General features: G+C 44.6%; 4 protein-coding genes and 2 long non-coding RNA genes across 23 annotated transcripts; 4 read left to right on the top strand and 2 right to left on the bottom strand.

The window, feature by feature from the left end:
* Nucleotides 1-30,584: 30,584 nt before the first annotated feature.
* TPM1 (tropomyosin 1) lies at nt 30,585-63,559 on the top strand (the record flags this gene model as incomplete). Of its 17 annotated transcripts, none has more annotated exons than XM_081887792.1 (10): nt 30,586-30,890; nt 32,125-32,250; nt 32,421-32,546; nt 46,431-46,564; nt 47,739-47,856; nt 48,317-48,387; nt 49,636-49,711; nt 51,521-51,583; nt 52,097-52,166; nt 62,561-63,559. In XM_081887792.1, the coding sequence occupies exons 1-10, from the start codon at nt 30,777-30,779 to the stop codon at nt 62,641-62,643; spliced, it is 981 nt and encodes a 326-aa protein (XP_081743918.1). In that variant the 5' UTR covers nt 30,586-30,776. The 17 variants fall into 17 exon arrangements, with proteins under 17 accessions (XP_081743926.1, XP_081743928.1, XP_081743918.1 ...); XM_081887793.1 differs by lacking the exon at nt 62,561-63,559 and adding an exon at nt 54,216-54,298; XM_081887798.1 differs by lacking the exons at nt 32,421-32,546; nt 62,561-63,559 and adding exons at nt 54,216-54,294; nt 56,789-56,991 and having other exon boundaries at nt 30,587-30,890.
* Nucleotides 63,560-70,670: 7,111 nt separating this feature from the next.
* On the bottom strand, nt 70,671-75,465 carry LOC309356380. Its single transcript, XR_014162742.1, has 2 exons — nt 74,658-75,465; nt 70,671-71,512 (listed from the first exon to the last, which is right to left on the bottom strand). It is a non-coding gene; the product is annotated as an uncharacterized lncRNA (long non-coding RNA).
* On the top strand, nt 70,823-71,643 carry LOC309356387. The gene is made up of 2 exons (XR_014162749.1): nt 70,823-70,938; nt 71,041-71,643. It is a non-coding gene; the product is annotated as an uncharacterized lncRNA (long non-coding RNA).
* LACTB (lactamase beta) lies at nt 74,059-85,649 on the top strand. Of its 2 annotated transcripts, XM_081887711.1 has the most exons (8): nt 74,059-74,338; nt 75,472-75,538; nt 77,008-77,198; nt 77,527-77,857; nt 80,498-80,663; nt 82,903-83,868; nt 83,913-83,972; nt 84,123-85,649. In XM_081887711.1, the coding sequence occupies exons 1-6, from the start codon at nt 74,078-74,080 to the stop codon at nt 83,465-83,467; spliced, it is 1,581 nt and encodes a 526-aa protein (XP_081743837.1). In that variant the 5' UTR covers nt 74,059-74,077; the 3' UTR covers nt 83,468-83,868; nt 83,913-83,972; nt 84,123-85,649. The 2 variants fall into 2 exon arrangements, with proteins under 2 accessions (XP_081743837.1, XP_081743838.1); XM_081887712.1 differs by having other exon boundaries at nt 74,063-74,338; nt 83,913-85,649.
* A 437-nt stretch (nt 85,650-86,086) lies between these two features.
* On the bottom strand, nt 86,087-94,666 carry RPS27L (ribosomal protein S27 like). Its single transcript, XM_081887841.1, has 4 exons — nt 94,532-94,666; nt 92,144-92,252; nt 89,324-89,434; nt 86,087-88,007 (listed from the first exon to the last, which is right to left on the bottom strand). The coding sequence occupies exons 1-4, from the start codon at nt 94,535-94,537 to the stop codon at nt 87,979-87,981; spliced, it is 255 nt and encodes an 84-aa protein (XP_081743967.1). The 5' UTR covers nt 94,538-94,666; the 3' UTR covers nt 86,087-87,978.
* A 5,279-nt stretch (nt 94,667-99,945) lies between these two features.
* RAB8B (RAB8B, member RAS oncogene family) lies at nt 99,946-142,633 on the top strand. Its single transcript, XM_081887829.1, has 8 exons — nt 99,946-100,133; nt 129,403-129,463; nt 130,629-130,689; nt 132,686-132,763; nt 133,561-133,650; nt 135,373-135,438; nt 136,103-136,153; nt 138,688-142,633. Exons 1-8 carry the CDS (start codon nt 100,010-100,012, stop codon nt 138,778-138,780), a joined length of 624 nt encoding a protein of 207 aa, XP_081743955.1. The 5' UTR covers nt 99,946-100,009; the 3' UTR covers nt 138,781-142,633.
* The last annotated feature ends 516 nt before the right edge of the window (nt 142,634-143,149 follow it).

Raw genomic sequence — 143,149 nt, 5'->3', positions numbered from 1 at the left:
GGCTCTCACGGCTAAAAAGGAGATTAACAAAACCCAGGATATTATCTATTATTCTACTTGGTTCACCAAAGGGGTGTTGAATTCCAGATGCTCTAAGAGACACTGGTGGTTTACTTCAGAATATGTGGGTTTGTCACATACAGCAATGCCACTTTGTTCCATAGGGCAGGAACCTCTACCAAAAAGGCCCTGCCACGTATCGCCTCCAGTCACACATCTGATGCTGATGGGAAACACAGCACAGTTTCCACTGGTGATCTCAGCAGGTGGGCAGGTTCATTGGTGGTCCTTGTATGATCCTGGTCCTAAGGCTATATAAAGTCATGCTAACCACTTGGAAATTAAGCAGCAATAGGATCACATGATGCATGTCGGGGGCGCTTGGCCACAGCATTGGGCATCTGTTTCTGACCTAATGAAAGATTCAGTCGCCATTTTCGGCGGCAGCAGTGCGTTTAAGACCACCTACCCCAAATCAATAGCCAAAGAAGGTTTAGGTAGGATGGCATCCCATATCAGGCTTGCAATTGTCAAGATCACCAGTCTTCAGCCTTTTCAGACCCAGAGCTCATCTTGCCCCCCCAGCCTGCAACATGACACCCCCTTTATTTCCACCATCTTGCCCCATCCCCACTAGGCACCTTGATTGATTACAGCAACAAAATAATGAAATAATTTTCTGTTTCTTTCTAAAACAGACTATTCAGTGACAGTTTCAAACAAGCACATACTTATTCTTTTCTTTTCAAAAGGACGGGACTATTTCATTTGTTTTCCTTTGGGTTCTGGGTGCTGATGTTTGTGGGATATTTTCAAAGCATTGATAACAATTAATGGTTGGGGGAGGGGAATCATGAGGTATAATCCACCAGGAAGTTCTCATGCACAGTTCCTGTGGAAGTGACAAGGAAGTGCACAAGAGCACAACAGTGTGATGGTCTGTGAGCATAGCCTTAAATTGTGGGTGCCCAGCTAGTGTTGTGAACAAGAAAGGTTTCTTAGAGAGGGCAAGGGGTCAGGCTGTTGCTCTGTTAATTCATTGTGCTCTCTAACTTTGAATGGGAAAAAGCCAGGAGGAGAGCTGACCATGACCCCAAGAGCAGATGCTTTGCTCTGCTCCCCTCCTGCAATTAACTGCCACATTCTTCTGGTTGATTAATGCAGCCAGGCTAATGAAAGCAAGGACCTCACCCCAGAGGTGTGGAATAGGGATCGGTGGCTGTTCTCAGCTTCCTCAGTGTGTTAATATCAGTGTCTTGTCCTGAGGCTCCTTTGTGTAAAGGGCTCCAGTGATGTAGGAAATGGCTTCAACTGAAAGTTGCCAATGGCCTTTTTTTGGAGAGCTTCCAGGACAGGTAGAAACAAACAGGATAATTCCTCCTCCTGAATCATCATCACCATAATCTCATCATCCTGCCATTTGCAGTGGCACTTCAACTCTTCTTAGGTCATCATCGCCTTCCTTGAGATCAAAACATTAAAAACTGCAAGTGTACCACAAGCCAAAAAAGGAACCAAATTACTTCATCATCATCATCATCATCATCATTATTATTATTATTGTTATTGCAAAAAAAAATCTATAGTTGCCCACATTAAGGGGGGATATGTGGTGGTGTCAACAGCATAAAATCATCCGTTATTATTAGGATATTATAGGGGTCGTTTTAAAGCAAATGTAACAGTTAACCATAAAAGCAAATAAAAATAACATAGGAAAACACATCTAGTTGAGACTTTTCCCCTATTCAAGTCAATCCTTACAAAACACAGTAGTTTCCATTCAGCATCTGTATTCCAGATCCACTGAAGTCCTTTCCACTGACTTATTTTTCCTGATTTCAGCTCCTGCTTCTTTCTCCCAACAATGCTCTTAACTCCCACTCCATTACTTCTACTTCCCCTTCCCAATCTTTTGGCTGTTTAAATTTCTATTTCTCATAATTCGTTTTGTTTCCTTTCCCTGCCTAAGGACTGAATTTTTAAACCTGCTGTGACATTTTGCACATCCTGGTCAGAATACGCTCAAAAACAGAAAGGGGCCATTTTACAAGCAAAAAGCCACAAAGCACAACATGGCTGGGATTGCCCCTTCCTTCACAGAGGGGCTTATTTATTAAGTTTTCTTCCTGATTTGCTTGCACAATGCAAGATTATATCTGGTCTTACTGAGCCCTCGTTTGGATTTGTTTACAGGGTGGTGATGAGACAATGAACATTCATCCCAATGTGTTTGTGTGGGGTTTACAGTATATATATTCCCATTAGTTATTCATTCATGACATACTTTCAAATTCATTTCCCCATCACTTTCCAAACTGAAAAAAGTCCAAATTTCTTTTTCTTTTTAAAAAGTGGATTTGTTAAACTAAGGCAACAGAGTGCTTTTTTCAAATTTTAACTGTACAAAACTGAAATCATGACGGTCTGGGGGGCTCTAAAGACTTTGCACGGATAGCTAAATAAGCACCTGTGATCAACAAGAACTACTCTATTCTGAACTTAAAAATGGGAAGAGTAATGCTGGTGGTCAACAAAAGAAGTGTAAAGACTCTCTCAAGGCAAATATAAAAAAATGTAGTATAAACACTGACAACTGGGAAACACTGGCCAGCAAGCGCGCCAGTTGGAGTACAGCCTTCACCAAAGGTGTCATGGGTTTGAAGATGCTCAAACTCAGGACGCAAGAGAGAAACGTGCTAGGAGGAAGGCACGCATGGCAAATCCACACTGTGATCAACTCCCGCCCGGAAACCAATGTCCCCACTGTGGAAGGATGTGTGGATCCAGAATTGGCCTCCACAGTCACTTATGGACTCATTGTTAAAATCGTGTTTATGGAAGTCAATCTTACTCGGCTACGAGTGATCGCCAAAGAAGAAGAAGATCAACAAGCCAATCAAGGCCTGAATTGAGATTACGTGTCACCTAGGTGTGTCACCCAAGAAGTCTTTGAATTCAGAACACATAGCCACACCCTTTCCTCATCTTCCTCTGCAAAACAGTAAAAACCCCACAGCCACCTGGGGAAGGCAGACCTGCAGCCCCCCTGCACTGCCTCCACCCAAGTAAATAAGCTCACAATAGCCTTTGTTCCTTTCTTACCTGAGGAGCTGCCAGAAAAAAAGAGAGGAAAGAGGTGTCCTGCAAAACACACACACACAAAGGATCCTCCTCAGCCCAATTAAGATTTCACCATGTAAACATTTCATAGGTGTTGTTCTGCTAAGTGTGAATTGATGGGTGCTGATTAATGGAAACTCAAGGTCAGGGAGGAGTTCTGCTGCTCATGCCTTCTAGTAGACGTGCGGCTCCAGAGCACCTGCTTGGCATGTAGAACGGCATCTCCTGGGTTTCTTTCCTTGCTTGTTTAAAAAGGGGGCCTTTGGTGGCAGGGCTGGTAAAGACCCTCCTCTGCCTGAGACCCTGTCATTACTTTTGTGGGAGTGATCTAATCTCCCTCAGCTTTGTGCAAGCAAACCAGGACGAGTGCTCAGTTAAACAGAAGGTCTGGGCGTGGGCCCTGCAGAGCTGCTGCCTGCCAAGTTGGGCTGTAGCAGGAGGCAAAACAGGCCACTGGGCCATCTCAGTATAAAGCCGATGATAATATTCCCTAACTGGGCTTAGAGACAGACTTGGGTAATATGGCAACCGGAGCAAAGACAAAATTTAACACCACTTAGGCAAGGGTTGGGTTCCAGGGGTTCATGCATAAAGGCAAAATCGTGCAAAGTCAGGACCCCCATAACTGACACACACACGCCATGAAGCAGAGAAAAGTTTGAATCTGACAGGCAATTGTCAAGAAGTGACAATGGTCAAGAAGTGACTCTGGCAGTGGCTGTTGCTTTTGAGGGACTAATAATGTACTCTAGCAGTCAGTGCCGGATTTACGTATAAGCTAAACAAGCTGTAGCTTCGGGTCCCACTGTCCTGGGGGCCCCCAAAAAATGTAAAGGAAAAAACATGGATGTGCATTTCCAAAAAATAAGATAAAATAAAATAAAACCTACATACAGCAACAGTGTTTTGTGTTGTGCAGGCTCCTATGATGTAAGTAATGGGCCCCACCTGCTAGCCTGATTCCTATTAGGTCCATAAATTACCGTATAGCAGGAATGTCCTACTCCCACTATAGAAAAGTTGTTGAGCTTTTTTTTTGTGGGGGGGAGACAACGATCAGGATCACAGAATCAACCAGGATTGATAAGAGGCGCCCCACAATCGACCAACAGAATAGAATAACCACACTGCTATTCTCTTCCACAGCTCTGGGTTGTTTCAAATAAGCTTCCTCCTTGTCCTTAGCTTCCGCATTCCCTTTGTAAAATGCAGAGGATAGGAACCAACTCCTAGGGGCTGAGGTCCTTCACACACACACCCATAAAATATTTGAGGGGCTACCCGCCCCCGTTGTCTTTGTCCATGGAGTTTTCTTGGCAGGGATATTGGAGTGGCTTGCTGGTTCCTGCTCCAGGTGGATCACGTTTGGTCAAAACTCTCTGCTATGACCTGTCCATCTTGGGTGGCCCTGCACGGCATAGCTCATAGCTTCTCTGAGTTATTCAAGCCCCTTCGCCATGGCAAGGCAGTGATCCATGAAGGGATCACTGTGAAGTGATCCAGTACTGAGGCTCCAATACTTTGGCCACTTCATGAGAAGAGAAGACTCCCTGGAAAAGACCCTGGTATTGGGAAAGATGGAGGGCAGAAGGAGAAGGGGACGACAGAGGACGAGATGGCTGGACAGTGTTCTCGAAGCTACGAACATGAGTTTGACCAAACTGTGGGAGGCAGTGGAAGACAGGAGGGCCTGGCGTGCTCTGGTCCGTGGGGTCACGAAGAGTCGGACACGACTAAACGACTAAACAATAACAACACCCGCCCCCAGTGGATGGGCATTGCCATCAAGTGATGTGTGAGTGCCTTATCCTGTGAATAATTATGCAGGGTGGGGCTTACCTGGACCCCCTCCATACATTATACCATAAGCATTTCATTTGTTCTCCAGCACCACCACCCCTGCAAATACTTGCTGCAGCATCCCATCCATACTAGCTGGGATGGGATTAATCCCCCCTCCGGGCATTTGATCTCCACACGTTATCAAGAAGCTTAAACAGATTCCATCCATGACTACAAATATAGTTAGGAATGCTCCACTGTCATGAACGCTTTCTAAAGTGCTTCTCCATCTGTTGGGGTTTTACTCCTGCGATAATCGAACATAATGACAGTAGGTGTTACTCATTACCTTGGCTTGTGCCTAGTGGTGTGTTGAAAGCGGATGCCCAGGGAGGGGCCCTGCTGATAGACAGGCATCCTTTTCTTCTCTGTCCGGTTTTGTTGTTTTCCTTTCAGAAGTGGCTGCAACAATTGGCCCTCCTTTATCCTCGCCAGCTGTTTGGTTTCAATAAACAGACAGCCTGGTTTACAGGGAGCTCAGGCAACGCTCCAGACATTCTGTGAGTAACTGCTTAGAGTTACAAAAGCATTCCTGATAAGATGCATCCTTGGCAGGGTCTTCCCAATATAGCCTGCTTCACTCTGAGTGAATTGTGGCCTACACACAAAGGCCACCTGGGCACAAAGGAGGCTGGGAATTTACGATGGGAAAGCTGGACATCCAGATCAGCCACCCACCACCACCCGCCCTCTGGGCCTGATTCTTTTCAGCCTCTTGTTGTGTGTAGGCAGGGCCAATCCAAGATGTGTGGCTGCCCAAGGCAGAAGACAAAATGGTGTCATTTCTGTTCCATTTGCAAAAGCTGATTGCACTGGCAGTTGAATCGTACATCAACATTGGCAAAAGGACAATGTGTTCCAGAGCACCCAGGAGTGGCACACTAGTCCAGACGGTGGTACACACCAGACGGGAATGACCAAGGGCTCAGGAGGAACATGGGCAGGAGGCTGCCACAGCATCTACCGCCTGAGGTGATTGCCTCACTCTGCCTAATGGTAGGGCCGGCCCCTGTGTCTAGGCTTTTAGGGCAGCCACCACTTGTAACTGCCACCGTCTAGGTTCTCCCAACAGCCTGCATTTCTTGGTTCCTGTTCCTAGTAAATCTCTTTACCTAATTATTTGTAGCTTTTGGTGGTGCCTCATTAAAATGTTGACGGGGTGTTTTGTTTCAATATTTCTATTTATTCCCAGCATATACAAACATAGTCGTGTGCAGAAAAACAAGCAAACAAAGCAATGAACTATATTCAGGGATGAATTAAGATTGGAGCCCCCACCCTCTGGCAGTCCTGTGAGTCTAAGGCACCCTCCATCTTATGGGATCAGGGGCCCAGGCTGAACTGAGTCTTCTGCTGATGCACACACTGACTGCACACCCATCAGCTGTGCATTTGCTGACCATCCGAAGGGGCTCTAGGAAACTCCTCCATGCAAGTGAGGGATCAGGACCGCCAAGAACCATGCTCCTAAGGGGCTCTAGGAGACTCCTCCTCCTCCTAAGAAAATAAAAAGAGCTCTGCTGGATCAGGCAGTTGGCCGCTCTAATCCAGCATCATCTTCTCAAGTGGTCTGCCAGATGTCTCTGCCCACCTACAATTCCCAGTAAATGATTTTCAGAGGCACATTCCTCCCACAGTGAAGGGAGAACACAGCTATTGTGGCTAGTAGCCATTGACAGCTTTATTGTTGCCTTATCTCCTTTTTAAAGCCACCCAAATAAGTGGCCACCATGAATCTTGTGGAAGTGGGTTCCAGATATCAACAACACACTGTGCATAACAGAAATATTTCTCCTGTCTGTCCCGAATCTTCACTGGATGGACTCAAGTTCTAAATAATTAAAGGAGGAGTTGAAATGTGTGCATGGAGTCCCTTCACATCGCTGCCAAACACGCAGCCAGCGGTGAGGAGTATGGCCCACACGCGTGGCCATGGCAGGGCTTTGTGGCACAGGCACCTCACACATTCTTTCGAGGCATGAACAGGCACATTCAGGCCCCAGGAGGGAAAGGAGGAAAGATGAGATTCCAAGCAAACATAATTATGCTCTGTGCTCCTGTTCCCACCTCTCTCTCTGGCATCATACAGAGAGGGGCAAGCTCTTGAGAGGACATATCCCTGGCCCGCCAGCCTAGAGTAAAATCCCTTGCCAAGACCGGGCCATGCAGTGCCAGCTGACTGGCACCTCCGACCTCCAATGGGGCGAAGCAGCTACTACAGGAACAAGGCGAGGTCATGGCAGAGTTTGTGTTTGGATCCTGTGTACTCTTCTGGGACTGGTGCTGAGAGGAGAGGATTAAGAGATTGTCTTTAGCACTCTGTGTGAGAGGTCCGTGCTGGGTATAGCCTCGAGAAGAATGCTTGTCATGCCTGATGCTGGAGTGCGGAGAATTCGCTGCGTCTCTGAGTCTGGCTGCGGCAACCCAGCTTTCCGGAGAGGCTTATAAAGCCAGGAGGAGGAGGAGGAGTTGGTTTTTCCACCTATTTCCTGTCTTGCTCAGACACACAGAAGACCTAGGCAGCCCTGCGGGTCCTTTAGGGGAGGGGAATCCATACAGTAGTAGCCCAGCTGCAGCCCCAGGCCACTCCAGATGTTGCTGGACTCCCACTCCCATTAGCCCCAGTCAGAATGGCATTTGGGAACTGACTCCCACTCCAGCTCTGACATCCTGCAACAAATTACCTGGCTCCCATACCCTCCAACGTTTCTCCAATGAAAATAGGGATGTCCCATTCCATAATGATAACTTAACTATTTATACTCCACACTGCTGACTGGGTTGCCCCAGCCACTCTGAGTGGTTTCCAACATATATAAAAACATTAAACATTTTTTTAAAAAAACTCCCTATACAGGATTGACTTCAGATGGCTTGGGGGTTGGAGAACTCCGTACCCTCCAACTTTCTCCAGTGAAAATAGGGACATCCTAGGGAAAAGCGGGACATTCTGGGATCAAATCAGGAACTGGGACTGCTTCTCTAAATCAGGGACGTCCCTGGAAAATAGGGACACTTGGAGGGTCTGCAACATGTTTATCAGCTTCTGTTAGGAATGACAGCTAAAAGGAACCTCCATGTAGAGGAGTAGTATATCTCTGAATGCCACACACGAGAAACAAACATAAGAGGCAGGGAAGATAATCCTGGGCTAGATGGATCTTTCATCTGATAAAGAAAAGGAATAATGTTTTTATGGATTGCGCCCTCTGCTAATGATTGTGGTTTGCAGGGTGCTGCCATTTGGGGACGTGGGTGGTGCTGTGGGTTAAACCACAGAGCCTAGGACTTGCCAATCAGAAGGTTGGTGGTTCGAATCCCCACAACGGGGTGAGCTCCTGTTGTTCAGTCCCAGCTTCTGCGAACCTAGCAGTTCAAAAGCGCATCAAAGTGCAAGTAGATAAATAGGTACGGCTCCAGCGGGAAGGTAAACGGTGTTTCCGTGCGCTGCTGTGGTTTGCCAGAAGTGGCTTAGTCATGCTGGCCACATGACCCAGAAGCTGTACACTGGCTCCCTCAGCCAATAAAGTGAGATGAGCGCCACAACCCCAGAGTCGTCCGTAACTGGACCAAACAGTAAGGGGTCCCTTTACCTTGCTATTTGGGGGGTTTTCTGCCTCAGGCTCTTAAACTATTTAGGGTTGCTTCCGTTGTTAGAGCGGGGGTGGGAGGGTGGGAGACATGGTCCTCAGCCCCTGACCCTTGGCAATGCTGGAGGGTGCTGGTAGGAGGTCTCCATCCCTGCGTTGGTGTTGGATGAGGGCTGGAAGGATGCAGCTTCAGACCCCCCCCAAAGTGCAGTGGGTGACCTTGGACCCCTCAATACCTCTTGGTCTAATCTACCTCCCAGGGTTGTTGTGATTTATAAACTTGGGGCAGTGAGAGAACCATTTTACACCACTCTGCATTCCTTGGAGGAGTAAGAATGGGATTAGCATGTAGACAGGCAAACAATCTTCCAATAAATTGGAAAACTTACTGGGGATTGTGCCCTTAGTACACCATGTAGGGAAACAATTGTTCTTTAGTGTGTTTATTTAATATAATTATTCCACTATCTTATTTTTAAAAATGATCGAGGACTTGCCCTATTTCAAAAAATATTTTAACAACCCCCCCCCCAAAGGAGCCAGAGGCCTGTTTTTACATATGGGAGAGATTCTGGAACACTCTGAACATGCAGTTCTGCCCTGTCAGAAGCAAGTGGCCTTTTGCAAACATTCCATCTAGACAGGAAGCCCCAGCTCTGTCTAGCACAGATAGGCAGCCTGAAAAGCAAAATCCTGGCAACACAAAAGCCACCCTCATTAAACACCCATTGTGCCTCTTGCACACACAATATTGTCAGCTCCACTGGGTGGTTCCAGATATTTTGATAGGAAGCAGAAGGAAACCTCACAAAAAATATCAGGAAGGGAAAGGTATGCCCACAACATTGACCCATAAATGACATTATTGTGGTGGAACCCTCAAAGCAGGGAGGCAGGAGAAATTTGATTGTGCTCAGATTTTAGCACTTTCTCCCTCACTCTCTCACAATACTGCAACTTGTGGGCAGTGGAAGTTGGGAAATTCAGGACAGACAAGAGGAATGACCTTCTTCATGTAGCCCAGAGTTAAACTATGGATCGCTCTCACACAAGAGGCAGTCTTGACCACCAACTTGGGTGGCTTTAACATTAGACCAATTCATGGAGAATAAGGCCATCAACAGCTATTAGCCAGGATGACTAGGTCCTACCTCCATTGCTGGAGGCAGCCTACCACTTGGGTCCTGGGTGGGGGTTTCTCATCAGGGCATCTGGTGGGCCCTATGAAAACAGGATGCTGACAAGATGGACCTTTGGTCTGGTCCAGCAGCTGAGTTTTTCTGAGGTTCTTAGTGCAAACTTAGCTAATTTGAACCTTGCAAAAAAAAAAGCACCCCATCCTTTGATATTTGCAGACCTCTGGGGATTTGGGGGGGGGTGGGCATTGCAGCTCTCCAACCAAAAAGGTGTCTGTTGGGGAAAGTGTCCACATCTGTGGGCATCATCATAGTAGCACACAGAAATGCATTATTTTTGTGGAAATTGTTCGCAAAAAAATGTGTATATTAGGCAGTGCTTTTTTCTAAAAAAAATGTTTGGGGTACTCTCATTTTCCTGCTCATATTAAAATACTGCCCCTCAAGGAGGCCAAACTTAGACTCACAAAATGTTTAGGGGTATGTGTACCCCTGCATACCCCCAGAAAAGCAGCACTGATACTAGGCAACAAAAACATGTATGTCAAGACTGGAGAAATGAACAGTAAAACACTAATGAATTCTGGTGTGAGTAATCACAAACAGATGCAGAAACTTTAGACTGGAAAAATGAGAAATTGAGGGGCACCAAAACTGGCTGCTTCATTCATTCCTACCTGAAGCAAAATTATTTTGCTCTCCTTCCTTTCCACTCCCATCCTTAACCTGCCAAAATCTTTTCCAGCTATGGATCAACTAATATGAATGGATGGGTGCATCTATCTATCATCTATATATCTATAATTTAATAGCACAAAAATATATAACATAGTAACAAACAATAATAATACCCCTTTCCCCTTCGTTTAAAAGGCTATAGTTTAATTAGCTGAAGGCCTGAGAGAAGAGGAATGTTTTTGCCTCGCACCTAAAGATAATGAAGGCACCAGACAAGTCTCTCTGAGGAGAGAGAGCATCCCACAAGCAGGGAGCCACCTCAGCAAAGGTCCGCTCTTGTACTGCTGCCCTCCGGACCTCTCACAGAGGACGAGGCACACAAAGATGATGATTGCGGTTGGGGAGAGGTGGTCCTGGACATATTGCAGTCCTGGCTTTATAGGTCAGAACCAGCGCTTTGAGTAGAACCTCGAGACTAGGGCGGGATTTGCGTTATGTGTTCATACCATCTTGCCCCAGTGAGCAATAATATGTATTATATGTATAAAAATTGTAGGCAGCTCTAATGGTCTATTTGGGGAGACGGGACCCAAAAGCAGCAATATAACTGAATCTGTGCTTACTATATTAAAAGTATGTTGTTACAAATCCAAGTAATACATGGTTGTGCAAGAGACCTGCCCGGTTGAAAAGCTGTGCAGAACAGTTCCACGATGTGGATGATTTTTGTGGGATACCAGCCTCATATAACTAACATGTTTAAGTCTAATTCATGCATGAAGGGGTTAATGCCAAAGAGTAAGCTGTTCTGCCCCTCAGCTGTAGGGCCCCCAAAATATGAAATAAAGTCAAACCATTTTCAATGGGGGAGGGGGGTTTGACAAGAAATTTTTCGCTCCGGGTACCACCTGACCTTACTTTGCCACTGGGTCTCTCACGAAAGAGTACTTGCCCCGAACTTAGGTCTTCATATCCAGGGAATTCTCCTTTTATACCTAAGTTTCCTTGCCACCAACAATTTCTGCTCCACTGTCTCCTGTCCTTGTTGGTGGGTTGATCCATTAATTTATTATTAATTGTGATCAGAAACCAGAGCCCAGGAGGGGCCCAAAATATCTTAAGGCACAAAACTGGTCAGGATATGACCTCAGGACGAATGCCTCTGCCAATTTTGAGAGAACATTATGAAAACAATATACAACTCCTTCTTTGTTGTTTTCATTCATAGATGTATTGCGTCAACATTTTTCCTGGGTGTCCTTGACATCTCACCTGCTGTTCCCCAGCAGATGGCTCTTATCTTCAGAACAGAACAAAAACTCCTCTTTCCTTGGTAAGAACGGAATGAAGGAGCTATAAAGTTGATACGCAACATGGAAACAGTGAGCAAGAAATGTCAAATATTCATATGCAGACAGGGAATCATCTGAGATCTGGGCCAAATTCTCCACTTGAACAATAAACTTTGCTTCACTGCCCCTTGCTTGCTCCTCCTCAATCATCTAATCAGCCAAATTAAAAAGTGGCCTCAAGCCCTCCCATGCGGCCAGTGCAATAAGCAGGAGAAAAATATATTACAGATAAGGCTGTTTCCGTCTTTAGCTCCACCCCTTCTCCTTTAGCACTCTCCTTTTCTTCTAGAAAAAGAGGTGCCAGTACTACGTATCCTTGAGTTCCCCCAGCAAAAAAAGCCCTGGACTTACCTGGCACAACTTCACCCACCTTGGCTGGCCACACACCCTTCATTAAAGAAAAAGGTAATTTAACTCAAATATTTTATGCTGTTATATAGTGCTTTTTTGTTGGGGGACATAGGGGGACGCATACCCCTAAACATTTTGTGAATCTAAGTTTGGCCTCATTCAGGAGCAGTATTTCAATAAGAGTAGGAAAATGAGAGTACCCCAAACATTTTTTTAGGAAAAAAGCACTGCTGTCATAATATATTGTCATGCACATCTGAGTCTCTGTGGGGCCCACATTGCTTTCTTGGATGATAAATTGTTGCTACTGTTTTTACCTCCAGGTTTACTGAAGGGCTGGGAGATCTGAGACCCAGGGGTCAAATGTCCGTCCCCCCAATGTCATGGACTGGATGGACGCAGAGGAATTGTAGGAGGAACTGGGTGGGGAACTGCCAAGGGAAGAAGGCTCAGAGGTGGGGGACTGGTGGTGGGACAAAGATGAGTGGCCAGAGGGAGAAGAGGGAGAAGACTGGGAAGAGGAGGTGTTGGAAACTGAAGAAGTAGCAGGGCATAGTGAGCTGGGGGAGCCTGTGGCAGAGAGGAGGCAGAGGCAGAAGCTGAAGCCAACAAGTGCAGGGAGAGAGACCAAGAGGCAGAGATGAATCAGGCTAGTGAAGAGTCACAGGTGTCTCCCCCACCTGACATGAATGGCTCTCCTCCTGTCTTGTCTTCCAGAACCAGAAGAGGCATGAAAAGGGTGGAGGAGAGGTTGGCTTCATGTAGGCGCAGCCTCTGATGGCTTGGAAAAAGCACTGGAGAGGAGGTGACTTAGATGGCTGTGGGGATGTGCCAACTTTCAGCCTCAGCAGCAGATTCATGGGATAAAACCAGAGATGAGCTGCTGTGCTCAGTAAGCCTGACACTCAGCCAAGTCTGTGAAGGTGGTGTTTTGGCTAATAAAGAGTTAACTCCAACTTTGAACAGTGTGATTTACTAACTGTTTGCTCTTTGACACCAGCTGTCTCTGTCAGGCCCTTTGGCCTCTGCCCAGGCCACAACCCGCACCAGCCCTACATTGTACATTGTTTTTGACTAGCTGGAAATGGGTCCTTGAACTTTCGTAATCTCTCTGGGCTATGTAGAAAGGCTTTGAGTTTAAGGTGGAGCTTAAGGTAAAGGTAAAGGGACCCCTGACCATTAGGTCCAGTCATGGCCGACTCTGGGGTTGCGGCACTCATCTCACTTTATTGGCCGAGGGAGCCAACGTACAGCTTCCGGGTCATGTGGCCAGCATGACTAAGCTGCTTCTGGCGAACCAGAGCAGCGCACGGAAACGCCATTTACCTTCCCGCCGGAGTGGTACCTATTTATCTACTTGCACTTTGACGTGCTTTCGAACTGCTAGGTGGGCAGGAGCAGGGACCGAGCAACGGGAGTTCACCCCGTTGCGGGGATTCGAACCACCGACCTTCTGATCGACAAGCCCTAGGCTCTGTGGTTTAACCCACAGCGCCACCCGCATCCCCAGGTGGAGCTTATTCTGATACAATTCTACAGTGGCGTAGCATGGGGGGCAGAGGGGCTGTGGCCCCGGGTGCATAATTGGGGGGGCATGAACCAGGCGCCCCCGGCCCCTGCAAAAATCCCTACACCCTGCCTGGATCCAGTGGTGGGGGCTTGGTGAGAGTGGAGGGTGAGGAGCACCCTCCGCAGCCTGCCCCCACCCGGTGTAGGAGCACCTGTCTGGCTGTGGTGGCGGCAAGGGCTGGGCAAGTGTGCTCCACCCCCACCAGGCACGTGTGTGTGCACCCGCCCACCCCGGGCGCCAAGAAGCAGCGCTGGGTCCCTGCAATTCTAGCCTTACAAATGTCGTGGTGGCACTCCAAGAATTACAGTATCAACTCATTTTCACCACTGAAAATGTGGTGCAGCACCAGCGTTAAGCAAGAATATATAGAAAGTCTGGTCCTGCCAGTCTCAAACCTGCCAGCCGAAGGAGGTGTCATGCGGAATTTTGAGTTCCTGTGTCCGGTACCGAATTCTGTGTCAATGCTCTCACTTTGCACGTTGCAGCACGTGAGTCCAGGCCCTGATGGAACTTCTGGCCTGCCCAGTGGCAAGATCACATTAGTGAGGCCCAGCAGAGGTCACACTTACACACCACACCATCATTTTATAATGAAAAACCAATTGTTTCAGAATGAAAATTAGCACCGTTGGCTGCAACAAAGTCCACTAAACCAGACCATCTCGTTTCTAGCACTCCACCTCCTTCTGTTTAGGTCTCTCATTTTAGTCCAAGAGGAACACCAAATTCTCCCAAATTGGCACAAACTGTCTGTCCTCGGCTTACTGAGAACGAACCATAAAGGACTAATTTATTGTGGCTCTTGGTCTGATTTCTCGTCCCTCCCTCCCTAGGCCACTGGGGAAGCAAGGGAAGGGGAATGAAAAGGGCAGCAGAGATGGGAAAAGAGGTGGCCCCACCCACATCCAGCATGTGGCCCCCAACAGATTACCCTCAGCAGAAAAGACGTTCCCCAACTCTGACCCAACTCAATTTGTCTGCAGCGATTGACAGTAGTTCCCCAGGGTTTCAGACAGAAATCTTGAGATATCAGGATTTGAACTAGGTGCCTTCCTCCTGCATAGCACACTGAGCTCCAGGTAGCCCTTTCCCTTGTCCTGTTCTGACTCCCAGCTCCTTCATTGGTTTTGACCCCAGTCAGAATGGCATTTGGGAACTGGCCCCTGTGCTCCAACAGTCCAGCTCTGACATCCTGCAAGAAATAACCTGGCTCCCATACCCTCCAATATTTCTCTGATGAAAACAGGGGTGTCCCATTCCACAATGATAATTTTACTATTTATACCCCACACATCATACTGAGTTGCCCCAGTCACTCTGGGTGGTTTCCAACATATATAAAGACATAATAAAACATTATACATTTAAAAAAAACCCTTCCCTGTTCAGGATTGCCTTCAGATGGCTCGGGGGTTGGATAACTCTATACCCTCCAACATTTATCCAATGAAAATAGGGACATCCTAAGGAAAAGTGGGACATTCAGGGATCAAATCAGAAACCAGGACGGCTTTTCTAAATCAGGGACATCCCTGGAAAATAGGGACACTCGGAAGGTCTGGGCTCCTTGTGAACTTCCCCTTTGTGGCTCCGCTTCTGGTTGCTGTGCTCAGGCTGCCCACAGGGCTACAGCTTGCATGACGCCCAAGGACTTGGCTGTGGGTCCCCTTAGATTCCTTGACTGGGTCTTGCTTTCCTGTCAGGTGACAGAGGGCTTGTCCACACCTCTGCTTATCCTGTGCTTCCTGGACATGGGTCTGAGCAGTTTTGCCATTGCCCTACTGTAGGGGTCAGCAAACTTACTGCGCGTTGGGCCAGTGTTTCCAGTGCCGATCGCATAGTGGGCTGGAGGGCGGGGGAGCACGTGCCCATACGCATGCGTAGATGCTATTTCCAGCACACTTCCGGGTAGAAGGAGCACCGGAAATAGCTTGTGTGCATGCGCATGGGCCTCCTCCGACCCAGGTGTGCACCAGAAATAATGCTTGCGCATGCGCACAAGCTATTTCTGGTGCTCCTCTGACTCGGAAGTGGACAGCCGTGCAGCGCAGCGCCACTAATAGCAGGCGGTGGCAGCGGGCAGTGGGGGTTGCTGCGGGCCAGATAAACAAGTCCCTCAGGCCTTATCTGGCCAGCGGGCCTTAGTTTGGGGACCTCTGCCCTACTGCTTTCCCCCAGAAAACCCACTCTTTGGCAGTAAATCAGAACAAACAGCCATCAACCTGATTGCTGTTTGCTCAGATTCAGCGCTGAAATCAGGCTTCCCCAGCAAGACAAACAGAGGTGTGGATAAGCTGAGAGTCTTAACATTCTGCCAGTTACCTACCAGGGGCTGTAGGTCTGTGGCAGAGCCCATGATTTGCATGCAAAAGGTCTCAGGCTTAATTCCCTGGCTCTGGAACAAACTCCTGTCTGAAGCCCCGGAGAGCTACTGCCAGTTAGTGTTGAAACTACTGATCTAGATGAGCCAACACTGCACAGCCCAACACTGGCAGAAAGTCAACTCAGGTGGGTTCCATTCATGGGCTAAGAAAACAATACGGCTGTTTGAACCGGTCCTCAGAATAAATCTGACCAATGTCTAGCGTGCAATAAAGCCCATTGTCTGCTCTGTCAATTGTCTAGCAAGTGCCAAAATAGATGGTGATGAAACAGGAGCTCCTCTCTGGCCGTTGTCCTGTTATCCAGCTATTCTGGAGCTCTGCCCTCTCTGGGCCAACTTTCAATTCTACTTGATTAGCGATTCCTGCAGTTCCCTAGAGGGCTGGGGGGCAGGTAAACATTTTGACACATGAAGACCGAGCTTGTGAACTGCATCCCCACTCCCTGGGATGCTGCTAGCTGCTATTTTGATAGCCATTGTTAGAACATTACTGAGGAGACAGCAGAATGTAAAAAGAAAAAAGAAAAGAAAAAGACAGATACTCCATTACTCAGAAACACTAATCTGGAAGCCATTCTTTCCACTTAAAATAAGTACACTGTAGGCATAGTATGCAGAATACATCATCATTATTATTAGGTCTGATGTACGCTCTGTAAGAAGGAATACTAAGTGACTGCTACTTGACCAACCAATGCCACAACTGCCCAGACAAAATCCTGAAAATCAATTATCTTTGAAGTGAATGAAATGCATCCTGAGAACTATAGTTTGTCAAGGATGCTGGTAATTGTTGCTCTGTGAGGAGCAAATTACAATTCCCAGGATTCTTGGGGAAAATGTACTTTGAATGTGTGGTGTGTTTGCAGACAAATGCAGAGATTAATTAGGGGCTGGATACATACTTCCTTTTCTTTGATGGAATTCCTGTTTCAGCTGAACAGTGTAAGTAGTCATGCTTCATTACAAGAAGTTTTCCATTTCAAATCCAAGGCTAACGTTTGCATTTTAGCTATCCGAAGGTCTTTTGTTAAGGCTCAGTGTGTTTTTCAAGCTGAACCTTTGCTGTCAGAACTAAGCATCAATGTGTTCAATAATGCTTACTTCCAGGAAGAGATGCATACGATCACAGTCCTACTGGTTCCTAATAAACTGGGTGTTATGCTATGCAGTGCTGCTCTTAGGGAGAATTGTTGTGTACTAAAGGATCAACAGAGATGCTTGCATTTGGCCTCTCCCTGAGGGCATGGCAATGGGGCCTGCCATGATGAGCTCCTACGCTTCCAGTTTTACTACGGCACCATTAGTGTGGTGACAGTGATGAGGGAGAGAAGCTTTTCTCCCTCCCTGTTGGAAGATTCCCTGTTGGGAGTACTTATTCACACAGCCCATAGTTAAACTATGGAACTCACTCCCAATGATGGCCACCAACTTGGATGGCTTTAAAAGAGGATTACATAAATTAACGGAGGATAAGGCTATCACGGTGGCTGTGCTCCACCTCCAGGAACAGAGGCACTAATGTTGCTGAATACCAGCTGTTGGAGGCCATTTCAGTCTTTTCACACCCTGTATTTCTGCCCTCAGTCTTGTAGACATGTGTTCTATTAGAGGTGGTGGTTATGAGACACCTACAGGAGAATGTTGTCTATAAGATGGCACAGAATTGCATCTGATGCTAGGCTTTCCTTGGGAGCCAGAAACTGTCAAACATGGCACACACACACATACACACACACACACGGAAGTAGTAAACAACTTCAGCCTCATGGTAAAGAGCCTGTTGAAGGGAAAGTCCATAGTATTACCTAGTGAGTAAAAGGCCTGGTTTGGTCCCGCCTTAGAATGAAAGATAAAGAAAAGCCTTCCTCCTGCACGATATTTCAAGGCATTAGCTCACAATGTCTCGCTCCCAGCATTTGCCTTGGTATCTGAGCTCAGTCTCTTGAGTTACAGACCCAGGCAGGTGCAGCAGGGTGCACTATAAATACTCTCGCCCTTAAGGGACTCAGCAGGCAAGCAAGGAGATGCCTTCTTGAATGACAGTTTGATGGGAACAAGGCCTCCTTGGCTAACAGGGCCAGCCACTTTGGTCTGAAATGACAAGGCTGGGTCAGACACATTTGCCCATTCCATTCTTTGTTTTTCAGAGCCACACTCTTCTTAGTAATCCTTAAAACAAGCAGTTGGAGTTGCTTATGACAGTGACACAGAGACCTCTTAAAGTGTGCAGCTGCGACATTCCTCAGTGATTCGGAAAGCTGCTTTGGAGGCACGAGCCGGGAACAAGGCATCAGGGCCCCTGAGATCAGTTTCAAGTTCTGCCACATATAGAACACAAGAACAGCCTTTGCTGGATCAGACCAAATGTGCATCTAGCCCAGTGTTCTGTTCCCAAAGGCGGGCGGCCAGATGCTCCTGAGAAGCAGGTCCCTGGAGAGCCAGCCACACGCCTTCAATTTGCCTTGTTGTTGCTTGTTGAGATCAGGGGCTGATTCTGTTTGAAGGGGGTGGGGGAGGGGGCCTGGGGATGATAGTGCTTAGTTCAATATTGATATCCTACTTTTGTGCATAAAATAAATAAGAGCACCTGCTGTTGCCCCCCAAGGTAAGGTGCTGGCCTCACGTTCACTTTGGGCCAGTCTCCGTCAGGCCACTAAGGATTGGGGCATTGTGGGGGATTGTGAGAAGGCATCTCTCTTCGGGCAGCGGGGGGAGGAGAGTTCAGCAGCTGCCCAGAGGACTCTCAAGGAGAGGAGGCTGAGGGAACACTCCACAAGAGAGGGGGTTCAAAAAAGAGGCTGAGAGGCTGCCAGCTTGGCAGGCAAGAGGTGACATAACTGGGCTCCTGAGCCCCACAGGGGTGCCGTAGAAAGAATGTGGTTAGTCAAGGGAGCTGTGAGCCCAATAGACTGCTGCTGTCTGCAGGAGAGTTTCTCCTGCAAGTCCCAAAAACCTCAAAAGACCTTTTTGCAATAATTTAGAGCAAGGCTTTAGCGTGGCTGCTCCTGTTCTGTGGAATAGCATCCATGTTGACAGGCACCCACTCTCTGAACTTTCCAGAAACAGTTGGAGACATTTTTGCTCCAACAGACCTTCCAAGCTGGACGAATGGGTCTTTCGCCACGAGTGCCAGCTTCTTAGGTTTTTAGTCTTGTTTTAAATTTATTTGTTTTTGTGTTTTTGAAATGTTTTTAATCATCTTATGTGCAAATCTCCTTGAGATGGTGGTTTAGAAGGCAGTTGATAAATTAACTGTAATAATAATAATAATAATAATAATAATAATAATAATAATAATGGTTAAAAGAGTGGATGAAGAGGAAAGTGGGCAAGGCCTTTTGGCTCCAGAAAGGGAAGAGAGATGATGATGAGGGAATCTAAAGCGAGACAGAAGGCAATACAGGGATGAGGGAGGGTGTGAGCCGTTGCCACATTAGGAATTTTATATCTCTACAGCCAGGGGGGATGTGACAAGATTTGATATTGGACCCTCAGAACCCCATTGTAGGCTCTGTCCCAGAAAAGTAAATCCTAGTTCCATAAGGCAAAAGAATAAGAGAGAGGTTGTTCCCCCGATTCCAAGACTCATGGGATGGATTTTGCATATCCATTTTATTTAAGCTACATATTTCTTTCTATGCCCCAAACCAAACCAGTATTGACTTTTAAGTGCCATGTACTTTGCAGCAAAGGACTGCAATCAGACATTGCATTGGAAAATAATAGTCCCTCACACATAAACTCCCTTTAACCAGCCTACATAAATGCTTACTCAGTTGAAAAACAGTTTACCCCAGAACTGGTGAAACCAGTCCTACCGATGCAGTCAACAGGATGACTCCATTTAACAGAGGAGGAGGAGGAGGGTGAGGACAGCCACGCATGGGAGAAACTGCTGCTTCACTCACTAAGTGCATTGCGAGTCCTACAGGAACCTCGGTTGCTTGTCTGGGAGTCACAAGTAGGGCAAGTACGGCTTGTGTGGTTCCCTTAGGCCTCAGGATGTTGGGCCAGGTGGGCCTCAGGTCTGAACCAGCAGCCAGGCTCTTCCTGGGTTTCTGTAGACAAAATGCTCACAATCCAGTGAAACGGACCATGACTTTCTCCTTAGAAAGCAGCTCAGTCGTATTCTTTTCCTGAGGGTCAGCTCAGAACATTTTGGTGCCTTAGCCAGGTTATCCAAACTTTAACTTTCATAAGCAGTGGTTCACATACATGGGATCCAGTCCATTGGACTTGCAGAGCCTCCCTATCCGAATCATTTCCATGAGGATTCTGCAGAAGAACTTCCCTGTGGCTTGTACCCGACATGGGTCAGCCGGCCTGCATGTCTTTCTCACTCCTCCCACGCCCAGCAAGGGCAGACACTAACTTGCACAAAATTTGCAGGTGCTAATTTATGTGTAATTGTGAGAACTGAGGAACAATTCCTATAACCATTAAATAGAAAATGAAATAAGAGGCATATTGCTATCCTGGGGGAGATTGTGTCACGACAACCTGTGTGCTTGCTCAGTCTGCTGACCAGGGGGTGACTTCAAGGCCACTCCTGCTCTCCTGTCTTCTGGTGTTGTTGTTGTTGTTGTTGTTGTTATATTACAATTTATTATATGCCCTTCACCATAAAAAGAATTAAAAACAGTTCCATGTATAAAAACAATTAAGAAATCGTAAAAATAATTCCATATATAAAAACATTTAAAATAGTTTCTCTACAGATGCAGATGGAGATAAATATCTCTACTTAAAATACTTATTCAAAAAGGAAGGTCTTTAGGAGGCACAAGGAATTGGGGAGAAATTTGTTTTGGTTTGAACTGAAAGGTGAATCTAACCCAATTCACACTTTACAAAACAAAATGTGAATAATCAGAATTCATACCTCTGAATTTTGCAATGCAGTTATTTATGTGGGAAAATGCATATAGTGAAAGAAAGGGTGCGTAAAAATTCATCTATATTTGTAAATCTAACATATAAAATGCTTTATATTAGGGCAAACTGGTTTGTAAAAAGTGTGTGTGAATTTTGCACAATAATAATAATAATAATAATAATATGATGATGGTGCCAGTTGGCAAGAGACTACATTGGTGTGGCAAAGACCCAGGCTAAGATGCAGGCCTTATATAGCCCTCTTGCACTTGCCTCCAGCTGCAGCCCATCTCATCACCTGACTGGGCTTGCCGGCCTGCACCTGATTCACATAAGATCCGCCCGCCAGGGCCCGGCTCCTACAAACCCTCACAGGGCTCATTACAGGACACACAGCTACCCTGCACCTCTAACCCTGTTGGCACCTGGGGTTTGGTGTGTGTTTTTAACTGAAAAACAAAATGGGGGGAGGGATTGCAATATATTTCCTTTCCACCAACTCCTTTTTCTTCTGTTGCACAACCACACAGGAGTTCCTTTCCACCTACATAACATACAAATGTTTCTCTGGGTCATTTCACCCTTCTTCCAGTCAGCATTTCCTAGGCAGGCAGAACAATTGCCTCGAGGTTGCTCAGAAAGACTGCTCTTTTCCAGAAGCCTGTGAGGCAATCAGCAGTGCCCTGCGTGTTAAATGCAGTGATGCAACTAGTGTGTCCCTCATTCTTCTTCCAGGCGGCACAAGCTGGCAGCTTTGACTTTAGACAACTGGACTGGTTGCTAAAAGCTTTGATCCTGGAGAGCAATGTGGTCCCCTCCCCTTCGTAGACTAGCCTTGCCCCCAACATTGCATCCCCCAGCACCTGAGCATAAGGTGTGAACAACCTGCACATACCTTTGCGCATACAAACACATTGATACAATGTGTGCAAATTGCTTCTGGAGGGAGGAGAAGTCTCCTTCTCCAGTCAGCGGTGCAGCCATGTCATTTTACTCTGGACTTCACAGCCTTACGTGGATAGGAGCCTTCAGCCTCTTTTGCCTGTATGTATGATTTTGCCTACTTTTGAAATGTTGTGAGCCAATCTTGCTGTGTTTTGTGACCCTTCCTGCTCATCTTCCTGAGTGGGGTCCTGAACCTCTTCCCTAAAGTCCTGCCCTGGCAGTCCCAAGGTAGCAAAATCAGGCAGGCCTTGCTTTTTGGGGACTTTGGGGACTGGCATTGGTCTGAATCTCTCTCTCCTCCCCTTCCCCTTCTTACCTCCCAAGGCTTTCACCCTCCTGGCAACTATCCTCTGAGGCTGCTGTGTGGGCAGTGAGGATACTTGGCCACAAGCGGCTGGTCAAAGTGACTTCCTTGCACATCTGTGAGGTGCACAAGGAGAGTAGGAGCCATTCTGAGCACAGTGCAAGGCACCCTCCTTTCCCCACCCCCTTAATTGGCAGGTCTGTGCAGGCCACAGATGAGGTGGGGAAAGAGGCCCCAAGCGGTGGGTGTTTGGAATTTCCCAGGGTGGAATCACAAATAATTGGTGGGGGCTGCAATTGTCCCATATGGTCCTTATACTCTGCAGACCTTGAAGAATCTGTGCAAGCATGTTGTGTTTTGTTTTACGTTCCTGTACACATAACTAGAGGAACAAGTTAAATTGCCAGATATTCAGCTTCCTGGGAGAAGCAAACTCTCACTGTAAACAAGAAAATCCTCATTCACAGATTTCAATGCTTGCTAAAGCATTTAGGGTTGGCAACGTTCTATCTTCCTACAGGGAAAGAAAGATTTCTGTACCCAGACTGGTTCTCCAGACTTCCCCCCATGCCTGGGGCTCCCAAACCACATTCAACATCCTCTCTCCAAAGAGGAACTGAATGAGAGGTTTGTCAGTCCCTCCTTGTAAGTAGTCAAACAGGATGCTGCCTGAAAGATGTTCCCTTTTGCCCAGAGGCAATAGAAGAGCCTTCCTCTGTTTTAGTCATCCGGGCTCAGGCAGGATGTAATATGCAACCTTTCCTTTTTTTAAATTTTATATCCCACCCTTCCTCCCAAAGCGATAAAAACAATTTAAAAGTTCTAAAAGCAACTTAAAAAACAGTTCCAGTGTAGATGCAGACTGGAAATAAATCTCGACTTAAAAAGCTTGTTGGAAGAAGAAGACCTTCAGCAGGCACTGAAAAGACAGCAGAAATGGCACCTGTCTAATATCCAAGGGGAAGGAATTCCAGAGGGCAGCTGCCACAACACTAAAGGCCTGACTGCTGTGACAAACAGATGATATTTGATCAAGTGGGTGTATGAGAGCTGAGACGATATCAGAACCTCAAGTGTCACTATTTTCCAGAGACAGTCCCAGATTTTTAGAAGCCATCCTGGTTTCTGATTTGATCCCAGAATGTCTTGCTTTTCCTTCAGATGTCTCTATTTTCATCAGAGAAATGTTGGAGGGTATAGTAGTGAAAAACCCGGATGCAGACATTGTTGAGCTTTTTTAAGTTTTGTCCAAAGTTGTTGAGCTTTTCCTGCAAAATCTTTTTTTTTTAAAAAAAGAGAGATTTTGAGCTATTTTAAATTAAATTAGCTAAAAGCTACACTTCCGACATGGGCTTTCTGGAATTTCCCGGACAATTCAGTGATTTCTGCCTGGACGCTGTTTACCATGGCTGAATACCGGCTATGTCTGGGAAATTCCAGATGTATGGAGTTATGTGACCCCATGAACCAAGGAGATGAGTAACTATACAACCTTTAGAGGACATCTGTATAGGGGAAGTAATTTAATGTGTGATGCTTTATTATGTTTTTATATATGTTGGAAGCTGCCCGGAGTGACTGGGGCAACCCAGTGAGGTGGGCAGGGTATAAATAATAAAATGATGGTGATGGAATAGGACATTCCTATTTTCATTGGAAAAACATTAGAGGGTATGCAGTATTTTTTGGTATCATCTCAAGCTGCATTGGGGTTTGTATACCAGAACCAGAACTTTGAACTTAGCTCAGTAGCTAATTGGTAATTCTTTCCACAGCAGCGTAACATGGTGGTGATTATCCTGCCCCAGTGATCAGTCAGGCTGACCCATTTTGCACTAGCTGCAACTTCCAGACCAACCTCAAGGGCAGCCCCACACAAAAGTGCACTGCAGTAATCTAACCTAGATGTTACATGGAGCTTTTTGAGTCAGCCAACAGCTGAACAAATGAGCCACCTCTACATTTCAAAATGAAATGAATGTTGTTGCCATTGCTGATAACCTAGGCCAGCTTTCTGCATCAATGAGGTGACTTCCAGATGTTATTGGACTATGGTATGGATTGCTTGGAAGAAGCCCTGGAGAAGAGGAAACAAACACGGCTGTGGGGAAGCCAGGACTTTTAGTCACAGCAACCGGTTTCATGCAGTAAGACCTGAGTGAACTAGCTCCAGCTTTGAACTGTGAGATTGACTGACAGGAATACAACTGTCACCAGTCCCAGTCCACATGCTCTTGAAAAAACAATGGTGCATTAATAGTGGATTTATTCTGCTTTTTTAATGGTTCTCTGATCCTTCCCCAACACCACCACACTGTCTGCAGGGGCTCCAGCACAGCGAAAACAAACCTAGAACATTTGGGCATTAAAAGTCACAGGGCTTCATCAAGAAATTACAAGGCAGGCAATGGTTGGAAATGAAGCAGTATGAATACCCCAAAGCTTTGGGATGCACAAATAGTGAGGAAAGTGAGATCATGTATGACCATCCAGCTAACATCATGAGCACAAATCATCATAAAAGTAAAGGTAAAGGACCCCTGACAGTTAAGTCCAGTCACGAACGATTCTGGGGTTGCGGCGCTCATCTCGCTTTACAGGCCGAGGGAGCCAACCTTTGTCCGCAGACAGTTTTTCCGGGTCATGTGGCCAGCATGACTAAGACGCTTCTGATGAACCAGAGCAGCGCACAGAAATGCCATTTACCTTCCCGCCAAAGTGGTACCTATTTATCTATTTGCACTTTGATGTGCTTTTGAACTGCTAGGTTGGCAGGAGCTGGGACCGATTCGAACCCCCGACCTTCTGATCGGCAAGCCCAAGGCTCTGTGGTTTACACCACAACGCCACCGGCGTCATGAACAATAAACAGGGCATGTGAAGCATCCCTTAAAAAGTCTAGTGCTACCTTAAGGACTAGCAAATAAATGGTGGACTTCTGGAAGGTATGTCCATAGGCAAAGCACAGGGAAAAGAAGAGAAATTGTTGTAGCTGTTTCAACCGAGACCCAGAGATCAAATGCCAGAGGCAGGTGTTTCAAACGGGCACCTGGGGATGGTACTGCTGGGCAGCTGCTTGGCTTCAGCACCTCTGGAGGACCCCCCAGTGCTGCCATCAATACTGTATTTATTCTCCATTGGACATCATGTTGTATGATGTACATCCAAGAATGTAGGCAGCAGGAAGTGGGGGGAGCAGAGAAACGATTTCAGCCTGCATACTTCCCTCCAATTTATGCCACCGTCTTTTATGCCTTGCTGTGCTCTGACAGGCCTACATGCCTTTAGGCCATGTCCACAAATTACATATTCCTGATTCCCATCCCATTTAAGGGAATGTCTCTAAATTATACACTCAGTCACTCTAGCTGCTGGCCCCTAACATGCTTCAGGCCTGCAGTTGAGCAAGACGCTCCATTGCTTGGGTTGAAAATTGGGAGGCCTGAAATATTTTGCGACTCCAAGCTGCCCACCCTCAGAGAAGGCTGCTCACTGCAGCTCTGTGTGATGTGCCTACAGTTTGAAAAAGAAGGAAAGATCTGGTAGCAGTGAGTGATGGAAGTGATGGATCTGTGCCCACGATCACCCTGAAGAGCCGCTGCCAGTCAAAGGAGGCAATACCCAGCTAGATGGACAAAGAATCTGGCACGGGGCAAGGCAGGTTCCTTTGAGGCGCCCAGGGATTCCCAGGCCGAAGTTCTAGGGGAAGAGTCCTGGGACCAAGCCGCTTCCTGTGGTCCACCACAGCACAGGAACAGCAAGGCCAGGTGACTCTTCCTTGCTGGGCACCTCCATCTCCCCAAGCAAGAGTCATGTGGGTCAGGAGGCTGCATCTTGGGAAATGCGAGATCCCGCTGCATTCAATACCAAGTTCTCTCATCTTGTGTCAGGGCTATTCCACTTCAGGTAGCAAGGGAGGGCTCACGGGACAGGATTGTTCCTCCATGTGCAAAAATGGTTAATATATTTGCTTGCTTAATACATTCCACTACTGATACAAAAACAACTAAATCCCTGCATCTAGATAGTTAGTACACCCATGAAAAAAGGGCGAGGCAATAACCCTGACATGCTAGATTTATTGCTGCAGGGATTTGAGGTGTTTGTGGAAGAGGTTGCCTGCCTCTTCTGGGCCATGCACTGGGGAAATATTTGGGTATTCTTATGCACTGAGAGTATTATTCCTGCATTGCAGGGGGTTGAACTAGGCAATCCTTGGGTTTCCTTCCAACTCTACAATTCTATGATTTTATGATTCTGTTATTCCAGCCAGGCTGTGCTTGCATCCAGTTATCCTACTCCATCAGGATTGCTGCTTGTGTAGACATGCAGCCAGATTATCTGTTCTCAGAAGAGTTTGCCCATTGTATCCCTGTGTGAGTCAATGATCTGGGCCCCATGTCCTTCTGATCAGGTCAGTGACTTGTGGAGTATAAGAGGGCATCAAGTTCCTTTCAAGGGGGATCATACTTTCTCTTAGAATAAACATTTTCAGGGGTGAGCCCGATTCCAAAAAGATCCCGTTTTAACTCTGAAAAATGGAGCACTCCCTCGGCTTCCAATGTGTGGGGTGCCCTGCCTCATGGACAACACAAATGAATGTGGGTTTTTATTAATGTCATTTTAAGCAAATTGTCAGCAATTGGGGCGGTGGGAAAGGGGAAAGTGCAGACTTATGTAGCTCAAAGCTAAATATTTTTATACCTCCCCGAACCTAACCTCTGCCGACGTCATTCCACATTCAGTTCCCACATGTGTTGTTCCCATTAGAAATGTAATGACATGCCAAAATCTGATCTACCAGGGCTGCTGCAGTTACGAAAATATTCTTCCCCTGCCTGGCCTGTGAGTGAAAAGCAGAAAAAGGGTTTCATGAGCCAATCAGACCCTCAGTTGTGATGCTACCCTTGAAGCTAGTTTTCATCTTTTAGCCAGACTTTATGAAATGAAAAGGTTTATCTTCTGTTCATTTGTGGTGTTTTATTGTTTTGTTTTTATAAGCATCTGTTTTTGTAGTTTTGTATTTTAAGTAATTGTCAGCTGCCTTGTGGGGTATTTACCTTGAGAGACCTAAAAACACTTAAATAAACAAATGGACTTTTAATGTCCTCAAGGATTTCAGCTCCCCCTAAAAAGGTCGTGTGAACTCTGGTGTGAACACAGCCGAGTGTTTGCAAACTTTGAACTACGTGGTCCAGGCACAGTCTCTGAGGACCCTGGGACAGGATACAGTTCTATGATAAGGGCAAACTTGGCTGTGTGACATGCAAGGCTGCCTTTAGGGCACTGGCAACACTCTGCAAACATTATTAATTTGGAATAGTGATCAGCAGCTTGTTTTGCATGGACAGTTGATAGTGCAGGTTAGAATATCCCCGCAGGGTGTTTAGTTGCTGGCATGAAGCTGCTTTGACTCAGAAGTCATCCCCTTTGTTCTGAACTCTCTTCCTCCTGTCTTACTGCAGTGCAGGGGGGGGGAATTTTTATATACATGCTCTTCTTGATTGATGTGAAGTTCATCTTACTGCTAGCATTTTTGTATTTATCTGGAACAATGAGTGTGATGGATCATAGTATAGCCCCTGCCCTGTTCACAGGACTTATAAGAAGCAATCGGATCAGGCATAGTAGTAGTAATAATAATAATAATAATAATAATAATAATAATAATAATAATAGCATTAATTTACTTACTTCAAAAAGGCTAAAGGTGTAAAAGGCAAAATACATAAAACAGTGTACAGTATATCAATAAAACCATTTAAATAACTCATTAACAAAGCCGGCAGAAAGGCCTCAGAAGCCTTCCCCATCTGAATATGTATGGGGGAACATCTGTGCATGCTTAGAAACATTATACAGAGTAAGACCATGAATCCATATGGCCTAGTATAGATTCTGCACTGGCTCAGACAGGAGCTTTTCATGAGCCCAACATGGAGATGGCGGGATTGAACCTTCTGCACGCAGAGCAAATGCTCTACTTCTACAGAAAGGTCTGTCTTGTAGTTCTATGTTCGAAGACTGAGAACTGTTACTGGGGTGGGGGAGAGAGAAAGATTGTGGGGTTGGGACCTCAGTTTCCTGCAGCAAAGGAAGACTGACTAATCCAAATCCTCTCCCATATCTTAAAACAGGGCAATAAACTTTACCCTGGAGGTTAACCAATGAATTCTGGGGTTGATTAATCAGCAAGGCAGCAAGTTAAGAGAGCACACTTGGTCTCTTTCTTTCTTTCTTTGACTGTTTTGTCTCTGGCATGTTATTGCAACAAGGAAATGCGGGGAGGGGGAAACAGAAATTTGTAACATGGCCTTTCCACTATAGCATTGTCTGAAAAAATTGTAAGTAGCATTTGAGTTGTGTGTACGGTACATTTGTTTCAATTCAAGCAATGGATGGGTTTTAAACTGGTTGTCCATCTAAGTTTTAAAACATGTTATTGCTTGATTTTATTGTGTTTCTTTTAGTACAATTAGATCTTGCATTTCTCTTACAGCATAAGAGGGGAAACCTGAGACCCAGGGGCGCACCTGATGTGGTCCTCAAATGCCTTCTGGAGTTGCCCACTCTTCCATCCCATCAGGGCTCCTTTTTCTGCTTCCTCATTTTGCCTGGATTTTTTATGTACATCTCATCACCACACGCTTTCTATGCTTCTGCACACTAGTTGCTGGAAACTGCAGAAGAGAAGAGGCCTCTTTTGCTCAGGTTCTGCTTGCATGTTTCCTGCCACAGGCATCCAGTTGGACCAGTGCTGTAGTGTGGGAGAAAGGCTGGGGGGGGGGAGGCCATGGTCCAGGGGCCACCACAACAGGCTCCCTCATCAGAGCCTGGATCTGGCGTGTGAGGGAGCTGCAGAGACAGGCAGCTTCCTTGCGCCAAACGCCACCAGCCGCAACTCCATTCCTGGGTCAAGCCTGACCCGGAGGTGCAGAGGAGAGTAGGCAGCAACACTGCTGCCCACTTGCCAGGGCTGCAGCATGTGCCCGCCCAGCTGCGGCTCCATCCCAGGTGAGGTTTGAGTGACCCAGTGGCAGAGAGAGGCTGCGGCATGCGAGGCGTCCAGCTGCAGAACTCTATAGCCGGGTCAAGCCTAGGCATTCTTACCGGAGGTAGTAGCCACGGTGGACATCAAAGCCAGGCTGTCCTGATTCCAGATCAGTTAATCCAGAACATTTTTGTCTCTGGCTCCGCCCACCATTGGCATGCAGCCTGTGGAAGGTTATGCCCAAAGGAGTGCGACCCTCAACAAAAGAAATACCATAGATTTCCTACCCTTCCTCTACAGAGCCCAGCTCTCTTTCCTTCAGTGTCACCCTCCCAAGATGAGGTAGATCAGGCTGAGGGAGGAGTGGCCCAAAGACGAATGTTTTATAGGTTATAAATGCCATATATAATGACTTTTGATGTAATTGTGATGCTTAGCTTGTTTTTCATTGCTTTGTTAATAGTGTTCCATAGCTATTAACTGTTTTTTTGAAATTTCATTGTAAGTATAGTTTTATTGATTTCCAGTACATAACAATTACAAAAGGGTGGGGAAGGCAAAACCCCAGCTTGCCTCCCTCCCCACTCCAGGACCAATCAGTCTATTTGAGTTTGCCAAACTTCAAGCTTTGATTTCGGTGGCTGCCGTTCTTCACGGTTATCAGTAAAGAATTTTATAAAAGAGATTGTAATTGTTTCACTGATGATTTGTTAATTATTTTATATGGTTTATATGCTGCACTTGAGATGTTATGTTATGCTGTATTACGATATTCTTTATTGTTTGCAAACCACTTTGGGATTCATTTGAATGAAAAGCATCTAGGAAATACAATCAATTAATCCAAGGAAGTTGGAGAGCTTAATGGCTTGAATCTGCCTTTGAACCCGCTTCTCCCTGGACTGTATAAAGGTAAAAAGAGCCTGGGAGGGGGGCGTCCATCGGGTCCATCACCCTCTTCTCACAAGATGCCCCAAAGGACGGGAAGGCGCAGGGCGCGCTGGCCACTTGCGCTCAGAGGAATCTCCCGCTTCTGACGGCGGAGGTGGAAGGCAGCAAGGGGCCAAGCAGAGCCCAACGGCCGTCCAAGGCGTGGTGGTCTTCCCTCGCCTCCTGGGAAAGCCGTCCAGGCCGGTGAGGGCCATCCTGGGCCGCGTCTTGGGGGAAGAAGCAGAAGCGCCGTCGGGCCGCGAGGTTGGACGGAGGCTCCCGGCAGCAGCGGCGGCGGCTCCTGCCGTCTCGCCCCGTCCCTCTTTGCCCTTATATAGGCATCTCTGGGATCAAATGGCAGGGAGAAGAGAAAAGGATGCGGAGAAGGAGAGGAGGAGGGCTGGGGAGGCGGGCGGGCGGAGGAAGGGCGGCGCGAGCCCTTTCCCAAAAAAGTATTGGATGTCTCCAGGAATGCACTCGGCCCCCGGGGACGGCGGTACTTATCTGCCCGGCGCGACTGGGGAGGCGCTCGCACTTCAGCCCGGCCCTTCGTCTCCGCGCAGCCCAGCCTCCTCCAGGAAGGCGCTCCAGACGCAGCAGCAGCAGCCAGACGCACAGCTCCGCCGCCGCCGCCGCCTTCGAACCGGGACCTTCTTCTTCTTCTTGCCGCTGACCCCCGACCACCGCCGCCGCCGCCGCCGCCATGGATGCCATCAAGAAGAAGATGCAGATGCTCAAACTGGACAAGGAGAACGCCTTGGACCGGGCCGAGCAAGCCGAAGCCGACAAGAAGGCGGCCGAGGACAGGAGCAAGCAGGTGGGCGGACGCCCCGTCGGGGCCCCGCAGGGGAGTGGAGGGAGTTTGGAGTGGGGCTGGGGAATGTGGGGAACCACCCTCCGAGAAGGCGAGGGGGGCGCGCCAGCAAACGACCCTCCCGATTCTCGACGTGTTTCCTCGGGAGTAAGGTCCGTGGATCTCCAGGAGGTTCTGCCTTCCCGGCGTTGGGTTTCTGGAGTGCTTTGTAAGAAAGAGGGCGCGCGGTGGGCCGTCGAGGAAATTTGCCAAAAGTGGGGGTGTCTTTCTTTTTTGCCCCTGGAAGAAGCTGGGCTCACGGGAGAGAAGGGACCTGCACCTCCTCCTGAGGAAAGCAGTTGGCTGAAGGGGAACGCTTCTGGACGGTGGCTCGACAGTAGCAGGCCCCGCTCCGCGGCGGAAGAGAAGCAGGGTGTGCCGTGGGACGTTTTGACACAGGGAGTCACAGGCCGGCCTGCCAGCTTTCTGAGCGTCAAACTAGTTTCACTGCAATAAGAGGCGCAGAATCCCTACAGCAGGACCAGAAGCCTCTTTTCCCAGAAGTAAAATCCCATGGGGATGGGATTTTACTTCTGAGAAAAGATGCAGAAGGCCAGGCGGTGAGGCTGCCCATTGGGCTCAAGGGCCCTGATCCTGAGGAGGCATGCCTAGAGGATTGAGCCCACAGCCTCCCTGTGGGAGGAAGCCCCAACATTCCCTGTTCTGCTTGACTTCCAAGTGGGCATGAGGGTCCTTGCCATCAATCAGTCCAGGCCAGCTCAAGCTTGTCATGACTAAGCCCCACTGAAAATAGTTACTCACAAATAACTTGTTTTGTTGGTTTCAGCAAGATTTACTAGTGACTAGGTATAGCTGAATTGGGGTAGAGTTCAAATCAGGGACTGTCTCCCACCCCACTTTTTTAAAAGTGATCTCCAGAGTGGGGTTAAAAAATAAAAAGAACAACCAAACCCTCTAAGTCAATAACTATATCTAAGCACAGGGTGTTGACTGGCCTGTGGATGGGCCTGCGTCCACGGCTCAGATCTCACATGCCACTTGGTTAATGCCTTTTCTCCTGCTTCTGGTCTTGTCTGCCCATGTGATGGAGACCTTTAAAAATATTGTGCTTGCTAATTCCAGGGTGGGTGGGAGGAATCCAAGAGGGTGGCTGAAGGCAGGGCAATGTCCCTGGACACAAATGCATCTGAGTGTGTTGTCTGTCTCCTCCTCTTTTGCCTCTAACATGCGTGGCTAGTTGGAGGAGGACATTCTGCAGTTGGAAAAGCAACTGCGGGCCTCTGAGGATGAGAGGGACCGGGTTCTGGAAGAGCAGCACAAAGCGGAAGAGAGCCTGCTGGCTGCGGATGAGAAGGCCACCAAGGTACCGTGCTGAGAGGATGCTAACGGTTCTCCTTCTCTCCCTCTTTCCTCCTTCTCTCCTCCTCTGTCCATCTGTCCTTCTGCACCTGCACCTCTCCTGTGCGCGATCACCTTGCCTGCTGCACCCCCTTCTCCCACACGTCCTCCCTGCTTTCCCCACGCCACAACCAGCTGGAGGATGAGCTGGTGTCTCTGCAAAAGAAGCTGAAGAGCACTGAAGATGAACTGGACAAATATTCTGAGTCCCTGAAAGATGCCCAGGAAAAGTTGGAGGTGGCAGAGAAAAAGGCTGCAGATGTGAGTACCCTTCCCTTTCCACCATCACACACACCACTAACATTTGGGCTGCCCTCAGCCCAAGCAATCTCTAAGGCCACCCAAGTCCATCTTCAGGGCCAGGCATCTATTGACATGGGTGGATGGGCAGGAACAGACCATTTTCCTTGCACGATGACAGTCACCCCATCACCAAAGAGCATGGGTACCATTTGTTCATTTTGGGTACCTCCAAGCGTGTGAAGTGCTACTGCTTCATAAGCTAAGGGGAAAGATGTCTGTTGGGGTCAATATGCAGGCAGAGGATGAAGGGATAATTGATGTTACATTTAAAATCTTTGCAACTATTCAAAAGACACATATTGATACACATAAAACAGGGAAGGGATGTAAATAATTAGGGTTGTTGAGTTGAGGCTCCAATGCATATAATGGATACCCAGTAGGTTACCAAAAGATGTCTGTGCTTAAGGATTTGAGGGTACAGGTAGGCCAATGATTCTTAACTTCCAAACCATCTTCTGGTTTTGAAAGTCAGAAGGTTTGTCAAGAAAACTACAGCTGTGAGAACTCAGCCCGGAAGGTGATACTTGCTGGGTCTGCAGTCTGCAGGAGATAGATCCAGAGAATAAGCATCGGGGTTATATATAGCTCAGCACTTTATATGGTATGGGAGAGAGCTGCACCCTTTGCAGCCTCTCACTCCGCCCACCTGTCTACCCCTTGACGAGTATTAAATAGTCCCATGCATGTAACTCTCAGACATTTGTAGCTCCCCGTCCTTTACGGTGCAAGGGAAATTCTTTCCAAGTAAAGACGTCCTCCCAAGTTTAGAGCGAGTGATGCACATCCCAAGCAGATGATGTCACTTATATTTATCTCATTTGAAAAATGGTAGCATAACTTCCTTATACATAAGTGGTTTTAGAAAGAATGGGCAAAAGTGCGGTGTTAAATGAAGACGATCCAGTGCAAGTTTGAAGACAAACTTCTTTCTTATTTCTGCTCAGTCCATTGCATAGGATTAAAAAAGAAAGTCTTGTGCCCAGGAATCTGTTTGACTTAATTTCAGCCATAGAACCACAGAATGACTCGTCGTCTCAGAGACAGGCTGCGTCTAATCTGCTTCAGATGTGTTTCCCCCGTATGTGGCATTCTATAGATGGAAGTTAGCATTCCAGCCAGCCGGTTTATTTAACTTGTTCAAAGGAACCGCATATAGATCCAGGGGAGATATTCCTTATAAGGAAAAGAATGCAGACTATTTTGAAATGGCTTGTCTCAGATGAAGGCTGGGGAGAGCTGAGAAATGCTACTGGATTCTCAGAAGGAGACTCTTGCCGTTTCCCTTTAATTCAGAAAGCAGGCACATTGGCTTGCAAATGTTGAAAGGAAAGTGAGAGCTCCTTCCCCATCTTTTCCCATCCTGTACCTTTTAGGTGTGGGGTTTCTTTTTGTAGAAAGCAGCAAAAGGAGATCCAGTGCTGATTGATCTAGAAGGCCAACTTGCCTAGAGAGGAAATAATTTCCTGGATTGATTCAGAAAAATGCTTAGGGAAGGACGGATGTTAAATGAGTGTGCATGAGGAAGGGCTCCCTGGAGTGAGATCACCTTTACCGGCTGGGATTGGGCAACTGCAGGGACATTAGTCATGGGCAAAGCAGACAGCAGTCAGCCTCCAAATCACTTCCTTTGAGACACACTGGTTTGCCTGTAGTTGGAGGGAACAGCTTAATGAGTAACTTTAGGGTGTTGCTATCCTGTTCCTGCGTGGCCTCCTCCAGTCAGCAGAGTCTTGGCAGGTGCCCTTTTACTGTAAAGGTGTGCCCTACTGTTCTAAATTGTCACAGATCCTACTTTCAGAAGCCTTCACTGCCAGAAAGCTGTAGTACAGGCAGCCCCATCTGAACTTGCTCTGCTTTGAAAACTATGTTTGAGAGAGAGAGAGAGAGACAAACACACACACAGAGAGAGAGAGAGAGAGATATCAGTACTACTCGTGCAGCATGTTGACTCAGGACCGAGTCCCACTGAGTAGATTGAGTGGGGTGGGGTTTGCTGGCTGGTAAGTGTTTAGGGATTGCAGCCTTTCAGCCCAATCCTATACTATTATACTCAAAAGTAAGGTGAGTTGAGTAATCTGGGGCTTACTCCCCAGGTGCTTGAAATGGCAGCTGAAATCTGCCTGTTATTCCATCCTCCACTTCTGCCCTGAGTGCCTGTGTGTGTTTTGAAGACTTCCTCAGGAGGTTTATGGTAATCCAAAATGGCCATCCGTGGGGGGGGGGGTTCCTCCCTCCCAGGAAGGTGAGCAGGCCAAGTTCCTTCTGGCTTCTGAACACAGCTTTCAACTAAAAATCCATTTGGATGACCAGAACAATATTTTCCATGTGCCGACCTCTGTAGTATATAATTCTGAACATGTGGAACATCCTGTCTTGTGGAAAGGAAACTGTTATAATGAAGAGGGCTAAGCAGCTTCTCTCTTTAAAAAAATACCCTCCTTGCAGACTTCTCCATTCATTTCTAAAAGGGGCATTTTTAAAGCAAACAATTGAAGCTCAGTTTAAATATGAAGCTCTGTGTGTGTGTGTGTGTGTGTGTGTGTGTGTGTGTGTGTGTGTGTGTTAAAAGCAGAAACATCCACATGTAGAAACAACTAGTGCACCAGAGCCACGTGCCACAGACTGGATTCCTGGCGTCCTCCTGTTGCTCACACAGTCACCAGAGACGACGCACCTGGTTGGGGATGAAAACCTGGCAGAAGGTTCTGTAGATGCTAAGTGCTCAGTCCCAGCCAGGTAGGTTGTCGAATTACTGGGTTTTAAATATATATATATACCTGGTGTCATGCTTAAACCAGGGCTGAGGAGGAGCTGATTCTGACCTAGGCCAACACCCACCACACCCAACTTGGCGACTCATCTGACCAAGATTTGAAGCCAAAGTTTAACTGAAGTTGCAAATCCTAGTCAAACGGAAACCCTGGCTAGCCTTTGCCATAGCTCATATCAGGAGATAAGGCAGGAGTGAGGAAACCACTCCCTGTGGGGAGCAGAAAAAGAGAAGCCCATAGCTCAATGGCAGACATCCCTGGCTTTTGCATGCACAGTAGTACCTCGGGTTAAGTACTTAATTCGTTCCGGAGGTCCGTTATTAACATGAAACTGTTCTTAACCTGAAGCACCACTTTAGCTAATGGGGCCTCCCGCTGCCGCCGCCGCACCGCCTGAGCACGATTTCTGTACTCATCCTGAAGCAAAGTTCTTAACCTGAGGTACTATTTCTGGGTTAGCGGAGTCTGTAACCTGAAGCGTATGTAACCTGAAGCGTATTTAACCCGAGGTACCACTATAGAAGTTTGGTGACCTGGTTCCCCCCCCCCCCCGTGTTTTGAACTAAAACTCCCATCAACTCCAGCCAGCTGGGCACCAGACTGCTTTAAAGGATCCTTGCCTGAGACCTTGACAAGCTGTTGCCAGTCAAAGACAGCAGTACTGGACGAGATCAGGAATAGGCAGGCTTTAGGATCCGCTTTCGTTTTTTTACCAAACCCCCAAGACCAGCCAATTGGAGTCAGTTACAAGAGGCATCTTTTTGGTATTCTCCACTTGGTTCTGCAATCAGAAGGAAGGAATGGCGATGGCATAAGGCATCTCCTCTACTGCCCTTCGACTGTCCTCCACTGTGGTTTTTCTGGTGGTGCCAAGAATCCCCCTGTGCCTTGTTGCTATGAAACTCCTTGGAGATATCTGGAGTATTTTGGACAGCACTTTAGCATCCTGCTGTCACTAAGCCCCACCTATCCTAGAATGACTCTGGAATATGGAGTGTTCAACTCAAGGCGATTCTCTGGTTTGACATTCCCTGTGTTTCAGCCAGTATTCTTCCTAGTTTTCTCTAGCCCAGCAAGTCCTGCTCCTTCCCCCTTCCTGTTTTCTCAGGGGGCAGGGCACAATTTTTCCATTCCATTTGCATTATAACACAAGCATGTTCAGAGCCAATTTAAAACCTCTTTGCTCTTTCCCAAATAGAAGGATGTAAAGTCCCCTTCCCCCACCGAACACACCTAGAGTTGCACAGAGGCCACAATTCTGTTTGCTGCTATCTTGAACAAGCATACTTTTCAGAATTCATGCAAGTTCTCTAAGCCTTCCCTGCAAACATAGACCAGTATAGAGATGGTAATAATATTGGTCTACCTTGCAGGACTCTTGTGAGGAATGGTGAGATAAGGCATGTGAAATGATTTGAATGCCAGCAAATGCTAAGTGGCATTAAGGCCACAACCCTAAAAACCTAAGCAGCTTTGTACTGAATCAGACCCTTAGTGTAGAGACAATACTGAGGTAGATGAACTAACTGGCAACAGTTCTCATGGGGTTTCAGACAATAGAAATCCCAAAGCTATACCTGGTGGTGCCAGAGATTGAAACTGGGGCCATCTGCATGCAAAGCCACTGAGCTCCAGCCCTTCCAAACAGAGGAGTAATATCCATCAGACACAACAGGATTTGCTTCTGAATAGACATGCATAAGATTGCACTGCATATCTCCCATAATGGTTGTCAGAAACGTAGAAAAGCACCTATCATTCTCATAATAATAATAATAATTTATTATTTGTACCCCGCCCATCTGGCTGGGTCTCCCCAGCCACTCTGGGTGGCTTCCAACAAAGATGAAAGATACACTAAAATGTCACATATTAAAAACTTCCCTGAACAGGGCTGCCTTCAGATGTCTTCTGAATGTCAGGTAGATGTTTATCGCTTTGACATCTGATGGGAGGGCGTTCCATTTCATGTCCTCCCATTTCATTTGCATTGTTATGGTGGCCTTTTCGCAATCTCTGTTGGTGGGAGTCTGCCTTGTTTTTGCATATCTGGCTCTTGCTAGGTAGCCTGCTAAACAATTAATGCTGGGAATCTTTAGCAGGCTCAGTCCCTGGCAACTACTTCCTACAGTGCTATTGTGACAGCTGGCTCAACTCTTTAGATGGTTTGAAGCCAGGAAATGTTGCTGTAGTATCACTTGGAGCCAAAGCATCTATCTGTCCCTGGGAGCACAACACCTTCCACCTTGGAAGTGCTGTGAATCTTTGACCACCAGGTAGCACTTGTGCACCTTTTCTGCAAAGTCTCCATTCACTTCCACCCTCCCCCTTTTCTGCTGCAGCAACCCCCAAACCTCTCACCCATTCCTGCCCCAGGGCATTTTGCCTTAGTACAAAGAGGAGAGAGAGGCTGGGGCAGGGGCAGTTCCAGGAGAACAGGCCTGGGACAAAGCCGCTTAGTCCACCACAGCACAGGAACAGGGCCAGGTGACCCTTCCTTGCTACCCAAGCAAGAGTCATGTGGGTCAGGGGGCTGCATCTTGGGAAATGCGAGATCTGGCTGCATTCAATACCAAGTTCTCTCATCTTGTGTCAGGGCTATTCCACTTCAGGTAGCAAGGGAGGGCTCACAGGACAGGATTGTTCCTCCATGTGCAAAAATGGTTAATATATTTGCTTGGTTAATACATTCCACTACTGATACAAAAACATCTAGATAGCTAGTATGCCCATGAAAACAAGCTAAGGCATAACCCTGACATGCTAGATTTATTGAAGCAGGGATTTGAGGTATTTCTGAAAGAGCATCCCTCATGCAAGCTTGACCTGTCCAGAGGTTGCCTGCCTCTTCAGGGCCATTCACTGGGGAAATATTTGGGTACTCTTATGCAGAGAGGCAGGGATGCGGGTGGCGCTGTGGGTTAAACCACAGAGCCTAGGGCTTGCCGATCAGAAGGTTGGCAGTTCGAATCCCTGCGACGGGGTGAGCTCCCGTTGCTCGGTCCCTGCTCCTGCCAACCTAGCAGTTCGAAAGCACATCAAAGTGCAAGTAGATAAATAGGTACCGCTCTGGCGGGAAGGTAAACAGCGTTTCCGTGCGCTGCTCTGGTTCGCCAGAAGTGGCTTAGTCATGCTGGCCACAAGACCCGGAAGCTGTACGCCGGCTCCCTCAGCCAATAAAGCGAGATGAGCACCACAACCCCAGAGTCGGCCACGACTGGACCTAACAGTCAGGGGTCCCTTTACCAATGCAGAGAGGCAATCAAAAGCAGATAACATAGCATGATCCCAGAAGTGTTTACTCCACTGTAAGATTTTGTGGGCCTTGCAAAAAAAGTATGTGAGGAACTGTGTCTGCATGCAAACTGATCATGGACATGCTTGTTGTTGTTGTTGTTTAGTCGTGTCTGACTCCTTGTGACCCCTTAGACCAGGCGTACTCAGTAGCAAATCCCATGGCTTTGATCTGTAGCGGGACTCACTCCCGAGGAATTCTAGGAAATGAATTCCACTGGTTTTACAATTCCACTTGTTACAATCAAGCCGGATATATATGTATATATATATTATTGATTTTTAAAAACTAATAAGGGAGGGGTTTACTTCCAAACTAACAGTGTAAAAGGGGTGGAGGTCTCCACATATAAATTGGGCGAGGAATTAGGCAGCGCGATCCGTAGCGCATTTCACCCGCAGGAAGTCCCGCAGATCTCGATGATGCTGGTTGGGCTTGAGCGGTTCTCCAGGCGCTGAAGATGCGGCCTTGAAACGACTGCGGCTTACTTGCGAGTAAGTGTCCGCGCAGCCCACTGCAGGGCAGGGCGCGGCTCCGCGCCGAGACGCGGCGTCTGCTGGCGGCGCAGGTGGGCGCTGGCGGGGCCGGGAAGGCGGACTTCCGGAGGCGGCGAGGCGGGAGGAGCCGGGGTGGGCGCCGCCTTGCCTCCTGGCCCTGCGCCGCGCTGCTTGCCGGTCGGCCGCGGCCCGCTTCCCCTTCTGGCAGCCTCGCCTCCTGCTCTCTCCTGCGGTGCCCATGGCGGCGGGGCTCAGCTCGCTGGAGGCCGTGCGCCGCAAGATCCGCAGCCTGCAAGAGCAGGCGGACGGCGCCGAGGAAAGGGCCGGCCGCCTCCAGCGGGAGCTCGACGAGGAGCGGGCGCTGCGCGAACAGGTAGGCGGCGGCGGCCATCCCCCGAGCATCGCGCCGGGCGCCGCATTCCCAAGGGCGGCGCCCGCCCTTCCTGCGCCTTTGCGCCTCTGGGGAGCTTCGCGCGCTCCGCCGAGAGCCCCGATCCAGCTCGCCTGGGAACCGGGAAGACGCGGAGCGCGAAAGGGGGGTCTTTCTCTTTCCAGCTCCCGTCTCGGATTTCTAGCAAGGAGGGACTTGGGGAGCCCCGCTTGGAGTCGGGAGCCCTTCCATCCCGGAGACGAGAGGGAGCCCCGTCTCCCTCCTCGGGCCTCGGGCCCTTCGCGCTTTGCAAGGCGCGCCCCGTAGGAGCCTCCCCGAAGCTTCCTCGGGAGACAAAGGGGGCTGCCGGGGATGCTGCGATGGCCTCGCCTCGGCGAACAAAGGCGGCGCTTTGGGGAAGTTCCCCGCGAGAAGCGAGCTGGCCCTTGCAAGGGGAGCCTGGCGCGGCGCGGCTTCGACCGAGGCCGAGGAGAGCCTTGCAGGAGTCGCTTGGGGCTCAGGCTCGGAGAGGAAGCGAGTTACCGTTTAGGATTGCTTTGCGCGGGGTGGCGCAAGGGGCAAGTCTGCACCACATGCCCCTGAAAATCTGAATTCGGGGTAGCGCAAAACCCACCTTTACACCTCTGGGATGAAGAGGACGGGGCTCTGGGCACAGCGAGGGGGTTCAAAGTGGTTGCTTTTTTAAACGGAGTAAAATCCATGCAAAACAGTATGGTTGTGGAGGACATGCATTAATGTGCACACTTTGATTCCGGTTTATCCGGACTTCCTTGTAAGCAGCAGAAATTGGCATGCCAGCCTCATAGCCTACCCAGAAATTTGCCTGGTGTCAAGCGGGACCATTGGAGCATCTTGGCTTCAGTCTTGGCTACAAGGGCTCTCCAGGGATTTGCGCAGGAGGTTTTCGAACTGCTAAGGATCGAACTTGGAAGAAGGGGCTGAGCTGCTGTTCTTTCCCCCTCTGAGCTAGCGTCCTTCCCTAACTTGGGGGGGGGGTGGCGGGTAGGTGAGGCTCAGAGACTTAGTCAATGCAAACCAGAAATCGTTTAAAGCTAAGCAGAGACTTGAATTCCTCCCCAACTTAAACCCAGTGTCCTGCCTCTGCACCCTATTAACTTTTCTCTTTAAAATGTTGGGGGATTTGCTCCCATGGGTGTAGCCAGGGGGGCTGCACCCCCCAATCAAGTAAATAAATAAATAAATATACATAACTAACTGACCAATTTCATTTGCAGATATCTTGGTTCTGCCCCTGCAACAAAAGCCCGCCCCCGCCAAAATAATTCCTGGCTACACCCATGTTTGCTCCCAAAGTAGAAAGTGCTGGTTCCTTCATGTGTGTGTGTGTCCCTCTCTGTGCCTTTCACAGCTGATGCCACTTAGAATCATAGACTGGGTCGTGGATTTGAGCCCCACGTTGGCCAAAAGATTCCTGCACTGCAGAGGGTTAGACTCTAGATGACCCTTGTGGTCATACAATCCAACCCCCTACAATGCAGGACCCACAGCTAAAGAATCACTGATATAGGTGGCCCTCCATCCCCAATGAAGGAGAGACCACCCCCCTCTGTGCACATCTTGCCCTGCCCCCAGCCTCAAAAGGCAGCTGAACAATCATTTTGGAATGTTCCCAATACAGGGTCACAAACCACATTGTGTGTTATACCTGTGCAAATTTGTTGACCAGAGGAGGGGTGGGGACCCTTTGGCCCTCCTTAAGTTGTTGGATTCCATTCCCCCATCAGCTGCAGCCGTCAGCAAGGTCAGGGATGATGGGAGTTGTAGTCTGGCAACATTTGGAGGATGTTCCGCACCCCGGACTAGAGTTCTTTCCCAATGAACATCAGAAGAGTCCTGCTGCTGGATCAGATCAAAGAGCATAAGAATAGTTTTGCTGGATCAGGCCAAAGACCCTTCGGGCCCTGCATCTGTTTCTCACAATGGCCCATTCGATGGCCGCCTCCTGCAGAATGGAAACATCATCTGTCCTACCAGTTCTCTTAGTAGGCTAGCAAAAAATAGCAATAGTAAGAAAAGTCTTCTGCAGAGCAGATTGGGGCATGAGGGGTGCTGGTTATGGGAAAACATTTCCCTCCCCCCCCTTCTCCGTGGCCAGACCATTCATGCACCCCCATGGCATTCCTTGTTGCCTGCCAGGGGAGTTGCTCAGCCAAACTTTGGCCCTCCATCTGTTGCTAGAATACTGCTCTCCACCTTCCCTGAACCCTGGCCATGCTGGCTGCCAGGTTTGCTGGGTGATGGCAACATCTGGGGGTCATTGCTCCTGCCCTGGCTCTCCTAATCTGGGAGAATATGCTCCCACCTTTTGTTGTGTCCTTTCTTGGTGTAAGTAATGGCTTTGCTACTCGACACCACAACTCCCTGTGGCAGATAATTCTGCAGGTTAACAGTGTACTTAAAATGACAAAACGCTCCAGAGATTCCACTTGGCCATCATTACTATTGAAAAAGACCCCTATTTGTGCACTTTCCTGCCCTGCTTTTGGTGCAACCTTCTCTTCATCCAGGTTGTTAGTGTGTGGTTGTGCTGTCTGGGCTGCAAATTCTCAAGCGTGTGTCTGAGATTCACCCACAAAAGAACTCCGCCTTGTGCAGGTGCAGCGGGTGACTCAGACATCATGGATGCCTGGGTGATGGGCAACTTCCCTGAGCACTGCTAACCAGTTTCATTCAAGCTGTGATCCTGTGTTCATGGGAATAATCTCCCTTGACTTCTAAGTAAATATGCATATTGATGTTGGTACCATTTTATTTAGAAAAACCAATGTGAACATCTTTGAATCTGGTTTCCTTTGCCACAAGGCTGAGTTTCACATGGCTGCTATGCACAGGGTTGCCATATAGCTGTTCAGATCAGGACTTGGGTTTTTTTTTGGGGGGGGTTAAAACACAAGCTGGGGGGAAAGGGGCACCTGCAACAAAATGTTCAGGATGCCAGCAGCTCCCTCCCGCCTCCATTTCAAGCACTTCAAACACCATCACTTCTCTCAAAGGATCCTGGGAACTTGTAGTTTGCTAAGGCTACTGAGAGGTGTTAGGAGAGTGGTTTAACAAACCCTCTTCTTGGGGAACTCTGGGAGCTGTAGTTCTCTTGAGGGGAATGGGGGGTCTGCTCACAACTCTCAGCACCCTTAACAAACTACAGCTCCCATGGTTCTTTGGAGAAGCCATGGCCATGAAAAGGGATGTATAGTGCAGGTGGGGTCTTCGTTGCTATTCCTGTTTGCCTGCTGGGATCCTGCCCTTTTCTCTGCAGCAAACATTTAGTTGGGCAGGTGCCGTGTGGGGTGGATGCTTGACTTAATGGCACGTGACCCACTTGTTTGCTTGATCACCATGCAAAGCACAGGGAGGTGGGGATGAGAAGAGGAGGGGCAGAGGGAACCCGGAGCCAGGGCTGCTTGGGGATGTGGGCTCTAGATGGAGCAGGACTCCAACTCCTGCCGTCTCTGACCATTGGCCATGCTGCCTGCTGGGATTCCAGGTTTCCCCATCCCTGACTTAGATGGTTTTGCAATTCAGGCCACAGTCCTATGCCTGGGGGCTCATCTCAGCATCTGAGAAAACGTTGCTCGTTAAGGAAGCCTTGCATGTATATTTTACATTTTTCTTGCTTGCTTGTTTCTCCAAAGAGACTGGAGGCAGCAAATAGACAGTAGGAAAAACAGATTAAAGCAAACATGATTCATTTTTATAAATAATAAATAAATAAATCCCCCAAAGCACATGTTCAGATCAACCCATTTAACAAATTCCAGCAGCATGAAAATAATGTAGAAGCCATCCTGGGGTGGGGGTGGGGTGGAGATATATTATCAACCCAAGGACTTTTAAAGCCAAGGTCATTTAAGCAAGTCCACAAAAGTTGATAGTCTGTAAAAAATGTTGTCTAGCCTGCTGCAGAATGGCAGTGCTGGGCTGGAGAGCAGGCAAGCGCTTAAAGGCCAGGCTGTAAGAAATGGCCAGTGTATTGTGCAAATTCCAAATCCTGTGAGGATACTCCTTTAAAACACAGAGATCAGGTAACTAGCAGAGTTGTTGAAGGGGAGTCTCTGCAGGGTGGAGGGTGCCTTTCCCTTCCCATTCACTTCAGAATGACGACTGGAGGGGGAGGGAAATAGTTGCTGTCAAGCCCAGCAGCAATCATTAATCCCTGGTCTTCTCATAGTGAAACTATGAGCAAACACAGACCAGAAACTTGTGTTTATCGGCTAGCCCTGGTGCCCCTCCGGTGTCATGGGTAGTTTTCTTTACCATATAAGGAAAAGCCCTGCTTTGCAGAAAGAGGGGGGAAAGGCGGGGGGGGGGAGGGAGAGAGCAAGGCCATAATTTTGGGACTTTCAAGGAAACTACAAGCAAGCCTCGGCTGACTTTCTGCTTTGGGAACAGGAAGTGGGATGGTGACCTTTAATCACTGCAGACTGCAACTGGGTTGAGATCAGTTTTGATGTAATTATTAACTGGGCTTCCTAATTGGTTTTTTCCACACTTGAGACCAGGGTTGTTTGCCAGTTTTCCCCTCCCCAGAGATGAAAGTGCTGTAACACTGAGAGCCTCAGAAAGCACACATGGACTCTACTTTAGCCACAATGGCCCAGGAAGTAATTCTGTGCAGGCCCCACCCAGGTGAACAGGAACTCAGTGCATTGAAATGTGGCGTCGCCCTTTTGACTTCCAGAAACTTGTATTTATTCCTGATCTTTTTGCACTGGAGATCCTAAGCAATAGGGAGGCTTTTGCATCAAAAACCACAGCAACTGAGTTTGCAGAAGAGCATGAAAATGTGGCTTAGGTTGCAGTCCTAAACCCACTTCCTAGTGAGTAAGCTCTGTTGCACACAGTGGAGTTTCCATCAAAGTTGACACGTCACTGTGAACTTGTGGAAGTATTTAAAATTAGGTAGTCTGGTTTGCTCATATTTCATGTTAGAATAAAAATGGTAGAGAATGACATTCCTTGTAAAATAAGGCGTCCCTTGACAAGTTGTATAAAAAGTATTGAACTCTTTTCCCCTCCCCGATAGGATGATATTTGGCACGTGGGCCACCACAAGTTGGGTTGGAGCTACTGACTGGTGCCCTTTCTGGCACAGAGGATCTGAGAGTGCAGGCCACTTCCCCATGCGCTGTGGTTTTTTCTCTTGCTGACTTAGCTGAGGATTCAGCATCAGCCCAGCCCTGGAGAATCAGCCAGGAGTCTGAGCTGTCTCTTTGGGTCGTGTCCAGGACTCCAAGAAACTCCCATGGCCTGCTTATGCCCTGCTTGGTTTAAGTTTCCTGCTTGGCAGGGGGTTGGACGCGATGGCCCTTGTGGTCTCTTCCAACTCTATGATTCTATGCAGAGACCCCAAAGCTTTTCATGGGGGAAATGCATTTCCCTCCTTACTCCATGATTTGAGCAAATAGTCTGGAAGTATGTCAGGCTGGTGTGAAGGAGAAGACAGCTCTCTGCCCCAAGAAGTTTGAAATCTGGAATGACAGTAGCCAACGAGGTACCCTCTAGAAGCTGTTGGATCCCCAACTCCTTTCTGCCCCAGCCAGCGTGACCGGTCATTGAGGATGGTGGGAGTTGGGGATCTGACAACATACAGAGGGTGCTGTGTTGGCCACTTTTTATCTAAATTTTGGAAGCAGAAGGAGTTGCATCCAGGGCAGCACACCTGTAAAGGGCAGTTGCTGGGCCTCATCTCCCCACCCTTCGTGTTCTTACCCTTGATCTATAAGACCCATCCTTCACGTTTTAACTCTAAAAGATGGGGGGGTCCATTTCCTTTGACTGTCTATAAGTGAAAGTGGTTCTTGATCCCTCAGTGAGTGAAAGATCAGACTGCCTGAGGTGTATCATGAAGTAACTCACATGAAAAGGAAAGAGTTGAGAAATATTCTAACAGATGAGGCAAGCGATGATGGGGACACACATGGCCACAGTCTGCTTTTTTAAAGAATCCCCTACTTTAATAATTATAGAATCATAGAGTTGGAAGAGACCACAAGGGCCATCGAGTCCAACCCCCTGCCAAGCAGGAAACACCATCAGAGCACTCCTGACATATGGTTGTCAAGCCTCTGCTTAAAGACCTCCAAAGAAGGAGACTCCACCACACTCCTGGGCAGCAAATTCCACTGTCGAACAGCTCTTACTGTCAGGAAGTTCTTCCTAATGTTTAGGTGGAATCTTCTTTCTTGTAGTTTGGAACCATTGCTCCGTGTCTGCTTCTCTGGAGCAGCAGAAAACAACCTTTCTCCCTCCTCTATGTGACATCCTTTTATATATTTGAACATGGCTATCATATCACCCCTTAACTTCCTCTTCTCCAGGCTAAACATGCCCAGCTCCCTTAGCCGTTCCTCATAAGGCATCGTTTCCAGGCCTTTGACCATTTTGGTTGCCCTCCTCTGGACACGTTCCACTTTGTCAGTGTCCTTCTTGAACTGTGGTGCCCAGAACTGGACACAGTACTCCAGGTGAGGTCTGACCAGAGCAGAATTCAGTGGCACTATTACTTCCCTTGATCTAGACGCTATACTCCTATTGATGCAGCCCAGAATTGCATTGGCTTTTTTAGCTGCTGCGTCACACTGTTGCCTCATGTCAAGTTTGTGGTCAACCAAGCTTATTGGTTGCTTATTTTCTACTAACCCCTCAAAACACCACTTTCCCCTATTTGTTTCCGTCTGCTTCCCCCCAGCCTGGCACCCTCCAGATGTTTCAGACTTACAGCTCTGGGGGTTGTAGTCCAAAACACCTGAAGGACGCCGGGGGGGGGGGGGGGAGCTGGCTGAGGTCTCCTTTCCTCTTCACAGTGTGCTTCCCAACCACCTCTTCGGCTCCCTCAAAAGTGATGGTGTTTTCCTTTCTCCGCAGGCTGAGAGCGATGTGGCTTCTCTGAACAGGCGTATCCAACTGGTAGAGGAAGAGTTGGATCGTGCCCAGGAGCGCCTGGCAACAGCCTTGCAGAAACTGGAGGAGGCTGAGAAGGCGGCAGATGAGAGCGAAAGGTGGGGATAGCCCTCCAACTGTTGTCCAATCTCAAAAAAAAACCACCTCAGTTGGGAGGCAGGAGCATAGCAGCTGTTGTGGCCTGGCCTGCCTTTTAGCCTCGGCTGTGTTGGGCCACGTACCCTAATGCACAGCATATCTTGGCAAGAGGGCACCTAGGGAGGAGGGGCACCTGAATGGCCTCTTCACACATCCATATCCTCCCAGAGTTCCCTGAGAAGAGGGATTGTTAAACCATTCTGGGAACTGTAGCTCTCTGAGGGGAACAGGGATTGTCAAAGTGCTCTCAGAACCCTTAACAAACTACAGCTCCCAGAATTCTATGGGGGGCAGGCCATGACCTTTTAAAGTGGTATCATTGCGCTTCAACTCTATGGTGTGAATGTGGACACAAGCATACACACATGCACACACACTCTGACATGGGGCCCAGTCCACCAGGGTATTATTTTATTAAATTTCTCCAAATTTATACAGTTAACTCCCCCTTTGTGTGCATTTGAGGCATGCATGACCACTGAGCCGCACACCATTTTCAGCCCCAGAAGCATGTGGGGCTGGCTTACACAGTCCTCTTGATGCATACAGTGCCTCAGAACGCCACCTCTGTGCAAACGGGAATTCCATGGACACTGGCTCTCCCCCCCCCCCCTTTTAAAGCAAACTAGCAAATAGCCTGTTGCTGTAAGTAGCTGTGTGTTTTGAAGGGAAGTTTGTACCCTTTTACACACCTGTAAAGTATTTGTGAGCAGAGGCACCAAATTGTTCTTTCCCATACGAGTGAGTGGCAGCCATACATGTGCTAGATAGTTGGAATATCTTGAAGTTTAATTTTGGTACCCAAAAGTGCAATGAGCTAGAGGGGGAACCAAAATTTCAGCCCACCAGTGAGGAAGGTACTTGTGGGAAGTTTCTAGTCCTTAATAGTGTTTTAGAATTGTTGAAACTTCCCTAGCCAGAGCGATGGCTGCAGAAGATTTTGGAGGCAGGTGCTTTATATCCCAGGACTATCCAGGGAAGCATAAATTAGGCAAAATCAAAGAGGCCATGCTGATTTGCCTACAGGTCGCAGAAATAACTTTGGGGGGGGGTGAGGGGGAGCAGAATTGTTGAGACACAAATGGGCCTTCAATAGCAAGCTCTTTTCCAACCCTTGTAATTTCTGCCTTCCAGAGGAATGAAGGTCATTGAGAGCAGAGCCCTGAAGGATGAGGAGAAGATGGAGATCCAGGAGATCCAACTCAAGGAGGCCAAACACATTGCAGAGGACGCCGACCGCAAGTATGAAGAGGTGGGTACTTGAGCGCAGCCGGGGGCCCTTGGGAGGTTATTCGGTTTGGCTGCTGTTTACAAGTAGGGAGACTTGAGATGCTCTGCAGAAGGCATGGGGTGGCAGGGTGACCCACTGAGAGACAGTGAGGATCTGAGCGGAGAAGCTTTGTGGAGGAAGCCCACAAGAGCGGGGCGGAAAGTGATGCCTTTTGCCTAGCAAGCATTTGAGAGAGTGTGCTGAAATTTCACAAGGGCAGGATCGCTGGGAGTTGTACCCCACCTCCTGAAGCTTCCTGCCTTCTGAAATAGTCTCCCTCTCCACCTCCCTGTCTCAAGTATGGGCAGCACAGTTACTTGGGGCAACCTTCCCTGACCTGTTGCCCTCCAGATGTTGTTGGGAGATGATTCTCCACCACAGTCTCCATCTTGCTGCTGGGCCCTGAGCCTCCCCCCTCCTTCTGCTTTCCCCATTGCTATAGGTGGCTCGTAAGCTGGTGATCATTGAGAGCGACCTGGAGCGTGCGGAGGAGCGGGCTGAACTGTCAGAAAGGTAGGGGCCACCGCCTGGCCAATTAGAAAAGGGCTCTGGGGTCCGTGCGGCAAGTGTGATGTATGTCGCAGTACATGAGTGTCTGGTGCGGGACGGTGACTGGCTATCTTCCAGCGGCAGCTGCGGGGATCTGCTGCATGCCTTGGCACGCCTGAGTGTGTGTGTGCGCGTGTCGTTGCGCCTGCGTACGTCTGTGCGCTTCCGTGGTGTCTGAGTCGTTTCCTCTGGGGGCTCTCTTATTTGGTCTGGGTCACTGCATGCTTTTTTACTCGCACACGGATTGTTTTGTGAATGGCTCTTGTGCATTTTCATGTGTTCACTAACAGCCAAGCCCGACAGCTGGAGGAACAGTTAAGGATAATGGATCAAACGTTGAAAGCATTAATGGCTGCTGAGGAGAAGGTACTGGAGACAACATACCTCTGTATCTGTGAACCGAATGATCAGGTTTTTTTAGCTGCCACCCAAATCTCCTGGCTACCCTGACCTTCTAGTTAGATGCCTCTTAGCAGTAGTGGCTGGATCTCCCCTTTATCCTTCTCCTTCCTCTCCTGTGTTTGCTTTCTCTCGTCTCTGGTGTGGATGCCGGCGTGAGTGTGCACAGGTGTGTGCTTAACCTTTTTTGTAGCTGATCGAGCCCCAAGAAGAAGCTGAACCTCCTGGGTTGGTTGAAGAGTTTTGGATAAGTTAGCCCTCAGGTGTTCTGGACTACACCTGCCGCTTGGGCTGTTGGGAGCTTAGTCCAAAACATCTGACGTTGGCAGAATAAATAATTCTGAAGCAACCTGGCTATTTGAAAACCCACAGTTGTGCTTGTAGAAGTCACATCTCCATTTGCTCCTGAGTGCAGAAAGAGAATTCCATGGAAAATCAAGACAGAAGATTGTTGCAGCTCTGCAAACAGTTTGAAACTTGCCATTTTGGCCCTGCTGAAATGTGACAGCATTTGTTTGGAGGCTTTTCCACCAGGGACTCTTGGCTCACCCAACCCAGAGCAAGTGTGTGATGGCCCAGTAGCATAGCAGATTTTTGGACAATATTTTGGAGTCCTTCAAAGCAACTTTGGGTTCTGCGATTAATTTATCTCTTTGATCTCAAGTGGGTTCAGCTTCTTTCAAGGCCCTTTCTTAAGCTCTGAGATTCAGTTTTCATTTTTCTCTATCTTTTCTTCCCTCTCTTTCCCTCCCTCCTCCCCCAATGACTGTTCTTCCTCTTGGCCCCTTTCCTCCCTCCATTCCAAAATAATAGCAAATGTGCTGAACTTGAAGAGGAGTTGAAAACTGTGACCAACAACCTGAGGTCGCTGGAAGCTCAGGCAGAAAAGGTATGGTCTAGCTGCGAAAGGTGCAAATGTTACATGATGGGCTTTCCAGGCCACTTGTCAGAATGTTTATTCTGAAGTAAGTCCTGGTGCCTCCAGTGGAGAATTTACTTCCCGAGTACTCTTTTTTTATATTTTACTTGCCACTTATTTCTGATGCTTCTAATGCCATGTTCACACCATACAATTAAAAGCACTAGGGTACTACTTTAAACAGTTGTGGCTTCCCTCAGAGAAATCTGGGGGTTGCAAGAAGATTGGAAGAAATTTAAAGACTATCTACAGAATTCTTGTAAAATTAATGAATGTTAGAATGATGTTGGATAGAAATTAAGTGGTTTCCAGGTGTAATGCTTTAAGAGAATATGAAAAAAGGGTTATAAACAGGTAAAAATCTAATGGTAAGGATTTGCTCAACCAACAATTTGAAGTGGAATACAAAAAAGGGAGGTATGAGGAGGTCCGGGAAACAAGCTAAAGGAAAACTAGCAATGGAAAATCTGTGTGTTTTTAACTATTTTTATTTTGTATTTTTGTTATTTTTTCATCTTTATTGTAATACTTTAAAAAATCTTAATAAATATCCTATTAAAAAAAAGAGAGAAATCTGGGGGGTTGCGGTTTGTTAAGGGTGCTGAGAGTAGTTAAGAGAGATCCCTGTTTCCTTCCTGAAACTACAATTCCTTGAGTGGCTTAATAATCCCTCTTCACGGGGAGCTCTGGCAATTGTAGCTCTGTGCAGGGGAATAGAAGTATCCTAGTAACTCTCAGCACCTTTAACAAACTACAGCTCCCAAAATTCCTTGGGGTAAGCCATGACCATTTAAAGTGATATCATTGCACTTCTAATGTATGGTGTGAGTGTGACCTTAATCACCCAAAGCTCCCAAGGTGATACTTGCAGTGAATACAATACAGATTGGATGGGTTTTGAAGCTTCCTCAGATGACTCTTTCCTCTACTTAGCTGTGTCCAGAGGGCTGCTGTCAGGTCTTGGGCAAAGGAGCACATTTCCATGCCCTTCTGTTTTGAGATCTGTTTAACTGAGAGGATTGGGGATTGAACTTGAGATCTTCTGCAAGCAAAACACTGCTCTCTCTACTGAGACCTACAGTAAAACAGAACTGTAAAAGCATTCTGTAATAAAACAGTATAATGACAGTTTTGTTTAGGGTTGCAAAGTGGATTTCTTATTACTATTCTAAAAAAAGAGAGAGAGCAACAGTCACTTGTTGCCAGATGAAAGCTGTGTGTCTTTGACCCTTTAACTAGATTTCTGAGAATCGGCAATGGATGCTTTCAAGAACAGACTGTGACTATGGCTTGTAGCATTATGAAGCTGAACAAGGAACCCAATAGGCTGTCTTTTAATCATCCTGTGTCAGGAGTTCTGTGCTGTAGTGCAAACTTCTTTCAATATTCCCGCCCTCCCGGGCATGAGAGAGATTGTGCAGTCCTGCAGAAACAGCTGGTTTGAGCCAGAGATTATAAGCCTGGGTGGGGAGCCAGTGACCCGGGCAAGGTGGCTAATGGTCAGTGGTGGTGGGATTTGGGAGTCCAGCAATATTTGAAGGGCCATTCCTGTTATAAGCTTTTCAACTGTTAATGCATTTAGCTTACAACAGGCTATCGCTTGGGCTTGCACAATGAAATCTGAACACTTACTCCTGGCATTGCAGTTTTGCTGGTTTCCTCTCATGCAGTTATTTTTAGTGGTTTTTCAATTTGTGATTGTAAAGATATTGGACGTTGCCACCTCAGTGCTGCCCATGTCTGCTCAGTTGACCTTCCTTTGGTCTGCTTAATCTACAGTACTCACAGAAGGAAGACAAGTATGAAGAGGAGATCAAGGTCCTTACTGACAAACTGAAAGAGGTAAAAATGCCGCTGTATCCTTGGGACAGAAGCCACCCCTCCTCTTTTCCCTGCAGCTTTTAAGAGATTTTGGCCAAACACCATGAAGAATCTTATTTCTTGCCCAAGTGGAGGGCATGAGAGCTTTGCTCTGCTCTTGGGAAACTTCCATTCTGATCAGAAAATGTTCTTTGTGGTCTGCATGTACTAAAAAGACAGAGGGCTGCATCCAATTTTAGGCCATTGATTTTGGGTCCATAAATTTTAATAGTTCTACTCTGAGCATAATGTAATTGGATGTCACCTATAAATATAATTGTTGCCCTGGGCTCCTTTGGTAGGAAGGGCAAGATACAACATGAATAAAAAAAAATAATTGAAATGCTATATTGTTGTATTTGGAGCTGGTTTCCCACTCTGTTTTGGAAGATTCTCCTGCTGCCGCCACCCAGCCTCTTTGCACAATGCAGACGCTTTCCTAGACCTTCCTTGTGCTTTTTGACCATTGCCTTTGTGTGTTTTCTTGGCCTCCAGGCTGAGACCCGAGCTGAGTTTGCAGAGAGGTCGGTAACTAAGCTGGAGAAGAGCATTGATGACTTAGAAGGTACGTTTCTTTATTTGCATCCCTTGCTAAGCTAGAAGGCTGAGACAGCAAACTCCATCTTTGAAGTAGGCACTTGCAGTGGACAATTGCTAATTTTTGGTCAATACTGGTAAGCGTCTGCCATGGATAAGTGCCAGGCAGCAGAGGTTGGGAGACCCCTCCCTAGCATCACTGCGTCTGGAACGGAAGTGACCACTAGGCAAGGGAGGAAGGTTGCTGGCTGAACTTGCCTTTCATGAACAGGAGGGGACGCAGGTGGCGCTGTGGTCTAAACCACTGAGTCTCTCAGGCTTGCTGATCAGAAGGTCAGCAGTTTGAATCCCCGTGACGGGGTTAGCTCCTGTTGCTCTGTCCCAGCTCCCGCCAACCTAGCAGTTCAAAAGCACACCAGCGCGAGTAAATAAATAGGTACTGCTGTGGCAGGAAGCTAAATGGCATTTCCACATAGTCAGATTTGACAGGACTTAACCTTTACCTTTAACGCCTGAACAGGGCAGATGAATAACAATTGGCTGAAAATGGGGTTTCAGAATGTTTGATAACTGGCTTTAGACAGAAGGTTTTGTTTTTGCCTCTTTCTCTTTTGTCTCTGTCCCTTTGGTGTCTCAAGACTTCATTCTCTTGAATATTGAACTCTACTTCCTCCTCCTCCTCCTCCTCCTGGTCCTTCTGGAATATTCCACCGTAAAAAAAAAAGAACAAGTCAGATAGGAAATACTATGAGTGCCTTAAGATCACAGGCTGAAAATGTCAGCCAAGAGAGGCATTGCAGTTGCTCCCATTAGGAATGTTGCAAGTTGACATAGTTATCTGATGGAGATGATGAATGAAGGTCAAGACAGCCATTTGGTGGCACCTACTGACTCCACTGTCAGCGACATTTGAAGCCTTGCTTGTGTGTTAATGGGGAGCATCTGTTTAGCAGTTACATGCACCGTTTGCTTCCAAGGTCTTCACAAGTCCTTGGAATTTTCTTCTGTGTTGCTTGAACACTTGGGGAAGTGGAAGTAGTTGCTGGAGAGCCTTCCTCCAAGTCTTCCTGTTCTTGTTGGGGTGTGAGGCCTGACCCTGTTCTCATTCTGTAGGGAACTGCTGCGTGGGAAGGGGTTGTCTGCTGTTATACTGGAAGAATGTTTTGGATTTGGACTTTGCCAGCTTGTGTGTTCTGGTGCTTCCAACAGGGAGAGGGTGGAAGGGGGCCTACATCTCCGGGGGAAAGGAGGAGTTTGGTTTCAGAGCCCCTTGGGCCTCAGCGCTATTCTTTCTGCTGAGCCAGTCTGCTGTCTGACCCTGTGACAGTGGCACCAGGTCCAAGAGTTCAAGCCCCATGATGCAATGACAGAATCGGAAGGAGCAGTAGGAGAGATAAGGACTTTGACGGGTCCTAGAGAAAAAAAAATCCCGCTGGTGAAATGCTGGTGCCCCAATGTGTTTCTGGTAGGAAAGCCTTCCTTAGGTGGGACTGTGCAACTTCTGCTTCAAGCTGTGTCTAGGCCACAGACTTCTCCAACCTGGTGCCCTCCAGATGCTTTGGACTACTTAATACCCCCCAAGCCAGCACAGTTGCATCATGCTGGAGCTGATGTTGTAGTCCAGGCATCTGGAGGGCACTGGTTTGGAGAAGGCTGGTCTAAACTGTACAACTTTTGGCTGCAGAGATGGAACAGCTCAAATGCATGTAGAAAAATAGATAGGAACAAGTTTTATCCAGGTTTAATGGAAAGCTAGCATCTAGGAGAGTTTTTGCAGTATCACTTTGATGTTTGTTTCCCACCATTTGCTTGCTGAGGAATGCTGAATTGTTATTATTTCTACCCACATATAGCAACTCCACCGCTTGAATTCTTTTTGAACCCATTTGACTCATTTGTTTTCTTTTGCTTTCTCTCACACCTCTCCTGTGCCACACGCTGCCGCCTTCCACACACCTCCACCTCTCCCCTCCTGGCTGCCGTGACTTCCGGACGGTGTTTTGCTTCCACATCACCCTTGGTCACTGCCTCCTCCTCCTCCTCCCACTTCTTCTGCCTTCCCCTTGGTGACTCTCAGATGAGTTGTATGCTCAGAAACTCAAGTACAAGGCCATCAGCGAGGAGCTGGATCACGCTCTCAACGACATGACTTCCATGTAATTGGCCTCTTGTTTCTGCCTGCCCCTCTGCCCCCGAGGCGCCTCGCTGCTGCAGCCTTGCAGGTTAAACTGGCTCACTCTTTAGTGCAGGGCTGGCCCCTTCGCACGACTGGTGCTGGCATGGCTGTGGTCTGATGGCAGCATCTAGGGTGGGGGGAAAACATTTTAAATAAAAGTAAGCTTCCAACCTTTAAAATCTTGGAGAGTTTGTTAAATGTCTCCTAATAATTTCCATGCCAGTTTCGTGGTTTCATAGAGCACAAGGCATTCCTAGTCAGCAATAGATTGGCTGGCAGCCAAATTCATAACACAATTATTGGCAATCAGCTGTGAGGTCCCCCAGACACCCAGTGCAATTCCTTTTGCTGGGCAGCTTACCAGACTCTCTTAACGAGAGGGAAATTCAATGATCTTTGAGCGTTTTCTATTGCAGTAAAGAGTGGGCACGTTTCATGCTTGGATAGTTGAATTTATCTGACATTCCTACAAGGCTCATTTTTACCTAAGTGTGTGTCCATCCTGCTCTCTCCCTACACCCTTTTTGGAGTGTTTCTTCTTCAAGTTCTCTTCTGTTGCAGCATTTCTAAAGTTCTGTTCCCAAATTTAGTAAGTTTTTACGGTTGCATTCCTAACCTCCACTGCTAGGAGATGAACTCAGTTGAAATCAGTGGAATGTACTTCCTAGTAAACACACTTCAGCTTGGATAAACTATGCTACCTGCGGGCCACCTGCTTTTAAAAACAGCCACACACTTATTGGATCCTGCTTCTCAATATCATTTTGCTTCACTCTTTCATGCATTCCTGCTATGCAAGAGGTTCGGTGTAGTTAACAGACTTTGGTGCATGTTGCTTTAAGAGAAATAAGGGCACTCAGGGATCTTCAATGACACTTGGGGGATTCAGGACAGACATCCCTCTGAATACCAGTTGCTACAAATCACAAGTGGGGTGAGTTGCTGTCGTGCACTGGGATCCTGCTTTGCAGATTTCCCATAATAGGCCTCTGGTTGTACACTAGGAGAACAGTGACATCTTCCCATTTTTTCAGATTCTCAGAACATGGCAAGGAGTTTTAAAGTGAGAGATCAGGTGATCTTGGCTTCCTTCACCCCCCCCCCCCAAAAAAATCAGCTCAGGATGAGTTTGCAGTATATTGCAGTCCATATATCTTATTTCTGTGGAGAGATCTTGGGGGCTTAGGATTGGTGTAATCCAGCGGCCAAAGGGAGCTGCTGCTTTCACACTCTGCCTGCTTCCCACTGGTTGGGCATGGTCAAAAGATGGAATGCAGGTTTCTTTGAAATAATTATTCCCTAGTTAGGGAAAGGAAACAAAGGCATAGAAATTGCTGAAATAATGTACCATCAGTGCTGAGTCTTAGAACACCTAAGTAGCCCATAAAACAAGTAGCCCATAGATAGTGGAAATTGCTGGGAGTTTGAGTCTGTGGGGTCGATTTGCTTTTTAACGTCTTAGAAATGCTGAGCAGAAGTCAACTGTCCTGTACTGAGAACTCGTAACAAGAAATTTGCTAACTTATTTAAAAACAGCAAAAGGGGAAATCTCAACCTACTTCCCAAATTGCATGGCTAGCTTCTTTGCAAAATTTCAGTACTTTTAAATTCCTGCATATTGACTGAACGTTGCACACTAACACAATAACCTTCTTGGCTAAAGAAAGTAGAGATTTTTTTCCAGGTCCTGCTTGAGAGGGAATTTGGAAAAGGCAGGTGAGGAAGTTGGATATGCCTGGCTTGAAATAGCAGGTGTGTGAATAAGGGTCTGCCAGCCTTCTCCACCCTGCTCTGCCCCCTGCGATGTTCGGCTCTAGCTCCCCTTATTCCTGGCCGTTGGCCATTCTGGCCGGGGCTGATGGGAGTTAGAGACCAGCAACATCTGGAGAGCACCAGACTGCTTTTGACTCTTGAAATGGTGTGTGCCCAGAGCTGCTCTGAATCAAGCTGCAGAAATAGATGTTTTTAAGACCGTTTTTTGTATATGTTTTGAAAGTGAATATTAATTGTGAATATTAAAAAGAAATAACTGCCAAGAGTGCTTGTGGAGGCAATTGGCTTCTTCCCTCCAATGAACCCTGCACCCCTTACACTGACGGTCATTTTCTTTGTCACCCCAGTCACTCTAAAGTGGGGGGGGGTGCAATTAAGACGCCCATGAGCTCAAAGTCCCCTCCCTCCCAGGCTGATTTGCATAAATTTGTCATGATGAGCAAGGCATGTTCTGAGTGCTGTGTTTGGAGGTACTGAAAAATGTTGGCTCTGGCAGCCCCCCACCCCACCCCAGTTTGGGAGGGCTGACAGCCCCAGCTGTGAAATGTTTCATTACAGTGGGAGCAGCCCTCTGATCAAAGCTGGCTTTGTTTCTCTGACCTGTTGCCTCTCTCCTGTCTTGCTCCTCCCCCTTGCTGCTGCCTCTTCCACGCCATCCATGATGCCATTTTTTTCATTTCCTTTCTTTTATCTCTGTGCAGATAAATGTCTTTGCTTCACTCCTCCAAAGACACCTTCGTCATGCTGGACAACCCATCTTTTCCAAGCTGCTGGCTGTTTCTCAGTACACGGTCCTGTCCTTCTCGCCCAGTTTCCCTTTAACCTTTTCCTCCTAGCTCTCCCTTTGCTCGCAGGACGTGGGGTGAACACTGTCTCTTCCTCTCTCCTCCCTCTTCTGTGCCTTTTCGACTGTACAGAAACTGGCCAACCTTCAGTGTAAAATAAAAAAAAGAATCCCACTGTGTAAGCTGTATCTCTTTTGCTATTTCTTTTATTTATTTCCATCATTTCAAGTATGAATAAAATAAAAAAATCTGCTTTCTCGCCATTAGGGATTTATTCTTACTTTCTATTTTAGTTTATTTTTTGCCTCTCTCTTCCACTCTACCCTCCCCCCTCATCCCATTTCACAAACCTCCTGTCTTTAATCCAAGAATGCAGCATCTGTAGTGTAACCTCCCATTGTTGGATGGAAAAAGGGTCTCCTTTTTAAAGCGAGTTTCCTTTTTCTTCCTTGACTTCTCCCTCCCTCTTAGCCAGGTGAGACAATATAAGCTGGATTCTTAAGAAGTATTTGTTTAAAAGTGTGGGCATTTGGAAGCCTGTCAGCTTAGAACTAAGGGTCTCTGCATATGGTGAAAGTCCACTGTAGCCAGGCTTCTGTGTGTGGACGCTCTCAGAACTGAGTGTTCTGAGAATCTCAGCTTCCACTTAAAAATAAACACGGTTCTAACCCTTATGATTCTGGAGGCGATCGAAGGGGAAGGTGGCAGAACCACATCCAACAAAGGAAGCGAAAACCCAGATTGAGCAAAGAGCTGAGGCTGAGAAAAGTCCTCTTTAATAGGCTCTCTCCTCTCTTCCCAGCTGGTCAATTACAAAGTGTTCATTAGAAGGTTTTTGAACATATATTTTTCACATGTCACAGGCTGAACTCATATTGGTTTGGACCATCGTGGATCAGTCTGTGGTTGGGGAATTGCCCAGTGTAGCTGTTGGCTGGAAATATTTCCCTACTGGTGAAGGTGTTGGCCAGTTGGTTGCCAGGGTGGTATTTGGCTTGCAAAACAGTTTTCTTCCTCTGAAGACCTAGGCAGGCAAGCAACTCCAAATCTGCAAGAGTGATCAAATGGAAATAAGTCATGATACGGACAGGACAATAAGAAAATGTGATGATACGTTCAATACAATAATTGTTTCATCTGTGAAAAATGGAAATGCTCCAGAATTAACTGGTGGCTAGCTGGCAAAATTCGATTTTATTTGAATCCTCATCATAAGCCATCCATCTAATGTGAAGATAAATGAGGAAGGCATAATCCTCATATAAGAAGAAACATTGCTAACATTGCAGTCCTGCGAAGGTCTGCTTGGAACTAGACCCAGCTGAATTCAGTGTTGCTTACTCCCAAGTAAGTGGGTGCATGCCCACTTATTTGAGAGTAATCCCATTAAACAAATTTGTAATCAAATTCTGAATAGATATGTACAGTTGTTCCTTGGATCTCGAACGCCTTGGCTCCCGAAAGATTGAAACCTGGAAGTAAGTGTTATGGTTTTCGAACGTTCTTGTGGAGTCCGAACGTCCGACAGGGCTTCCAATGGGCTACAGCCAATCATAAGCCGCGCTTTGGTTTTTGTACGTTTTGGAAGCCGAACAGACTTCTGGAACGGATTCTGTTTGACTTCCAAGGTACAACTGTATATTGTGTTTCATGTCACCGGGCCAGTCTTATTTATTTATTTGTGACATTTACATATCATCAAGTAATGCACATCTTCTGAGATGCTTACAGTAGAAGTTTGCTAGCTGATGAAAACTTGCTTGAAGACCTGCATGCTTTCCCAGGGCCCCAGCTTAGAATAATAATAGATATTACTGGCTATGGTGGGTAGAATTCTACAGTGGTTTAATGTTTTTAAATACGTATTTTATTTAAAGTGTATTTGTTTGTTTTTTGTTGTTTTTTTGTAAGTGCTCTGAAATTATTTGGAGGGAGAGTATGTGAGGGAAAGTATGTATAGAAATAAATGTGCATAGCAGTAAGATAAAAATATGAATACAAATAAAGTATATCTAAAAGGCATTCTCACATCAAGAATGCACCCTCTAGATGTTTTGGAATAGAACTCTATTAATCCCCAGCCAGCAGGGCCAGTTCTCTGGGCTGATGGGAGTTGTAGTTCAAAATATATGGAGAGCACCAAGTTTGGAAGGCTGCAACAGGCCTGGCCTTTCTATTAGCACCCCAACACTAAGCTGCTCATTGAGAGTCCCAACAACCAAAGCAAGAGAAATTGAGGCTGGTGGCTTCCTCCATAGCTGTTGGAAATAACTGGTCCATTGGAGCATCTGTACCTTGATTTGAGAGAGCCACTTGGACACATATTTTACTCATGTACATGATACTTACAGATGTATGATCTCATTGATACACGCCAAAGGACCCAATGACTTGGTGAAGTTTCTTGTGAGAATTGATTCTACTTCATAATACATGGATGGTTTCGTGGTAGCACAAATTAATTTCATCAGTGAAAATGGACATGTTACCAGTTTTATTCTGTTGTTATCATGACTTATTTCACTTCTGTGTCACACTTTTGGTACTGGACTTCTATGTTTTGTTTAGTTCGCTGGTTAATCATAAATGTGTTAAATGTTATTATTTTTATATACTTGAAATATGTTGAGAAAACAATGTAGGGGCAAGCCTTAGCCGCTCCATGGTCATTTATGTATTTAGCTTGTATCAAAATCTCAAAGCAACACGTTACGTAAAAGAATCAGGCCATACAGCTCAATGCCAATAAATTACATATAACAATTACATTACAAATTACCAATCAATTACTTAAATAAATAAAAGAGCAGCTGAAGGACTGAAAGTCATCACATCAAACGTATCTCCCGGCAATGATTCCTCTGGTCATATTCTGTCCAGTGTAATATTACCCAGTTTATTTACAAAAATGCAGTCTCATAAACATACGCATATCTTATGGGATATTTGAGGTTCTTCTGGGGATAAAAGGAGGCAGTGAAGAGCTGTTCAAAAACTTCTTTTTGAATGATGCATTCAACACCCTGCCCTTTGGCTAGCCACTATAAAGAGACCATAATGGGATCTTTTCATACAAGCAGGAAAGCCTGTCTCACTTGGATCTTATCATAGAGGTTTCTGGGTGCTCTCTGTTCAACAATGGAGCTGGCATGGGTAGTGGTTAGAGTGTTGGACTTTCAGGGGTCAGCAAACTTTCAGCAGGGGGCCGGTCCACTGTCCCTAAGACCTTGTGGGGGGCCGGACTATATTTTGAAAAATATAATGAATTGAAAAAATAACGAGTTCCTATGCCCCACAAATAACCCAGAGATGCATTTTAAATAAAAGGACACATTCTACTCATGTGAAAACACGCTGATTCCCGGACCGTCCGCGGGCCGGATTTAGAAGGCGATTGGGCCGCATCCGGCCCCTGGGTCTTAGTTTGACCAGGGTTCAAGTTACAGCCTCTCAGCCTAACCTCACAGGGTTGCTGTGAGGATAAAATGGAAAGAGGGAGAACCCTGTACACCATTTCAAGCTCCTTGAAGAAGGTGGGAGAAATCAGTGGGGAAAAGTTCAGAGAAATGTGTCTAACGTGTGTAAAATGTGTTTGCGTTTGAAAAAGTGAGCCACAAATAAAGTCCGGCTGCAGCCTTTACATTGCCAGGAAAATGCCACAGCCTCCTAGGACATCAGGAAGCTGCTATAGGGCAAGGCTTCTGTTCAAGGCTCTGGAACAACTCAGAGGTGTGGAAAGCTGGGATGAATTATGGGACGGAAGATTTTGGTTGGCCAGTGTGGGAAAGACTATCTTCTGAATGGTGCCCCAAACCCTGATACTTGGCCGTCTCCTGGCCTGCCACAATCTTCTGACGTGGTTATTGGCGGTGAGCGCATTGCCCACTTTTGACGGTAGAATGTTCTTCCTGGCTGGTGTTCTGCCGTGCCTGTAACAAGAGCATGAGGAACCTCCAGCTGTTACTGGACTCCAGCTTCCATGTGTCCCAGCTAACTTGGCTAATGGTCAGGGCTGATGGGAGTTGTAGTCCAACAGCATCTGGGCCATCACTAACACTGGACCTGTTTGAGCTTTTGAAGTCTGTGTTTCCATCTCAGGATTTCTCGAAACTCGTGCACTTTTCCAATGTCTTTCTGGCTACTGAGCTGTCTGCATGGGGTGAATTTTCTGGTTAATTTTTTGGTCTGTCTCTAACCTTCTCTTCCTTCTGCCTCTTCCTCCTTCTTTTTTCTCCTGATTCGCTTGCTGACTTGCACAGACCACCTCTACCAGCAGCTTGAGCAAAACCGCCGTCTAACTAACGAACTAAAGTTGGCCCTGAACGAGGATTAAGCTTTAGTAGGAACCAACCCTTTCTAACAAATGTGCTTGTGATTCAGTTGATATTGAAATATGCAAGAGACCTGTGCGAGTAAGAAATATTGCTTCGGTGATTGTTGGAGGTGAAACTGGCTTGACTTAGGGACATTTTAAAATTTCACCGATCAGTTGTGCTCTGTTTAGAATTTTTCCTTTATTTTTCAAAGGCCAGCTGTATGCCTGGTGATTATTTTACAAACAGAGAGGAAACCAAGCAGCCTTCCTCTTAGAGTGGAGTTTTCACTAGTAACACACAGAGGTGGGAGCGGAGAGAACTTGGAAACCTGAATCTTTTATTTAAAAGATCTCAAATCAAATGTACTCCCAGCTGCTTATTTGGAATCTGAACCCCATAAGTTTGAGTCCCGGTAAAAACAGCTTTTGTTTATGGGTTAAACTACCCACCTAAAGCAGAGGCTGTTATTGAGAACCTCTGACCAGTTTAAAGGTACACTTGCATCATAACAAGGTCACTGTTACTGTTGGGTTGTATGTGGTACTGCAGTTTCTGTGCTTATGTCAGCATCACTGAAGCGTGTTTAGTGGCTGTCCTACAAAGTGTGCATGTAACAAAACTAAGAACTGTTGTAAAACTCTCTCTTTCTTTTTCTTTCTTTTTCTTTTGCGGGCTGGGGGAGGTTGGAAGGCTGCTGTAAAAATAAGTCAACTGGGGTTTTTTTCCATACAGTCAAACTGGTCCCCCCCTCCCGGCTTTCATTTTCTGGTAGTCGTTAAATATCAAATGGGTAGAACTGCTTCTGAAGTCCTGTCATCAGCATTTTTAAGAACATGTTTGCATTTCCTCCTGGACTTTCCCTGGAACTGGCTGCGTGACATGCTTTTGTACCTTTCCCTATTACTATTTTTTAAAGAAAAATTAGAAAACTCATTGAATTGAGTTGGCAGCCGTCATGTGACATAAGGTTGATGGGTTTTTTGGTGCCACTAGGATTAAAACAAAAAACACTCCCCAAAGTTGTAGCTTAACTTACTCTGTTTAGTTCCCCACCACCACCTGGTTCTTTGGTGTTATGTTTGATATGATATGAGCCAGGTGTCTTTGTGCCAAAAACAAGTCCCAGTTCTTGGCTGCTGCCTCCTTTGATGATGGACCCAACAGATAACTCGCTTCTCATTTGGCAAAGGTGTTTTGGGGCTGCTGCCTGCTCTGAAGTGTGTTGCCTTTGTCACCGCCTAGTTGATGTTAATCCTAATATGTCGTGGTCATGCACCCTTCATGCTCATTTACAAATGATATTTGCCTGTGTACAGTTAATATAAAGCAATGACATTTTTTTTCATAACTTGACTTTTCTAATCCAAAACAGAGAAAGTGGCTCATGCCAAAGAAGAGAACCTCAATATGCATCAAATGCTGGATCAAACTTTACTGGAGCTAAACAACATGTGAAAACCACCATAGCTGCGGCCACACCACTGTCAGCTTTGTTTTGATTTATTTTTTCACCTGCTTGCCATGAAACCCTGAAATGTGTCTTTATTTTATTACTGTCCCCCCATGTTGCTATACTCACAGGTCCACTTGCTAAACCCCAGGCATGGAGTCAGGGAAAACAACATATATACACATGTATATGTATATGTATGGGGTTAGGCTCCATGTGGCTGTGAATCAGCTGTGCCATATTCCTGGCCCTAATGTTGCCTCTGTTTTGTAGAATTCAGTGCTGCAAATTGTGTGCAGCTTTTGCTGGGGGGGGGGAGGGGGCAGGTGATGGCAGAAATGTTCTCTTCCACCTGTCCAGCCAACTTAGATATTAAACAAAGATTGATGTTAGAAACTCAGGAGAGGAACAAGGAGGGGCGTGTGTGTTTGACATTCCTTGAAACTAAAGGTACTTGTGTGGTCCTTTGAATGGTATTTCTTTAATCTCAGCGGTTTGTCCAGCTCAGTAATTTGGTTTCTTTGGAGATGCCTCAAGCTGCAAAGGTTTGGCCTTTGCATTTGAGAACAAAACAGGCCTGTAGGCTCCATTTTAAACTATTTAATGCCTGAGTTGAAAACGTGCAATTTACAGCTCACTACAAATGGTTAGGCAGCATTTTGGTCTGCAAAAAGTCATTCCATGGCAGCGTCTTAAGATCCGCTGCACTGGGGAACAAACCAAACATTTTTCATCAATGGATTCCAGTTGTTAACTCTGTTTTTGTCTGAAACACAAGGGAATCAAATACATTTGGTATTTGCCACATGTTTGTTTGACACACTTTTTTTTAGCAGTTTTAAAAAAAACGTATCTGTATGTAAACATTGTATAATTGATAATAGAATAAAAGAACAAGCACTCTAGGACATTTTGTAAAAACATGCTGCCTTGTGATCTTTATTTTCCCATCTTACGGGTTTTGTGCATGCAGCTTTTCTGTTATGGTGATGGAAACGGGAGGAAGGGTGTCATCGTTCCAGCACTGGCAAGACATAGGATGGAAAATGGGGGTTCCAGCAAACCTAATCCTCAACTTCAGATTCTTTTAAAGGTTCTATCAAAAATTGGGGGGGGGGGAGGAGAGGTATAATGCCTAAGTGAAAAGTAATTTGGGGGGGGTGGTGAGGAGTCTGCATGAAGCATGGATGAGTGCCATGCACCACAGTTCACATATTCACCACAATCCAGCAGCTTTTTAGTCATGGAGAGGTGTCACCCATTGCATGCATGAGTCAAGGCAGATCTGGAGACCTTATTGTATCTTGCTAGTCCTCAGCAGTGAATTGGGGGTAGGGAAAGTAGAGAGCCTGGCTTTCCCCTGGAGTCAAGGTGGATGCTGCTGAAGCAAGTGTGTTAACAAGGACAGATGGAGAAACTAAAGGCTGTAAGTTGGGCAAGGGACCTGTGGTTCTCTAATAATAATTATTATTATTTATACCCTGCCCATCTGGCTGGGTTGCCCCAGCCACTCTATATGTTGCTGAACCAAAATTCTCTATCCTGGACCGTTGGCTGTGCTGCCTGGAGAATAATGGATGTTGGGATTTGAGCAGCGTCTGGAGGGTCACTGGTTCCCCATGGATGATGGAGGATTCCTAAAGACAGGCACTCACACTGTTGAGTTGCAATTCCGTGTGCACACATCACCCCAGAAAATGTCCTACCTCTGCACCCCTAGAAAATATTAGCTGTGTGTTTTCTATCATACAGCTAGAATTTCCAGGAAGCCTCCAGGAAAGGGAGCAGGAGCATTTTGTTAACTTTTAAACCAAAGCACCTCAGCTTTCCATGGTGAATGTAGGCCTCCACCTAAGGAGGCGGCTGCCATCCTGCTGGCAAGTACGGGTGGTTTTTATTTTACTTTGGGCACTTTCTATCCTAAGCCTCTGACACCCCCTGAAACCCTACAAACCCAGAACACACTAAGGCAGCAGCTTGGCATTGAGCCCATAGGAAATCCTTATTGGATCGGTGATCCGATCAGTAACAACATGAAGAGTTTCTACGAAGCATATGGCTTTCTGTTCTATTACATTCTTTGGGGAACATTCTGAAGAAGCCCTTTCCCAGAGGAAACCTGTAAAACTTTCTTCCTGAATTCATTGCATGAAGCAAATATTGAAAGTTGAAGAGTTTAAAGTCAGAAGTATTTCAACATGGGGCAGTTAATTACTGGAATCTGTAATCAGTGAGGCTGTCAGCTCTTTGGGCAGTTTGGAAAGACAGCTTTTTGGGGAAAGGCTCTTTTCTTTCAGTACTGGAAATGCTGGCATCATCATGCCATTTTCTTACAGTAAGGAGTACAAGAGCAGGATTAGGAGTAGTCTACCCAGATCTGCCCCCCACCCCAGTGTTTTAGATGACACCTCCTGCCTGTCTATAATTCTTAAGTGCCAACACACATTCCATTTTTGTATCTCTGAACAGCAGAACTTTAAAGTTTTCTGTAACATGTTTCTACAGATCAGCCTGTTGCCCTTCAGATGTTTTGAACTTAAGTTCCTCAGTCCTGACCACTGGTCATGCTGGCTGGACCTGATGGGATTTTGATTTAATATTTGTATTCCGCTTTTCCAACAATAAATGTTGAGATCAAAGCGGCTCACAATAATCATAATAGTATTAAAAAACAACAAACTATGAAGGTAAAAAAGTATTTGAAAATGATTTATAATGAACTGAAAAAAAATGTTTAAAATTACTCCCCCCCAAAAAAAACACAACAACAACAAACCAACACCTGGAGTGCTTTCCGTTGCGGATAACTCAGATTGAAATCCCCAGGGGTCAGAAAAGTTTATTTATGTATGCAACAACTGCAGCCCATGTTTTGTTAGCCCAAAAATGGAAAGTGAGCGAGGTCCCAACTAAAGAAGATTGGCAATTTGACAGAATATGCACAACTTGCAGATTTAACATATAGAATAAGAGAGCATGAAAAACATACATTTAAATAAGATTGGAAAATGTTTATTGATTATATGGAAAATAACTGTACAGCTGAAAACGCTGGCACCATTAAGATAAATTCAATAGAGTAAATAATTTTTCATAGATGTAATAGTGGAAAACCAATTGGAATAGTTATTGTAAAATATGCAGGGATGTAAGATATGCAAAATGAACCATGGAAAGAGAAGAAGGGAAGTCACTGGATACATTAAAGTATGTAAAATGTTTATTTGAAATTGCAAAACAGAAAATTTAAAATAAAAATTACACACACTGCAATCACTATATTATCAAACACTAACATAAAGCAACAACAGATAATAACAGATAACATAAAGCAACAACATACAATAACATAAAGCAACAATATAAAGTCATAGTAATTCAAAATATTACGAAGAGCTGCTGAGCACCAACCCTGTGCAGATGAGATCCTCTCTCTGGGAAGGGGCTTCTCAGGGCACCAAACAGCATATTTTCAGGCATATCTGCCATAGTTCTTAATCTTGACTTCTTTTTCACCTTGTACAGGTACACAGCAGTTGGTATAGGCTTTGCACAAGGGGCCTTCTCAATGGATTGTGTGCCTGTTATAGTGAGGGGGAAGTTGCCATTTGAAGTTTCGGTACCAAAAGGTATTGGACTGGGACTGGGACTTTCACAGACAGCTTAGGAACACAAATAAGGGCAAAACTCCCAGGAGACCAAACCAGCAGTACTAGTGGTCAGGGTTGATGAGAGTTGCAGGCCCAAAACATCCTGAACGTGCAACTTTGGCTACCCATGGCTACCTCCTGAACGGAGGGAAATTTAGACACCCAATTGTGATACCTAAGAACTAGACCAGGATGTCTCTGCAGCTTCTTAGCTGGAATATACATGGCGGGAATTCCCCAGAAAAAAGAAAAAAAGTATTTCATATTTTGAAAAAAGAACAATTGGACATTATCTGCTTGCAAGAAACACATGTGACAAGACTCCACAGAAAAGTGTTAATTAATAAAAGATTAGGCCAAGAATTTATTTCATCGGATAAAGTTAAGAAAAGAGGAGTGGTGATATATGCAAAGGAGAGCTTGTCACCAAAATTTTTATTTAAAGACGAACAGGGCAGAATTTTGGCGATTGAAATTCAGACACAAGGAGAAAAGTTTTTAATCTTAGGAATATATGCCCCAAATGAAGGAAAATCGGAATTTTTTAAGAAGCTGCATGAGATTATGCTGGACTATTTGGATTACAACAACATTATTATGTTGGGAGATATGAACGGGGTTGTCTCAGTGAATATGGACAAGTCGCAAAGTGCTAACATAACGAAAGATGGCAGACTACCAAAAACCTTTTTCGAAATGACTGACAATTTGGATTTGATTGATATATGGAGGATCAAGAACCCTCTAGGGAAAGAAGGAACTTTCTTTTCTGAAGCTCACATGACATGGACGCGAATCGACCAAATATGGATAACTAGAGGACTGGCACCTAAGACTAGAAAAGTGGAAATCTGCCCAAAAACCTGCTCCGACCACAATGCTTTGAGAATGGAACTGAGATTAAATACAACCGGATCTTTCAGATGGAAAATGAATGACACTCTGCTAAGAGATCAGGAGATTGTCAAGAAGGCCCAAAAAGCTTTAAAGGATTATTTTGAAATAAATTTAAAGACAGCCACGGAAAAAAGAATAATCTGGGACGCAAGTAAAGCAGTTATGAGAGGGTTTCTAATACAGCAGAACACGATTAAAAAAAGGCTCTGGAATGAAAAGAAGGAGAAGATCTTGGAGAAAATAAGAGAAGGAGAGAAAAAATTGAGATCTAGGCCTAAATCGAAGGAAGTGTTGAGAGAAGTGAAGTTTTTCCAGGCACAATATTCGAAACTGATAAATCAAGAAGTGGAATGGAAAATTAAACAAATGAAACAAAGATCCTTTGAATCAGCTAACAAGTGTGGGAAACTGCTAGCATGGCAGTTGAAAAAGAGACAAAAGCTTAATACAGTTACAAATCTAGAGATTAAAGGGAGAATGGTCCAGAAACCCGAGGAAATTAGAAAATGTTTCCAGAGATATTTCAAAGAACTTTATTCACAAGGGCCGCAAAAAGATTCTGAGGTGGATCAATTTCTCATAACTAATGGACTACAAAAAATACCCCCGGAAACGAGAGCAACTTTGAATTGTAATATTACGTACCAAGAAATTGAATGTGCCATTCAGAACCTTCAACTAGGCAAGTCTCCAGGACCTGATGGACTTACTTCCAAATATTATAAGGTATTGAAGGACTCGTTGATACAACCACTGTTGGAAGTTTGTAACCAGATTATGGAGGGGAGGAAGGCATCGGAAACGTGGAAAGAAGCTTTCATCACGTTGATACCAAAATTAGAAACTGAAAAAACCCAACTTAAGAACTACCGTCCCATCTCACTCCTAAATGTGGATTACAAAATTTTTGCAGACATTTTGGCAAGTAGGTTTAAGAAAGTATTAAATGAAGTGATTCATAAGGACCAAGCAGGCTTTCTCCCGGGCAGGCATTTGTTTGACAACACAAGAAACATCATTGACATTTTGGAATTTTTACAAACAAACTTAAATACAAGAGCGGTGTTGATCTTTATTGATGCGGAGAAAGCCTTTGACAATATTTCTTGGATGTTTATGAAGAAAAATTTGGAAAGGATGGGAGTAGGGCGGGGGTTTGAAAATGGAATAGAAGCAATTTATTCAGAACAAAAAGCTAAATTGATAGTAAACAACGTGGTGACAGAGGAGTTCAAAATTGAAAAAGGGACACGACAGGGGTGCCCTCTGTCTCCTCTGCTGTTTATTTCAGTCCTGGAGGTGCTATTGAACATGATCAGAAATGACCGGTTGGCACAGGGAATTGTGGTCGGAGAGAAACAATATAAACTGAAAGCATTTGCAGATGACTTGGTATTAACATTACAGGAGCCAGTCCCTAGCACTAAAAGAGTGTTAGAATTAATTTCTGACTTTGGTCGGGTGGCGGGATTCAAGCTGAACAAACAAAAAACTAAAGTTCTAGCAAAAAACTTGACAACTACAGAAATAGAGGAGTTCATGAAAGAAACAGAATTAAATGTGGTTAAAAAAGTAAAGTACTTAGGGGTGTACCTGACCTCCAAAAATTTGAATTTGTTTAAAGATAACTACGAGAAATGTTGGTCAGAGATTAAAAGAGATTTGGAAACATGGTCAAGATTGAAACTTTCCTTGTTGGGTAGAATAGCTGCTATAAAGATGAATGTATTGCCGAAAATGTTATTTTTGTTTCAGGCCCTTCAGATCGTGGACAAGGTGGAATGTTTTGGAAGATGGCAGAGGGATATTTCTAAATTTGTCTGGCAGGGCAAAAAGCCCCGAATAAAGTTTAAAATACTAACTGTTTCGAAAGAAAGAGGGGGGTTTGCCCTGCCAGACTTGAGGTTATATTATGAATCTGCAGCCTTCTGCTGGTTGAAAGATTGGATTTTATTGGAGAACACCGATGTCCTCGATCTGGAAGGGTTTGGTAATGCTTTTGGGTGGCATGCATATTTGTGGTATGACAAATCGTTCATAAATCGTTCAAAAACCATATTGTCAGAAGAGCAATTTTTATGGTCTGGACAAAATACAAAGACTTATTGGAGAGTAAGACTCCGAGGTGGCTCTCACCGATGGAGGCCAAAGCATGTAAAAGACTCAATATGGAGGCCCATTGGCCTAAATATTGGGAAATAATTGAAAAAATCGGAGATAATTGGAGGTTGCAGAGTATGGAAAAGTTAAAAAACAAGGTGCGAGATTGGTTGCACTATGCTCAAATTCAGGAAGTCTTTAAAGCGGACAAAAAAGTGGGTTTCCAGGTGGAAAAATCGAAATTAGAGACAGAGTTGCTAGAGCCAAAATCTAAGTTACTCTCGAGAATGTACAACTTGCTGCTTAAATGGAATACACAGGATGAGACAGTTAAATCCTCCATGATAAAGTGGGCGCAGGACCTGGGGCATAACATTATGTTTGAAGACTGGGAAAGGTTATGGAACACCGGGATGAAATTTACGGCATGTAGTGCCTTGAAGGAAAATATTATGAAAATGGTATACCGGTGGTACATGACCCCAGTCAAGCTTGCAAAGATATACCACCTGTCGGACAATAAATGTTGGAAGTGTAAGAAGGAGGAAGGGACATTCTTACACCTCTGGTGGACCTGCCCGAAAGTGAAGGCCTTCTGGGAGATGATACATAATGAATTAAAAAAGGTACTCAGATTTACCTTACCCAAGAAACCGGAGGCCTTCCTCCTGGGCATGGTAGACCAGAGAGTGGCCAAGAAAGATAGAACTTTCTTTATGTACGCCACCACAGCAGCAAGGATCCTGATGGCAAAGCACTGGAAGACACAAAATTTACCCACGCTGGAAGAATGGCAGACGCAGTTGATGGACTATATGGAATTGGCCGAGATGACTGGCAGAATCCGAGACTTGGGAGAAGAAGCAACGGAGGAAGTCTGGGAAAAATTTAAGGACTATTTGAAAAAGCATTATAAGTTGTATGAATGTTAAAAAAATGCTCCTTTTAGGAAACTATAGCTTCAGCATTTGTAAACTTTTGAAATGGAAAATAAGGTACAAGAAGCTAGAGGTGGTGTAATGAAATAACTTTATTGTGTTGAAATTAAAAGCTTAAGGATTTGGACTACAATGTCCTAGAGATTAGACATCACGATAAAATGAAAGATACATTATTGTGTTTGAAATAAGTTAACAAATTGCTGATGTTTTGAATGTACAGAGAATGCAGGGTTCGGAAGATGGGGGAAGTCCACTAGATCTATGGAAATTTGTAATTGGAAGTTGGATTCTGTATTTCATAAATTTAATAAAAAATTATATTAAAAAAAAACCAAAATATTACGAAGAGCTGCTGAGCACCAACCCTGTGCAGATGAGATCCTCTCTCTGGGAAGGGGCTTCTCAGGGCACCAAACAGCATATTTTCAGGCATATCTGCCATAGTTCTTAATCTTGACTTCTTTTTCACCTTGTACAGGTACACAGCAGTTGGTATAGGCTTTGCACAAGGGGCCTTCTCAATGGATTGTGTGCCTGTTATAGTGAGGGGGAAGTTGCCATTTGAAGTTTCGGTACCAAAAGGTATTGGACTGGGACTGGGACTTTCACAGACAGCTTAGGAACACAAATAAGGGCAAAACTCCCAGGAGACCAAACCAGCAGTACTAGTGGTCAGGGTTGATGAGAGTTGCAGGCCCAAAACATCCTGAACGTGCAACTTTGGCTACCCATGGCATAATGCAAATAGGGCAAAGGAAGAGTTATGCTTATTTCCATGCTGCTTGGAAACCGATCTCCCCAAAAAAGTCCAGAGCAAAGGCTGAGCCCAAGAAATCATTCCACCACGATTCAAATGGAAAGGACTATCAACACAATGCAGTTGCAGTGGCCTAGCGTGGAGGGGGGCACATGGCCACAGGTGCATTTTGGGAGGGGTCGCAACGAGGTGCCCCCACGACGGAATCCCTCATTGAGGGAAGCATCGCCCAGCTTTCAGGGTGGGAAGGGCAGCAGGGCTGGCATCTGGCAGGTGAGTGCACTTCCCCACCTGGCTGACTGGAAGGGTGTGCGCCTCCCCTGCTGCGTCCTGCTCATTTCTCCCTTCTTTCTTGCGCTGGAAGAGCGACATGAAGATGCAAGAGGCAGGCGCGCTTCCAATCAGTCCAATCAGGTTGAGAAGGGCATGCGCCTCTCCATCAGCGTCTTCGTCATGGTGCCCTCCAAGCCCTGGGCACTGGGAAGGCAGTCTCCACCGCTGTACATTCAGTACTGTTGCTGTAAGTTATCTGCCAAAGTAAAATGCTCTTAAGTGAATCCAGACTTTCTCTGTGTTGGATATGAATTTGGCATTTGATAAATGACTCTGTTTTATTGGGAAAATAGTAATGAGAATTAAAACAACAAATGCTGAAATGAATCCCACCTGGTCTGCATTTGATTGCACATCTGAAAGTGGTTTGGTCTGGCTTGGAGCCCAGCTCCATAGTTCAAAACACCACTGGACACGGGGAAGGATGCAAGAATTTGTTACTCTATATTTCCTGGATTCTGCACTACTTTATGGTACAGAATAAATTGTTAATGGCCTAAATAATTTGCTCCCATCCTTGGTTTTCATCATTGCTCCACCTACTTGCCCACAGTGTGGCCTTATTTCAGTTGCTGAGTTTTAGACTTTAAAAGTAATGGGTATGATCCACCAGGATGTTCATTTCAATGGAGCTTGTTCAAAAAAGCATCCCAGTGAACAAAGTCCAAGATGGAGACAGTTCTGGACATTTTGGAGCAAGCCTGATGCAGAAAATCCAAATGGTGGTTAGTATATAATAATAAATTTAAAAATGAACACTTAGCTGCTTTTTAATAGCACAGTGGTACCTCAGGTTACATATGCTTCAGGTTACATACACTTCAGGTTACAGACGCCGCTAACCCAGAAATAGTGCTTCAGGTTAAGAACTATGCTTCAGGATGAGAACATAAATTGCGCAGTGGCAGCAGGAGGCCCCATTAGCTAAAGTGGTGCTTCAGTTTCAGGTTAAGTACGGACCTCCGGAACGAATTAAGTACTTAACCTGAGGTACCACTGTACTCCAAAATCTGCTAAGGTAGGTTGTCTTGCTCTGCCTAATGGTAAGTGAAGCTTGTCAGGCAGCAGGAAGAAAATGTGTACATACTCCATTCTCCCAGCATCTAGACATTGTTGGATGACAGCCTCTATAATCCCTGACCTGCTGTCTAATGAGACTTGGAGTCTAACAGCAACTGGAGGGCCACAGGCTCCCCTTTCCTGCTCTAAATTGCTATTTAATGATGGCGTAATAATAGCTGTCACTCCAGCTGTCACCCTCCAACATTTCTCAAATGAAAATAGAGACGTCCTACCATACCCTCCAATGAAAATAGGGATGTCCTATGGAAAAGCAGGACATTCCAGGATCAAATCAGAAACCAATACGGCTTCTGTAAATCTGGGACTGTCCCTGGAAAATAGGGACACTTGGAGGGTCTGAGCCGAACCTGCTTTTCAGGGTTGTGAGAGTAAAAGGTGGATGAAGAATTGATCCACCTTGATTGATTGATTGATTGATCCATTGATTGAATTTATATTCCATAGCACCAACCACACCTACATTTGGTGGGTGGGGGAAGCATTCTGTAACATTCTAAAAAGTTTCAGTAAAACTAGTTACAAATAAAAATCAGACATGATTTCAAAACATTAATCCAGTAAGATTTTTAAACATTATCCAAACAATAATCCTGGGTGCTGCCTTGAGCTCATTGGAGGGTAGGTGGGATAAAAATATAGGATATGATACGGCAATCTTTATTGTCATTGTCCCATACAGAACAACGAAATTGAAAAATCTACACCAGATGTGGGTATGTGGCTGTCTGCACATATGAGTGTTTTTGTATGCAATGTTTGGGAGGAAATAAGATGGCAAATAACAAAATAAATATTGATGTGTGTAATTTTTATTTCTTAATTATATTTAGTGGTAGTATGGCTCTATTGTTTTTTGTAACATAAAATCATTCAATAAAAATTATTTTTAAAAGAAAAGAAAAATCTACACCAGACATTCAAAACAACAAGACAACAAGCCTGCTATCCCAGCTATCCCAGCCTGGTTAACCCCCTAAAAACTCTGATTCCCCATAATTAAATACAATATACTCCCACAGAGACTACCTTACGCTGCGTTTAAAACCCAAATCGCATTTGGATAAAAACCTTAATAAATCTAAACGCTGGATAAATCTAAAACGTTGGATAATTCTAAACGTAATAGATGAATGGGACTGCACACTCAGGAGATATGTTGAGTATACTAAGGAAGGAAGGAAGGAAGGAAGGAAGGAAGGAAGGAAGGAAGGAAGGAAGGAAGGAAGGAAGGAAGGAAGGAGAGAGAGAGAGAGAGGGGGGGGGAAGGAAGGAAGGAAGGAAGGAAGGAAGGAAGGAAGGAAGGAAGGAAGGAAGGAAGGAAGGAAGGAAGGAAGGAAGGAAGGAAGGAAGGAAGGAAGGAGAGAGAGAGAGAGAGAGAGAGAGAGAGAGAGAGAGAGAGAGAGAGAGGAGAAGGAAGAAGGAAGGCAGGCAGGCACTGATGAATACAGAGGCGAGGGCTGGCTGTTTGGCACAGTGAGAATCAAACGGGACTCTCCGCAGGGATAAAACAAGCCCCGCAAGACTCCGCTCGATGCGCTCGATGGGCTCCTGCGCTGTCTGATTGCGGTCGGCTCCGCTCGATGCCCTCGGGGGCCTCCTGCTCCTGCCTGGCGCGTCTCCTAGCAACGCGGGCCTAGGCCGGAGCCGGGCGAGCGAGCGAGGCAGCTCTTGGCCGGCCATGCTGCGAGGGCTGGCGGCAGCGCGGAGGGTCCTGCTGCCCGTGGGGCGCCCGGGGAGCGGCGGCCCGCGGGCGCCATGGAGTCCGCCCTCTCGCGGGAGCCGCTGGCGGCTGGGCCCCGTGGGGCTGGGGCTGGGGCTGGCCCTGACGGCGGCGGCGGCGGCGGCTGTGGGGAGCGAGGAAGAGCGGGAGGGCCCTCGGGCGGAGAAGGGCTTCGCCCGGGCCGTGGCCAGCAGCAGGGACCTTGTCCAGCGCCTGAAGGTGGGAAGGCGGGGAGGGGCCGAGGGCCAAAGTTTATTCCGCCGCCGCCGCCGCCCGGTTTTGTTTTCTTCTTAAGGACCGAACGGCAAAGTTCTGAATTTACATAGCATAAACTATGATAAAAATTTAGTCCCCCGTCTGCATGGGATGCCTTAAATGTGCAGTACAAGTCTACAGAATTAGATAATTATAGAGTTGGAAGGGAACCCAAGGGTCATCTAGTCCAGCCCCCCTGCAATGCAGGAATCACAGCAGAAGAATCTGGCAGGTGGGCATCCAACCTCTGTTTAAAAACCTCCAATAAAGGAGAATCCACTACCTTCTGAGGTAGTCCATTCCACTGTTGAACAGCTCTTACAGTTATAAAGTTCTTCCTATGGTTCAGTCGGAATCTCCTTTCTTGGCATTTGAATCCATTGGTTCAGGTTCCTGCTCTCTGGAGCAGCAGAAAACAAGCCTGCTCCATCTTCCAGCCTTTGAGATATTAGAAGATGGCTATCAGATCCCAACTCCCTCAACCTTTCCTCATAAGGCTTGGTTTCCACAGCTTTTATCATCTTGGTCACCCTCCTCTGCACATGTTCCAGCTTGTCAACATCCTTAAATTGTGGTGCCCAGAACTGGACACTTACCCAGTTGGAGTCTGACCAAGACAGAATAGAGCATCCTCATGAGAATCTTCTGCTCACTTTGCATCCTCCATATTCTGATTAGTCTATTTCTAGACTACCCTTAATCTGAAGATTGCAGGGCCGTTTACAGCATACTATAAACCCCTTGCAATAAAAATAAATAAATCTTTAAAATCATATTGATGTTAAACTAAACTAGCACAAGAGAAAGGTCCTGAAGCATATGCAGCCCTGGTGCCCCCAAAGGCCTGAGTAAATATATCTGATTACTAACACAGAGAATAAAATTGTGATCCAGTTAGCAAAATTTTGGCTTGGGGAAGGAGGAAGAGGGTGGTTTCTTCTCCACCTCCATTGATGTGGGCAAGGGTATGTGGCTTTAATGGAATTAAATGAGATTTAAATGGTTGTTGTGGGGGGTTTTAAGACACACTCTTAGGATTGACGCATCAGAAGGATTAGGAGAATTCAGAAAGTCAAAGTTGTATTTTATTCCAATAGGATGAAGTGGGAGCTCCTGGAATAGTAGCTGGAGTTTCTGTAGATGGCAAAGAAATTTGGTTAGAAGGTAAGTGAGGATTAATGCATTTTTATTGCTTGTCAAAGACTTCTTGTATGCAGGGGCAGGGGTTGTCTTTATATTAAAAAAATATATATTTAAGATTATCATTCATTAATATAATTTCTATAGCTCTTTTGAGAATTCAGGAGGGAGGAAAGCTATCCAAATACAAAATTTGAGGAGAAACATAAGTTTGTGATGTAAGTCAGTAAGTCACACATACAGGTTTGTTATATATAAGTCAGTAACGTTCACATGATGGCTGGCTGGCTGGCTGGCTGGCCAGCTTCCCCATTGCTCTGGAGCAACAGTATTCTCCTGCCATGCCTGTCAGTTATAATTCTGCTATCATTTGGCTGCTAGCAGGAATGGGGTGGGATCGTGTGTATCTCAATTCTGGGCTGAGCTTTTAAGGTTTATGTGTAGTCTTGGCAAGGCCAAATTTATCAATTTTTTGAAATTTCAAACCCTCATAACCCAAAAACAGGATGAGATAAAAAAAATAAAAACTTGAGTTATTGGACCTTCTCTTATACTACTTATAAGAAACTGAAACAGAAAGCAATATAAAATGGTAAGGTAAAAGTCATTGGATCACTTGACATGGAATACCCCCTCATAATCTGAGACCTTCATACCACTTGCATAAATATTTGATGTGAGAAAGGAGTCGTAAAGGTTTTTTTGTTCCCCTCACAATGTGCCCAAATAAGACTTGCTCAGAAAGTTCTAATAAACTGACTCAAAACATTCCCTCTTGAAGATGTTTGCTTGCCACAGGGAGGTGCCATCCCTTAATCCTGCTTGGGCAGGTCTAACTTGTACTGTGACCTGTATAATCACTTCTCAGGACAGCAAGCCTTTATTTGAACTCTGATATGTTGCCTCTTTTCAACTTTTCTCTTCCTCTCTCCAACTCCAATTAGGATCTTAAATGGCATCTATGTTTTTGTTAAAAAACATTTGTTTCCTTGGGTGTCTTTCTAGCCCTCTCATGCAGCTTCAGAGCTCAATGTGGTAGCCATTCTCCCTTCCTAGACTTGATAACTTTGTATTGCTACTGGAACAAACATGTTTGCCACACACAATATCTCTTATCATGGATGTTAATGAAGTGCTGCTATTCATTTGATGTGCAAACAGACCAAAGCTAGATATTATGCCAAACTCACATTTGTCTGTCTTGAGAAGAGGAAATTATCAAAAAGTCTTTGAGAAGTCTTAGGCTGCATACACACCAACCAGTAAAGCATATTGCTTCCCTCAAAGAATCCTGGGAACTGTAGCTTATCCCTCACAGAGCTACAATTCCCAGCACCCTTAACAGTTTCCAGGATTCTCTGGGGGAAGTAATGTGCTTTAAAGATATGGTGTGTGCGCAGCCTCAAACAACTTGATCTTTTAGTTTTCAAAGAGCCTGAGGCATTCCAGTGCACAAAACACCACTTGACAGTAATCTGCTTATTCCCTTAAAGGAATGGGTTATGCTGACGTGGAGAACCGTGTGCTCTGCAAGCCAGAGACCGTCCTGCGAATTGCAAGCATTAGCAAACCTCTGACTATGGTTGCTGTTGCAAAGTTGTGGGAGGAAGGAAAGCTGGATTTAGATGCTCCAGTGCAGAAGTATGTTCCAGAATTTCCTGAAAAAGAATATGAAGGTGAAAAGGTAAATGAGGCCATTCACCAGCGTTAAGTGGTGGTCTGATGGAATTTCTTGGATATCCAGTCATCTGTAACATGTTTAATAGTGACTAACAGACAATAACTCTCTTGTTAAGAAGAATGAAGGACATGTAATAGGAATATAGCTTTCTTTATTGGGATGGGGGCATCCTTCTGTTGTCCTGCTGACTTTAGCGAGGCTAGTTAAGTGTCAGCAGATCAATGGATTCTCACTGACAAGTCCCCACCACAAATGTTGGAAAGTTTTTGTTGATGATAGCATGTGATATCACTCCACTGTTTACTTGAGCTGATGTCTTTTTAAAATGTAGGTCACCATTACAACAAGACTGCTCACTTCACAGTTAAGTGGGATTCGCCATTATGAGAAAGATATTTCCAAAGTAAAAGAAGAGAAGGAAAAGGCCAACAGAACCCTGAAGGCTACAAAAGATATCACAACATCTGACAGAGAGAAAGAAGACAAAGTCTCTGAAAAAACTGATTTTGCTAAAGCCAAGCCGGAACACGAAGGCAAACATTCCAAAAGTGAAAAGAAAAAATCAGAGTTTGAACATAAAGAATATTATTTGAAAGAAAAATTTGATAATGTGATTGATTCATTGAACTTATTTAAAAACGATCCTTTGTTCTTTAAACCAGGTGAGTTGTACATTTAATCCAAACTTCTTAGTACAGCTGTGTTGTCAATATGCCTTTTGGAAGCCTTACATAACTTGGTTGTTTCAACATTACTTTTTCATGGAGAAAAGGTTTGACTATCTTTGCCTACTCCATTTTCATTTTGAAGTAGGTCTTTATTTCTATACTCTTCCTCTTTTAAGTTTGGTATCTTCCACTGTTTGCATGAAAGATATCTATGTCTGTTCTGTGGGGATCTGAAGAGGAGGAAGTAAAGCCCCGTTCTTTCATGCAGAGGGTCTCTGCTTAGATTTTTACCATTTTCTGGTGTGGTTGAGAAAGACCATGGAGAGCTGCTGCCAGTCTGTGTGGACAGTCTGGATCTAGAAGGGGAATAGTCTGACTCTATATAAGGTAGCTTCCTATGTTCCAAAGAGTGAGTTGCAATCGAAATTATTCAACCCCCATGGCAAATTGGTTTATTATCAAAGTTTACAGACTTTCAGCTGTTTGCAATGAGCAAATCAAACAAATGGATGTTCAACACAATGGATGCTTCAAGTGGTCTCCCCAAATTGAGCTGAAACTGCAACTTATACTGGTTTCTCCAGTCTCACTATTATTCAACCCCCTGAATAGAATCCCTCACAATAGCACAAATACAGGTGTTCTAGCTCAAGCACACCTGATGCAACTAATCAAGGACTCCATTAGTTGTACCAGGTGTGCTTGAGCTGGAACACATGAAATACATGAACTGGTTAGGGGGTTTGATGAGTGTCAAATTTAGCTACATCTTAGAAATATGTCTAGCTCAAGAGAATGGTCCAAGAAGGTAAGAGAAGAGATCATCACCCTTGACAAACAAGCAGTATACAAGAAGATATTGAAGGCACTGAATATTCCTAGAGACACCCTTGGAAGAATATTTCGCAAGTTCAAAGTTAAAGAAACAGTGGTTACACTAACCTGGACAGGGCAAAAAAAGGCACCAACCAGATTTCTGAGAAGGCAGGCTGGGGGAAAATCTTGAGTGACTACAAAAGAGCTGCAGCAAGACTTGGTGGCAGCAGGCACTGAGGTTTCAGTGAACACAGTAAAGCACATACTAAATGCAGAAGGTTTCTATCCTAGAACTTCCAAGACGTACACCACTACAAAAGCACAAGAACAGTCGGCTCCAGTACAGTGGTACCTCGGGTTATGAACAGCCTAGTTAACGAACATTTTGGATTACAACCACTTCAAACCCGGAAATCAGCGTTCCAGGTTGCGTGGGGTTTTTTGGGTATACAAACGGACGTTTGGGGGTACCACCACACTTCCCCGTCCTCCGAGGCTTCTCTCTCCTTTCTCAATGAGCCTGGGCAGCCCCATGACTTGCTGGTTCCTTGGCAATGGTGGTGGTGGGAAAGCAGTATGCCAGGTATGGAAGGCAGAGAAGGAGGGCCGAGAGCGGCGGAGGCAGCGGCGAGGCTCGGGTCGCAGTGCTAGCGGCCTTGCTCCTCCCACCATCGCACAAAGGTGCTTTGTTCTGCTTTGATAGGTAGCACGATGCCTCCCTTCCCATCAGAGCAGCCTGATCCCAGTCCTACTTGCATGCAAGCAGGAGGCAGCTGGGATCCCTGATGGGAAGGGAGGCTTTGCACTGCATAACAGGAAGATCCATGCCCCCTCCTGCTTGCACGCAAGTAGGAGTTGGGATCGGGGCTGCTCCAATAGGCAGCATGAAATCTCCCTTCGCAGCTGAGAGATCCTTGCCCTGCTCCTGCTTGCACGCAGCCGGCTGAATAGTTGCTGGGGTCAGGGAAGGTGGAGGCAGCCCGGAAGCTGCATCTTAGAGCCCTTGCACCACCTGAAGGCAGCCAGGCGCTCCCCAGCAAACCAACAGGAAATGAATCAAAATCACAAGAAAACATAAGACAACACTGACCCTGACCCTAGCCCTTATTCTAACCCTTACCCTAAACCTAACCCAGTCCTAAAATTAACCCTGACCTTAACCCAGAAATGGTCTTGTTAGATAGAAAATCACTGGTGGGATTTGAAGAAGGCAGTTGTAGAACGCAAACCCAAAAATATTACTGAACTGGAGGCCATTGCTCCTGAGGAGTGGGCTAAGATTCCTCAGGAGTGCTACCAGAAGCTGCTGTCTGGCTCTACATCTCTTTTGCAGCAGGTCTGCAAGAGGCTGCCCCACTAAGTACTAAAGATGCTTGCAGTTTCAGCTCAATTTGGGGAGACCACTTGAAGCATCCATTGTGTTGAACATCCATGTGTTTGATTTGCTCATTGCAAACAGCTGAAGGTCTGTAAATTTTAATAATAAACCTGATTTGGAATGGGGGTTGAATAATTTCGATTGCAACAATATTTCAGATATGTAAATCCCAGAAATTTTTAATATTACGTTTAAAAGTATGAGAAAGAGAGCAGCTTGTTATATTGAGAGGTGTTTATTTAAGTCCTACACTTTATGTGCTGAAAGAGTTACCTTTATACAGTTTAAGATCTAGAGTTAACTTAATAAAGTACATTTTTTCAACTCTCACATCGTCTCAATCTAAGTAGATCCCTCTTTAGGGGACTAAGCACCACTGGTGTGTAAAATGCTCACAGCATAAACTGTGTATAAAATGTACCTTTCTTCTTCCCTTCAAGGTAGCCAGTTTTTGTATTCAACTCATGGATTTACTCTTCTGAGTGCTGTTGTGGAGAGAGCCTCGGGTCAGAAATTCACAGACTACATGCTGAAAATATTTAGTGACCTGGATATGTTGGCAACAGGACTGGATGATAATGAGCCCCTTATATACAACAGAGCGAGGTAAACTTCCATGCAGTCATGTCCTGTAGGCTTGCAACAGTTGCTGTTCATTTGTTTTGGCTTAATAAAATATGGAGTATCCACTCTCTTTGGAGTATCCACAGCAATCTGGGTTCCACTGACACTGACAGAAGCACTTGTGTATCTTTATATGGCATGTCCCCTCTGCAACAGCCTTATTTTCCCTCATTCACCACTGAGCAGTTATTGGCTCCGTTGGAGTTGTGCATAGCTCAGTTTTCCCCTACCTTGTGCCCTCCAGATGTTTGGGATTACAACTCCCAGCAGCACAACCATACTAAAGGGCCCCTGGATGGTTAAGTCCAGTCAAAATCAACTAGGGGGTGCAGCGCTCATCTCCACTTTCAGGCCGAGAGAGCCGGCGTTTATCTGCAGACAGCTTTCCGCGGCAGGTGGCCAGCATGACTGAACTGCTTCTGGCACAATGGGACACCGTTATGGAAGCCAGAGTGCACGAAAACACCATTTACTCCCCGTGCCATATGGCCATGCTGTTGGGGGCTGATGGGAGTTGTAGTCCAAGACTACAGGCACCAGGTTGGGGAGGGCTGCTTTAGAACAAGATGAAAAATTAGTAGTTGGTGCAGGTAATAAAGACACTGCCAATTCTTAAAATTTAGTTAAATATTGAGTTAAATCCTGCAGAAACACTTTAAAGTTTGGAATAGCCCTGATGAATGGTTTCCAATAGTTCCCATGCCTTGGGTAACCTTCTCTCTCCCCCCCCCCCTCCATAGTGCCCATTCAATGATCCCCAGATGAGCAGGAGTTTTAATTACAAATTATTAAGAGATCAGAAGCAATATGTTGTGTTAATCGACTGCTTAGAAAAAAACTCCCTCACCCCTCACAAAAAGAAAAAATGGCACAGCTATTGCTGTTAGAAAGTATAGACAATTCCCAAGGGACATGTCACAGGGAACATTTTAATTGTGGATGTTTAGTGTTAAGAAGCTAATATTTTGGAAAAATTGTTAGGGACAGTGACTTGAGGAAGATGGATAAGCCCTTAATTTTTATAAATGAAAGTAAATCATATGTAGCAGTTCACATAATTCCAAGCAAAATTAAGGGGACCTGATAAGCTTAATGTAATGCTTCAGCATGTCTGGGAGTGATGTTCTAAAATCAGAGTTCACTGCCACCTTGTGGTTCTCTTTGTTTTTACATAATCCAAGGCTGTGAGATGATAGTACAGTGGAAACCTCGGGTTACGAACGTGATCCGTGCAGGAGGCACGCACGGGTCGCGATTTGGCGCTTCTGCGCATAGCACGATTTAGCGATTCTGCGCGAGTGCCTAAACCCAGAAGTAACTCATTCCCGTTCTTCCGGGTTCGGGGTGGTGTGCAACCCAAAATCACATAACCTGAAGCGTCTGTAACCCGAGGTACCACTCTACATACATTTTTTGTAGTCATACCTTTTTCAAAGAGCCAAGTATAAGAAGCAGAGTGAGTTTTGCCCTAGATCTAAGATCATAATACAGCCAAGTTAACAGTGCTTAAATTTGTTCATACCTACAGTTCCACAGCCCTCGAAATACTCCAGTTTCTCACGAGTTTCCATGGCTGGCAAGCTGTTTACTGGCATTTTTGCTGTGTGTCTTTTAATTCAGAAAGCTGTGAGGAAGGGTTCTCACCTAGATTTCAAATTTGGAGGGACCGAGTTCTGAGGCATCTTCATTACTTTACAGTGAAGTAGGGCTGGCCTTGAATGCATACAAGAGCTTTACTGCTCAAGAGCCTCATCAGTGTACTTGGAGGTCTAGCCTTCACCAGTACAATGATGTGGCTAGAGCACTGATAGCCTTGTTTCCTTTCTGCTGTTCTAGTGCAACTTGTCCTCTTACCTTTCATAATAAAGCAACTCCATGCTGAGGTGTGGAACCAAGCAGTGATGAATCCAGCAAATAGCTGAGTGGTGTTTGTTAATTGGGCAAAGCTTCCCCGTTTGAAAAAAAAACCAACAACATTGCACTGGTTATCACAGGCATAGGCAAACTCAGCCCTTCAGATGTTTTGGGACTACAACTCCCATCATCCCTGACCACTGATCCTGTTAGCTAGGGATGATGGGAGTTGTAGTCCCAAAACATCTGGAGGGCCAAATTTGCCTGTGCCTGGGTTATCGCCATCTTTTGCTTTCTTCTCGTGTGCAATTTCTGTGGCACATTTGAATAAAATAGTTGCTTCCTTTTCTTTGTGGATGACCTCCAGGAACTACATTCACAACAAAAAAGGCCGTCTGGTCAACGCACCCTACGTGGACAACTCCTACAAGTGGGCTGGTGGTGGCTTCCTTTCCACAGTGAGCGACCTTCTTAAATTTGGCAATGCCATGCTGTATGGCTATCAACTTGGACAGCTGGAAAACCTCGCTGCTGGACTCCTTCCTGGCTATCTCAAACCTGGCACCGTAGCGATGATGTGGAGGCCAGTTCCAAACACAAAAGCACCTGGGGACAAAGATGTTAAATATGGGATGGCCTGGAGTGTGGTGGAGAATAAGCAGGAATATGGCTTCTGCAGGCGGCAGCGACACTATGCCTACCACACGGGTGGGGCAGTGGGTGCAAGCAGCGTCCTGCTCATTCTTCCTGAAGAGCCAGACTCTGCAGCTTCAAACAGTGGCCCACTGGTGCCACCCAAGGGTGTGGTGGTCACAATTATTTGTAATATGCAGTCTGTTTCCCTTAGCAGCATTGCCTTAAAGATTGCAATGGAATTTGAACAGGATAAGTTGGCACAGCACACTGTTAAAAGCAGCTCCTTACAGGATTAAACAAGATCCCAAAAGAAATGTGGAAAGCTATATATGCTGACAGGTGTCCGTAGCACTGAAAGCATCATATTGCAAAGGCATGTCCCCATTCTATGTTGGTTGTGCTGCATTCAAACTCGCTACTCAGGGAAGCAGCCATGTGGGTCAAGCAAACTCATTAGAGGTATTTCTCGGGTGCAAGTTGCCAAAAGTGTGAGCAGTGGTAACTTTTGCCACCCAAAGCCAAATCTAGTTGCCAATCACATCATTTCACTTCTTCATTCTCTGATCTTAATTGAGAAATTGACTTTTAACTTTCACTGTTGTATTTGAAAGATTGAGAGGGTTAGGGATGGGCGATGCCAGCTTTTCAACATTGTGATGTACCAGCCAAACATCCCGATCTGACGATACACCATGATGTTGAAACAGAGGAACAAGTTGCATTGGCCAGGAGCTGAGGCAGCTTGTTCCTCTTGCCAGACACTGCGGGTGGAGGGAGTCAGCCAGACAGTGGTAGCCAAGTGCAGAGTCTGTCAGGATCTGTGCATTTGCCTGCCTTTGCCTTCACCCAAGCAAGTAGTCGCACTGTGTCTTTCCTCCTGGGGTGAAAGACACACCCCACCCTCCTGGGTGAAGGCAGCCAGGTGGTAGCCAAGCGCACAGAGCCTGTCAGGCTCCTTCCGTTTGTCTGCCTTCCCCTACACCCCAGTGAGCGTGCTGGGTCTTTACTCCCGGGTGACTAACCACCCCTGGAGGAAAGATGCAGATCACCCTCCCAGAAGAAAGCAGCCAGGTGACAGTAGCCAAGCGCCCAGAGCCTGTGAAGCTTCATTCACAAGGCTGCCTCTGCCTTCGGCCAGAGCACAGTGGCAGTTTCACCCGGCGGTATATTGCAAGTGAAACCACCGCTGCTCCTGAGTCCCTCTGCCTACAGCACCTGGCTGCAGCTTGTTTCTCCTTCGGCACGCTGGGCACTTGGGAGCAGCAGCCGTTTCACTCAGAATATACCGCCTGATGAAACTGCCATCGCAGTCTGGCCCTCATATTGGTCTTGGGCAATGTATTGATATATCACCTAGGTGAAAACCCAGGGGATGACTGCCACAGGCACCGCTTGACTCAAGTACAGTTGTGCCAAGACATCAGGAGAGCAACAGAGGTCTATTAATCATGCAGGGTTTTGGTTCTACTATGCCTGCTTGTGGGTGCCAGCTCTCAATAACGGACAGAGAAAGGCAGCAGGGACTGAGCTCCTAAGAGCAGCAATTCCCATCAGCCCCTTGGGGACAGTCAAAGGACCTCCTTCCCCTTCTGGCTGGAACCGTTAGCAGGGCTCAACCCTCCACTTCAGTAACATTGATACAAAGTACAGAAAGGTACTAAATCCTGAAGTTATGGTGGGATTGACTTGAGACTCTTTAAGTTTATGTCGGGTGCTGCTATTTTGCTTTTAATAGTTTAAGAACTTGCCCACCCAGTAATAATTTCCTAGACTTGAAGGTAGTCGGGTGTGTGTGTGGAATTTTGATGTCATGTTTGCCTCACAATAGCAAAATTGTAGTTGGTTTCAGGTAGGCATGGTCACAATAGGCTGCCAATGTTGCTTCCTGCCAGTCAACACTTTACTGCGTGTATTATTTGTGAAGTGTAGGAAACAGCCATTTGAAAGCTTTAAGAGAAGTTTACATTTATTGAAAAGCTTCACTCCTATGTGCATCTACTTGGGAGTAAGCCCAGTTGAATAAATGAGACTTGCTCCCGCGTGAATATGCATAGATTGAGGCTGCGCCTGACATTTTTTCTTGCTCTTCTCTAGAAAGCATATCCAAGATGGTCCTTTGTTGTTGTTTTATTAGCCTAGAATTCCTCTGAGAGCCTGGTGCACCATCTTCTTCATTTTTTTAGTCATACCTGCTAGTTGTAAGAGTGGAGTCCTGGGGCTGATGGGAATTGTAGTACAAAACTTCAAGGGTATGAGGTTCAGGAGGGCTGGCCTAGGTGCTAAATGATTGATCTGTCACAATGATCCTTATATAAATCATGTTATATGTTTCTTTTTCTCCTGCCCCTGCCTTTTCTCCAGCGATCTGAAATTTGGCTGAACTAATTATGCTTATGTAAAATGCCTATTTGGATCCTTTTATTATTGACTAGCCTTTTTGTATGCCTTAACCAATAAATACTTTATGTTGTTGACGAAGTTCAAGTGGCTATGGGTGCTCCATCATGTTCAATTGCCTCCTTTTTGGCAAGAGGTGTAAATTCTGGAATCTGGGACAACAGCTATCTTGCTTCCTTGTAGTTTTAAGAAGTGTAGAGCAACATTTGTAAAAACTGCATGGGGATGACAGAGGTATAGAAGGACCGGAAAGTAAGACAGTGGGGGGGTCCTTACCTGGAAGCTTCTTTAAGAAGCCCCTCATCCAATGTTAGTCACAAGAGTGTGTCATCTTGAAACTTTTGAAATAGCCCCTAAAGCAGCACAAAGTTTCTTTGCTGGGGCTAAACCTACACAAATTGGTTCACAAATGAATGTGTAACTACAATTTATACATTTACCTAAATTAACAATTCCTTGGATAAAGCAAGACAGGTTAACTTTTTAAGAAGTGCAGTAAGGCAGCTCACACTTTCAGATTTCATATCAAGCAGTTTATTGATTCTAATGCAGAAAAATTAAAAAAGCACAAAACACAGCTTTAGTTGAGGAAAGAGACAACTACTGATCAACTAAGACTCTTCAAACTTGGAAGGAGGCCTGTGTACCTCTAATGATGGTTTTGAGACTTACGTTTTGAATATTACCAAGTAAGGAATAAGACACAGGCTGTAGTAATTATGATTAAAGTTAATCTGCAGTGAATTCTCTTAATGCCTGATAAAATACTCAAACCAGTCAGAAATGCAACCGCCATAACACCAATCCACAATTTAGTACTCCTTGCAGCAACTTGCATTTCTGGTTTTAGTACTGTGGGTCATTATTTGCTCTACTGACCAGAACTAGTGAAGTGCATGTCATTCTGCTGACTATGCAGTACAGGCTGTAAACAGCAGTTCAAGAGGCAGAAAACAGTCTATAGAATCATAGAATTGTACTGTTGGAAGGGACCCAAGGGTCATCTAGTCCAACCCCCTGCAATGCAGGAATCTTTTGCCCAACTTGGGGCTCAAACCCACCACTGAGATTAAGAGTCTCAAGCTCTCCCAACTGGATGATCAATTTGAGTACAAGAACATTAGCAGTTGCTGTCTACTAGGTCAGTCCATTTACCCAACTAGCTCACTGCTGCTTCCTCTGACAGGCAGAGAAGCTCTCCATCTTCTTTTCCTTCATCTGCTGTCTGCATGCAAAGTATGTGATCTAACACTGAACGACAGTGCCTCCCCATAAAAATAAAATCAGAAAAGTTAACAAGGACACTGCATTGTATTAACAGAGAGGCACACAACAACGCAAGCCGGTTCTGAAAACGTTTGTCAAGTGCTGTGCAGTTAGTTGACCAGCCAGGAAATAGGATCAGCACCTTTTGTGAACTTTTCCTGGGCAAGACTACCAAAACAATAAACCAAAAGGAACCTAGGAAGCTGCCTTACACTGAGTCAGACCATTGTTCCACTTGGCTCAGTAATAATCCTTTTCCTGTGGCCTCCTCGGCCTAATCTCCACGCCACATTGTGACACCTCTCTCTGCTGGCTTCACAGTAAGAGTGGAAGCATTCATAGGCCTATCTTCCCTGCATTGGTCTGATTCTGATCTGGTGCTCTTTTTCTACAGGAAATAATAAGAATGGAGGAAAAAGGAGGGATCCTTGTGGGTTTTTCTGAGACCAGAGCACAGCAATGGCATTTAATATATAATCTTGAGCTTTTGCATCCATGAAATGGGGAGGGACATCCCGAATCGTTTGAGGAGAATTGAGATCGAGGTGGAGGACCCACAGCTGGAAGTAAGTAAAATTACTTATCTTAATATAAATTGTCTATACTGACTGGCAGCAGCTCTCCAGGATTTCAAGGGGTCGTGTCTCCCGGCCCCACCTATGGGTGCTGGGTACTGCATGCAAAGCAGATGTTCAGCCACGGAGCTACAGTCCTTCCCAAGTACCGGTAAGCTATGTTTCTTCTTGCTTTTATTCATTTCAGTGGAGATTTGCAAATCAGAAGTTCCAAGAAGACTAGGCCCTATAGCTGCAAAACCAGCAGGGTTAAAATATAAAAACTGTTCCCTTCTTATGAAGTTTTTTAAAGACTGGCATTTGAATTTCTTCATCATAGTGATCAGCTGGTTGTTACTGCGAATAAAAATGCACTAAATGCATTCAAATGACATAATTAACAGCCTTATTCATTCAAGGTTCATTGTATAATAAAAGCTATAAAAATAGAGTTTGGTTACCCCTAAACATATACACAAAATCTGCACAAAACCCCACCCCACAGCTAGACATAATTAACTTGCTAGATTAAGCAGCACTGTCAAACATAAGGCTTCCAGTGGTATCATTTACAGCAGCACAGGAATTCTTCAGTGTTGCTTTCTTCTAAATGAGCAACCTGGAAAGAAAGAGCACCACACATGAGATCCAAAGAGCTTATAAAGATTGCAGACAATGACATGAAAATCAAACCTCCTACTTGTAAAATAACCCCAGATGTTTGTGTTTGTAAATATCCAAGTGTACGTAGTTTCCCTTGTCAAATTGTTCTCATTGGGAAACTTGCATTAATGCTTATATTATTTCTGTCTCCCTGTAAGGATTCCCCCCACCCCCTGCCAAAATGACTGATCTTTATATCATATTCTCAGTTCCCTTTAAAGAAATTCAACTCTCACTGTCCCCCACCTCGCCATCCTAGTGCATTATCTCCCATAATTGAACTGCACTGAGTTAATTTACCTTTAGAATATTTTTACCTATTGAAATGCAGAGTAGCTCAACAACTAGGAAATCTTTCGGTTAAGAATTTTAACTTCAACGGCACCTCTGGACTTAATAGTTCTGGGAATTTTGCCAAGCTGCAATTCTGCCAGTTGAGAACCTCGTTTAACATTGAACCCATTTGCTCATCTAGGTTTTTAAGAGCCCTTGCATTTGTGATTCAACTTTAGCCACACTAGAATGAACAGAATTTTAAGAAATGGCGTGTTCCCCTGACCTTCCATCCAGACTAGGCACTGATCAGCGGCAATTTCTGCTAAATGTGTGTGGACTGATTGGCATTCTAGCCAGCCACTCCCTACATCCAAGGCCCTGCCTTATAGACTTATTATATGCTTTTCCTCAAGTGCTGATGCCCCACTTTTTGTTTCTGAGAAGAATTTTAATGCTGTGTTCTAAACTCTGCCAAAAAACAACAACCCTACCCTTCAATGGTTGAAGATGTTGGAGTATATTTCCAGATGCATGCCCAATCATTAACATTAAAGCTGTTTTGTGCAGAACTGAGCAAACCAATCTGCCACATACCAAGTCAGACCATTGATCTATCTAGCCCAATATTTACTCTTCTGTCCGTTTCAGGCACAGGTTTTTCTTGGCTCTGCTACCCAAAAGCCATTAATTGAAGATGACAGGGACTGAAGCTAATACTTTATGCATGTGTTGAATCAATGAACTATGGGTAATCCCTATGGCTCCAGAACAGCCTTCCCAAATCTGGTCCCCACCATATGTTCCTCATAAGTCCCAGCCAGCAGGCTGGGAAATTCTGAAGTCTACAAATACATTAGGAGATAAAATCAACAATTTATTTCAACACATAGACTGCCTGAATAAGCTGCCCGTGTTAATGAATACTAAGGTCATGGCATAAATGGTGTATCTGCGCAGAAGAAGCCTGATTAAAGGAGCAAGGTGGTTTTCCCCTACCTTCTGTGAGTCTGGCTTTGCCTCCTGTTGGCTGGCACAAGACAGTCGAGCATCCTACACAGGGCACCACTATCTGAGCATGGCTGAATACTGTGGTGATCTTGTAGCATCCTGAATTTTAAAAAGCACATATTTTTCATTCCAATGGACATACACACTGATACTACACTGAGTGTCCAACATATTACCTAATGCTAGACTGGGATGTCAAATAATGTGCATTGCCCTTTCAGGTCTTTCTTGCCTCTGTGTTACAATTAGTACAAATGAGTTGGTTTTTTAAGGCCACCAAGTGCTGTCCATAACTGGGTCTCTTGAATCTGGGTCTCTTCCCCTGTACAACTTTATTTAATTTCATAAAAATAGACATGCTCTGAAGTTGTTCTCAGAGTGTGTGCCAATGGTTAGACAGTCAGTGTATTTTAGTTACAGTGCTCATTTATGAAGAGAAAGGAAGAGACTCTTAATGTGTTTCTCAAACCCATTTGCCCATGAGAAAAAATAGGTTTTTGTACATGTGTACTGGTGTCACACAGATCACAGATGTTTACAATTGCAAAAACAAAAATACAGTGGTACCTCACGTTACATACGCTTCAGGTTACATACACTTCAGGTTACAGACTCCGCTAACCCGGAAATAGTGCTTCAGGTTAAGAACTTTGCTTCAGGATAAGAACATAAATCGGGCTCCGGTGGCGCAGTGGCAGCAGGAGGCCCCATTAGCTAAAGTAGTGCTTCAGGTTAAGAACAGTTTCAGGTTAAGAATGGACCTCTGGAACGAATTAAGTACTTAACCCGAGGTACCACTGTAGAACTTTTCAAAGAAATGCAACAAGCTTCATACCTTAAGAAAACCAAAGGGTGTATGTATGATTTTACAAACAATGTTTGGCCCTACAGTTAAATTGATTGTAGAAATAGATGGCAGGATTGTAGTCACCGACAAGCTGAACATGAGTCAGCAACGTGAAACTGCTTGAAAAAAGACTGATGCTATTTTAAGCTATATTAATAAAATTGTAGTCACAAGAAGTAACAGTTCAACTTTATTCTGCACTAGTCAGGCCTCAACTGAAGTACTGTGTTTAGGTTTGCGAAACACAATTTAAGAAAATCTGGAATGAGTTCAGAGGACAGTGGGGATGGTGAAGGTATAGGAAATGACTGCTATGAGGGAGGTTGAAGTACTGGGTATTGTTGAGCCTGGAGAAGACAGAGACATGATCATGCTCTTCAAATACCTGAAGAGCTGATAAATAGAAGATAAAGATTTGTCCTCTTGCTGCAGCAAGTGAGAGAATGTCAGATGCAACATTTTCATCCTTAGACAACATTTAGCCTTAAAAAGCCAATTCCAGAAGCAAAAACTAGATATGTAGGCAGCAGGCTGAAAAATGTAATAAACCTCATGTACGCTTAGGAGTAAGTCTCACCAAGTTCAGTGGGAATAGATAGGTATGCAAAGGATTGCAGCCTGTAAACAACACTGGTGTACAGTGGTGCCTCGCAAGACGAAATTAATTCGTTCCGCAAGTCTTTTCGTCTTGCGAGTTTTTCGTCTTGCGAAGCACGGTTTCCCGTAGGAATGCATTAAAAATCAATTAATGCGTTCCTATGGAAACCGCCTTCAGACCAGGTCCGGGGACAGTCTGTCCCCCGACCTCTTCCGAAGGCGGGCGGGGGACAAAAGTCATTGCTCCCCCCTGCCTGCCTTCAAAAGCCGTCCGGGATAGCGGGAAGCGCTTCCCTGCTATCCCGGACCGCTTTTAAAATGCTGGCGGTGGGGAGCAAAGCCTTTCGCCCCCGCCGGCCTTCCTGGACCTCTTCTGAAGTCCGGAGGGGGGGGGGAAAGGCTTTGCTCCCCACCGCCAGCATTTAAAAGAGGTCCCCGGAGATTTCCCTATGGGCTTTCGTCTTGCGAAGCAAGCCCATAGGGAAAATCGTCTAGCGAAGCGTCGCAAAAAACGAAAAACCCTTTCGTCTTGCGGGTTTTTCGTCTTGCGAGGCATTCGTCTTGCGGGGCACCACTGTACTTGGATAGCACTTGTAAAATGTTTGATACACACACACAGTATCTCCCATTAATTACACTTTCAACCTTTAGGAGGAGGAAACTATTTCATCAACCTGACCTTTTGAAAAAATCTTCTGATAAGTTGCTGCAGTGTTTCAGTAATGAAAGTGAAAAATGAGCCACGCCAGTGAATGTTACACTGCCAGCAGAACTGGCAGAAACCATTGTTCAAAACTGCAGAAGGAAATAAGTGCCTGGTTTTTCCTTAAAGTAATTCCCCTCACAGCCTTTATATTTAAAGTTTTATGGTCAATGAGATTTATTAAAAATATTTGCTTATGAGACTATTAAATTGTCTAGTGTTGGATAAATAACCAATCTTACAAATCAGGGCTTTATCAAGACCATTGAACATTTTTTGTTAAGGATACAGGACTAAATTAATTCTTCAATAAATGAGCGTTATTTGTTGCTCATTGGGATGTTGAAGCAGGTAAGGCAAAAAGTGGAATACTTACAATTCATTCTCAAAGAATCTGCTTCTTTTTTATTCCTGGGAACCGATAAATGATAAAAGTAATGAAGAAAATTACACAGATCCACTACATGTGCCTTCGCAGTACTTTTACTCCAGGAGAGAAGAGGTTAATACGCAAATTCAAGTGGCAGGCCATTATCTCTTACTGCAGTCTTTGCCAATCTGGTGTCCTCCAGATGTTTTGGACCACCAGATTGCCAAAGGCGGTCTTACTACAAGTTTTCTGTGGTCCTTTACAGGAAAGAACACTTTAAAGAATAGTTACCTGGACACTTGACATCCATGAAGTAGGAATTTGGACTCTGGACCAGACGTTTCTTTTTGTGTTTTCTCTTTTCCTCCTCTAGGGATGGGTGAACTAAGTCTCTGGTCAGCTGTGTGAGATATTAGGGAGTTATTGCTAACTTTGCTGAAAGAGGTGTTTACTACTGAATATTATTAATTATAGTTGTTGTTTTTTTATATATCTCGCTTTTCCCTGCAAGGATTATTTCATTTATATCCCACCTTTCCTCCAAGGGACTCAAGGTGGTGTACATTTAATCCCCACAACAACTTTGTGTGGTAGGTTAGGCTGAGAGGCAGTGACTGTCCCAAGCTCACCTAGTGAGTGGGAATTTGAACCCTGGTCTCCCTAATCCTAGCCCACCTATGTTGGGTATTTCTCTCAAGGTTCCCCCAAACCATTTAGGTGCCCAAGCCACAAAAATCCAAATGGTAACAACACAGGGCACAATCCCTCATAACAACAGTTGGGGACCCAAAGATCCCCAAGCCTGATCTTTCTACTCCTCGCTCTACAATCCACAATGGCATCCAGCCTGTGCCCACTGCCTCCTCTGGGTACCTCTTCCCACCCAAAACTAACATCACAAGAACACTCCTCTTATGGGTTAGAGCAGTGGTTCCCAATTAGGGGTCCAAGGAGAACGCGCCCAGGGGGTCTGCGGCCCCATTCCTTGCCGCTCCAACTAAATTTGTGTTATTTTTGCATGGTAATAACACAAATTTTATGGTCTGTTTTAGCACTGTGCAATTTTTCAATATATTGGCCAAAATCGGTTTTGAAATCACAGTGCGATAAGAATTTTGACCTGACAATACATAGCAATATATCAAGGTACTCTCGATATCACATGAAGCTCTCAGCTGATAATGCTGTTGATAACTGCTGATTTGAGAACAGGGCAGCTTATCTTCAAGGCACCATGGCACTACCATCCCCTGGCATTGAGGCGGAGCTAGTCAGCAGGAAGCAGGAGTAGCCACAGTGGATGTGCATCTTCGCTGAAGGCAGCTTGATGTGACTCCATTTCCTCTCCTCCCTCCACCCATCCTATCACCACGGCTGCCCCTTCCCTTCTCCCCCATGCTAATCTCCCATTTCAGACATTGTGATATATTGGAATATTGTGATGTTTAGTTGCTGATATACCACGATGTTGAAAACTAGGTATCACTCAGCTCTAGTCTGGTTTTTAGTATACCTAAAATCCTTTGCTTATTAGAAGCTACCTCATATTTTGTTCAGAAAATTGCTTTGTAAAGGTAACTATCATTGGCTTTTGAAAAAATAGGGGGTCCTCAGTAATTAACTAATTGGGAACCACTGGGTTAGAGTATTCGCCATATGGCAACAGCGTTTGTGTGCTGAATTTGCTCAATACTATATTGACTTGGTTGTAAACAGAAGGAGTCCCAGATCCTGGAAAGAGTGCATTGAATAACAAAAAGTCGGGGGGGGGGGGGGGAAGATGTCTCTCCTTGGATAGCCTGTTGTGGATTCTAAAATTAGCCACTGTAACACCAGTAGGTGCCTGTGAGTGGTGATGATGAAAGGAATAAGCTGACTCTAAGGAAAAGAACTTTGAAGATTACCATCTGTCTGCACCAAGTGCCTCAAAATGCAGGATGGGAAAATGAAACTGAAAAGCAGACTAGAAAACTGTAAAATACCTGAGCTAGATGCCAAAGTCAAAGGAGGCCACATACGTACTCCCTGCACCACCAGGCCATCTGCTCAGTTATGTAGCTATATTCCACCTATGCTGACAATTTTGAGACTCCAGGGAGCTCTGGTGCTTCCACCAGAGTGATCCACGCACTGCCCAGTATCCATCCCCAGGTAAAGAGTTAACAGCTGGACCCTGGCTAGGAATCCATATGGCACATCGCATTAAAGGGGAAGAGTGTGGTGGTGGGGAGGCAGAAAGAGCTGCCTGGTTTCGCAGGCTGGCCTGTGGCCAGGAGTCCGTGGGCACCGGGAATTCCTCTCCGGGGAAAGGGCATGGGTCGGATGATCCCGGTGCTGGGTTTGGGATCAATGCATACGACCTGTCATGGGGGCGGAGGCGTTGATCGTGGCGAAGTGTTTGTGTGTGTGTGGCTATAACTGCTACGTGTGTGGCTATAACTGCCCATAAAGCAGAATAAGTGCTTTCCCCCCCCCTACACCCCCCCACCGTAAAAGTCCTGCTCCACCCCCGCCCGTAAACAGAGTGGAACACCCCACCCACCCCTTCTCTCCTCTTAGGTAATGGGACAAGCCGCCCCCCCGGCAGGCAGAGCCGAGGGGGCTTCTCTCCTCTTTCTGCCCCCTTCCCCCCCATTAACCCTTGCCGCGCCGCCCGCCTTCCGAGTGGCCCCCACTCACGGGCATGGTGGCGCCTCGCCGCTGCTTCTCCTCCCTCCGCGCCAGCCTTTCCCTCCCCGCGCCCCCCAACACGCGCAGATACAAACACAGGCGCGTGACGCAGGCGAGAAGCCCCGCCCCTGGGGCTCTGCGGGCACGCCCACTTCCTCGAGACCATCTAGGAGCCCATGCTCTATGGTTTGGAGAAGGGCGTTTTGGCTTTTCCAAGGCGCGGCTTCCCCTTCAGAACCAGCGAGTCCAGCCCCCCCCCCCAACAGTCCTCCTGGGTTGTCAGGATTCAGCCTCAAACCGTTAGCCGCCATCCATCCTCCTCATCTCTTTTTTGAAAAGCAAATCTCAAGGGCTCTGGGAGTGTCCAGGGGCATAATAAAGCTGGCCCCGTGCAAAGACGTTGCCTTTATTATGGAGCACATTTGTGCATATTACATATAGGGACATTTAAATAATATTCCAGTAGAGAGATTTAAGGGGTCTCTATTTCTTATAACACATTTTGATAGGACTAGAACAAAATTTAATCTGAGGCTCCATCAGCCCAGGAAAGAGAGGAGGCAAGCAGCCAACAATCTCTAAAAGCAGAAAAATAGAGTGCTGTCTTGAATCCTTCTTTAGAGCTAATCAAATATACAGCTGCCTTAAGCGTCTGTCCTAATTGGATAGGGTTTGCAAAGCAGAAATATCGAGGAAACTGAGATACATTCATTTTGTTCTTAGGTTATTCCAGTCTGATGGTGAGAACATTTATCAAAGCCTAGTGTTTTTGGGGAAAAGGCAGTGTTTTGACATGATTGAACACACTTACCTGGGAATAAACCCCATTAAATGCATGCATAGGATTGTGATATAGTACATGAAATAATTCTCTTCCCTCCTAATCAAGAAAGCCCAATATTCTGGGAGAGGGAGGTTTTAAGTTATTTTTAAATCATTAATCAGTGGTAGGGGTGGTTTCTCCAATCTGATTATTTATGTTTGTCTAAAACAATTAACCTATTTCGTTTTAGTGCTCCATTGTCAGACCAGTAATCTGATTAAGTCTTACAATAACCACTTGAAAGGTTCTATTTAATTACTCCCAACCCCCCATTTGGGCACTGAAATGAAGAAGCAGAATTACCTTGACCACTTCCTCTTTGTTTATAAATGAACAGGCTGAGCTACTATCGCTTAACTTAAAAAAAAAAGAGTCTTTTAAAATTCTAGAAATTGAACAATGACACAGATAACATATAGTGAACAAGAAGCAAAAGGGCACAAGATCTTACATTACACAGCAAATGTGCTGGCTGACACAAAGTTCATTTGCCACGATTCCATTTTCATATGCAAAGGGAACAAAGGTTAGTTCATTTATATGTTTACAACTTGGAATAAGGCAAAGATCCAGGGTCTAAGATGCTATGCAAAACACTATCTTCTTAATTTTAAATGCTTTCTGTTTCCTTCTCCTTTGTATTTTTCACTTTTATTTGTTTATTATTTCATGTATACCTGACCTCTCCTCCATGGAGCTTAAGGTAATGTACATGGCTTTTCCCTTCACCAGCCCTGTGAAGTACATTAGGCTAAGAGACTGTGGCTGACCCAAGGTCACCCAGTGAACTGAGTGGGGATACAAACCCAGGTCTTCTTTATTGCTTTCAAACCAGGGGCGCCGACTTATAAAAAATATTGGGGGGGGGCGGGGGCCCATACCGACTTATAAAAAATATTGGGGGGGCCCAAGACCTCCAAGCCGCTGCTGCTGGGGGAACGAAAGGGGCGAGCCCCGGGCTGCCCCGACCTTAAGTGAACCTGTGAGGGCCCGCCCGCGAGATTGTTGATGGGTCGAGAGCCCGCAACCCCACCCCCTCTCTAGATCGGGAGTGGCTTTGTTTTAACTCATTACTGAATGTATTTTAAAAGGTAACTATCGTCAAACAAGGAAAATAAAAAATACCAACATAATTTTGTGATTTTACAAAGCATAATATAACTAATAATTTTCTTAAATTATGGGGGGGCAGAGCCCCCCCAAACGAATTTTTGAGGGGGCTCGGGCCCCCTCAGGCCCCATGGAGTCGGCGCCTATGTTTCAAACTGAAACACTCCTATTTCTCTCTTTTGAGAAGAAGAACATCTGTGGCACCTCCATATGTTGCCGAACTCTAACTCCTATAAGCCCCAGCCAGTATGACTAGTGGTCAGTGATGATGGGCCACAGACCTTCCATCCCTGGCCTAAATCCCTCCTTCCATAAAGGGGCTTGCTTGTTTCTTTGTCTCTGGGGCCTATAGGTGCTCTGTTATCACAGACCCTCCAAGTGCCCCTATTTTCCAGGGGCAGTTCCAGATTTACAGAAGCCTTCCCCATTTCTGATTTGATCCCAGAATGCCCCGCTTTTCCTTGTTGTTGTTGTTTAGTCGTTTGGTCGTGTCCGACTCTTCGTGACCCCATGGACCAGAGCACGCTAGGCACACCTGTCTTCCATTGTCTCCTGCAGTTTGGTCAAACTCGTGCTGGTAGCTTCGAGAACACTGTCCAGCCATCTCGTCTTCTGTCGTCCCCTTCTTCTTGTGCCCTCCATCTTTCCCAACATCAGGGTCTTTTCCAGGGAGTCTTCTCTTCTCATGAGGTGGCCAAAGTATTGGAGCCTCAGCTTCACGATCTGTCCTTCCAGTGAGCACTCAGGGCTGATTTTCCTAAGAATGGAGAGGTTTGCTCTTCTTGCAGTCCATGGGACTCTCAAGAGTCTCCTCCAGCACCATAATTCAAAAGCACCAATTCTTCGGCGATCAGCCTTCTTTATGGTCCAGCTCTCACTTCCATACATCACTACTGGGAAAACCATACCTTTAACTATACAGACCTTTGTTGGCAAGGTGATGTCTCTGCTTTTTAAGATGCTGTCTAGGTTTGTCATTGCTTTTCTCCCAAGAAGCAGGGCTTTTCCTTAGGACGTCCCTATTTTCATTGGAGAAATTTTGGAGGGTATGGAGTTATGCAACCCCCGAGCCAAGGGGATAAATAGCTATAAGACATCTGAAGGAAGCCCTGTATAGGGAATTTTTGTAATGCTTTATTATGTTTTTATATACAGTATGTTGGAAGCCACTCAGAGTGCCTGGGGCAACGCAGTCATGTGGGTGGTATAAATACAGTAATAAAGTTGTTGTTATGGAATAAAACGTAAAGGTAAAAGACTCCTGACAGTTAAGTCCAGTCGTGAACAACTTTGGGGTTGCGACGCTCATCTCGTTTTACTGGCTGAGGGAGCCGACGTTTGTCTGCAGTTTTTCCAGGTCATGTGGCCAGCATGACTAAGTCACTTCTGGCGAAACCAGAGCAGCACATGGAAACACCGTTTACCTTCCCGCCAGAGCGGTACCTATTTATCTACTTGCTCTTTAACGTGCATTTGAACTGCTAGGTTGGCAGGAGCAGGGACCGAGCAACGGGAGCTCAGTAATCAGAGAAATCTTGGAGCATATGTGTAGGTGCTGTGGTGCTGTAAAGCCAACCAAACTTTGAAAATGCTATGATTCTGTGGGAAATGCACAGACATCGTCCCCACAGAGCTTTGGTGCTGACATTCTTGGAACATTGCATTCCTTGAAAAATCAACAATGCCACTGAAGAAAGCATAAAAAGACAACAGAGAGAAATATGAAGGTGTGGGGCAAAAGTTTAGGTCTTTTATCAACAGAAGGGACATGGATGAGAAACCACCAGAAACTCATGGACTTTGTAGAGAGACATGTTTCAAAGTCATTTTCTGGTTTTATGGCTAATTTAAATTGATTATATCTTTTCTATATTTTTTGTAACTTCATTGCACAAAAACCACAGAAACCATGGTGTGAATCAGTTTATAAAAGTGTTGAAATAAGTATTTGTTTATTATTATTATTATTATTATTATTATTATTATTATTATTATTATGCCCTGCTCTTCTGGCTGGGTCACTGCAGCCACTCTAGGCAGCTTCCAACACATTTAAAACAAAATAAAACATCAAAAACCTCTGGATACAGGACTGCCTTCAGATCTTTTCTAAAAGTTGGGTTTTTGTATTTTAATTGTGTACTGTCTCTTAGAAAATCTAAAAACAAATGAATTATAATGAATTATATTTGAATAGGTTTTACTCTGCTAAACCACTGAAATTAATGTCAGTGATTAAGTTATATTAGTGTCTGTGGGACTACTCTAAGTAAAAGTTAGTTGAATTCAACACTACGTTTATTTGTATACCACAACATCAGCACCAGATTTAGGGTAGTGTAGACCAGGGGTAGGCAACCTAAAGTCTGTGGGCCGGATGCGGCCCAATCACCTTCTAAATCCGGCCCCCAGATGGTCCAGGAATCAGTGTGTTTTAACAGAAGTAGAATGTGTACTTTTATTTAAAATGCATCTCTGGGTTATTTGTGCGGCATAGGAATTTGTTAACCCCCCCCCCAAAAAAATAGTCCGACCCACCACATGGTTTGAGGGACGGTGGACAGGCCCACGGCTGAAAAAGGTTGCTGACCCCTGGGTGGACAGTTCCCTTGCACAGGGTGTTGAGCTGAGGGGTCGAAAAATTATAATAGTAATATGTAGTAATAATTTTTAAATCTGTATTTAAATGGGTCATTATATCAGGCTGAAGGAGAGGGAAAGGGTCTCCATCTGCACAACTCTTGGCAGAAAGTCAAGACCAACAACTCTTGGCTCCTTCTCTTGGGCAAATGTTTTCTTTTCTAAGTGGCACTTCTAAGAATCATGTAAGTAAGAAACAGTGACTGAGTTTGCTTTTTCTCCTCCCTTCCAATCAATTTTTATTCTATCATGTCTTTTCAATCCTAAGTCCGAAGGCAGGGACTCCTTTTCTTTTTGTACCACTCTGAGAGCCACTTTGGGGGCTTGCTTTTTAATTATTATGTTTTTAAAAAAACATTTAAAATAAATGAATACATTTGCACTCGAAGTGTCACACAGGAAACAAATCTAACCACAACAGTGCAGTGACAATGCAGATCAAAATTACTTGAATTATATACTTTTATTGATAATGATATGTTTTTATTAATTATTATTCCCCCCTCCAAAATATAACTGGACAACAACTATCCAGCAATTAGCAATTTGTTGACATTTCTGACTTTGGACGATATTACTAAATAATATGTACATTATAGTATGGCTTCGGTAGTACCAATTCCCAGCACTGCCCGCCGTCCCTCCCGGCCAGGCCTCCTCCCTCCCGCCTTGGAGGCTGGGATTTCGACAGGGACTTTCGCGATCGCTTCCTACAAGAAAAACTGGAGAAGTCCCGCATAAAAAACTACGACTCCCAGAGGCCATTGCGCGGGCGGCGAAGGCTGGAGGGAGCGAGAAGGCGGGGCTTCCGTCGTCGCGCGCGCCGCTCGCCTGGCTGCCCCGCCCCTTCCTGTTCCCCTCCCTCCTGCTAGTTCCCCCTCCCCTCCGGCTCCCGGCCGCCAGTCGGAGCGAAGATGGCGAAGACCTACGACTATCTCTTCAAGCTGCTCCTCATCGGCGACTCCGGCGTGGGCAAGACCTGCCTGCTCTTCCGCTTCAGCGAGGACGCCTTCAACACCACCTTCATCTCCACCATCGGTGAGGCGGCCTCGGCCTCCCTCTGAGGGGCGCTTCCTCAGGCAGGCGCCTCGGGCGGGGGGCGGCTTCCTCGCCTCACGGAGCGCAGGCCCGGCCCCCTGGCGCCTCTTCAGGGCGGCCGGCTGGGTCTTGGGGGGGGCGGCGGGGGCCACGGGCGTCGCTGCGAGCGAGGAGCGAGCCGGTTTCCGTTTCCATTTCCCTTCCTCTCTCGCGCCCCGCCTTGTCCCTCAGACCGTTTTCTGAGGGTGGAATTGTGGGGGTTTCTTCGCGCGACGTCCTTCCCCCCATTCCGCCTCCTTCCCGGTCCCCGTTATGTCGCGGTTGATCCGGCGTTGATCCGGCGCGGGGGGCGTGAGAGGAGCGGGCCCTGCGCGAGTCTCCGGCCCGTGACGCGGGGGGCTCCTCTTCCTCTCCGCTCTTCTGCCGCCCACCCCCCTTCGCCGCTTTGTTGTGGGGATTTGTGCTGGAGGGCGGAGAGCGCCTTTTAGGCGGGGATGCTCTCGCCGCCGTAGCGCTGGGACGGGACCCTTTTCTCAGATGGCCGCCCCGGAACTGGAGATCTGTAGGTGCCCCTTCCCGCACCGAAGACGCGCCCACGGACGCCCACCTCCCTGCCCCGGAGAGAAACAGGCTCGTTAGCCCGTTAGGCTAACCCGCTTTCGGCTGCCTTGGAAAGCGCTTTTTCCAGCGACCCCGCCACCCTTTTGACACTCTTGGAGTGCATCTCTTAACCCGTTTGACACGCCTAGAAATGTCGCCATCATCAAATGTCATCTTGGCCCCTGTTGGGCGGGGCGGAGGGTTGGAATAGGCACTGGTTTGGGGACATAGGGAGGGATTTGTCACACTGTTAAGACGCAAGGTTGGAAGGATCCTCCTGCAAGCTGTTCTGCGAGTGCTCCTAACCTAGAGCAGATTTTGGGGAGGAGAGGGGAGGTGGATACGTGCTGTTGCACTAGTGGGAACCCTTGCACCGACTTCCACTAGCATGATTTATAAAGTGCCAAAAACTGCTTAGTCCCAGTGGCGTAGCGTGGGTTGTCAGCACCCGGGGCAAGGCAAGTAATTTGCACCCCCTAACCTGTGGATTTTAGCAGGGGGCAGAGAGCTGCGAGTGCAAGCGCGCCCCCCCATGTTGCGCCCGGTGCGGCCGGCCCCCCCTGCACCCCCCACGCTACGCCACTGCTTAGTCCTGTAAAGAAATGCTCTCTGTCTACGGTTGTAACATGATGTGAAGGAAAGGGAAGGAGAAACTGACCTAGGTGAACAGCAGTCAAAATTGGCCACAGGAACTTGTCTAGCTGTGCAGGAGCTCTGATACAGTGGGCGACTGGAATCATTTTTACTCTGATAGCCAAAATGGGGAAGATAGTGATGGATTTGAACTTTGCCACTAGTTGATACCTTTGTTACACATATCATGCGTGAGTGGTTGCTAGTTACTCTGTTAAACTACAGTGGTACCTCAGGTTACATATGCTTCAGGTTACAGACTCAGTTAACCCAGAAATAGTACCTTGGGTTAAGAACTTTGCTTCAGGATGAGAACAGAAATTGTGCAGCGGCAGCAGGAGGCTAAAGTGGTGCTTCAGGTTAAGAATAGTTTCATGTTAAGAACGGACCTTCAGAACGAATTAAGTACGTAACCAGAGGTACCACTGTATCCTTTATGTGCTGTCTCGCAGGATGCCCATATTGCTAGGTGTTTTATATGCTCAATTTGTTCTGTCTGCTCCCTCCTCCTGCAACACTTGAAACACTTGTGCATTGATGCAGGTAGCAAGCATAGTGCTCTCCAGATATTGTAGGCAATGCTAGTTGGGGCTGATGGGAGTTGAAGTCCAACAATATCTGGAGGACATCACATTGACTACGTCTCATAGAAACTTGTAACATCTAGGTGGCTGTTCTGTGTCTGATTTAGAATACATTATATGGCCAAGTTTTGAGTCTTGTTTCCTTTTTTAAAAAAAAAACCTGTAGCTCACTGGCTAAATATTGTGATCACTACCTGCTTAATACTATGCTGTTAGGCTATAACCAAAAAAGGGAGTTGACTGAGCCTTTGACAGACCCTCTTGAATGGCTACTATGACAGATTGGCAGGTTAAACATTTTGCAGGCCTGCCTTATTCTGATAGTTCAGAGTGGGTAACATGAAAACTTCCTGTCTCCCACATAAGGTGTGAGGAATCAAAGAGGAAAAAAATATTTTTAAAGCCAGGGGCAGGCATAGTTCCTGTCTGGCCTGACCATAAGCATAGGGCTAGGTACTAAGAACAAAAGAGAAGTAGAGTTCTGCTAGATCAAAGCAAAGGTTCATATTGTCCGTCATCTACTTCCCAAGGGAAACTCACAAGCAGGACGTGAAGACAACATAGTATTATGAGAGAGGGAGAGAAAAAGCAAAACTCTTCATACTTTGTATAATCTGATATACCTCTATGATTTCTCTTACTTGCCTTTTTTATTCTTATAAACAACAAAGTTCCAAATGTTGTAACCTGTCCTTATGGGGAAATAGTCCCAGCCCCCTAATAATTTTGTTTGCCTTTTTCCAGCTCTACAATGTATTTTTTTATTCACAGTCATACCTCGTGTTGCGTTAGGTTCATGTTGCGTCTTTTCGGCTTGCGAACACGGCAAACCTGGAAGTGTATACTTCCTGGTTTCACCGCACACGCAGAAGTGTTCTGCGCGCTTCGTGCATGAGCAGAAGAGCTCTATTGCGCTCCATGCTTGCACAGAAGCGTCTCTCTAGTGGACTTTTCAGGGTGCAAACGGCACGCCAGAATGGATCGTGTCCGCAACTAGAGGTACCACTGTACTGCAACCAGGACTGTATACAATATTCCAAATAGGGGTGCATCATAATATTTGTATAAAGACTTTACAATATTGACAGTATTATATTCAATTTCTTTTGTAGTGATTCCTAGCATGGAATTTGCCCTTTTTGCAGCTGCTGCACATGACAGTGTAGTGCAAACAAGCAATTGTGCAGGTTCCTGAAGCAAAGACTGTGGTCCCAATACTTCTTCTGCTTCTGCCCCGCTACCTGGGACTAAGCCATGGTTCATCTTAACATTACATCTGAATCTGGGCTTGTGGATTGTCTCACCCAGAGAAACCGCAAGCGGTAAGCTGAGAACAAATCTTCATTACGCTTGTGGTTTGTCTGGACTGAGACAAACCATGATTCAGGGTTTGTATATAACACTAAGCCAAACCATGGAATAGCCTTGGGTATCATGATGGCAGCAGGAGCATGCGAGGAGTGCAATGACCTCAGTCTTATGCTCATTCACATTAAGTCACAGTTTAGCTTACTGCTGCATGCATGTAAAATTTAGATTTTGATTCCCCTCCCCCCCCCCCCCCAGTATACATCACTTTTGACTTATTTACCTTGAGTTACAATTGGCATTTTATTTCCCGTTTTCCCAAAATTGGAGAGTTCCTTTTGGAGCCCTTTACACAATGACACTGTAGGTCATTTATGAATTTTAGAATAGTATTGATCCTGCCAAATATCCTTTGGTGACTCTACACCTTGCATCCCTCCATTGTGAGAGTTGCACATTTATTATTGCTCATTGGTTCCTGTTATTAAAAGTTATTGATCCATATGGGGATTGCTTCCATTCACAATCTTCTTTTCACTCTGAAATTTTAATGAGACAAGACTTACCTTTGCTGAAGCCATATTGATGAAAGACTTGTTCTTATGCTTCGTAAATTTTATATTTAACAATTTACCTAGAACTGATGTTAAGCTAATCAGCTTGGATCCTTTTAAAAACAAAACTGATTTTACACTGGTCACTTTCCAGAATGGGTCTATCCAAGTGAATAATTTTTTTTCTTACTTGGAATGACGTCCTCCTTCTGAGATGTATATTCTCCATGATGGCAGAGCAGTTATTGCCCTGGGAGTGGAACACATTCTCAAAGGCCTTGTCACAAATTTGAGTCTCTTTCAAGTTCTCCAGGGCATCCCCATGGCCACGAAATTAGACTGTAACTGTGCCCAGCTGTTTGAGGCACAGGACATAGTGGTGCTTGTAATCTATTGTTTGAAAAGTAAGAATAGAGTAACACTTTTTCATTAAGGTATTATTACAGTGGTACCTCGGGTTACAAACGTTTAAGTTACAGACTCCGCTAACCCAGAAATAGTACCTCGGGTTAAGAACTTTGCTTCAGGGTGAGAACAGAAATCGTTCTCCTGCGGTGTGGCGGCAGCAGGAGGCCCCCTTAGTTAAAGTGGTGTTTCAGGTTAAGAACAGTTTCAGGTTAAGAACGGACCTCCGGAACGAATTAAGTTCTTAACCTGAGGTACCACTGTATTTCTTTTGTTGGTTATACAATATTAAAAACGCTGGTGTGTACCCCGCTTTAAAGCAGATACATCAGAGCATTTAAACAAAGAAAACTGCTGTAATGCCAGAGCATTTTCATGACCAGAGGTAATAGATTACCATAAGTGATAAGGGAGTAGGAACAGTCTTAATGAACCTCCGAACAACCTGCAGGACTTGGTTGCAACTTGCACTATTTTCATTTCACTGTTTGAGTATCTGCTAAGAAGTCAACAGGGCGGCCTTCAGATGTCTCATTCAGCGCAAGGCATTTTACAGGTGTTTTTTGAAATACTTTTTAAAAGCAACATTACAAACACTTATGCCAAACAGTAGACAATTAAATCATAAGCAGGCAAGACTCAAGACCACATTATTGGGACCAGGAATGCCCAAGGTTGTGCTCTCTAGATGTCGCTGGTCCTGGACTGCAATTCTCAACAGCCCCAGCCAGCATGGCTGTAGTTCCAGTAATATCTGGTGGCTCAACATTGGCTACTCTGAGACAGCCCAGCCATGGTCGTTTATAGGAAGCTGCCTTATACCAAGCAGACCATTGAGCTCATGCAGCAGCTTTCCAGATTTTCGGATGAGAGCCCGTTTCAGCTCTACCTGGAGATGCCAGGAATTGAATTTCATATCTTTTGTATACAGAGTATGTGCTCTACCTCTAAGCTATGGCACTTTTGGAGTTTGCTCCCACAATATGTCACAATGGCGATCAACTTGCATGGCTTAAAAATAGGATTACAGTACAGTGGTGCCTCGCAAGACGAAATTAATCCGTTCTGTGAGGCTCTTTGTTTAGCGGTTTTTTTGTCTTGCGAAGCAAGCCCATTGACAGCTTAGCGGATTAGCGCTATTAGCGGGTTAGCGGCTTTTAGCGATCAGCTGTTAAGAAGCTTATCAGCGGATCAGCTGATAAGCGGCTTAGCTGCTTAGGAAAAGGCGGGGAAAGGGGGGAAAAACCCGCAGGAACTCGCAAGACATTTTCGTCTTGCGAAGCGCCTCCAAAACGGAAAACCCTTTCGTCTAGCGGGTTTTCCGTCTTGCGAGGCGTTCGTCTTGTGGGGCACCACTGTATACAGATTCATGGAGGATAATGCTACCAATGACTACTAGCTACTGTTGAAGGAAGTATATCTCTGAATCTCAGTTGCTGGCAATCACAAGGAAAAGAGTGCTTTAGTGCTCCATTTCTGCTTGCGGGCTTCTCATAATGGGCATCTGGATGACCATTGTGAGAGCAGGGTGTTGGAATAGATGGGCCACTGGCCTGTTCTAACTGCTGTGTTCTACAGATGAAAGGTTTTTACTTTCAATGGGCTCACTCCTAGGGTTGAAATTCCCAAAAGATTCTGCTACCACATAAGAGACATGACATTCACTCATTGAGTGAATAATGGCACCCTAAACAAGCCTTCCTTAGCTGAGTTCCCTGTGGGGAAACAGTTGATTCGAGGAAGGGTGTTCTTTTGTTTCTCAGGGAACTGTCATAGTAACTGTTTGCTAACTAAAGTTTTTGAATGCTGAGTGTACTAAAATGGTCAGGAAATGGAAGAAACCACAAGAAAACCTGCTCAAGCACTAACCAGCTGCAAGAAACCAAGCATAAGCTGGAGTTTTCTTGTGTTCTGAGGCTCTGTGGCTTTCTGGCCCTGCTGGTTTGTTTTGTCAGGATAGGAAGATACATTGGCATTTGAAGCTCTAACACTTTGAGATTGTTCTTGTACGCTGATTGTTCTTGAGTTTTAATTACTATGCTTAAGTAAATTGAGTTCCTGCATGGTGAAACCTTTATTATGTACTGTTCTGTCTTTCTGCTCATGTCACATGTGCTTGTATTTTCATGTCTATCAATTTGATAGTAATGCAGAAATGTGCATTTGATTTTAAATAGTTTATTTAGCTGGTTTTCTCAGATAAGATAGAATTCTCACATGCATAGACAGGAAAGAAACTACAAGGCATTTTGAGTGTTGTATATGAAAATTCCTCTGAGGCTATAATCTTAGAGCATTACTATGCCACCTAAATATTTTAAATGTCTTCAAAAATAGTTGAGACATTTATTAATTGAAGGTCAGTGGTTCCCTGGATAAATTTGCCATCATGTCTAGATTTTAAGTTTTCTATGCACTAAAGGCAGCACTGTCAATGTGGCATGAGGCTGCCTTTAGAAATGTTCCAGATGCCTGGGCAGCTAAGAAGGACTTCACTTAAGATTTTGTTCTTTTTCTTAATTTACCTGAATGCCAGACTATGCCCAAACTCTACTGGTATGCTGTTTAGAAAATTTTGTTGGGAGCCTAAAAGACAGTGTACATTTGCAAGTAAGTCACCTGACTGCTCAGTAGTTGATGAATTACAACTGAATGTATGAATTGACATATTATACTTATTTGGTGGAAACCATTGATCAACTTTCAAGAGATTTTCTGCAATTATATAGTGACTTAAGCAAGCTGCCTCTGTACATGATCTGTCAAGTTTCACTTCCTCTTTAGCCAGATCGCCCACCACATCTTCCTACAATCTTTCACTACAAGCCACTAGACTTTGTTTAATTATCCTCCCCTTCAAAGGTCAGGTTGTTAACTGGTCGTCCATACATGTCGCAAGAAGGCATCTAGCTGAGCTCTTGGGCATAAATCCCCTTTCCATCGATCTAGAATCCACTGTCCACATTTACAGCAAGCCACACATGCAGAGGATATTGCTCACCTTCAAATCTAAAAAGTTTCCAACTTATATGATGTCCCTACGAAGCTCCCTGACTAATTTTGGAATTTTTATTACAAGAGTTTTTATCAACACTAAGATTTGCCCTCTTATACCCTACCTTCCAGCTAAAAGGAAAGCAATTAAAAATGAGGGCACCCCACCTACTACGAGCTCTACCTCTCCACCCTCAGACTTAATTAGTTGGACAGAGACCCCCATGCCCCTCCTATCAAAGGCTACTCATCTAGAGAATTCGATGGAGCAGGAGTTACTTGTTTCCTTCTCCCATCTCCCAAAAGCCGAACAAACAGAGATAACGGACAGACTAGATGAGTTATTACTCTATCTTCGCAACCCTGAAGACCTAGCGCCCATAAAAGAGGCAAACACTCCACCTAACTTGGAGCGAAAAATGGAATATGAATCTCCTCAGGTCACGTCAGAACACCCCCCCCTACTCTGCCCAACTGAAATCCACGCCGAAATCGCTGTGGCGCCCCTAACCACATTACCGGAGCCTTCACCACCCAATGGCTGCATCTTCCACGACTCCGGGAAAGTCCTAGATGCTATTGAAGAGACAAAATGACTCTCACCTCTATTACTATCCTGGAACGTTGCTGGGTGGCAATCGAAAACAATGGACAAAGACGTTCTAAGCTACGTATCACAGTTTAAGATCATCCTGCTCCAAGAAACCTGGATGCAAAATCCTTTCGATCTACACAATTATTTTGCTTTCCACGCCTGTCCCTCAATTGGCCCCAAAGGCGGAAGACCGGCGGGTGGTCTGAGCACCTTCGTATCGATAGATCTAGGAACCTCCCCCACCCAATTGAAAATCGATAAAAAATGGATTTTGGCTGTGAAAATATTCTCTACCCACTTTAAGATCATATGCATCAATGTTTATATTCCCCCACTCATGAAACAAACTGATCTTAAAAACATCTGGAACGAACTGGAAGACTGCATTCTCCTTGTCTCAAATAAGTTTCCCTCTGCCTCCCTAATCATTGGTGGGGACTTTAATGCAAGGCTAGGTCATTCAGACGAACAACTAATCAACGAAAGTGGAATGGGTCCCCTAAATGCTAATGACGAACACTGGCCCCTATTCAGGCGTCATTCACTTGACCCAGTTACCAATTTCGCTGGTACATGTCTCTTTCTAATGGCACTTAGATTAAACCTTGTTATTTTAAACGGCCTCTCCTCGGGAGACTGTCCTGGCCAATTTACTTATTGGTCAGGCTTAAGGCATTCTGTTATTGACTACATCCTTGTCTCCCAAGAACTCTTTGATGAATATATTGAATTCACTGTAGATATAAGAACCGAAAGTGACCATCTCCCTCTAAATCTTAAAAGGACTGAATTTTGGGAACCCTCTAGATGTGGGCTCACCCCACAGACCTCTGATCCTAATGTTCTACAACAAATAGGCAGATCCAGAATCAAATGGTCCCCTTATGTTAATAACAATTTCAGCATTTGGACACAATCAATGGAAGGTCAACTCCTCTGGGCTGATCTGACCTCCAACGATACTGAAGAGCCCTCCCCAATTGGCCATTATAACACATTAATCCGAAAACTCCAACCGCTATTGTCAAGACTCGGGAGATCTAGCCACAATGCGTCCCCTACCAACAAAAAATGGTTTGACCGCGAATGCATCCAGGCAAAACTTATACTCAGGGAATGCTTTAAGGTCTTCCAGCAAAATCCTAACCCTATCACTAAATTAGAGTTACAACTTAAAAAAAAGAACTACAAAGAGTTACTAAAAACCAAAAAAAGAACCGCAGACTCTCTCACCTGGCAGGCCCTCATAAAAGCGTCAATAGAAAAAGACAATACCAACTTCTGGAAAATTATTTCCAGCCAAACCAAAGCTCCTAACGAGGGCACAATAATCCCTGCAAACTCATGGGAAGAGCACTATAAAGTGCTGTTTAGAGAACATCGACCTTCTGCGCTGCTTAACATCCCCTTAGACAATGATACATCATGGCCCCCAACATCTGAAACTGAAATCACTTCGTTAATTCTACAAATGAAATCTGGCAAAGCCCCAGGAAGTGATTTCATTGTTGCTGAACTTCTGAAAGCGCAAATAAACTGGTGGGCCCCGGTTCTTGCAAATCTATTTTCATATATAGATAAGACAACTGAAATCCCTAAAGATTGGGGACTGGCTATAATTGTGCCTATATTTAAAAAGGGTAACCCCTCTGACCCATCTAATTATAGACCAATTAGTCTTCTGAATGTGATCTGCAAACTTTATACAAAACATCTATGCCTAAAATTATGTGAATGGTTAGATCATAATGATTTACTAGAAATTGAACAAGCAGGGTTTACATCTGGACGTTCCACTATTGATCACTGCTTAGTGTTAGATTATTTTGTCTATAAGTATGTGAAACACTGGAAAAAGTCACTGTATGCAGCCTTTGTGGACCTAAAGGCAGCATTTGATTCTGTATCCAGGGGTAGGCTCTGGGCCAAATTGGCCAATATGGGTATTAACAGAAGGTTATTACTTCTGATGATTAAGCTTCATGAGAACAACACCCTCCAGATAAGACTTGCACAGGACGGCAGACTCTCTAGAGAAATCCCAGTCCAAAGAGGAGTTAGACAAGGATGCCTATTAGCCCCATTTTTATTTAACATCTATGTTAACTCCCTGGTCACATGCTGCCGTGAAATCGAAACCCACCCCCCCGTGTTCTCTAACGGCAGAAAAGTACCAGTTTTAATGTATGCGGATGACGCTGTTCTTCTCTCTCAAACCAAAGTGGGTCTGAAACGTGCCTTAGGAAAGTTTAGTGACCAATGTAACACTGAACTGTTAACAATTAACTTTGCCAAAACCAAAATTGTACATTTTAACCGCTCCTTCAGGAAAGATAATTGGAGCGTAAAGGGAAACGCCATTGAACAGACTAAGACCTTCCAATACTTAGGCATTACTTTCTCTTACAATGCCAAATTGTCAACACACCTGACCACATCAGCTATATCAGCAGGAAGAAGTGCAAATGCCATCCTTAGATTATTCAGAAGGAAAGGAGCTGGCTTTCTACCGATGGCCCTAAAAGTTTTTCAGGCAAAATCTTTAGCCCAACTCCTATATGGCACTCAAATTAGCCCCTCTGTCAACCTTAAGACCCTTGAAACAGTACAATCAAAATTCTTAAGATCACTATTTGCCACCCCAAAGTGTACACCTAATGCAGTCTTAAGGCAAGAGGCAGGACTACCCAGAGTGGAATTAAAAGTCTGGGAGCAAGCAATATCCCTCTGGCTGAAAATCCATTACAATCCTAAGGGACTGTTACCTTGCTTCCTGGCCGCAGTTCCCTATCCTCCTTGGCTTATGCAAATAACTAACAAGATCAAACAAATTGGCCTAAACCCTGAAAATCTCTTTCTTGGAACTCAGAACAAGGCAAAGGCAATTATCACTCAGAGACTTTACGATGTCGAATTACAACAAGAAGACGCCCTACTCCCGGAGACATATAGATGCTTAAAAGCTTGGCCTAACTTTGCAGCTGCCCCTTATTTAACTAACATCACTAACGAAGCTTATAGATGGGCTTTCTCCAGAGCCCGCTTTGAGACAATGCCCTCAGCAGTGCTGTACGGCAAATTCACGCGGGTACCGATGCATGCACGTCTCTGCCCCTGTATGTCTGATAGGGTAGAATCTGTTACACACATCCTTCTGTCCTGCAGATTTTATAGTGAAGAGCGAGCTCGACTTATCTTGCCGCTTTTGTCAAAATTCGTACCCCTACGGCATTATTTGGAATCCTCCCCCAAAATTCTAAGAAAATACCTTCTGGAAGATTCCTCGGGCTCAATATCATATGAGGTGGCCAAATTTTGCGCTTTAGCAATCAGGAAGCGTAGATTTCTGCTGTTGAATGGCACATAGCGAAGTTCCCTTGTGTAATCTTTTTTCTTCTTCTTCTTGATGTTCTTGTGGATCTCCTTTTTGTTTGACCTTGTGATGTTTGGTGTCGCTGGCTTTTGCCGCAACAAAACTTGGTAAACTTGGTAAACCTGGACTTCTGAAGCCCACCCCATATTGCTGTGTTAACCGATCTTTTAATTTTTCTTATAAATTTTTACTCACCCATTATCTATGCCTAATTAAGTATTCTATGTATATGTTTGGTTCTTGCTCTTATTTATTTAATAATTATTCACTTAGATTCATACTGTTATGCTACTTATTTAGATGTTTTGCTTATGCTGGTCTATGACCGTAATAAAGAACTTGACTTCCTCTTTAGAGGAGAACTGCGTAATGGCAATAATTTCCACTCAAGGAAGCTGTAAAATCCTGACTGCAGAGTACTTGACTCAGTTATGTTTCCGATAAACATAGCCATTTGCAGAGATACAAAAGGATATTATTGCTACAGATTAATAAAGTGTAAGGGAAATAGGCAGGGTTGTAAGAGCATGAGACGCTAGCTTTGAGCTTCAAAATTCAAGGGCGTCCTCTTCGTAGTTCCTCTGCACCCAGAGGTTCAGGGTGGTGGCAGTCCAGGAGAGGGCATTCTCTGTGGCAGCCTTTAAGCTTTAAAATTTCCTCCCCACAAAGGATTCCTTATACTTCTTATAGAAGTATATTTTTATTTTTGTAAGTGCTTTCAAACTGTTTTCAATGTGGTATCTGAATGTTGTAACCTGCCCTGGGACCTTAGGGTGAAGAAACAAATAATACTGTTGCTGCATGATATATAGAACATAAGAGGATACCTTCTGAATCAGAGCACATGCCCAAATAGCCCATCGTTCTGTTTTCAAAGTGGTCTTTGAGAAGTGCATAAGCAGAACATGGGTCCAATATCTTGTGATCCCCCGCAGTCACCACTGTTCAGAGACATACTTTCCATCTGCTAATATATCAGGGTACAGAGACACACATGTTTGACTGTGGTATCATAGTTCTTATCTGTGTTAGGCTTGAATTAATCTATTGCTATGTGATGTTTGTCAGATTATATGTGTTGGGTTTTATAATACCCAGTGAGAGAGTTGTTCTCTCCAGAGATTGTTGGATTTCTTCTGCTGGCAATAGTAACATAGCAAATTTGTGGGTTAGCTTTCTTAAACACTGGGAGGAGTTCAAATTCAATGCAGAAACTTGCTGACTATGAAACAAACTTTGGAATATTTACATTCTTATCCAAGATGATATCAGTATCTGGCAGTGTGTCCACAAAGGCTGTTTGTATGTCAAATGACTGGAACAGATTAATATTTTTTTACAGAGTTTTTTTTTGCCTCTGGGTTTCATTCTGTCTGTCTCTAGTTTGTTTGATTAAGATAAACCTTTACATTGGAGCATCAGCTTCTAATAAACAACAACAAAACCCCCTCGTATTTTGGAAGACAATATAAAATGAAGGAGAGCTGTAGTAATAGAGAGACTTTGCTTTAGAAATTCCAGTTTAGTATGATAGTGTCATACTTAATTTAAACTTATAACAACTCTTTGGTAGTGTATTGTATCATCGTATCTAGCTTTTTCCTCTCAGAATTGTATGAAAAAAATCTGTCAACTGCTGATTCTGAACTTTCAGTTTGAGTTTGAAGGACTTCATAAATTAGAAAACTCATGAATTAAATCAAGCTTCTCAACTATTTTTCTTGATTGTTGCTGTGGTTGTGTATTCAAATATGCATCCATTTTTCTCTGTGTGCAGAAGATGGAGGCATTTGAGATGCTTGGTGGCTTTATGACCATGTCACAGAGACAAGATATTTGGCAGACTCCCAGACTGTGCTCTTGAATCAAATTCCTGAAGATGTTGTGCAACATTTAGGAATACATTTCCAACATAGCCCTTAGAATGTTGCTTGCTTAGTAATTGAAACAAATCCTATAGAAATCCTCATTAGTATCATTTGAATGTTTGCTCAGTAATATTATTTTAATACATTGTCTTTAAAATTAATTATTTCTGAGAGAAAATGTTTTGAGTTTTTATCCATTTCACACCAAGCTTCCAAGCATTCTGTGCCAGGCCTGGGGTGATGGAAGTGGGAGGAGGGGCAGGCTAGGCCACTTGGTTTGCGATGGTCTATCTTGGCTTTCTGTTGTAGAGTATTGTATTCACCTTAAATAGCTTACCATTCCACAGCCATGTTAAAATGCTAGTTTAAAACGGCTTCCATGTTATGCTTATAGATGCAGTGCCTCTGTGCTATTGAAATGTGAACACTGCAACTCCTCCCTTTTATGTATGTTGACAGGTCTTTTGGTGAAATGGCTTGGGTTGAATGGGAGAAGCATCTGCACCTTTTGTCTTTCCACATGACAGATGTCTGAAGGCATCATCCCAATTCACAATTGGCAGATGGAGCTTTCTTATATGCTGCTGTCTCATTTGACTGACATGGAGACAAGTGTCTTGCTTAAATATCAATTAACCCTTAATGACTTTAGGAATGAGTGCAACTTCTGACTGAATAGCATATGCTCTGAGAAACTTACTGTGAGCCGGATGAAAAACAGCTACCATACCTTGATGCCTTTATGTTCTTCAAAATAATTTTTTTGCACATTGTTGTTTGATGGCTGGATGTGGATTGAATGTGTGTTTCTGAAGCTCCTTGCTGAGTTTTCAAAGCAAAGCACCCTACCCTAACTTTAGATCAACCTCTGATTGTGGGCAGACTTCTGTTTCTTGGAGACTAGCAGATAGCATTCTCCAGTTCACCATTATCTATGGAATTCTGTAGTTAAATAACTTTCCTAACATTAAGATTCCTTAGCATATGCAGTGTTTGCAACAAAATGTATATTAAGTCTTGAAACACAGAACTATCCAACCTCCCAGTTACTTGCTTCTCACCAATTTCTTTCAACCCTTAAAAAGGGACATAAGTTAGGAACTGTACCTGGGAATGATTTTGCTTTGCATTACTTTGTGTGTGGCTTCTATGCGGACAAGGAATGCTTTGCCTCTAGCTGAAGGTAGCCTCTGAATATAAGGTTTGCCTCCAGTGATTTACCATTGTATAACTGCAATATACACTTGTCTATATTGAACTGAACTTTAATGTCTGGCTTCCTGAGAGATGCTAGCAGGTTTGCAGTTTGATAAACTGTGAACATAATTTCCGACCTAAAGGGTATCTTTTAAAGCCATGTGTTGCTATTTGTTTGGGGCACATTCATGTTAACTGAGTTGACATTTGTTTGCATTCTCACTTGTGGTGTGATTTGGTTTATAAGGGGCACTTTAGAACATTCTAGTTGGGGAAGGAAAACAAGTGAGCTGGCTGCATTCTTCTCAAATCTGCTAAAGAAAAGGGAGAAAGATTTTCTTCTCTGCTTCCCTTTCTCCTTTTGTCTGAATAGATTAACATTAAAGGTGGGGTGGTGCATAAATATTGCCTTATTACAGCTGCTTGTTGGCTTGGATTTGCTGTGCTGTGGAGATCTTTAAAAAGAAAAGTACTTTATATTTGTGAGTGCCATGCAAGGAACAACATGCTACTGGGACAATTCTGAGAATGACATATTTTGAGAGGCAAAACATTAAGGTAGCAGTATTTTGTTTGCTTTCAGAACTAAAATTTAAAAACAGAGAAATTGGTATGGAGAGCAAAATGAACTATTGGAGAAAATCTGCCACTTAACTAGTAAGACAATCATTTTGTAAGTCTTTAACCAACAGGTGACTAGACGATTTCAGTAGCCTTCCTAAGGCAGGGAATACCCTGATTTGCTATTTAGGTTTTAGGTTTTCTTCGGTATCTACCTCGTAATATTCAAGTGACTTTATCCACTGTGGCGTTAGGTCCAGTTGTAGCCGACTCTGGGGTTGTGGCGCTCATCTTGCTTTATTGGCCGAGGGAGCCGGCATACAGCTTCCGGGTCATGTGGCCAGCATGACTAAGCCACTTCTGGCGAAGAGCATGGAAACGCCGTTTACCTTCCCACCGGAGCGGTACCTATTTATCTACTTGAACTTTGATGTGCTTTCGAACGGCTAGGTGGGCAGGAGCAGGGACCGAGCAACGGGAGATGATAATAATAATAATAATACTTACTTACTTACTTATCAAACCTTTATTAGGCATTATGCGAATAAAACCATAAAAGAGAAAATAACATATAAAGGCCTTGAAATATATATAAAAGGGCAGCAGTTGGCTACATACATATATATATATATATACATATAGAGTCAATGGTTTTCTTTGTTAACCTGCTCCTTGGAGGACTGCTACCAAAAACTCGGCTACCCCCGCCGTTACCCTTTGGTCAACGTCGGATAGGTAGAGTCCCACACATTCACCTTGCTGGGGTTCCAGACCACCCGAGAGAGGGGACAGCGCGCGTTGACGGAGCGTACTGTACAATGGGCAATGAAAGAGAATAATAATAAATTTTTATTTATATCCCGCCCTCCCCAGCCAAAGCCGGGCTCAGGGCGGCTAACAACAATAAAACAGTACAACAATAAAGCAGAATTTTGCTTCAGGATGAGAACAGAAATTGTGCGGCGGTGGCAGGAGGCCCCATTAGCTAAAGTGGTACCTCAGGTTAAGAACAGTTTCAGGTTAAGAACAGACCTCCAGAACTAATTAAGTTCTTAATCCGAGGTACCACTGTAATTTGAATGCAGGGAACGACTGATTTATGCACTTCCAATTGACTTGCGCACTATGGTGACCCAGAGGTGGCTGGAAAGGGGGGGGGCAGAGACGGAATGGGCTTATGTTCACTCTGCCAACACATGGGGGTAATCTTCAAAATTAGCCAAGCACATTTTGCACCTATCAGCTACTTGCAACCAAGTGAAAGGTGCCTGGGTGCCAGGAAGGGCGTCTGACATCTCCACCATCTGGAGGTGCATGCCTGGGGATCATTGGATCTTGACTTTTTTTTTTTGCACACTAATATCAGATCCTGTAGAATTCTGTCAGTTATATTTTATCTGTACAATTGGACTGAATTTCAGGAACCAAAATGCTTTTTCTGTGCAGCCTGAGCAGGAGCAGTAAACATTATAGTTAATTGTTGTAGCTTTTCATTTGCCCCACCCAATTGCCCTGCTCACAGTTGTGAAGAATATTCTTATGATATCAGTGGTCTATGTCACCATTAAGAAAAGGAGGTCGGAATAAGTCAATATATGTGTGGACTATCCCTGGATAAAGTGACTTTTCTTTTTAAAGTTCTCAAAGTTCTTAACCTAGCTCAAGGCTAGGTGTTTAACAGATAAATCAATCACAGTCAGTCCTTCACAGTCAGTCCTTCATTTGAAAAATAAGACTTTAGAGCTGTATTGCCCTAAAATGGCAACTAGACATTCCATTTTGGCAACTGCAACCTTGGTTTAAGGAGCCTTTTGGCACCTAGCTTATATATCTGGCATGGGGGTGTGCACAAATTGGTTGTTGCTTGTATAAGCACATTGACCCTACATTTAATGAGCATTGCAGAACTATGACGCTCCCCCTCTGCTCTCCTCTTCCTGCATGGTCTAGATGAGAGATAAAAAGTCTCTGGTTCTAACTTCACATCATGGTTAATAATCTTGGTTTCTTTGAATGAAACATAGTTTAACACTAACCACAGTTTCCAAATAAAGAATGCTCCTCTCAGTGCACAAACCCATGGCTTTCTCATGCAATACTAAATTTTGTGTGAATCAAACCAAACTCTAAACTGAATCAGTGCCCTCTACTAGATGCAGTGAATTTAAAGATGGTTTCCTATGTAAATTAAGAACCAATTTGATCATTGCCCATACATAAATATTTACAGCCTACTTACTCAACATAGGTATTTCATTTCTACCTCATATGTTGCTCTGGTCTGCGCAGTAACTATCAGCCCTTGCTTTGACCTATCAGTCATGGGAATTTCATTTTTGTTTGCTTCTTTCTTTTTGTGATGGCACGGCTGGGCCAAGGCAGAGGGAAAAGCAGACAGGAGCAATATTGGAAAGAGGGAAATGTGGAATTGTCTAGTGTGCAGGGTGTTTTTTTCCACACCCAGTGATACCTTCTGGTTGTAAGATCCTATATACTGTAATAATATTTTAATGAAATTATTTATATAGATATGTTTTAAAATCTATTAAGCAATGTTATGTTCTAAAATTAGTAAAAAAATAAACTTGTCTTTAAAAATTATACAAACTATCTCCTTTACCCCTTCTATAACTAATGCCCTATTTAGTTGTAAATTAGCATTGCCTAGTGGTTGGATTTGCACAATTTAAAATAAAATGTGAAGTATATCAATAGGAAACTTGATTCAAATTTGCCTTTTTTTCTTGCCGATTTAAATTATGAAATGTGATTGTTTCAAATCCCCTTGACTGGATTTTGCTGCAAGCAAGGTGGATTTCAGAGTTGTTTTTGGAGCTCAGCTGTTAAAAATGGAAGAATGGGATTGTCTGCAGTGTGCTGCTCTGTTGTTGATTTGAATGGGATTTTAGTGCTGCTTGGAAGAGGACAGATGAGCCAGGCTCTCTGTTTAATCTGTGGACTGGAGAGGTGGTCTTCCTCCTGATAATATTTTAATCTTATCTGTTTAGTCACTGCTCATAGGTTTACTAAAGGGGGTGAGGAGCTACCTCTGCTGGATTTAAAGGAGGAGAGCCTCCAAGACCAGTGACAGCCAGCACATGTCCGTCTGAAAATGAGCACTTCTTGAAAGTGAAAATTCATTCTCTGCTGGAATGGAATTCTGTTCAATTCCCTGTTAGCCCTATGAACTTCATATGGTTGCATTCCATACTGCTTATGCAATGGACTTCTCACAGTGAAATCCTTATACATCTTAATGAGAAGTTATTTGCATGCCTGAATTTCCCTGAACAATGATCTAACTGTTGGAAGCTTGCTGTTTGACTTAGGATAGTGGCTTGTAACAATTGCATGATTGATAGCTTGAAGAGACTATTTCTGTAAGTAGTCAGGTTAGCAATTTATTTCTTAAAGGGACACTGATACTAACAATAACACTTGAATTGGTTTAATTTGGCCTTGCTATCATAGCAATTCCACTTATGGCCACACTTTTGTGTATATTAGCATAGCTAGTGATTGCTTCTGCCACTGGTACATACACCGTTGGTACGAAATGCACACAATAAATGATATTGGATTGCTCCCCTGCATATTTTGGTATGCCTTGAAATGGGAGTATGAATTGGATATATCCAGTCATTTTCCTTATATCTCAAAACATTACAGAACAAAGCCTTGCCAATTTGAGTCACCTTGAATGTAGAAGGACCTTTTCAGGGTGGGGGGAGGGCCACTTCTGACCCTGAACCTAAAGATCCATTGAAGCTTTGGCCATCTTGAGCTGTGAGGAAATGCTTCCTCCATTGCAGTAAATGATTGAGCATTTTATTCATGTTAATGCCCTGCCGGAGCATGTGAGACGTGCTCTTGAGGTTTTGTTCTAATTTTGTCATTGGGACATTTTCGACAAAATGACATCTGTAAAGGACTACATGAAACTCTCAAATTAGTTATTTTAGTGCTTTATTCTGGAGGGTCCTATCACAGGCGAAACCTACCTGCAGAATCTTGAAGCACCTGCCAGCATTGCTATACTTGCTTTGACCTGGTTAGTGAGTCCTAAAGTGCACAAGAATAGAAAATGTGCACAAACTCTTTCTCCTTATCCACAGCAAGCTTAATTATGGAGCCTATCATACTTCACCTTTAATCCTTTTTGAATTCAGACCTTTATAATGTCTACTCATGATGGTACAAGTTCAGTTGTATGGATCTTCTGGAACTAGTAAACAAGCTAATTGAGGCTATGGACATTGACACATTTGGAGCAGTTGGTGGTGGTGGCAGATGTTCTGCATGGAGCTTGTGACCTCAGGGTCATCATGTGTATGCTGTTCTCCCTTCCACTCTCCAGGACCAGGTGCAGGATTGTGGGCATGCTCCTAATACCAGGTAACTCTTATGGGGGGTCTCCTGTTGCTGTGTATGAGCCCCAAGTTACTGTTGGAACTACTCTTAAAATTTATGCTGGTCTTTGTATTGAAAGCTGTTAATAGGCTGGCAACAAATGTTAAAGTAATACTCTCCTTGAATAGTAAAGGAATTTACACCATCCTCCTTCAAACTATCCAGTTTTTGTCTTTTGGAAGGGTTCTTGCCTATTAGTGCCATACAGTAAGTTTTTTTGTGTATCAAAGAAAATAAACCTGTATTTAACCCAGTATCCTTGCCTATTATTTGGCAATATAATAGGGCCAGCAGGTCATGATGTGTATGCTGAATTTGCTTCCCTCACTAAAAAAGGCCACAGTCATTGGATCACATGCTAGTTATCTTTTGGTGCTTCTATCCTGTCTGCTTTGGGTGAAATTGTTTGCATATCCATGAAAATGCCAATGGATATGTTTTGGGAAAAGAAAGCCAAAGGTTAAAGTTCAGGGTAAGTTGCCTTTGTGACTTTGCACAGCATGACACTAGTATGTTGCAATTGTACTCCACCCTCACAAATAGTATGAATGTGCCTCCCATAAGCATTGTGTTCCTCATATCTTTAGTTTTTTGCACAAGTAAGGATGTGCATAAGCAAGACTTAATATTTCTTTCAACTTTAAAGAAGGGAGGCTGAGCAATCTCATACTTTAGGAGTTTAGAGGCTAGTGTAAACATATTTTTAAATATGGAAGTGTAATAGAGGAAATAAAAAGGGAAATTCCAGGCACTAGACTTGATCCTTGGAGTCCAGTTTTGGTGCATCATCACTTTCACAAAAGACTCATATGCACATGTAACAACTTGCAGGTATGTCTCTACATGTCAAATTTTAATCCCTGAACTGTAAAGTCAACATGATCCCCTCAGGGTTTTTCTTTCTTTTCATTTTCAAAAAAATTCCCTGCCCACCCCTTCTTTGGAGGTTTTTAAGCAGAGGTTGGATGGCCATCTGTTTTAGCTGAGATTCCTGCATTACAGGAGGTTGGGCTAGATGATCGTTAAAAACACGGAAAAGAAGGCAAAGGAGAATCTGGGGGGAAAACATTAGGAATCAAAGAAGAGAATAAAGTAAAAAATCTAGGAGTTTGGCTTACATCTAACAATTTAAGTCTTATTCAAGATAACTATGAAAAAATGGACAGAAATAAAGGATATGGAAAAATGGAACTGCATGAATTTATCTATGATGGGCAGAATATCAGCAATTAAGATGAACATATTTCCAAAAATATTTTTTTTTTATTTCAATCATTTCCGATGATCGCTAACACTAATTGTTTTAAACAATGGGAAAAGGACTTAACAAATTTTATATGGCAAGGCAAAAAAGCCAAGAATTAAGTATAAAATACTAATAGATGACAGGAATAGTGCGGGTTTCTCGCTTCCGTATTTGAGATTTTACTATGAGGGTGCATGCTTAGTGTGGATAAAAGAGTGAGCGGAATTAAAGGATGTAGGAACTCTGGACTTGGAAGGATTTGACCTAAGGTTTGGATGGCATAGCTATTTGTATTATGATAAGATCAAAGTACATAAGGGTTTTTTAAACCAGGTGACCAGGAGGAGTGTGTATAATGTTTGGGCAAAACACAGAGAATTGTTACAAAGGAAGATCCCACGTTGGATATCTCCAATGGACACGGTTGTGGTAAAAAAGAATTGAACATGGAGGAAAACTGGGGAACATAAAAAGACCTTCTTGAATTTACAGATAAATTTGTAAGACTTTAAAAAGAAGTGATAGGACTTGTCACAGATTGGTTCCAGTATTTCCAAATAAATGAGATTTTTAAAAGAGACAAAGAAAAAGCATTTGTAGAAAGTGGATCGGAATTTGAGAAAATAATATTGGGGGGGGGGAATATTGAAAGTATACAGAACTCTACTTGAATGGGAAATTAAAGATGAATCAGTGAAAGAGGCAATGATACACTGGGCGTGAGATTTCAGATATAACATTGAACTTTCGGCATGGTTAAAATTATGGAATGGCACGATAAAATTTTCGGCTGCCTATGCAATTCAAGAGAACATCTTCAAAATGGTATGTAGATGGTATCTTGACACCAAATAAACTTGCCAAAATGTACAAGAGAGGATCCAATGCATGTTGGAACCATTTAGAAAAAGAAGGTTCTCTATATCATATGTGGTGGCAATGTAAGTATGCAAAAAAATTCTGGGAAATGAGGAACTCAAAAAGATGTTTAAATTTACCTTCCCTAAAAAACCAGAAGCCTTCTTGCTGGCAATAATAGGGGAAGGTATACCTAAGAAAACAAAGAACTTAATTTTTATATGCAGCTGTGGCCGCAAGGAGAACTTAATGCAAAAAAAATGGAAAGAAATTATTGATCCGACAAAGGATCAGTGGTTGCAGAAGTTAATAGAGTTTGTTGAGTTAGCAAGCTTGACGGCCAAAATAAGAAATTATGATGAAAAGAAAACAAGAAGCAAGTGAGAGCTTTTTGAAGAATACTTAAAGAGTGGTATCAAGGTTAACTGGCAAGTAGGATAAACCTATGAGAATTAGTAGACAAGACAAAGGGAAAGAAAAAGGAAATAATGAAGTGGGGGCGGGGAGAGAGAAAAGGTAAGGAGTTGTCTCTAAGAAAACTAAGAATTTGAAAATAGGATATCAATGGAAGATAAGCCAGGAAGCCTATGTAAGACTAAGGCAAGACTTGTATGGATGTAATGTGTAAAATGGAAAATGAATGCACACACACACCCTTAGTAGGCCAGTGCAATATATCAGTATATTGTTTAAAACCGCTATTTAAAGAAAATGATAACCTTTAAAAAAAAAAAGACCTGGCAATTTACTGTGAATCAAGCAGGGTATAGGAGAAGCTGGGGGAAGCCTATGCTTCGTCCTGTGCAGCCCTTGCTAACTTGGTGCAAGCTCCTCTCTGCCTCCTGCAGGCAGCGAATCACAAGAACTAGCTGTGGCTGAAATGATTGAGAAACCACATGCAGCGTTAACTCCGCCTCCAGTTTCCCCTGCCTATGGCAGCAGCCACAAGTCTCAAGAGCAGCCTGGCAAAAAAATCCAGAATCTCTGCAGCCAATCATCTGGTAGGTTGCTTAAGAATGCTGCTCCATTACTAGTCTGGACTTCTGGAGCCACTTTCCTCCTTCTGTTCCTCCTCCTGTTCTCCCGTAAACATAAACAAACTAAAAAGAAGCACCTGCGCTGGTCTTTTCCCCCCATCTCTGTGTGTGCACTGCTTGTGGGAGGGCAGTGGGTTTTGCTTTTGTTTATGTGATTGTGATTATCTCCCAGTCTCTCTCTCTCTTCATCCCCAGGCTGGCTTTCCTGAGGGAGCAGCTCCTAGCTTACCAGTTTGATTATTAACAGAGCCAGTCCAGCAATCACTGTGGACTGAGCTCTCTCCTTCATTGTAAAAGAAAGACTTGTTAATAATAATAATATAAATAATAATAATAAATTTTATTTATACCCCGCCCTCCCCAGCCAAGACCGGGCTCAGGGCGGCTAACACCAAATATAAAACAATTGATTAAAATACAACTTAAAAAACAAGATTAAAATACAACATTAAAACGCAGCCTCATTTCAGCAGAAGCTCAGAAACCTTTGGGGGGATGAAAATGTCAAGTCTTCATCAAGGCTAACTATCCAAAGTGGTCCTACGTGGGGCAGAAAAAGCCAGGGAAGTCCCCAAGTAGGAGTTCTGTGTGAAATCCTACTCTTTCCTCTCATCTGTGTTTGGGGGCAGCGGGTGGGGGGGTGTCTCTCCCCTGGTGTTTCGTTTTGCAACAGAGCAGCTCCCAGCTCACTGGTTTTATGATTAACTAAGCACAGAGCCAGTCCAGCATTCACCGTGGGCTCTCACCAATGGTTGCTTTTCATAATAAAAAGAAAGACACTGCTCTGTGCTTGAGACGCTACTCTCCCCCCCCCATCTGTGTTGGGGTGGCAGTGGATGGTGTGTGTGTATGTGTGTGTGATTGTCTCTGTGTCTCTCTCTTCCCCACTCCCCAGGTGTTTGCTTTTGGGACCGAAGCAGCTTTGTCACCCTCTCACACATTCAATCAAGACTCAGTGTTGAGTTATATTTGAATATCTAAAAGTGTGACACTGAATTGCCCTTTTTCTTGTTTAGTACGTAATGTAATTCATTTTTTAGGGAACATTCTCTTACCTTACCTATGATGTGGATGAAATAAAGGGGGTATGATTCCTTCTACAGCTTTAATTTTAGAAAAAAATATATGCTAAGTTAAACATTATTGGTAGTAAGTTGCCAGGTCATTACCACATTCACTTCTACATAGCTTCAGCCTTCTTTCACATATCATGATATATCAAAATATCATGATGTTTAGCTAGTGATATAAAAAATCAGATACTTCTCAGCTCCCATTGCATCTGCTAGCACTCGCCCAGCACAACGTTTCAGAATAATTAGGTCTTTAACGTCCCCAGTGGGACAGCCAAATTTAAATACAAATTTTGACCCATAGCTGTGAGGCATTTGCGAGTTTTTTTGCGGAGAAAGTTCTGCTGCTCCACCGTTACCTCCCTGCCAATTTGGATACAGTAATAGAACTGGAGGCCCCTGTACTGTCCTCGGGTCCAATATTGGACCATTTCGACTGGATACTCCCTGCCGATGTGGACAGATTCCTCCAAGCTGGAAGGCCCACCACTTGCCTCCTCGACCCATGCCCGTCTTGGCTTATTAGAGCATGCCCAGACGAGGTGCAGGTCCCCCTGGGTGAGATCATCAACTTATCCCTTAGCACAGGGACATTCCCAGGGGAGCTGAAGGAAGCAGTGGTGTGTCCGCTCTTAAAGAAAACATCATTAGATCCTTTAGATCTATCCAATTACCGCCCGTTTTTGAATTTTTCGTACCTGGGTAAGGTATTTGAGAGAGCGGTTGCTGAACAGCTTGGTAGGTTTCTGGAGGAAACATCGGCTTTGGATCCATTCCAGTCCAGCTTTCGTCCTGGTATGGGACTGAGACGGCTCTGGTTGCCCTAACAGATGTCTCTGTAGACAACTGGACCGAGGCGGGTCGGGACTGTTGATTCTTTTAGACTTGTCAGCAGCCTTCAACATGGTTGATCACAATCTTTTGGACCACCGCCTTGCTGACGTGGGGATTCAGGGCACAGTCCAACAATGGCTTTATCTCAGGTGGGGGACAGAGGGTGGCACTCGGGGAGGAGATGTCATCGTGGCACCCCTTGGTATGTGGAGTGCCGCAGGGCGCAATCCTTTCCCTGATGCTTTTTAACAGCTTTATGCGCCCCCTCGCCCAGATTGTCCGGAGTTTTGGGCTGGGTTGCCATCAGTATGCTGATGACACCCAGCTCTATCTGTTGATGGACGGCCATCCTGAGTCGGCCCCGGACACACTGACCAGATATCTGGAAGCTGTGGCTGGATTACTGCGTGGGAGTCTGTTGAAGTTCAACCCTTCAAAGGCAGAGGTCCTCTGGCTGGATCAGGACGGCATGGGGTTGGGGGCCAACTCCCATCTCTTGCGGGGTCTCAACTTGTGCCAGTGCCTTCTGTCAAGAGTTTGGGTGTAATCTTGGATGCCTTCCTCTCCATGAAGGTGCAGGTTGCAGCTACCGCAAAGGCAGCATTTTTCTATCTCCGCCGTATCAAAAAGTTGGTCCCTTACCTTTTCCCGCCCTGGTCTGGCCACAGTGATCCATGCGATGGTCACCTCCAGGCTTGACTACTGTAACTCACTCTACGCAAGGCTGCCCTTGAAGTTGTCCCAGAAACTCCAGCAGGTGCAGAATGCCGTGGTGAAGCTCCTTACGGTGTCCTTGCTGGGGGACCACATTCACCCAGTGCTTTTCCAGCTGCACTGGCTCCCGGTGGAGTACAGCAAGTGTTCTGGTTTTCTAACCTTTTTTTGGAAGCTGAACGTCTGATGTGGCTTCCGCTTGAGTGCAGGAAGCTCCTGCAAGCAATTAGAAGTCATGCCTTGGTTGTCAAACATTTCAGAAGTTGAACGGGCTTCCGGAACAGATTGCGTTTGACAACCAAGGTTTGACTGTATTAACCTTAAGTTCTTTCTGACAGAGGGGCCGTCACACAGCTGAAGATGGGATTGGACATGAGAATTAGCACCAAAAGCCGTCCTCTGTGGCTACAAATAAGATATGAAACATGCCTTGTAGTGGCACCTTAGAGATGAATAACTTATTGTGTCATAATTTTTGTAGAGTAGAACCTAGTTCCTTAGGTGCAATATTGTCCTTGTTGGCTGGTTATTATTAGTTTTATGTGTACACAAATCCAGAAAAGGTTTGCAAACTCTTATGATTCTCCTTCCTAAAATGGAAGGGTGCAGTAGGGCTGTCGTGTTTCTGTGCAGATATATACACTAGCATAATCCATTCAAAATACCAGCCATTAGTATCTTATTTTTCTTGAGATCCTAATTTAACATCTGAAGAGACAATGGCTTTCTGCAGTGGGGAAGATAATCCCATATCTTGATAGATCTATCTTTGATCTTGCTTAGCAGAAAAAGACATCTGAGCAGTGTATTGCAAATGTCTTAAAATCTCATTAAATCTTGACTAGCCTGGCTTGATACAGCTTAATACCTGAAGCAGAAAATCTAAATCACAACCCCTTTCATAATTAATACAAGACAGAAGCCTCTGGAAAATTCTACAATGGGGCTTATGTGGGAGGGAACTTCTATGTTTTTCTGCAGCTTCCCATTCATTTCAGTTGTAGCTTGCACAGGAAAACTTGCCTGTGGATTCTGCTCTGTTTGTGTTTGGTCCAAATGTGCCCTAAGTCTTCTCTTTACTTTGATTCTTGGTCAATCCACCTCTGCTTGGGCATAATGTTCCTCAGTAGCATTTTCCAGACTTCCGATACCTGAGGCAGACTGTTCAACTGAGCAGAAACTGGAGGTACATTCACTCTTACACATACACACTGAGAAGTTTAGTGCTCATAACACTCACTGTGTTTCTGTCAGCTGCTGTTCTGGGCGTGACTCCTGATGTGAAAGGGATTTGCAGAGAGGAAACGGGTTAATTCTCAGGGTAGTTCAGTTAAATGGCATCCCTGCCTCATGAGTAGTTGCAATATTTAATCATACCTGATGCAGACAGAGCAGTGTTATCTGTCCTAGTGTAGGCAAGGCTAGAGTACTGGATCATGCAGAGACTTAGGAAACAGATGTCTTTGTAGGAAGGTACCTGGGCTTGCACAAGCCTTTTAGTTATTCTTTATCCTAATGGCATATCAGCAGTACTGCCATGGCACACAATTTACGAGTTAGCGACCAAAGCTTTCTCACACTAGTGGGGATGGGAAATTCAAAATATCTCTAGCTGCTGCCTGGCTAAACTCTGAAACCTCCTGTATCATGTTCTTCAGTGTGTAAAGTTCACTTTAGAAACACTTTATTTCATGCTTCATGCAACTTCTGCAGCAGGAAGCAGTCGGTCACCAGACCTGTGCTGTTGATGGGTGCAGCAGCTCACCACTTCCTGTTGCTGAAGTGAGGAAACAAAAGAAACGTCAGCGGGTGGCTCATTCTAGCCACTCATTAAAAGCTGCAAGTAGTTGTAAGACTTTCCATTGCTTCCATGAAGAGAGAGAGTGTGTGTAAAAAAACAGCAACCCACGAATCCTGTGTACATTTCTCAAATTTGAACAGGAATTTAGTTAGTGATTGCAACTGCTATGTTATGGCACACATTACATTTGTAGTAAGAGAATTTAAGGGTTGCATATAATCTATGCCAGTGTTTTTCAACCTTTTTTGGGCAAAGGCACACTTGTTTCATGAAAAAAATTACGAGGCACACCACCATTAGAAAATGTTTAAAAAATTATCTCTGTGCCTATATTGACTATATATAAAGTAATTCTTTTGAATAGGAAAAAAATAAACACAAAGAAAGTATTTTATAATTACTTTATTATGAAATAGTAAGTAAACAGAAATATGAAAAATTATAAAATACTTTATTTTTAAATCTTTCAAATTTTTCAATTTTTCCCACGGTACACCAGGCAACATCTTGCGGCACACTAGTGTGCCGCGGAACAGTGGTTGAAAAACACTGATCTATGCACACCAAATGTAGGCTTAAACATAAGCTTGTAGGCACCAGTCCTTCCTATGGGATGGAATCCTTTCTGAGTGCAGGAGAAAGATGTTTTAAGCAGATAGTTCTTATCTCTAGGTTAAAAATTCTCAAATTTGCTATAAACAAGACAACAAGAACCCACTGACAGCATATGAATCAATATGGCTAACTTGACACAACAACCCACCCATGCAAACAAAACTCACTCACAAAACTGTAGGCAACCACCCATGCCCTGGGCCCCCCAACCTCTCTCAACACCAATGAAAACTAATACAGTGGTACCTCGGGTTAAAAAGTTAATTCATTCTGGAGGTCCATTCTTAACCTGAAACTGTTCTTAACCTGAAGCACCACTTTAGGTAATGGGGCCTCCCGCTGCCGTCACACGATTTCTGTTCTCATCCTGAAGCAAAGTTCTTAACCTGAAGCACTATTTCTGGGTTAGCGGAGTCTGTAACCTGAAGCGTATGTAACCTGAAGCGTATGTAACCTGAGGTACCACTGTATATTAGTTGTCAACAGCAAGTGGACTGCCAAGCCAAGTCTCAATTTTTCTAATTTAATTATCGTTAAACTCTCACATGTGTTGCCATTTTGTGCTGATTACTGTGATGGCAGTGGTCGCTGTTTTGAGTATGTTTATGAAAGGCAGGATATAAGTTAAACACTCATAGATCAAGGGGAAAGAGTTCAAGACTTTACATATCAGTCAGGAGTTGTGGGACGAAGAACACACAGGAAAAGGTGGAACTTAGCAACAGAAGTGAGCTGTTTTGAGTGAAATGTCATCTTTATTAGCAGAAGCCATGTCAAGACTCTTGTCTGATGTTAACTCTTGGTTATATTTTTTGAAGATAACTGCTCATTTTAGATCTTTCTGAAGTAGTCCAGGGCTCAGAAATTTATTCCATTGCAACAAAAGGAATACCGTGTTAGCTTCAGTCACAGTACAGAAAATGTCTATAGCTTATTCCATTTTTATTCTGCTATACTACTCATTTTATCTTTAATACTGTTCAGTATGGTTAAATGCAAGCTCTTCGTGCCCTTGACAGATAAATTTGTACAATGGATTTTAACACTGGGAATTCTTTGGAACTGTTTGTTGAGAAGCGTTGATCACTTTATTGGGGGGGGGGGGGTTAGGCAGAGAATAGTCTCCATGGATGGATTTGGGATAGGTTTAACTCTGCAGGTGGTTAGTCACTTCATGATGTGTAAAATGACTGCCTTTTGGATTCTGCATGACTAGAAAGCAGGACTGCTTAGATTTACATATGTAACTTTAGGAAGCAGCCATATCTGTTTCAGAGCCACTCTGTGTCTTTCCAGTTCTACTCATTATTCAGAACCAAATTAAACCTGTTAAAAACAAAGTTCTCCCCCCCCCCATTCACTGTAATGGATATTTTTAAAAGAGCAATATAATCACCAGTTGCACAGAAGTGGATGAAATTTTGAGGAAACCATCCAGAGTGAATTAAGCCTGTCAAGTTGTAGGCACCTTTTACCCTTTTTTAAAAAAAAAATGAAATAGTTTTCTGCCAGATTTGGATATCATTTGCAGGTATAGTCACCCCTTCTCAGGGGATGAAACCTGTTAAATTTCAGAACGATATCTGCAACAGACAGGCTTTACTCTTTAGAGGTGGGTGGAGTAGGAACCATAGGGTGGGGTGGGGGAGTCTATGGCTCTCCGGGAAAATCTGGGGCAGAGAAAATGTCATCACAATCCCCAGCAAGAAACAACAAGAGTCACTGGTAGGAGTGAACTTCTGTCTACCACCAAAGTAGGGTTACAGCTGCTTCTCCACAGAAGAGGCAAAAAGTCCCATTGTGAAAGTGAAGTTCCACTCACACTTCTCCGGAGCCCAGCAAGTGTGAGACTGGAAGTCCTCTTTCATATAAAGTAACGCTGAGAATTCTGAACTTCAGTATTTACAGAGTTCTCTCTGCCTACCACGATGATAGACAATATCTAATTTGAGAGCAAAGCAGCAGAAACCTGCAGAATCCTAAATAACACAAATCTATCTTTCCCACAGGAATTGATTTTAAAATCAGAACAATAGAACTAGATGGGAAGAAAATCAAACTACAGATATGGTAAGTTTTTTAAAAATGCAACTTGCCTCTGGAGCTAGAGACTTCAGATCATGTTTGTAAATTTCACACTCCTAGTAAAATCATAGTGCCTTGAATGTGACAACCAGTGGCTGTAACATCTGGGTACTCCCACTGATGACAGACAAACTTAGTTCCCTCCCAAGATTGTTAAAGAAGCATCCTGTATGTACTCAGCAGACAGCATGAGAGGATCTCCTCACACAATATAAAATCAGCTCCACTCGTCCACCTTCCTAGCAAAAGAACGTAGAAGCTGAGATCACTGCACTTGGAATGGAAAGATTGCACTGATAAAACTGCCATTTAATTAAATGCATACAGTTGGGGGAGATGGTGCACATGGATGAAAACCAAACTGTACATGTAAGGGCTGTACTTGGCAGTAACGTCTATTAAAAGTAAGCCTTGCTTCCAAATATGTCAGGGATTTAACTATAAAACTACTGTCTAGATCAGCCTTCAACCTGGTGTTTTGCAGATGGCTAGGGCTGATGCAGGTTGTAGTTTGTAACACATGAAGGGGTTGGGAAAGGCTAATCTAGAACCTTCTTGCTAGTAAATACAGCTTGCATAACTTGTACTTTGAATGCAAATGTATTGAGAATGAGGCTGTAACATTTTGCTTAATTGTACTTGTCCAACGTAGAATGTAATTGCAAGGCACTTGTAGAATTGTCTCATTTATTTTTAAATTGTTCAGCCCGGACACTAAGATCCAGCGCCGAGGGCCTTCTGGCGGTTCCCTCATTGCGAGAAGTGAGGTTACGGGGAACCAGACAGAGGGCCTTCTCGGTAGTGGCACCCGCACTGTGGAACACCTTCAGATGTGAAGGAAATAAGCAGCTAACCTATTTTTAAAAGACATCTGAAGGCAGCCCTGTTTAGGGAAGTTTTTAATATTTAATGCTGTACTGTTTTTAACATTTGATTGGGAGCCACCCAGAGTAGCTGGGGAAACTCAGCCAGATGGGCGGGGTATAAATAATAAATTATTATTATTATTATTATTATTATTATTATTATTATTATTATTATTATTTAATGGAAAGGTCCTCATTAAGGGCATTGGTATTGGGTGGGGGTGGGGGTGTGAGCACTGAATTCCTCTCCAACCCCCATTTCTTACATCTGTTTTGGTTTACAGGGATACTGCTGGTCAGGAAAGATTCCGCACCATTACAACTGCATACTACCGAGGAGCCATGGTCAGTGCTCTTTTTCATGCATAGTTTTTCAACTGTTATAAAAAGATATCAGCATCTCACTTTTGATTATCAAGTATATACTGTTGAAGATAAATATTTGGCCTTGCTTGACAGAAGAGCTGTTTCGTGTATCTGTCTTCTAAAATCTTGTTTCCAAACATCATGATGGGAGTAGTTTTTCACAGAAGATTTTAGATTTTGGACCAGAGCTCTCCAAACTCTTCGTGTTGGTGACACACCTTATTTAGACATGCATCATTTTTGTGACACAGTATTTCAGTTTTACTAGCAAACTAACCCCTTTCTAGCCCTGGGAGGAGCATGGGGAGCATTTGTGCACATACCTACACACTACAGCCAACATACCAACATGTTTGTAAAGCTGTGTTTTAATCCAACATCCAACACCCATCCAGTGTTAAAAATTCAGATATATAAGCTAATTGCCAAATGACACCCTAAACCTAGTTTATAGTTGCCACAACAGAATGTATAGGCACTATTTGGGGGGGGGAGGTAAAATTGTTATTGTTATTGTCGTCGTCATCATTTCTGTACCACTTTATATTTTAAACAAAAGATCTCAAAGCAGTTTACAGCACAATAAAACATCAAATAAAACAATCCAGAATAAAACAAATTAAAGCTTCAAGAAAAATATTTCAGATCCTTCTCAAAGTGGCATTTTGTTTGCCCCATATTTATTTACCTACTTAATTTTTATAGCTGCCCCATAGCAGAAGTACTCTAGGAAGGCAGTATGGTGTAGTGGCTAGAGTGTCAGACTGGAAGATCATGGTTCAAATACTGGAAGATCATGGTTCAAATACCCAGAATCATGAAGCTCACTGGGTGACCTTGGGCCAGTCACAGCCTCTTAACCTGCCTCACAGGATTGTTGTAGGGATTAACTGAGGAGGGGATGAATCATGTGCTCCTTGGAGAAAAAGGTGGGAAATACTTGCAATAAATAAGCTATTCTGCTTATATACCGTATTTTTCGCTCCATAAGACGCACCAGACCATAAGGCGCACCTAGTTTTGGAAGGAGGAAAACAAGAAAAAATTATTCTGAATCCCAGAACAGCAAGAGGGATCTGGCTTCTGGGATACCGTGTGGCTGTTCTGGCTTCTGGGATAACCGCGCCAAGCCTCTTCAGGGCAGCAGGATGAAGGCTTCCCTGCTGTGCGGGGCTAAGGCAGAAGCCAGGACAGCAAGCAAGATCACTGCATAGCGATCCCTCATGCTGTCCTGGCTTATGGGATAGCCGTGTGCAGCCTCTCCCGGGCAGTGGGATGAAGGCTCCCCTGCCCGAAGAGGCTGTGCGCAGCTAAGGCAGAAGCCAGGACAGGCGTGTCGCTGAAGGGGCGCTGCACAGAGAGGGAGAACTGTGCAGCGCCCCTTCAGTGAAGCTGGAGAAGGAACAGAAGGAGACCCTTCTGTTCCTCCTCCGGCTTCCAGGACAGGCGCGTCGCTGGAGAGGTGCTTCACAGAGAGGGAGAGCTGCGCAGCACCCCTTCATCGAAGCGGGAGAAGGAACAGAAGGGGCTCCGTTCCTCCTCCCGCTTCGCTGAAGGGGCGCTGCGCAGCTCTGCTTCTCTGCGCAGTGCCATTTGCTCCATAAGACACGCTCACATTTCCCCTTACTTTTTAGGAGGAAAAAGTGTGTCTTATGGAGCAAAAAATATGGTACTTAAGAAAGCTGGAGGGGTCAGCCAGATGGAGATGTCAGACGCCAACCTGGCATCCAAGGATCTCCACATAGTCACAGTTGGACCCGTGCCAGTTGCAAAATGCGCCTGGCATCTGAGGAATTTCTATCACTGCTCCCATCATCCCTGTTGGCTTCAGAATACAATTGGAAATTGTTTTCTGGGGGTTGGTTTTCCCATTGGTATCTGGTTGACCACTGTGAGAACAGGATACTGAACTTGATGGGCCTTTGGCTTGAATCCAGCAGCCAAGCACTTACGTTCTTACTCTGTTTTTTTGTAGGGTATTATGCTGGTTTATGATATCACAAATGAGAAGTCCTTCGACAACATTAAAAACTGGATAAGAAACATTGAAGAGGTATGTGTCTACAGGGGAACAACCAGCTTTGAGTGCTAGCTCAAATTTCACCAACATCATCTCTTAAATTGCACAGTGATGAGGACAGCAGCTGCCATGTCAGTGGGAAGTGGGGGCAAAGTGACTTTGATTCACTGGTAGGATTCAGGTGAAATGTTTTTATAGGATATCAGGTAAATCCACACACAAAAAGTGGTGGAGGGAAGAATAAATTGATTCAGACTGCTTTCTTTGGGCAGTATTAGATGAGGGTATCCCCCACACCCCGATGGAATAGAGATGAAACAAGAACTTGGTAATAAAAATGTAATGGTGTAGATTATTGTATAAAGGTGTATATTGATGGTCTATCTACTCTTGATCGTACATGGTTGGATAATATTTTAATTTTTATGTTTGAATAATGGCACTTAGAGATCCCTTTCTAGTTGTTGAGCATTTTGTTAAGGTCTGGGCTAAACTTTTATTTATTTTCTCACATAGCTGAAGCTTTTTTACCACTTGGTGCTTATTTAACCACCAGCATGAGGCCCTGCATTTTGACCCAGTAGTCCTTGCTCTGTTAAATGAAGCCATGAAAGTTTAAAGGGCAGAGTTAAAAGAAGAGATGGTGTCTCAAGAGATGAATTAATCAGACAATTCTTCATGAGCAAAAGATAGCTAGTTTTATTCTGATATAATTAAAAATGTGTTAATTTGTGCTTTGTGTTGCCTCTGAATAGCTTAGTTCTTATTATGTATCTGGCATATCAAGATTTTGTGACTTGGCTGTTTTTGCTGTTTCTCCCTCTGTTCAGCATGCATCTTCAGATGTAGAAAGAATGATCCTGGGTAATAAATGTGATATGAATGAGAAAAGACAAGTTTCAAAAGAAAAAGGAGAAAAGGTAAATCTAGTTTCATCTCTCTGGATATTTTTTCACCTTCCTGACCTGATGCCCTTTTCTTTCTTGCACCCATTTTCATTTTGAGGCAATGAGTGATGCAGAAACAAAATGTTCTCAATACTTTGATTTGGGGATGGTCTCTGAGCAAGCAGGTGGCGCTGTGGTCTAAACCACTGAGCCTCTTGGGCTTGCTGATTGGAAGGTTGACTGTTTGAATCCACACAATGGGGTGAGCTTCTGTTGCTCTGTCCCAGCTTCTGCCAACCTAGCAGTTTGAAAGCATGCAAGTAGATAAATAGGTACCACTGTGGCAGGAAGGTAAAAGGCATTTCCATGTGCTCTGGCACTCATCACGGTGTCCCATTGCACCAGAAGCAGTTTAGTCGTGCTGGCCGGAAAGCTGTCTGTGGACAAATGCTGGCTCCCTTGGCCTGAAAAGTGAGATGAGCGCCACAACCCCACATTCGCCTTTGACTGAACTTAACCATCCAGGCATCCTTTACCTTTCTTTTTTCCTTTTTACCCTTGAGACAGCAGTTTTCCTTGAGCATCTCAGAATCAACATTACTGAGATGAAATATTCATGATAGGACTGTAGGTCATAATATGCTAACCATCAAGTTCATCAAGTAGACGAGCTTAAATCACAAGAGTTTAAATACCCAAGACTAAAGACCTGGCAACACAGATAACAAGCAAAAGATTCAGGACATGAGACCCTTGAAAGCCCCACGACCATGCAGGCTGGACAGTCATTAACTTTAATTCTTATTTTGTGAATAGACAACAGTTTTAAAAGGTGCCAGTTGAAATCAACTGTATGTTCTCACTTCTGCTGTGGTTGTATCTGGGTCACAAACCTTATGTCCTGAACCAGTTTTGATTCTGTTTAGCTTTAGCATTAAAACTCAAAAGGTTGAGGTTTGCCTAATGCAGGCTTGAAAACTAACTTCAAGGACTCATTAAAGTAGACTTCAAAACCAATGCAAGCCTTTAACATTCTGTTCAGATCTTAATCTGAATTGAAAGGAATGCCTCTCCCACTGGAGTTAATGGAGTAAAGCTATGATGGAAAGGGGCAGGGAGGGAACATCTTAACAAACCAGTTCAATGGAAGGAAGCTGCTCTGTTAGATTGCTGGGGTGGAAGGAATGGGGGTGGAATTCTGCAGATGATGGGCAAGAGAAGACAGTTTTCCAGTACCTCAAATTGGCTCAGTTACTCAGGTAATTTCCAGTTTTAATTCTAGAGCATCACTCATTTCTAAGAACCCTTAACTGGTGTAAAACACCATTTGGTGTTGCTTGCCATACTGGATAGTATGCTAGCATCTTGGCATATTTTAGCTTTTCAAAATCAATGAAAATGAAAAAAATAACCCAGCAGGTAACAAGTAAATGCAGAGGCTGCATTCCAGAGGGACACATGGTGCCTCCTCTGTGCCCACGGGATGCTTCATTCCAGCGCTGGTGCCCAAATGTCTTCCAGGAGGTGAGGCCACCTAAAGGGAAAATGAGCCTGTTTGTGCCTCATCTACACGGACCTTTTGCACATTGGCCCCTTTGGATTCCAGTGGAAGAATGTCAGCTTGGAGGTGATAGAGATGGCATTGACTTAGCTATAAATTCTGCTTCCTGCTTTTTATCAAGCTGTGGTATAGTTGGGCAGTTAGAAGTATCCACTTTTTAAAGCACTAATGAGTTCTTATTAACACTTTTGCAGTTAGCAATTGATTATGGAATCAAATTTCTGGAGACAAGTGCAAAATCAAGCATAAACGTGGAAGAGGTAAGAGTAGCTAACAACCTGGTGAACGCCTGGTGGCTAAAATATTTTCTGATGTTGTGTTATAGATGCATTAAACAAAGTCCTATGCTTACACAGATGCTCTTGTGTGGTCTTCTGGGGTGGGGTTCAAATCTTAGTTTGACTTGCTAGCCAGGGATTATTTGTATGGCCACTAACACCTTGCTGAGTACTCTGGGGAAGCAGCATGAGTCCTTTGTCCCTCTTTTGCAGTGCTTCCATGGGCATGGGGAGAAGTGGGAATCACTTATGTGATAAAGCACATGCTTTGCTGCATGCAGGTGGGCCCAGGTTCAATCCCAGGCATTTCCAGCAAAGAAGATCAGGTAGCAGGTGATAAGAGAGACCCTTTCAGACCCAGAGAAGAGCTGTTTGAGCCAAGAACATAGCATTAAGTGGGAGTGCTCAGGGGAGTCCATAAAAGAGTGCTTTTACTTTGAGGCATGTTGAGGTCTCAAAGATCCCTTTTAGAAGCCAGTTCCTATAAGACCCAAAGTTTAATGGGACAAAGATTTTTCAGTTCCAATAAAGGAATTATTGTACTTTTCATTTTTTAAAAAAGTGCTTTGCACTCTTAAATGCGTAAGATGTGATGATTCATTTGTGGGGGGTTTTCTTACTACTCTCCTTTTTTCCTTGGTTCTAGGCTTTCTTCACCCTTGCACGGGATATCATGACAAAACTCAACAAAAAAATGGTTGGTTTCTCTCATTATTTGTATCTCATAATTAGTATGTTTTCTACCAAATTCTGAGATTCAGAGTGGTGTTCAACTATGTTTTACTGTGAGTCAACCCATTCAGATTAATGAACATGGCTAAGTAAGGCTTATTAATTTCAGTTGGTCTGCTTTGAGTAAGAAACGTAGTTGAACACCATCCCCCCAGTTTTGCCAGGCAATAGTAGCCAGCAAAATTTTTGTATTTTCAAACATACCTCTCTTCTCCAAAGAGGTGGGATCTTGTCTGTGATATGCTGAGCTTGGGAGGTGCTGGGGGCTCCTGTGAACCTGAACCCAGCAGTGACAAGCTCCCATCTTCCTCAGTCTGGAGCTGAGATAGAGACTTGTCCTTCTTGGGCTCCTCTTCACTCTGGCCAGATGCTTCCTTGCATGGCAAATCCTTGACTTTGTGCAGAAAGGAACTCCTTGATCAATCTAATGCTTTTTGTTTCATTTGGAACTGGAAACAACATTATAGCATAGAACAAACTCAAAACAAAGGAAGTTCTTACCATTGTTTTGTGCACATTTTGAACAAATTATGTAGTGTGCCAGTGTTGCACAGGGCAGTGGGAATATGCAGATTACATTCCTTTCCATATGCTCAAAAGCAACATTCTGCACAGTTTCTTCTCAAGATCTGCAATTAGGAGGCCCCTAGCCAAACATTTGTAAAGCTTGGAACTGGCCTGCAATGGTATTAGAGCTTATCTGGTGACATCCCACAGGTATTTTGTTTAACCTTTTGGCTTTCCACATCTAAATGGCTGCAGCTTGTCTTCCTTAGAGGACTCTCTTAAGTGCCAGTGAGTTTGCATTTGTGTCTTTAAGATGCAAGTCAGGCACCATAATCTGAAGAAGCCCTGATTCCTGCCTCCACCCCCACAGTGTAATATAAAAGATGTGCTACAACATTTGCTTTTTTAATGAGAACTTGTGCACACATCTTCATGAGGCCTTTCCATTAAGTAGTGGGCTCAGAGAGAGCCTTGCCATTAAGACATTAGATCTTAGGTGCATTAGAGGTGGCAAAATAGAGCATGCAGGTCTGAACCCTTGCGCCATCCTCCAGGAAATGCTCCTGCACAAGCCTTGCTGAAACACGTGGGAAATGTGCAAGAAAACAGAAGTGTGTAGTTCCCATTTCTTTGAAAGAGGTGCTCAGGAGAGTTTCCTGCCACATTGTGATCTGTTAAAATCAGATGCGGTGCTCTTTGAATTTCCCATTAGATATTCCCCCAACTGCTTCACTTGTCTTGTACTGCAAAGGGATGCAATGTTGCTCCTGTTTGTTTTCAAAACCACCCAATAAGCTAGATTTCCTCCTAGAGGGGAAAGAGCCCCCAGTTGTCCTGCTCAGGGATTGTCCCATTTGGAATAAGGTTTTCTCACTTGACATAGAACTGCCTTTGCCTCCTGTGCTACCTTGATTGTACTGACAGCCAAAGACCCACCTTTGAGGAAACTTGAACTTGTCTGATCAGTCATTTTTCCTAGTTTGCTGCACTGTGAATTCTGAATTAATTTGTATGATTTTTTATTTTTTTTGGCTTGTCTGTCTTCCACCCTAATCTGCTAAGGGAGGAAGGCCAGGATTTAAATGTAGTGACATAAAGAAAGCAAGGCTGTCCTGTGTAGTGTCCATGTACAGGAGGCATAATCAAGCTGAATCCTCTCTAGCATGAACTTTAGGAATGGAATTTGCACATGAATCTGCTGCTGCTCTTTTGCAAAGCTCCTTTTCACTACAGTGAGGCAGGCGTATTCATTCTTTCATGATTTCCCAAATGCCCGGTAGCTGAATCAAAATTGTGGAGTGTTACACCTGAAGAGGTTCTGAGCACCCACACACACCCTGGTGTCTGCATGAGTTTCTGTTCTGGGCATAACTTCAACAAGCACAGAACAGTGACTCATGCAGGGCTGCAACGGGCATCCACCTCTGAGGGCAGGTAACTACTGCAACTCTGTATAAGTTGTGATTAAATGCTCCAGATAGGGAGAATTATAAAGGCTAAGCAAAGGAGGAGGCATTATTAGAGCAGTGAGATGTATAGAGCAGGGTAGGTCCAGTGCATGGCCCTCACCAACATTTGATGCCTCTTGCACACACACACACACACACACACACACACACACACACACACACCCGCTGCCCTTGTGCTGCCTTCCCAAAGCTGGGTAGAAAAGAAGCTGGGTTTTGGGAAGGAGGCATGGGGGCTCTAGAACCCTGGCAGAGCCTGGCGCCTCGCTTAGCTGGCTTTGGGAAGGCAGCGTGAGAGCTGGGAGGGTAGCGTCAAATTTTCCAAAGCACTCTTCTGTGCCCTGTGTGGGGTCAGCTGCTTGACCTCTTGTTTTGAGTACACAATCGTACAGTGTATGATTTATGTACTAGTTTTTCATTGGATTTGAGTTTTGTTTGGAGGGGGGGGGCAAAAAAATCCAAAGGATTTGTTCATTCTGCGACAATAATACACCTTAAATCATCATCTTCTTATGTCTCTCCTTAGAATGACAACAGTTCAGCAGGTGCAGGTGGACCAGTGAAAATAATGGAAAACAGATCAAAGAAGAGCAGCTTCTTTCGATGCACACTGCTTTGATGAACTCCTAATAATAGACTGCAGCATACCTAGAGAGAGAGAAAACCCTTTTCCTGCTTCTCTGAAAGCACAGGCTCACCTGGCCTCAGAGCTGTTACCACCAGGCTGCTGCTGAGAGCTCTGTTTGAATGTAGAGTGTGCTAAACCAAGAGAGAAAAGGATTTTGGTTCGCTCTGCTTCTCAGCAAGTCGGGCTCCCTCTTCTCAAACACGGAAGCTGTGAAGTTGAGAGACACATGTGCAGGAGCTAAATCTTCTTTATTACTTTGTTTCACTGCCTGCTTCAAAAGCTGCTAAGTTTTTCTTTGCACACTCATATTTGCCCTCTGTTGCCTACTAGAGCACAGTCTTAACACTTGTCTTTGCACAGCTTTCTTTCTTTCTGTTCTGGTAAGCATTCCCTAGCATTTCACCCAGCTGTAGTATAAAGGGATCAGATTGGGTCCCATACTGAATACAGAGGGCATGGCCGTAGATGCAGCCCCCATGCTCAGAGGGTCACCATAGAGCCAATAGAATTCTGCCTACAATAATTCATGGGCATCACAAGAGGCCCTTGGAGCTCTGTGTGCTTCCTATATCCCCAGCCAGTTGCCCTCCTCAACTCAGTGTAATTTACTTGTGCTCTGTCAAGGCAAAAGGGAGGGCTAGATGGCATGTAGGCATAGACCTCCCACCAACACTGTGGCTCCTCATACTGCCTTGTGTACTTAATAAGAAGGGGCAGGAGGGCTGAAAGCCCTGCATCTGGTGGCCTGGAATATGGCCCTGGTATTTTTCTCAGGCATAGAAATATGCCTGCAACATAAATGTGGTTTTGTAGCCTGGTGTTGGAAAGCTTAACATCCCAGGCACTTAAAATTTCTATTTGGGCTTGCCACTTTTGTTTGACAAACACACAGATCTGTTTATATGGAAATTACCTTTTTTCTGAATGTATGGTGTTGAATTTCTATGTACAGAAGGTGTACTGGAACCACTTACAGTATCTCTTACATCAATCCAATTTCACTTCTATTTCATGCTGTATTCAGTTGAACTGGAAGGCACTCAGTTCTCTCTTGAATGCAACTATTCCTGTATATAAAGGTTCCTGTTTCAGCCTGTTGAATATTAATAGAAAAAGCACACACAACATGTGTAACTATCCCCTCTAGCTTTCAGTCCCTTTTTCAAAAAGCATAGTCACTGTCCTCCTGATATGACCTTCCATGAATCTTGAGGCAACTGATGTTGGTTCAGACAGTTAGAACAGATATAAACTTAGCTGCCTTTCTCACTTAACTGAGACTCCCATACCAGCCTATTTCACCACTATTTAAATTATTTATAAAATGTTGAGTTACTTTAAATACAGGTGCTTTAGTTCTATTGATGTGCCAAACATGGACCTTTGTAAGTTAAAACTTATCTCAACACAACCTTGATGACACCCCAGCTCCATGAGCTGCTGTTGTGTAACATGTCCCATTAGCTAGCCAAATAAGCACACAACGTTGCATCGTTTTAGAGGGTCAAATGTCAATATAATTCTAAGCATATCTTGCGTCATTCAAGGTGAATAGGTTGGCCACTGGCACTCTGTAACATAACATTGGTTGAGCGGGTTAGAAAAAACATTCCTGTGGAGTTGTGCATTTTTGTACACTCTTCCTGCCCCTCTGTTTATAATCCTAACAATATTGCTCCAATTACCTCTTGGATTGCAGCATCTGGGTTGATGCATGGAAAGAGGAGTGTATCCAACAGGAATATTAAGCAGCAAAACACAAATGTGTCTGATTGCTGTAGGTCCCATGCTTGGGCTAAAGTGTTGTGGTTCTTGCTTTATAACACAAAGTGCTTTTTGGGGGGCAAGTGTGACTCCACCCACGATGAATGTCCATCTTTTTTCCACATCTGACTTCTTTGTATTGTAATCTGTATCTCAGGGGGTTTGTCTGAAAGCCAAAACTGACAAGTTCTGTGGTTCCTTTTGGCAGATTTTCTTTGCTTATGTTTCCTCTTTGTTGGCATCATACTTCACATCTTGGTTCTATGTACGAACATTTAGTCTCTATGAACTTCCCTTTGAGAGAGCCTGTAACTAGTTGAATTTATATAAAGTGCTTCTTGAAGCAGCAGCAAATTGGGGTATCTACTCTGTTTTATTTTAAAAAATATCTTGCTATTTTCTTACTTCTAGCTGTGCTAAAATGTACATAATTTGAGTAAGACCATAGGAAATTCACTTTAAGATTGGTGTAAGGATGCCACACACTGTTCACTTTCCCTCATTGTTAATATTGTTAATATTTAGTTTTATCCTGTCAAAATATTAGTGACAGAATAGTCTGTTCCCTGCTGAAGTTCTGAAAATATTTGTTTCATACGGAAACAACTTTAGTCTTAAGGAAATGTTGGTATAGCCTATGCAGCAGTATTAAGTGCTATGGCTGCACTTCAAACTTTTCATAATGGTTGATTTAGCCCATTTTTCTACAAATAATATGCCTTGTCGAACTGCATTTTACAGTGTAAATCAGCCGATTGTCCACGTCAACTTATTTCCTTGAGTGCTCGAGGCAAACAGGCAAACTATGATGGTATGGGGACTGTCTTTGCCTTCATTGCTTGATGCAAACATTTCTTACCCCAGAACAAGTCTTGTGTTGGGTGTTAACCCTGCAAAAGACAACATTCTTCCATTTAGCTAATAGTTGGTTTAGATTCCCCAACTGTTGTCTTTTCTTCATGATACAACACATTTAGCCTTGCTCTGCAGAACTCACCCATTTAAATGAAGGGAAAACCTGGATACGCTTTCCAGAGCAGAAAGCATACACTCTCTTTCCATTCTTAGTTTTTTGTCGTTTACTACTGACTTTCTAAAAAGAGAGTGCAATTTTAAAACATGCATCTGTGCTTAGCTAAACTTGTTGATCCATCAAAGCATTGTCTCTCCTCCAGTTGACATTTTATAGCTTAATTGCTTGGTTTTAAGTTTCATACATCTGGTTAGACTTGGATTCCTGTGTGGCATATGAACTATAATCTCTTTTTGAACTTGGTGTTCTCTCTGTACCATACTTGTAAAATACTTGCTAGCCTTTTTTGAGAAGTGTTGTTTTTTTAAATAAATGGGGTATTTACCTGTCCCAAGTGCATTCCCACTTCTCACTTACTTGCAAATTCAATGAATAAAGTCCATTAATTCTGCTAGCCAAAATGGATGTTGTGTTAGACTTCTTTAAATTCTGTCATCAACTTGGTCTGTAACAACTTGAGAGGCTTGTGACAGTAAGTTAATGTGCAAACGTGTTTGATAATTATGGAAAGGCTTGATTTGGAGTGAGTGCAATATTTGTAAGGCTAAAGACTGAAGGAACTAACAGTAAGTCTGGTGTCACCATCTTCTAGTCTTATGCCTTTCATTTTAAAATACATGTCCATACAGGGCTTCTTAGATAAGTTCCCCTAGCTTCTGGGGAATTTGTAGTGTGTTCCTATGGCCTTACAGATATATTTTTCTGCCCAAATATCATGTTTCTCCCTTGAGCTTAACAGTTTTAATGAGACATACTAAATTCTGAGAAATAAAGCATGATCCAGAAGAGCCTAATTTTTACATAATTATTCTGCCACGTGTGAAGCACATATTATCAATACTCCAAAAGCCTAAAGTGGAAAAGCTCCAGCAGATAATGTGAACTTGTCATGTGGTTAACTTGTAAACTTAATCATTAACTGTGTATTGATACTGTGTACAAACGAACAAAAAGACAAGGGGGAGGGGTATTATTTCAAGTGAACTCTTTTATAACTATGTGCGTCTCAAATAAAATTACATAATTAAATATTAAGTTTTTATGAAATATGCAGTGTGATCAAACAAGTTCTGTAGTGCATTATCATTCTGCCTGATGCATGCTGTTGGGAGTAAAAAGAGGTAAGAGACAACTGTTTCCTGAAACTGAATGGATTGATTGAACACCCTATGTTGAATAATTCAGAGCATATCTACAATATGCTTAACCCTGATCGCACACAATTTTCAGAACTACACTCAGAAAAAGTAACACATTAGATCTACATCCCTGTCCAAATGTTGAATTACAATGCGCATCAACCCTAACTCTTGGCTGGAGCTGATGTGGGCATTTGGAGAGTCAGAAGTTCCCTATCCTTTGCCTACTGTGTCTCCAAGAGCTTTCCCCCCTAGCCTTGTCAGGAGACGCCAAGAACTGAGTCTGGAACTGTCTATGCCAGTGTTTCCCAACCTTTTTTGGGCAAAGGCACACTTGTTTCATGAAAAAAATCTCGAGGCACACCACCATTACAGCCCCGTGACGTCAGCGCACAGCGTCACGCCGGGAGGGACGCAGGAAAGT

The sequence above is a fragment of the Podarcis melisellensis genome (assembly GCF_964234715.1).
Source record: "Podarcis melisellensis genome assembly, chromosome: 14".
Taxonomy (NCBI): Eukaryota; Metazoa; Chordata; class Lepidosauria; order Squamata; family Lacertidae; genus Podarcis; species Podarcis melisellensis.
The sequence above is the reverse complement of the archived record's forward strand: the minus strand, read 5'-3'. Positions and strand labels throughout refer to the sequence as shown.

Bases quoted from the DNA above. Each gene is read 5' to 3' on its own strand.
- RAB8B (XM_081887829.1), top strand. From the start codon at position 100,010: ATGGCGAAGACCTACGACTATCTCTTCAAGCTGCTCCTCATCGGCGAC. The intron at 129,464-130,628 runs GTAAGTTTTTTA...TTTGGTTTACAG, and splicing joins AAAATCAAACTACAGATATG to GGATACTGCTGGTCAGGAAA. The intron at 135,439-136,102 runs GTAAGAGTAGCT...CCTTGGTTCTAG, and splicing joins CAAGCATAAACGTGGAAGAG to GCTTTCTTCACCCTTGCACG.
- RPS27L (XM_081887841.1), bottom strand. The intron at 89,435-92,143 runs GTAACTATTCTT...TTTAAAATTCAG, and splicing joins CATGGATGTCAAGTGTCCAG to GATGCTACAAGATCACCACA. The intron at 88,008-89,323 runs GTAGGGGAAAAC...CTTTCTTTCCAG, and splicing joins CAAAGCCAGACTCACAGAAG to GTTGCTCATTTAGAAGAAAG.
- LACTB (XM_081887711.1), top strand. From the start codon at position 74,078: ATGCTGCGAGGGCTGGCGGCAGCGCGGAGGGTCCTGCTGCCCGTGGGG. The intron at 74,339-75,471 runs GTGGGAAGGCGG...TTATTCCAATAG, and splicing joins ACCTTGTCCAGCGCCTGAAG to GATGAAGTGGGAGCTCCTGG. The intron at 75,539-77,007 runs GTAAGTGAGGAT...ATTCCCTTAAAG, and splicing joins CAAAGAAATTTGGTTAGAAG to GAATGGGTTATGCTGACGTG.